General features: G+C 41.3%; 1 protein-coding gene across 1 annotated transcript; it reads left to right on the forward strand.

The window, feature by feature from the left end:
• The first annotated feature begins 59,756 nt into the window (after window positions 1-59,756).
• On the forward strand, window positions 59,757-121,331 carry LOC126100783 (uncharacterized). Its single transcript, XM_049911404.1, has 7 exons — window positions 59,757-59,906; window positions 98,543-98,633; window positions 101,429-101,490; window positions 101,575-101,610; window positions 110,419-110,536; window positions 118,837-118,892; window positions 121,152-121,331. The coding sequence occupies exons 1-7, from the start codon at window positions 59,850-59,852 to the stop codon at window positions 121,176-121,178; spliced, it is 447 nt and encodes a 148-aa protein (XP_049767361.1). The 5' UTR covers window positions 59,757-59,849; the 3' UTR covers window positions 121,179-121,331.
• The last annotated feature ends 565 nt before the right edge of the window (window positions 121,332-121,896 follow it).

Here is a 121,896-nt window from a genome sequence, read left to right on the forward strand (position 1 = left end):
GTTGCATGGTAACAGTTTCTAAAGCATACTAGTAACGTGAAGTGAAACGTTTTATGGCAAAGACAAAGTTAAAAAGCAGATTATCTTTCAATAAATGGTTTTACATGTGAAATGTGGTGTAGCCCCTTGCTCTGCCTAGTACGCAGAGTTTCAACTTTAAAGCAATTATCATGTTCTATACATCGGTAAAGAATACTGGAATTTTGCTCAAGGTTAGCGTCAATGTATTTTTCCCTGAGCCAGAGGGCGCAAGTGGCTGCCTGCGGTGTGAGTCATTGTCTGTTTCTTTGTTGGCGTGCGTCGTTACTGGGATTAGGAGGCCTAACTTCTACAAGCTCACGTTGTCGAAAGTGCTCTGCTCTGTTTAAATCCTGCCAGTTCTGATGCAGTTCAGGTCTGTCGTTACGATCATATCGTCTGTCGTCATGTCGGTAGATTCCATAGTTTCTTTCTTGTCGGTTAAGTGGTGGAGAGTTTCTCCCTGAATTATCACTGCACGGTGGACCGTTGCGTCTGAAGTTATTCTGTCTCACGTGATAATAATAGTTCTGGTTGCCATATTGCCTGTTTCTATGATTGTCTCTGTCATATTCATTACTACAGAAATGCAATTTTTCTCTGTAACTATTACTCTGCCAGTTGTTGTCATATGGGTGGTGTCTGTTTTGGTCACGATTTGCGTTGTAAGAATAGACTTGTCGTGTCCTGTTATTGTTTCTGTCGTCACGGAATTGTGACGGATGTGCCCTGTAGTGATTGTTTTCCCGTTTTCGCATCCCGCGACTGTCTGTGTCAATTTCTAATTCTTGTAAGAGTCCCTGAAAAGCTTCAATGTCGTCTTTGCAACGCCCTGCCAAAATAATATTTCTTAAATGTTCAGGCAATTTCATTAAGCAAATGCGGATGAGTTCTGAGGGGCTGTATGGGTTTGAAAGATACTGATTCTTATGCAACATGTCTTCAAAATATTTCATATGACTGGAAAATTCAGATTGTTCGAAATGTTGCATCATTATAATGCCATGTTTTACTCGGTCTTGTGTGGCTTGAGACCAATATGCTGAGAGGAAGGAATGGTAAAATTCTCCTTCACTGTGGCAATCGTGAATGACCGATCGCATTCTTACACCTGGTTCATTCTCTAAGTAGCCACACATAAATTCTAACCTGTGCTCCAATGACCAGTTGGGAGGAAAACAATGAGAGAATTGATGGAGCCATGCTTGTGGATGAATGTCATTGGCAGAATTCTTAAACGTTTTGAATTTACGTGTAGTAATGAACAGCTTATAGTCAAAATCATCATGTCGATGAGTAGCATGTCGGTCATTGTTACGTCGTGTCGGCGGTTCCATCTCAAAATTCGGTCTACCTTGCCAATTCCTTTCATAATTACCGAAATGCCCTGTATTATTATTTTGTGGCTTTTCCGTATTTCTAAGTTCCTCTTCCCGTGTTGGAGCGTGAGTGTCCTCTGAAATATGTAATTCTTGTATTACCTGCGTCAACTGATCTTGTACTTCCCGGATTTCTCTTTTGTACTGTGTATTGATTTGATTTTGATTTTGTTTGAATTTTCTTATTTGTTCATACTCTTCTGTGTCAGTGAAGGCTACGGGTCTTGTGTCATTCAGATCATCATCTACCTTTGTAGATAAGTTAGTGACCTGATCCAAAAGTTCGGCTACTTTCTCCGATAGTGTACTTATTTCCTCCATGTGTCTTTCTGAACCAATTTTCAGGGTATCTACTGTGTCCTTTAAGTTTTCCTGAGTTTTTGCAAGTTGCGTAACCGAATCGGTAGATGCAACTGTGTCAATTTTAGCTTGCAAGGTCTCATGATTTTCATGAACAATAGTTTGCAGTTCTTTTATGGCTGCTTCGTGATTCTGTAATGCATTTTCATGACGCGAAAAAATAGGTCGTAAATGCTCACAAATTTGTGTTTTTACGCCATTACAGACCTTTTGACATTTCGATTCGATGTTATGTAACTCAGTGGTTAAATCTTCACGTGTTTGTTCAAGTGTGATGTCTAACTTTTGAAGATTTTGTTCCATTGTGTCTAACTTTTGAAGATTTTGTTCCATTGTGTCTAACTTTTGCTGTATTTGTCTCTGATTTTGTTCCATTTGTTGCATTAGTTGTAATAACAATGCATTAGTGTCTGGAATCTGTTCCTCTACGCTTTTCGGCAGTGCATTTGCACCAGCAACATTCACATTTTGACAAGCTGAAAATGTGTCTTAACTTATTTGAGAAAACGGCGAGGACGCAAAACCTGAATCTACAGTATTTGTAAAATTGTGTCCTGTCATTTCGGATTCCTGAGGCGAGCTGTTGCCAAGCGATCGATCGATAATGCTTCCCTGTTCACTAATTGCTTCACTGCCTACGCCACTGTTTGCCGCCCGCTCCATTTCCCTATGCACAATTACCAAATTACTATGTTGAACATTAGTTAATTCATTACATGGTGGCGTTAACACACTGCTTTCGTCTTCACTGTCATTTCTCAGTTTACTTTGGAGCCTAGTGTTACGTTTTTCACACGCCATTATTGTCACAATATTTCACACGAGAACACAGAAAAACACAATTTGAAGAGCGAAAATAGGGGAACACATTAACATAGCACTGAAAATAATATCTGGTTAATTGCAAGCGCAGCTGCGAAATACTTGGTGCAAATCTACATGCATGCCACAACTGTTTTACTGTACAACAATGAAAGACTGCAACTACAAAGGAGATTCTCTCTACAATTACGCAATAGCAATAAACAAAATCTACACTAATTACACAAACTACAAGAAAAAATCAGAAGATTCCAGTGAGGTATCCTAGGCTAAGGGTCGACATATGAAACGTCCCCTTAGAAAAATTTATACACGACTGTGCTTAAACTGACACACAATATTTTTTAGTGCAACGCAATCTGACTATCAAAGATCCCTGCAAAAGAATGGCCCTGAGTAACATTAAACTATACCTTTCAGAAATCACTTACCTCACAAAAATCTTCATTACTCGAACTACTGCAATACAGCGAGCGCCACTGCTGCCAGCTAAATAAAAGATTCAAACTATGGAAGGCACTAACTTCTGATAGGGATAGTTAGCAAATGAAAGATATTAATAGAGAAAAAACAATGTATTTACCTTAATAGTCATAATATATATAGCAGTTCATGACAAATTACAAAACTCCGCCATCTCTCTCCCCCACATCCACCACTGCTGGCGGCTCACCTCCAACTGCGCAACGCTACGTGCTGTTCACATCCAGCTGCCGCTGCCCAACACTACAATGGCAGACAACAATGCAAACTAGCCACGGACTGCACACAGCACAGCCAGTGATTTTCATACAGAGCGCTATGTAACGTTGCCAATAAGAAAACATAAACAGGCTACTTACAACCTCCACGCTGCCCCCCAATACTAAATTGGTGATCCCTTGTTGCCTCAGAACATGTCCTACCAACCGATCGCTTCTTCTAGTCAAGTTGTGCCACAAACTCCTCTTCTCAACAATTCTATTCAACAAAAAAAACGGCTCAAATGGCTCTGAGCACTATGGGACTCAACATCTTAGGTCATAAGTCCCCTAGAACCTAGAACTACTTAAACCTAACTAACATAAGGACAACACACACACCCATGCCCGAGGCAGGATTCGAACCTGCGACCGTAGCAGTCCCGCGGTTCCGGACGGCAGCGCCAGAACCGCTAGACCACCACGGCCGGCTTCTATTCAACACCTCCTCATTAGTAATGTGATCTACCCATCTAATCTTCAGCATTCTTCTGCAGCTCCACATTTCGAAAGCTTCTATTCTCTTCTTGTCCAAACTGTTTATCGTCCATGTTTCACTTCCATACATGGCTACACTCCATACAAATACTTTCAGAAACGACTTCCTGACATTTAAATCTATACTTGATGTTAACAAATTTCTCTTCTTCAGAAACGCTTTCCTTTCCATTGCCAGTCTACATTTTATGTCCTCTCTACTCCGACCATCATCAGTTATTTTGCTCCCCAAATAGCAAAACTCATTTACTACTTTAAGTGTCTCATTTCCTAATCTAATTCCCTCAGCATCACCCGACTTAATTCGACTACATTCCATCATCCTCGTATTGCTTTTGTTGATGTTCATCTTACATCCTCATTTCAAGACACTATCCATTCCGTTCAACTGCTCTTCCAAGTCCTTTGCAGTCTCTGACAGAATTACAATGTCATCGGCGAACCTCAAACTTTTTATTTCCCCATGGATTTTAATACCTACTCCGAATTTTTCTTTTGTTTCCTTCACTGCTAGCTCAATATACAGATTCAATAACATCGAGGAGAGGCTACAACCCCGTCTCACTCCCTTCACGACCACTGCTTCTTTCATGCCCCTCAACTCTTATAAATGCCATCTGGTTTCTGTACAAAATGTAAATAGCCTTTCGCTCCCTGTATTTTACCCCTGCCACCATCAGAATTTGAAAGAGAGTATTCCAGTCAACATTGTCAAAAGCTTTCTCTAAGTCTACAAATGCTAGAAACGTAGGTTTGCCTTTCCTTAATCTAGCTCTAAGATCAGTCGTAGGGTCAGTATTGCCTCACGTGTTCCAATATTTCTACGGAATCCAAACTGATCCTCCCCGAGGTCGACTTCTACTACTTTTTCCATTCGTCTGTAAATAATTCGCGTTAGTATTTTGCAGCCCCGACTTATTGAACTGATAGTTGGGTAATTTTCACATCTGTCAACACCTGCTTTCTTTGGGATTGGAATTATTATATTCTTCTCGAAGTCTGAGGGTATTTCGCCTGACTCATATATCTTGCTCACCAGATGGTAGAGTTTTGTGAGGACTGGCTCTCCCAAGGCTGTCAGTAGTTCTAATGGAATGTTGTCTACTCCCGGGTCCTTGTTTCGACTCAGGTCTTTCAGTGCTCTGCCAAACTCTTCACGCAGTATCGTATCTCCCATTTCATCTTCATCTACATCCTCTTCCATTTCCATAATATTGTCCTCAAGTACATCGCCCTTGTATAGGCCCTCTATATACTCCTTCCACCTTTCTGCTTTCCCTTCTTTGGTTAGAACTGGGTTTCCATCGGAGCTCTTGATATTCATACAAGTGGTTCTCTTTTCTCCAAAGGTCTCTTTAATTTTTCTGTAGGCAGCATCTATCTTACCCCTAGTGAGATAAGCCTCTAGATCCTTACATTTGTCCTCTAGTCATCCCTGTTTAGCCATTTTGCACTTCCTGTCGATCTCATTTTTGAGACGTTTGTATTCTTTTTTACCTGCTTCATTTACTGAATTTTTGTATTTTCTCCTTTCATCTCTTCTGCTACCCAAGGATTTCTAGAAGCCCTCGTCTTTTTACCTACTTTATCCTCTGCTGCCTTCACTACTTCATCCCTCAAAGCTACCCATTCTTCTTCTACTGTATTTCTTTCCCCCATTCCTGTCAATTGTTCCCTTATGCTCTCCTTGAAACTCTGTACAACCTCTGGTTCTTTCAGTTTATCCAGGTCCCATCTCCTTAAATTCCCACCTTTTTGCAGGTTCTTCAGTTTTAATCTACAGTTCATAACTAATAGATTGTGATCAGTCCACATCTGCCCCTGGAAATGTCTTACAATTTAAAACCTGGTTCCTAAATCTCTGTCTTGCCATTATATAATCTATCTGAAACCTGTCAGTATCTCCAGGCTTCTTCCATGTATACATCTTCTTTTATGATTCTTGAACCAAGTGTTAGCTTTGATTAAGTTGTGCTTTGTGCAAATTTCTACCAGGCGGCTTCCTCTATACCTATGAATTACAATTACGAGCAACTTAAATTGGAAAGACCACATAGATAATATTGTGGGATAAGCGAAACAAAGACTGCGTTTTGTTGGCACATGCGACAAACCCACTAAAGAGACAGCCTACATTACACTTGTCCGTCCTCTGCTGGAATATTGCTGCACGGTGTGGCATCCCTACCAGGTAGGACTGACGGAGGACATCGAAAAGGTGCAAAGAAGGGCAGCCCGTTTCGTGTTATCGCGCAATATGGGTGAGAGTGTCACTGATATGATACGCGAGTTGGGGTGGCAGTCACTGAAACAAAGCCGGTTTTCTTTGCGGCGAGATCTATTAACGAAATTTCAATCACCATCTTTCTCTTCCGCAGGCTAAAATATTTTGTTGACACCCACCTACGTAATAAACTATCATCGTAATAAAATAAGAGAAATCAGCGCTCGAATGGAGAGATTTAGGTGTTCCTTTTCCCCACGCGCCTTTCGAGAGTGGAATGGTAGAGAAGTGGTATGAAAATGGTTCGGTGAACCCTCTGCCAGGCACTTGTGAATTGCAGAGTAACAATGTAGACGTACATGTAGATGTAGATGTCTCTGCTCTGCTTATATCTTTACCTCCGGCCGTGTCCGCAAAGTCACCAGGAGGTATTAAATCTCCTACTTTTTTAGTCCATTAATATGTAAAGGCAGTAGACACTTTTTGTTGAAAGCTGTTTCTAGTATCTCTTGATTTAGCCGAGTTGTGGACTGTAGGATTATTATTTCGCTTACTTTACTGCTAACTTTATGTTTAATAAGTCGCTCTCTAGCATCCTGCTACATTTGGCAACTTTCGTTTCTATATACCGTAACTCATCCTCTACACATATCTTGAGCGAAGTGTGTTATCCACTCGTCGTTTCTGACATGGCTTCCTTACTCATACTATCTGCTGTACGTAATGCGTCGTCCATGAACATCAGCATTGATATCTGGCCCCATCCTTTTTTACATATTGATTCTTTTTCTGGAACTTCTTTTCCAGTTCATTTTTTCTTTGGCCCGGAACTTATAAGTGGTGAGAAGTTTCAATATGTCTTATAATACCTATGACACAAAGAAGTCTTTATTGTTGTTCCATCCCTGTTACTCCCACTTGATAGCGGATGACTTTGACAACTCATGTTTTCTGTATCTCACCCTACTCTAAGGTATCTGTTGTGTCCTGCGGTCGACAGGACTAACAGTCAACCTGAACACACTTTATTACAATTAAAGAAGAAAACGCCTTCTTGGCATACACTAAGTTTTAAACGCAATAACGACAAGAAAAACCCTCAACTCTTATGGTGAAAACCAAATATGGAAACAAGACAATGAAAGAAAAATACTAACAAAAATCTATTCTACACAAAGCCGGCCGGAGTGGCTGAGCGGTTCTAGGTGCTACAGTCTGGAACTGCGGGACCGCTACGGTCGCAGGTTCGAATCCTGCCTCGGGCATGTATGTGTGTGATGTCCTTAGGTTAGGTTTAAGAAGTTTTAAGTTGTAGGGGACTGATGACCTCAGAAGTTAAATCCCATAGTGCTCAGAGCCATTTGAATCATTTGAACTCTACACAATGCGAAATAGAACATGCTACTACAATGCTACAGCGAGTGAATAGAATGCTAGGCTGGTGTAAGTAATGGCCGGAGCTGTTCCTAAGTGTTGGTAAACATTGCCGGTCTGACGGTCTAGGCGTGCTTATAAAGCCAGGTTGGCGGAGTGCTACAACAGTCATATGAGTTCCGATTGGTGGAACACTGTCACATGTTGTCCGGCGAAGTAGTTCCGTGTTTATTGGAAAAGTCTGTTTTTGTTTCTGTCCGCTAGAGATGTTTCTCTCTGTGCTGCTGAAAGAGTTGTCAGCAACCCATCTTGCGGGTCGGTTCTGCGGGCCCTCTAACAATAAGGGGCCGCTAGGACAGTTTCCATCATCTTATTCAGCTCGAAAGTTTAAAGCTACTTTTCTTCAGCTACAATTAGCATCAAAGTATCCAGATTAGCCTTTATATGTCAGTCTTATTACCAAGTACTAGCTAAATTTTTATGTTCCTGGCTTTTCTGAAGGCAATCTTCATATTTTCTCCAGCCTGCTTCACTCAGTTGCAATGTTACCATTTGTCAGTTCGTACCTTCTTTGGTAATGTGATAACTCTTGATGTGTTTTCAGTGGACTTCATAGTTCACTTAAGGCGAATGTTGGGGTGACGCGAAGAATTCCATTCTCGTCCAGTCCTTCAACATGTTTCGTTTCTCAAGAGATAGGTGCCGAATGTACGACAGTCTCGCAGATTCATTCTAGCAGACTACCGTAAAACTGGAAAATGTAATATTCTTACTAGAAAAGTTCTATTTCCGCACGTCGCTATAAATACATTTACAGACAACTAGTTTCGGCATTTGAAATTGCCATATTCAGATCATCTACATACATCAACCATTGTGTCTCTCAATATAGTGCACTGAATATACTCGTTGAAGACGACGGCAATGTGAAGTCACAGTAAGCAATCCCTGTGAAGTAACTATATTCTAGCACAAGTATGCTTTCACTGTATATATATGACGTGACACTGGTGAGTCTTTTTTAGCGAGATGCTCTCAAATATGTTTATGACTACATTGAGTGGCGTAATGGGTGTTCTGTGCTCATAATCTGAGGACTGGAATTTAAACATCCGAAACTAGTTGTCTATATCTGTATTTATTTCTGTGTGAGCAAATAAAATTTCTCTAGTAAGAACATTACATTTTTCAAATTCAGAGAGCGCTCTCCTGCTGACAATGAAAGGTTACCATACCATAAAACCACCCTTAACATTTGAATATTATGTTTTCATTCTATCTCATTACTTGAAAATATTTGTGAGGTAGTCGTAGTGTAGAACATAGCCGCAGTTATGGTTCATCTTTATCGCTGCAGTCCGTTAACCCCAGCCTCACATAGCTCATGTCACACTCACGTTGATAGCGCTTCATTCCTTCTTTATCGTTCAGCAAACTAGTACCATAAATCATGTTACAGCTCAGGTATGGAAAAGGAGTTCTTCGTTTACTATCACTACCGGTTTCGTAAGTTTCACCTATACGTTCTTTTTAGTGTCCTCGATTTCTGAAACGTGTGCATCGAGGTAATGAAAATTCACAGAATTAACGAGCAAAAAGCGAAAGCTGACTAAACAGTATCAGTAGCGACAAAATATGTAGTTTATGCGACATTTTTGACAATATTAATTGACTAAGAACTACAATTTCCGCTAATAAGGAAACGTCCCCCCTTACCAAATAGCCCAGGAGAGAGCCATCTAGATAAAGACAAACATCACCTTTTCCTTTTTTTCTTTTCGAAATTTGATGTCGTCAGCTGAAAGATAAACAGCGACTTGTATTGTTTTACTGTGATCGAGATTATTAAATTTTTAATAATTCAAATTATTAGTTAGTTCTGAAAAACAATAAAAAAACCTGCATGTCTCTCTCTCTCTCTCTCTCTGATACTTTCGTTGCAGTGAGTTGATCCAGGTGGTCCAGTAAATAAAACTACCAACAGTTGCTGATATTTGTCAACATTTTTTTCCCAAACACAGCTAGCCAGTTTCAGTCTTTATTAAACATCTAATAAATATCCTGAAAATCACAATTCTGGTAGTTTTTTAGAAAGATTGTGGCTTAAATTTAATGCTATCAGCTGCGACACAGTCGCATATATGAACAATGATCCAATACTGTCAAATGTTTTTTACTCCAGTCTTTGATCGCCATGCCAGTTCTAGTGACGATAATTGGTTTCCGTCAGTAATGATCTGAGGATGGTCATCACTGACTGAAACCGATCATCGTTAAAAGGATTGATATTGTGATCAAAGACTGGAATAAAAATCATTTAAATATAATTCTTTTATTTGCCTTTCCAATTCCCAGTTACATTGTACAACAAACTTTCACTGAAATTTTATAGAACACTTCAATTTAGGATTTCTACATTCATATGATGAAAAATAACCATTAATATAACTACTTATCTCTGGCTTCAGATATATGTTTCCTGTTTTATACCATCATTAAACAAATTTTTTAAGTAGCAATATACCCTAGTATCATTCAGTATAAGAAATTTGTAAATAATTGTGAATCCCTGTGATATAAAATCAGCCGGATGATATTAAATGCCTTTAGTGGCAAACAACGATTGATATCAACTCACAGACTTGCTAATTTAAACAAAAATGAAGTGAACAATTTTTCGTGTTTTTTATGGTTTCTTATAGAAATTACTAAACAGCCAGAAACAGTCCATTAATTCATAATGAATAGAGTCCCGCTAGAGCACATAATATTCAGTAATATAAACACTTTTACCGTTATGAATATTGTAACCTAATATTTTTAAGAACTTTTGGTCAAGCTATAAATTGGCTCTGCGTTTCCGGTTGACTTGCACTTACAAGCTACGTGTGGAGCATCCGAGGAAATAGCCCAACACTAGTCTGTCAAGAGTGCATGACTGCAAATATTCTAAAGAAATCGCTCGCTCAGTTCGTCAGAATGTTCTGCACTATTTTCAGTCGAGGTGGGCTTGAAGGAATAGTATTCTCAGGGGTACATTACAGAAAGATTTTCACAACATGATAACAGTTCACTCACAAGCTCCATATAATTTTATGCTCTCTATTTCATAAAAAATTGAAACTGAGGTTTTTAAAACTTTTCGACGTAGACTTCTCATCGTCATGTAACATTTCAACAAACTGCTTTTTAGTGAAAAGCTTTCGAGTCTGTGGGCCATGAAGATACGTTCTTCAACCTTTGATTCACTCATTCTTGCGAATTATCCTTCAGTTATTTTTATGCTTCGCCTCTGTGGTTAATTTTCTTTAAAAAAGAAGAAAAACATAGTTATGTAAAAATCCCTTTATAACTAAAGTTAAGTACAAATTACAATCATTACTATGTGCAGTTAAGATACTGAAATCTTATGACCAGGGGTTACTTCATTGTTTCGGTCTTGTCCTATGTAACAGTTACACGAGTGCTGGAAACTAAGTTTTTATATTTTTCGCCGTAAATCAAAAACCGGAGCTGAGTTCCAGTTTTCCTTCTGATATTTGTAGTCAGCACAGTGGAATGCATGAGAATCAGCTAGTTTAATGCATTTTCACTACTGCACGGTGTTATTAGTCTTTCACACACAGCATCTAGTGGAATAATGTAGCGTTTAACAGCTTGGCAGTGGTGAACATTTGTGGGGGATTTATTGTTGCGCCATTGTTGTTCAGCCAAAGCAGGTAGCGTCCCTCCCGGCGATCGAGTCAATCTTTCCTGCACAGACAATCGCGTTCCGGACTGGTAGCCGATTATTTGCAATAATCTTTCATATTTACAACAACTTAAGACCATTCAAAAAGTTGTACGGGACGAAGAACCTAAGACAGGCAACCCCATATACGAGTGCACGGGTGATATAAAACATTACGAGAAATTGCTTAATAGCGTGTGTGTGCACCTTAGGAAGGCAATAGAACAGTAAGTCTGCGTGGTATGGTCTCTACAACACTTTGATAGGTTTTCGGAGATATGTTGCATGAGACGTGGACACATAGGTCGCACAATTCCCATAAATTCCCGGCCAGTGGATTGTAGGAGCGGGATTGCTGCTTGGCAGCTCAAGTCAAATGGTTCAAATGGCTCTAAGCACTATGGGACTTAACATCTGAGGCCATCAGTCCCCTAGACTTAGAACTACTTAAACCTAACTAAACTAAGGACATCACACACATCCATGCCCGAGGCAGGATTCGAACCTGCGACCGTAGCAGCAGCGCGGTTTCTGGACTGAAGCGCCTAGAACCGCTCGGCCACAGCGGCCGGCCTGCTTGCTAGCGTCCCAGATGTGTTCCATTGGGTTCAGATTGGGTGATACAGGTGGCCAAAACATCTATGTGACTGTAATTATCCTGAAACCCTTTTAACACGAATCTGGCCTTGTGACACGGACAGTTAGTACATGGCGCCATTGTTGTTGAGGGAGGCGCCTAGCATGAAGGAATGCAGGTGGTCCACAATAATGTTCGCATAGTTCACAAAGGTCATGGTGCCTTCTGTCACTACTATAATATCCTCCATAACATAACTCCACCCCAACTGACCTGCGGCCGTAACACGGTCCGGTTTCGAGCAGCTTTTCGCCTGGTTGATGGTGTATCCGGTCATGACCATCGACCAGGCAACACATTTCCATTGATCCAAGGTTCAGCGTCGACGATCCTGCGAAAATCGCTATCGGAACTGACGATATCAGTAGGTCATGACAGGGGCACATAGAGGCCCTGTGTGCGGACAACAAAGTGCACTGAATGAGTGCTCCGAAACACTTGTTCCTGCACTAGCATTGCACGCTGTCAACAGATCTGCCATAGATCGCCACCTATCGTACTTTACAAAGCAGACAAGCCTCTGATCTGTGACGAGATGTGGACATGTGGTTTCATGGTCCTTCAACCACTTCCTACAGATCCTCAAAGCCGCTTATACCGATGGGTTTCCCCATTTGCTGCCTGTATCGTAGATAGGCGCCAATGGCCTAGCCTCAGTGGTGACACCTGTTCCAGTCAGATCACCAAATCGGGCACAGCTAGCAGTTGGATGGGTGGCCGTCTAGGTCTGCTGAGCGCTGTTGGCAAGGGGGGTGCGCTCAGCCCTTCTGAGGCCAACTGAGGAGCTATTTGATTGAGGAGTAGCGGCTCCAGTCACGAAAACTGGCAACGGCAGGGTGAGCAGTGTGTTGATCACACACTACCCCTCCATCTCCGCGTCCAGTGACGCCTATCAGTTGAGGATGACACGGCGGTCGGTCGGTGCCGTTGGGCATCATGAGGCCTGTTCGGACGTAGTATTTTAGAGTTTTATCGTAGCTAGAATGATTCGTTATTCGTCCCTGCTTCGCTTATATAGCGTGGTACGCAAAACTTAAGAACGCAAGTGACTTTCGCATGATGTGTCGCTGCCAAGTAACATAGATCGATGAAACACGGACCATACACAGAAAGAAGTGTCACCGTGTAGCACAGTAAGAGAATGAAATACGCACTTTTATTCAAATGCAGTAATTACACTAAAGTCATCATGGGTTGTGATGGTCCCATGGTTCCTAATATAATTTGTGATGAGCACGGACGGCTTTGCATGCTCTCTAACCTGCTCCCATACTGATCACGAGGATGGTAAGAAATTCTTGCGGTAGGGCGTTCCATTCCTCCACCAGCGCGGTTGCAACTACTCGTAGCTCGTTGGTGCATGTGGACAGCTGCAATATGTCTCCCCAGAGGATCGCTCACGTGCTCTATTGGATTTAAATCGAAGAAACAGGCGGTCGGTCCATTCGCTGAACATCTTCTAGTTCCAAGAGCTCCTCCGCCTATGCAGTTCGATGCGCTGACGAATGTCCCGCTCAAAATACACACAGGGGCAGAAGTACAGGGTCACGATAACATTGACTGGCGAGTGCACTCGTCACAAGGATCTGGAGGTCAGCACGACCACGGAACGTTAATCTCCGCACACCATAACAAATGCACCACCAAAATGATCATGCTCGACAGTGCTGGACGTACCCTCACATTTGCGAAAGGTGGTAACACATAATACACCAAGGAAAATTCTCAAACGTGATTGTTTTCGTGGTCCGGGTGTTACGGTGTGGGGAAATATAACATTGCAGGTTCATTTCAGCGACATTCGACGTAAATGAAAAGCATATCCACGCTTTTCATTGTCTTATCCATTGTGAAATGATAGCTTCACGAAGTAGACTGATCGCTACAGTAGTAGAACACGGATTGATGGCCAAAAGCACACATGTAAACACACGGATCTTACGTGAGTTACAGGACAGTTCATTGTGGCACTCTTAGCTTGTTGTTATTTGATCACGTACCATACATGTAACGTCGCTCCTCTTCCTAACGTCTTTCACAATATCGCAGAAAAAACCTATGATTCCAATAAAAAAGAAACAAAGTCACTTTCTTAATTAGGTAGCTATAAATATTAAACATTACTGGCATGCTTCATAAAATGTGTTCGCGATAGCTAAGCAAAACTTGCACCACGGTATATGTATTCTCTTTGGATATCTCAGCCTCTATAGCGTGTACACAATTAACAGAAGACAATGGAAATCATACAGCCAACCACTTGCACATCGAACGTTTATTCAGACGTTTACTTAGGTTTCGACAGATATAAATAGTGTTCGCTAAAGAACTGCAGAACGAAAGTGGTGAACTGATATCCCTATCTTTATTTGAGTATAAAGAACGATACAATTGACTTCATAATCTTTCGTAACCAAAGTTGTTCACATAACACTACCCCTGGTTGACACGGCTCACCGCCAAGCACACATATTAGCCTTTTTCCATTCAATTGTTCATCATGCTTCCGTTACTCCGCTATCCCGTGCGAATTTTCGGGAAGAGATAAATTTGATTAAAACTGCAGCAATAATAACAGCTATCAACCGTAATTAGTAAACCGAATATTGGATAATAAAACTGCTAAAAAGTAGTCCACTCTAGGAGGCTACAAACTAGGAAAGGGAGGCAAAGAGGTAGGGAATTTCTTTTCCATACCGTATGTAGGGAACATTTCATACAAGATTGGACGTCTTCTTACTAAGAAATGTTCCTCTCATGTTCCGTTTCCAACAAACAAAAGTCCTGGAAAAAATTTATTCACGCCTTGAAGCGAAATGACGAACTTTTTTCTCATTCTGGCGTCTATAAAATAAGCTGCAGTGACTATCCTTGTTTCTGTATAAAGCAGACAGGAAGAGCAGTAAAAGTTAGATTGAAAGGACATTTATTGGGTAAATGAGGTGGTGACGTTCATGGCTCTACTTATGCCGAGCATCTCATACCATGTGCTCATTCCACTATTAAACTGGAAGACACGGTTATTTTGCGTAGGGAATTTCGAATTTTTAAGCGCGATTTCAGTTGTAGGGGTTTTATTCTTAATGATCAATTACAGCTTGAAAACAGAAACTTTTTTGATGGCTTTCGGCCCGTTCTTAAATTGCCACAGCAGCTGCATCCGGTTTTCCACGCTGTTTCGAGATGTTATCTTAGTCAAAAACGCCACCTATCATTATTCTGCTTTAATGTGCGTCGTAATTTTGATCCCGTTTGCGTAGATTTATATTCTTTTTTGTAAGTTTTATTGTGTTACTTTTTCTGTACTGCTATTTAATGTAATTTTATCAACATAACAGGTGTCTTTTGTGGTCGGCACTGCTTCTTATGTGAGCCTTACTTTGTAATGCACCCTACTTTTAGGTGCTATTACTTATTCTGAGGAAGACAGGTTTATATTCATCGAAACCTACGTAAAAGCTTGAACGAACTTTTGACGTGCGAACGGTTAGCTGTAAGATTCCCATTGTATCTTATAATACTACACTTTCACGTCTGCGAAATTCAAGATTTTAAATTAATGGGATATTATGAGATTGTCGACTTCTTAAAACTATATATTGCACGTTGTATGTTCTTTAATTAAGATTTTACACAAGATCTGAGCTACTGATTCAAGAGGGAGAGAGAAGAGACGAGATCTATGTAAGATTTTGTTGAGAGGGATGTAGAAATTTAACAAAAAATAAAAAAATAAATAAAAATTCAAAATTATTGAAGAACTACGTTTCTGATCTCCGAGCTTTAACATTGAACATATATAAAGGGACACACAAGTATTCGGAACTGATCTTTCTTCAAATGGTTCAAATGGCTCTGAGCACTATGGGACTTAACTTCTGAGGTCATCAGTCCCCTAAAACTTAAAACTACTTAAACCTAACTAACCTAAGGACATCACACACATCCATGCCCGAGGCAAACTGTAGCGCCTAGAACCGCTCGGACGCTCTGGCCGGCTGATCTTTCTTATCTGTGAAAAATCACGCCAATGGACATATGAACGCAGATGGGAAGCGTAGCGTTTATTGTCTCGTACGTAGCATCTCGTCTATCGATGGACGGATGATTGAAACTCCATTATTAAAGTGTTGCTTGTCGTTGTGAAAAATACAGAAAAGCGTCTACAGGAAACGCAAAAGACAAAAAAATAAAGTGCTTCATGTTTCTGTTGTTGTTGTTGTTGTTGTCTTCAGTCAGAGACTGGTTTGATGCAGCTCTCCATGCTACTCTATCCTGTGCAAGCTTCTTCATCTCCCAGTACTTACTGCAACCTACATCCTTCTGAATATGCTTAGTGTATTCATCTCTTGGTCTCCCTTTACGATTTTTACACTTCACACTGCCCTACAGTACTTAATTGGTGATCCCCTGATGCCTCAGAACATGTCCTACCAACCGATCCCTTCTTCTTGTCAAGTTGTCCCCCCAATTCCTCCTCTCCCCAATTCTGTTCAGTAATTCCTCATTAGTTATGTGATCTACCTATGTAATCTTCAGCATTCTTCTGTAGCACAACATTTCGAAAGCTTCTATTCTCTTCTTGTCCAAACTATTTATCGTCCATGTTTCACTTCCATACATGGCTGCACTCTATACAAATACTTTCAGAAAAGACTTCCTGACGCATAAATCTATACTCGATGTTAACAAATTTCTCTTCTTCAGGAATGCTCTCTTTGCCGTAGCCAGTCTACATTTTATATCCTCTCTACTTCGACCATTATCAGTTACTTTGCTCCCCAAATAGCAAAACTCATTTACTGCTAAAAGTGTCTTGTTGTGTCTAGACAAGACAGTCTAGACACAAGGCGAGGAAACCGAAAGGGCACGCGTCAACTCACGCCGACTGGTGTGAAGTCTGGAACAGGATACTTAATGAATGCTATAAAGAAAAGTACGTAGCTGCTGAAATACTTAACTTTACTCCATCATTTGTATACAGCATTCTTGATGATACAAGTGAGACTCTCTCTAGAAATGGTTAATGGCGCCTTGCTAGGTCGTAGCCATGGACTTAGCTGAAGGCTATTCTAACTATCTCTCGGCAAATGAGAGATAGGCTTCGTCAGTGTAGTCGCTAGCAAAGTTGTCCGTACAACAGGGGCGAGTGCTAGTACGTCTCTCTAGACCTGCCGTGTGGTGGCGCTCGGTCTGCAATTACTGACAGTGGCGACACGCGGGTCCGACATGTACTAATGGACCGTGGCCGATTTAAAGCTACCACCTAGCAAGTGTGGTGTCTGGCGGTGACACCACATGTCTCATTTCCTAATCTAATTCCCTCAGCATTACCTGATTTAATTCGACTACATTCCATTATCCTCGTTTTGCTTTTGGTGATGTTCATCTTTTATCCTCCTTCCAAGACACTGTCCATTCCGTTAAACTGCTCTTCCAGGTCCTTCGCTGTCTCTGACAGAATTACAATGTCATCGGTTTTTTCTTCTTGCGTATCCGGATGCACCAATTATATCTTCCCTTCCCAGTAATTAGCAACATAGGTTGCTTTGTGATTGACTTTCAAAATATCGTCTTTATTGCATGTTATAGACATATTTGGGCAAATCTGTAGGTGGTCCAAGTCTTGTATTGCTCCGCATTCACACCTATCGCTATCACTGTAGCCCCATTTAAATAGGTTTGATTTGCACCCAGTTACTCCAGTGGGCAGCCGGTTTAATGACCTCCATGTCGTAAAAGGTAGTTGAAATCCTGCAGATCCTTCCTCAAGTAGTTCCATTGTGGAGTGTGGCACCATTTCTTCCCAAAGAGATAGCCGCCTTACAATGGGCTTGGTGGCGAGCTCTTCAGTAGTTTCAATGAAAATCCTGCGGGATTTCAGCCGGACACGTTGTTTTCGGTGCGTATGCATTGGGTGTCGAGGATCATTCTTTTGTTTTGATCTTTCGATCTCGGCGGCTACTTGTCTGCGGATAGTGGGTGGTGCTATGCCTGTGATGGGATAAATTTTGTCTTTGGGAGTTGGTTTGAGGCATCCTGTGGCAATACGTACAGTTTCGTTTACGGCGACGTCAACTTGCTTAGTGTGAGCAGAGTTCCTCCAAACTGGCGCCGCGTATCCCTCTGCTGAGATACTCCGCGCCAGACCCGTGGTGCGCAAAACGTGTGACTGAGCTCCCCACGATGAACCTGTTAGCTTCCGCAGTATGTTGTTCCTGGCACAGACCTTTTTTTTAGTGTTGTGACAGTGCTGCTTAAAAGTAAGCGCTCTGTCCAATGTTATTCCCAGGTAATTTTGGCTGTTTGTATGCTTCAGCTCTTCCCCTTGCCACATGACTCGGAGTATCCGTTTGTCTTGTTTGTTCCTAAGATGGAAGGCGGATACTTGAGATTTACTAGCATTTGGTTTGATTATTGCCTTCGTAATAGGTAGCAAGTTCTGTTAAGGCTCCTGTGAGATTCTCCTCCACTTGTTCAAAGGTTTTATCCTGTGTGGCCACTGCTGCATCATCGGCATAAATGAACATTTGTGTCTGGTGGCTGATGGGACGGTCATTCGTATAGATGTTAAATAATATTGGAGCCAAGACACTACTCTGTGCAAGTCCATTTTTCTGTGTCCTCCATCGGCTGTTTTTAGATTGTAAGGTTACATAGTAGCGTCTGTTCTGTAGCATGCATTGCATAGAAAGGGTGTAGTCCTTAGTGACATTATACACTTTCTGGGTAGGCAACTTATGGTTAACTGTGTCATATGCGGCACTGAGATCCAGGAATGCGACCCCAGTTACTTCTCTCTGATAGCCGTCTTCGATGTACTGTGTGAGATTAAGGATTTGCCCGCAGCATGATTTTCCTGGTCGAAATCCAGCTTGTTCGTTAATGACGGCTTTGTCCACATAATCAGCTATGCGTTTGAGGATCATTCGCTCCAGCACTTTAAATAGATGAAAAAGCAGTGAGACAGGCCAGAAACTTTTAGCTTCAACTGGGTCTTTCCCTGGTTTTAGTAACGCAACAACCCGTACTTTCCTCCACAGTTTAGGAATTTCCATTGTTATTATACAGTTATTCATTAGCCCTAGGATCCATGCTTGTACTCTCGGTCCGAAATGTTTAATTTGCTCAGATCGTCGAGGCCAGCGGCCTTATTGTTTTTCAAATGGTTGATGGCGTCTTGTAGCTCCTGAATGAAGAACGGGCGTTCAATTTTCTTTTGATTTTGCCATTCCTGATCTTCCTTTTAGTTTTTCCGTTCATGAGCAGCTGGTCAGCTATCTGATCCGGTGTAACTTCACTGTAATTTGGTTGTGGTTCTGTTGGGTCGGTGCTGAGACTTTTGAGCAGTTTCCATGTCTTCCTACTGCTGTGCTTCATGTCCGTCTCTTGTAGGAGGTTGCACCACTTTTCCTTTCTCGCTTCGGAGATACCAGACATCAGTACCTCACCTGCCTGGATCGTTTCCTCTGAGAAGGGGTCCTTATTGTAAAGTTCTTCATACTTTTTCAGAGCTTCCTTGTTGCTACCATTGAGTCCAGCAATACACTGAGTGCGGCACCCTCTAGGTATGCGCCGCAGATTTTCTTGACGAGATCTATAAAAGTTTCATATGATTGTACTTCTGGTTTAATTTCCAAGATCTCCTTATCAAGGTCCTCTGTGAAGAGTTCCCAATGAGCTTTTTTGAAGTTGAGGCGTCTCTTGAAGGGCATTACATCTGATTTGATTACTGCCGTAAGGCAGCAAGTTATTGCTCTGTGTTGCGATCTTGGAATTGGGTCCTCGATTTGCTTTACAATTTGCAGGGATACCTTCTCGGAGACAAAGATGTTATCTGGATTGTATCCTCGTTTTCATCTTCCGCTGTTAAATGATGCAGGCAACTTTGGGTCATGTATCAATTTCAGTTTAGCCTGGTCTGCCCAGATCTCCAGCATTTCGCCATCGTCATTTGTCTCTTTATAGCCCCATGAAAGACCGTGACAGTTAAAATCTCCTAGTACAATTTTAATGTTTTTTGAATGGAAATTTCCAGGCTCTGTACATTTGAACCTCGCACTGGGCGGTTTGTGAACGGATGTTACAGTACATAAATGTAGCTCAATAGTTAAAATTTCTATTTTTTCTTCGCAGGTCAAAGCACAGGAGCATACGTCGAAGTTCGGTTTCACAAATATAGCACCTCTGTACCTTTCGTGTGGTCTCTCAAGAACTAATTGCATGCCCTGTATTTTTGGTCTATGGCTAGTTGGTGCTCTGTGTGTTTCTTGTAACATCGCATTTGTTTCGTTTGCACATGTCAGATAATAAAATTTCTTTATTTACAGAGAAGCCTTCAATATTGCAAGAAGTTGTCACTAGTGATGGTCTTGATAAAGACCTTTTTTGGGGCTCTTCGGAGAGCTGTTTTGGCATCTTTGTTTCTGGTGCTCCGGTGTTTGCAGGATTGGGCGACTAGGTCGTTTCCAGGGGACACCCGGTTGCTTGTTGTGGTGAACGCAATCTTCGTGGAGGCTCCTGCAGTGTCCCCCATCGGTAAGCCTCAAGGTTTTTATTTCTTCTCCATGAATTTTAATTCCTACTCCGAATTTTTCTTTTGTTTCCTTTACTACTAGCTCAATATACAGACTGAATAGCATCGTGGATAGGGTACAGTCCTGTCTCACTCCCTTCCCAACCACTGATTCTCTTTCATGTCCCTCGACTCTTATAACTGAAATCTGGTTTCTGTACAAATTGTAAATAGCCTTTCGATCCCTGTCTGGACCCCTGCCACCTTCATAATTGAAAGAGAGTGTTCTATACAACATTGTCAAAAGCCTTCTTTAAGTCTACAAATGCTAGAAACGTAGGTTTCCCTTTCCTTAATCTATTTTCTAAGATAAGTCGTAGGGTCAGTATTGCCTCATGTGTTCCTACATTTCTAGGGAATCCAAACTGCCGTTCCCCGAGGTCAGCTTCTACCAGTTTTTCCATTCGTCTGTAAAGAATTCGGGTTAGTAATTTGCAGAAGTGACTTATTAAACTGATATTTCGGTAATTTTCACACCTATCAATACCTGCTTTCTTTGGGATTGGAATTATTATATTCTTCTTGAAGTCTGAGGATATTTCGCCTGTCTATACATCTTGCTCACAAGATGATAAAGTTTTGTCAGGGCTGGCTCCCCCAAAGCTATCAGTAGTTCTAATGGAATGTTGTCTACTCCCGTGGCCTTGTTTGGACTTAGATCTTTCAGTGCCCTGTCAAACTCTTCACGCAGTATCATATCTCCCATTTTATCTTCATCTACGTCCTCTTTAATTTCCATAAGATTGCCGTCAAGTACATCGCCCTTGTATAGACTCTCTAAAAGCTCCTTCCACCTCTTTGCTTTCCCTTCTTTGCTTAGAACTGGTTTTCCCCTCTGAGCTCTTAATATTCATGCAAGTGGTTCTCTTTTTTCCAAAGGTCTCTTTAATTTTCCTGTAGGCAGTGATATACGCCTCTACGTTCTTACATTTGGCCTCTAACCATCCCTGCTTAGCCATTTTACACTTCCTGTAGATCTCATTTTTGAGATGCTTGTATTCCTTTTTGCCTGCTTCATTTACTGAATTTTTATATTTTCTCCTTTCATCAGTTAAATTCAATATTTCTCTTACCCAAGGACTTCTACTAGCCCTTGTCTTTATTCCTACTTGATCCTCTACTGCCTGAGCTAACTCATGTCTCAAAGCTACCCACTCTTCTACTGTATTACTTTCTTGCATTTTTGTCAATCGTTCCCTAACGCTCTCTCCGATCTCTCTACAACCTCTGGTTCTTTCAGTTTATCATCCCACCTCCTTAAATTCCCGCCTTTTTGCAGTTTCTTTAGTTTTAATCTATAGTTCATAACCAACAGAATTTGGTCAGACTCCACATCTGCCACTGGACAGTCTTACAGTTTAAAACTTGGTTCCTAAATCTCTGTCTTACCATTACACAATGTGTCTGAAACTTTCCAGTGTCTCCAGGTCTCTTCCACGTATACAGTCTTCTTTCATGATTCTCAAACCAAGTATTAGCTGTGATTAAGTTATGCTCTGTGCAAAATTCTAACAGACGGCTTCCTCTTTCATTCCATATTCACCTATTACTTTTCCTTCTCCTCATTTTCCTACTACCGAATTCCAGTCCCCAACGACTATTAAATTTTTGTTTCCCTTCACTATCTGAATAATTTATTTTACCTCGTCGTACATTTCTTCAATCTCTTCGTCAGCTGTGGAGCTAGCTGGCATACAAAGTTGTACTACTGTGGCAAGCGTGGGCTTCGTGTATACCTTGCCTCCAATAGTGCGTTCGCTATGCTGTTCATAGTAGCTTACCCGCGCTCCTATTTTTTTTATTCATTATTAAACCTACTCCTGCATTACCCCTATTTGATTTTGTATTTATAACCCTATATTCACCTGACCAGTAGGCTTGTTCCTCCTGCCACAGAACTGCACTACTTCCCAATATATCTAACTTTAATCTATCCATTTCCCTTTTCAAATTTTCTAATCTACCTGCCCGATTAAGGGATCTGACATTCCACGCTCCGATCCGTAGAACGCCAGTTTTGTTTCTCCAGATAACGGCGTCGTCCTGAGTAGTCCCTGCTCGGAGATCCGAATGGGGGACTTCATATTATCTCCCAAGATTTCTCGGCCTTACTGATTAACAGGAATACAGCAACGTTGTCGTTTCCCTCTTTTTTTGCACAATATTTTGACGACAACACAGTAGTGTTCTCAGGCTTCTGAGAATTGCATCGTTGTGTGTACTCGTTGCCTGGCTGCAGTCCGGTCAGCAGGTTCGAATAACGTCAAACCTTGTCACGCCTGTGTCGTCGAAACAGGGTGCAGAACAAGGAAACAACAGCTCAGCTTTTACCCAAAAACACGGCAATAAATGTCATTTAACCTGTCTAGTGCTCACCTAGCTTTTTCCTAGTTATTTTAACATCTGAATAAATAACAAATTCCTGAAGAACGTGTTTAATGATCGTTAGAGGAGACGCTTATGATGTCGATATCCTGTTGTAGTGTCCAGTGTCCAGAGCAGAAGAAGCAGCTGCCAAGGTCAACATTCCTGAGGTTATAGCGAACTGCAACAGAATTTTGTCCGTTGCACGGGGTAAGTAGAGTTTCTGCACAGCGTAAATTTCAATCAGCCAACGTTGGTCTAAAATTTATGATGTAGTTAATTACTCTAATGTTCCAAAAAGCTTGACGTAATCACTACAAAACTAGTCAGATTAAGAACATACTCCTTTTTTTGACCGAAGCAGGTCCTATGTAGTATTAGCAGCACTAAGTATGTATGCTATTACTTTAAATATATGAGAAATAACCTTATAAATAAAAATCCGTAAATGGCAAAGATATGATAAATTTCTACTTTTTTTGTTTTTTTACATTAATGGGTACATGATGAAAGAAACTGTCACGGAATGATACACCTATATTTTGACCACTCAGTTTTAACAAACAGTAATGATGCTCATATATTCAATTACTGACATAATTAAAGATACGACACCAAAGTCAAAGAAAACAGGAACACTGAGACAAAGTCCTTTGACTGAAACGTACTTCATACCACAGATTAAAAGTAGAAGAAATATATATAAGGAATACATTCAGGAAGAAAACTTGAAGATAATATAAAGGAAAGAAAAAAAAGAAGTGGATGAAGATCAAATGGAGGATGCGATACTAAGAGAATAATTTGACTGAGACCTACATCCAAACAAGACGTCAGGAACAGACGACACACATTCGGCATTATTACGGTCCTCAGCAGAACCAACCATGACAGAGCTTCCCATTAGGTATACGTGATATATGAGATAGGTGAAAGAACAGTCCGACTTTAACAAGAATGCAATAATCCAAATACCAAAAAAATCGTGTTTTTGGGTGTTTTACCAAATCATCAGGTTAATAAGTCATGGTGTAAAATCTCGTGGATTAATAATGTGAAAACAGAATAATGATTCTTTGAATCCAATAAGTCTTTGTTGTAAGTAATCCATACGATGCGATTCGTACCGTTTCACAAATACAGATTCAAATGAAAAGAAGGATAAATAATAATGCAGCAGATGATGTTGTAAATGGAGCACGTGTGTTTCAAGCTCGTTTAAAAGTTCATTGATCACGAAAGTCCTACAGCACAGTTTCTCACTATAAATTACAACATTCAACTCAATTACATTATCCCAAATAATCACTGTGCAAACAAGCAAGCAAGTCCGTCGAATTAGATTGTCAGTAGAAAATGCAGCAAAATAGTTAAAGTTCTGAGCTGCTTCAGTTCCCACACAATGGAAGTTAAAGTTCGTATTGACACTCAAGACACCGAAAGTGCCATCAATTATTCGATCCAGTGAAAAGTTAAAGTAAGAGCCTGCACTCACCCAAAAATAAGTCCTACCTACACTCTTCAATATTATTTTATGTCCAATAATAGACAGCTATCCATATTTTTTAACTGTCTCCACTGCCGCTGAATAAACTCCAGATACAGCCTCAAACGGCCATACATGAAAGACGAAAGACCACATTGACATTACTGCTCGCCTTTAAATACTTTCTGATAGCTTACACAATACTGAATCCATGTTAAATATTTAAACATTGACCAACACAACAACGAACGTTATTTTCACATTTATACATATTACTAGAGTATATTTACAATTATTATGGTCATTTTCCACTGTCTCATTACAAATACAACACAGAATTACGTAAGTTATTAGCACATTCATAAATACGTTAAAACTACCAAATACAAGGTGTGATCAAAAAGTAAGGGAAATTTTTGCTTTTCTTAAAAAAATTTCATTTATTCAGCAACTTTGTCCCCTTCAAAATAATTCTTCAGGGATTCAGCTTTTATCTCATCAATGGTCGCAAAACAATGTCCTTTCATGGTTCTCTTCAGCATCTGGAATAGAAAGAGGCCCCTTGTGGCCCGTCCGGCAAATACTATAGCTGAGACAACATAACTGTTTTGTCTTTTGCCAAAAGATGACGAACAAACTTTCAGATATGAGCGGAAGCATTCCATGATCCAGTTTTCACGACCGGATTTGCAACAATTCTGGTCATTTTCTTCGAACTGCTTCACGCAAACGGCACATAACTTCCATGAAGCAATCCTTATTGACCGTACGGCCATAAGGCAGGAACTCTCGACGCACTATCCCACTGTAATCGAAGATGACAGTGAGAAGAACCTTCACACGCTATGGAACCTGTCGATTTTTTTCGGTCTTGGCCCTTCAGGCACTTTCCATTGGGACGTTTGGGTCTTGGTTTCGAAGTTATAATCGTACACCCACGTTCCGTAACTTGTTATAATCTTCTTTCCAAGTTCTGAATCGTTGTCGAGTTCATGTAGAAATTTCGGAGCGATGTCTACGCAACGTCGGTTTTAGTCGGAATTCAACAATTTTGGAACAAACTTTACTGCTACACGTTTCATGCCCAAAATATCAGAAAACATAGCTTTGCATGAGCCCAAGGATATGTTCACATCATCAACAACTTCTGTAATGGCGATTCGGTAATTTTCCAGAACCATTTTCTTTACTTCTACCGCATAGTCATCAGTAATTGATGTGCTAGGGCGCTCAGGGCTCTTGTTGTGTTCATCGTCTTCACGACCCTCTTTGAAACGTTTATACCACGCGCAAACTCTTGTCTTACTCATAGCAGATTCGCCAAAAATAGCAGTCAACATTTCAAATGCCGTGCTGCATTTTATTCCACTTTTCAATTTAATGCAAACTCTTTGATCCATCTTTTTCAAAGGTAAAAATTCGCCGAGCACTCGAAAACACAACTTTTCGACTGTCAACAACAAACTAAATATTCAAAACAGCTAAAAATGACAACATACATCAAGAACATATGAACCAATAAGATAAAATATCTTGATAATCGGATATATAAAGACCGCGAAACTAAAAAATCCTCATTACTTTTTGATCACACCTGATACATATGGCCAGCTTGAAGAAGGAGCGTCGTTTCGTCCTCTAGATACTTATACTTTTGTTCTTGTATTATCTTGTATTTTACTTTTTATTATTTGCACCTTCTTAGTTACTTAATATTACATTTATTACTGGCCGCTTGCTATAAATAATCACTTAAATTATATCTGTAAGTTAAGTGTACGTACCCATTGTCTGAGATGATTAGGTGAGGAAGTAGGTAACTCATACTTCCTTCAGACTGTGTGTCGCCTGTGAAGGATGTGTGGCTGTAGCACATTTGCATATCTAACTTTTATAAAATCATATACTCATGTCTGTACATACATGTGCAGAATTTGAAACGTCGCCTATTATGGTGTTTGTTGATGTCATCAGCTTTCATTCAACACTTCATACAGTGTCATCGCTCCAATGGTATAATCGTTATTAACTTCTATTGTCAAGTTTAATATTTACAATTCAAAACAGTTTTCAATTTAATGCAAACTCTTTGGTCCATATTTCTCGAAGGTAAAAATTCGCGGAGCACTCGAAAACACGTATAACTTTTCAAAGCAGTTGTTACTTTTTGAATATTTGTTGTAAAATCATGTTTACAGCTGCAAAGAGCTCGTGTCATTGCAATACTTTTTTGATGTGTTTGGTTTTATTGTGTCATATTTGTAAGGTCTGCAAAGTAGTTTCTCTGAAAACGCAATATTCATCTTATAATTCGCTCACTGTATATCGCCATTATGTCTTCTACAACCACTGTCCTCGCAGTTAACTAAATAACAAAAATTTCTAATAGCAAAAAAACATAATCTATTGATGTTAAAATAACAGTTTTGATACAGAATATGATCCGTTCACTTGACAGTAATTTTCAAAATCTAATCTGCTTGTGCTGACGGTGTTTTTCTATACTCCGTATACATGTCCTACTCAAAATTATCTGAAAATGTGTATTTTTACTGAAGAATATTTCCTCTTTTTGAGGTGGCTTGAGAACAGCATAATTACGTCTTCTGTGAAAAATATCACTAGAAAAGCATTCATAATATCACCTAATATATTACAAAGCCCTGGCGTTAGCATAGATAACACACTATTTTAAGGTATTTAGGAGACGTTAGACACAGCTTAATTACAGCAAACTTACTGTGATATGCCCTTCTTAGTTGTTGCATATCATTATCTGACAATCTGTTCAATCCTGAATTATATTTAACTCTCAGAAAACCATTATTGAATGTGTCTGCAAGTTGAGGCTGATCTGTGACCAGTTTATCATTTACCTATCAAGAAATTTTCCTTCCCCTGATTTCTTTTCCAGTAATATTTTTATTATATTTCCAGCAGTTTTGTTTTGCTGCTAGAGGATTTTAGTTTTTCTGTGAGAGACGTAATTTTCGATACTGTGATTTATATACTCAAATTCCATAATACATTTTGCAATGTTATTTAGACCTGTGATAAAAATGTACATTAATGTCAAAACCGACTTCTCCTAAGTTTGCATGGCATCATGGTACCTTTCGTAGCCCATAATTCAGGATCTTTTAATTGACTTAAATCTATGTGTTTCAAATAAGGAACAGCATACGACTGTTACATAATGCACTATATTTTTCATTCACATCAGCTTTTTGTATAGTTCTCTCCATTCTTTATTTTTTTCTGTTACGTACATCTCACATTTCTCAGTTGCTGTTTCCTTTGGTTTTTTTCTCTTCTCATTGTTTTAATGTCATATTTCATGATATTAAATGTCAGTAATTGAACATCATTATCAGTGGAACTGTTTTGTATGTGACTAATACCATAATTTTTCAATGTAAGTGGTATCATTAACAATGTGTATGATTGTGATAGCCCTGGTCCCAGTTTGTAAACAGATTTAATGTAATGGCAAGGGACACATATGACTGAAATAACTACGGCCTATATAAACTTAAAATGTGATTTATTTAGCAGTTAATAAAGCATTAATTTTTTTCACCAGTAGATCAAAATAACTAACAGGATCCTTGTGCATTGTGATTATTGCTGGTGCGTTTCTGTGAAGTTCTTCAAAATTCTGATCACAGTGCTTTTTAAATTCATCCCTAATATGAATTACAATGCCTTCTTTATTCATGTTTGATCTAAAGTAAATAGATGCAAAGCTATTTCCGCACACTTTCAAATCCTGTTTCAGCTTTTATACAATTTTTAAGAAGTAGTTACATGCTTGTACTATTCGCATGCTGCACTTAATCTAAACAAATCAGTTTATTTAAGTTCCTTCAAATCCTTTACATTTTGGTGCCCTAGATTTATTTCACCCTTACTTTTATTTTCACAGATTTCATTCTCAAAATTTTCACTAATACTATCCTCTCAATATCGACAGTCTGAAGTTTGTCCTAATAGGGACATAGTGTAACACGGTTGATCATAGGGTTAATCCAGTCAGTAGCGGTTACCTCCCTTATTGATTTGGTGTCGATACGAGACATGAGAATAAGATTTGGTGACGATGCGAGCTTTAGAGACTCTTTACACTTAGTTCGTCATTCAGTGTGAGGGTGGAAAGTAGAGCTAGGGGCATGGTAGAAGCTCACACATCTAGCTTAGTGATAAATGGCAGTGTCAAAGAAGGACTGATAGACTGATAGCAAGCTTCCGACTGCGTGATTTAGACCGCTATTATTGTTGGGTTGGCTGAAAAGCCAACACCGTGTTACTAGAGGAGGCCGAAATGCACGCGTTTTAGCTCACGCAGGCTGGCGTGAGGAGGGAAGGACTATACTGACGTGAGGTCTGGAACATGACAAGGAATTAGAATTCAAAAAGCGGACGTAGCTAGTTTGATATTTAACTTTAATCCATTAATGATGAACGTCGCTCTTGACGGTACATGAGTCACAACATTATCTGTTCAGAAGACATAGTATCAGAATATGGCGCCTTGCTAGTTCGTAGCAAATGACGTAGCTGAAGGCTATGCCAAACTGTCGTCTCTGCAAATGAGAGCGTATGTAGTCAGTGAACCATCGCTAGCAACGTCGGCTGTAGAACTGGGGCGAGTGCTAGGGAGTCTCTCTAGACTAGACCTGCCGTGTGGCGGCGCTCGGTCTGCAATCACTGATAGTGGCGACACGCGTGTCCGACGTATACTGACGGACCGCGGCCGATTTAAAGGCTACCACCTAGCAAGTGTGGGGTCTGGCGGTGACACCACAATTATGATTGTTAAAGCAGTATATATATATATATATATATATATATATATATATATATATATATATACTCCTGGAAATTGAAATAAGAACACCGTGAATTCATTGTCCCAGGAAGGGGAAACTTTATTGACACATTCCTGGGGTCAGATACATCACATGATCACACTGACAGAACCACAGGCACATAGACACAGGCAACAGAGCATGCACAATGTCGGCACTAGTACAGTGTATATCCACCTTTCGCAGCAATGCAGGCTGCTATTCTCCCATGGAGACGATCGTAGAGATGCTGGATATAGTCCTGTGGAACGGCTTGCCATGCCATTTCCACCTGGCGCCTCAGTTGGACCAGCGTTCGTGCTGGACGTGCAGACCGCGTGAGACGACGCTTCATCCAGTCCCAAACATGCTCAATGGGGGACAGATCCGGAGATCTTGCTGGCCAGGGCAGTTGACTTACACCTTCTAGAGCACGTTGGGTGGCACGGGATACATGCGGACGTGCATTGTGCTGTTGGAACAGCAAGTTCCCTTGCCGGTCTAGGAATGGTAGAACGATGGGTTCGATGACGGTTTGGATGTACCGTGCACTATTCAGTGTCCCCTCGACGATCACCAGTGGTGTACGGCCAGTGTAGGAGATCGCTCCCCACACCATGATGCCGGGTGTTGGCCCTGTGTGCCTCGGTCGTATGCAGTCCTGATTGTGGCGCTCACCTGCACGGCGCCAAACACGCATACGACCATCATTGGCACCAAGGCAGAAGCGACTCTCATCGCTGAAGACGACACGTCTCCATTCGTCCCTCCATTCACGCCTGTCGCGACACCACTGGAGGCGGGCTGCACGATGTTGGGGCGTGAGCGGAAGACGGCCTAACGGTGTGCGGGACCGTAGCCCAGCTTCATGGAGACGGTTGCGAATGGTCCTCGCCGATACCCCAGGAGCAACAGTGTCCCTAATTTGCTGGGAAGTGGCGGTGCGGTCCCCTACGGCACTACGTAGGATCCTACGTGCGTGCGTGCATCCGTGCGTCGCTGCGGTCCGGTCCCAGGTCGACGGGCAAGTGCACCTTCCGCCGACCACTGTCGACAACATCGATGTACTGTGGAGACCTCACGCCCCACGTGTTGAGCAATTCGGCGGTACGTCCACCCGGCCTCCCGCATGCCCACTATACGCCCTCGCTCAAAGTCCGTCAACTGCACATACGGTTCACGTCCACGCTGTCGCGGCATGCTACCAGTGTTAAAGACTGCGATGGATGTGATGATGATGATGATGTTTGGTTTGTGGGGCGCTCAACAGCGTGGTTATCAGCGCCCGTACAATTACCCAATCTTTGCTCAGTCCAATTGCGCCACTTTCCTGGATGATGATGAAATGATGAGGACAACACAAACACCCAGTCATCTCGAGGCAGGTGAAAATCCCTGACCCCGCCGGGAATCGAACGCGGGACCCCGTGCTCGGGAAGCGAGAACGCTACCGCGAGACCACGAGCTGCGGACGACTGCGATGGAGCTCCGTATGCCACGGCAAACTGGCTGACACTGACGGCGGCGGTGCACAAATGCTGCGCAGCTACCGCCATTCGACGGCCAACACCGCGGTTCCTGGTGTGTCCGCTGTGCCGTGCGTGTGATCATTGCTTGTACAGCCCTCTCGCAGTGTCCGGAGCAAGTATGGTGGGTCTGATACACCGGTGTCAATGTGTTCTTTTTTCCATTTCCAGGAGTGTATATATAACTTCACAAATAACTTACTTTAAGATAATCCGCCATGCGACTTGCTTAGATTCTAAACATTTTTACCTAGGTCCCGTTCTGAGTCCAGTGAAGAATACCAAATAATGTAGCGATGACAGATTTTATATGCGCACACCAATTTTTGGTAAGTAAATTCCTTCCACATTTGGACTTGCTAATACATATTGTCCTCCAGCAATGTAGACTTGTAAAAATGTCGCTCCTTCCTTCATTGCTATATATGAGCTTCTGAAGCTATAGACTCTGAACACTATTTGTGAGCTATCTTTCTTCTTGTTCAGAATTTCTGGTCTCATATATATATATATATATATATATATATATATATATATATATATATATGAGACCAGAAATTCTGAACAAGAAGCTATCTTTCTTCTTGTTCAGAATTTCTGGTCTCATATATATATATATATATATATATATATATATATATATATATATATATATATATATATATATATATATGAGACCAGAAATTCTGAACAAGAAGAAAGATAGCTCACAAATAGTGTTCAGAGTCTATAGCTTCAGAAGCTCATATATAGCAATGAAGGAAGGAGCGACATTTTTACAAGTCTACATTGCTGGAGGACAATACGTATTAGCAAGTCCAAATGTGGAAGGAATTTACTTACCAAAAATTGGTGTGCGCATACAAAATCTGTCATCGCTACATTATTTGGTATTCTTCACTGGACTCAGAACGGGACCTAGGTAAAAATGTTTAGAATCTAAGCAAGTCGCATAGCGGATTATCTTAAAGTAAGTTATTTGTGAAGTTACAGCTTATTTGCTAAATAACTTCAGACGTAAGAATTTTTGGAGTGTGTCACATCGAAAAGTACGTTGCTCTTATCGTATTTAATTTACAGATATAATAAATTTTGTATCTTAGAAATGTATGGATAACACATAAATAATTACATGAAGCGTAAGGAAAAACTTAAGAAGAGAAATACAGAGGTGATGAACGGCTGTTGTAGAGCTGCATCAAGAGGGGAAAACTCAGTTGCTTCGTTATTAGTCGGAGGCTAAGCTAATGTATAAAATGTAGGTTTTTCAACTGCTGGGTGTGGGCGACGCACCCCCTCTGTCGGCTCGCGAATAGGCTCTCGATATGTGTTGCCTTACTAGAGAAGTTGTCGTTTACAGCTGCAACTTTTGAGTAACGTTCACGAAACTAGCTGGGTAGCACTTAACAATGAGGACAGGAATATTATTGTACTTACTGCTGATAAGGGTAATGCTACTGTCGTGCTGAAGAGTGAGGATTATCGTAGAAAGATCAGTGACCTCGTGGATCCTGCCACCTATAAAAAACTGAAAAAGGACCCTACAACGAAAGTGTTAAGTGCTACCCAGCTATTAATAAAAAAGCTCTTCCATTCCTGCAGAAGATAAAAAACAAAAAAAATACCTTTGCAAAACGGAAGCTTGCCCTCCGAGACTGTATGGGTTACCTAAGCTACACAAGCCCAATGTCCCATTGAGACCAATAGTAAGCACCATTGGGGCTCCTACTCAAGAGCTGGCTAGATATCTTGCTTCTTTGTTGCAACCGTATATAAGTAAAACTCACACTCACATTAAAAATTCCATGCATTTTATCGAAAAACTGAGGGAGATCACAGTTAGTCCAAGTGACATCCTTGTCAGTTTCGATGTAGTATCCCTGTCCACCATGCTTTCTGTTGACGAAGCTCTTTCTTACGTAGCTAATATGTTTCCTACTGATACAATAGCTTTGTTTCGACATTGTCTATCCTCGACTTATTTCCAATATAACAACGAATTTTATGAACAAATTGATGGGGTGGCCATGGGTAGCCCCCTGAGCCCTGCTATTGCTAATCTATTTATGGAATTTTTCGAACAACAAGTGCTGCAGTCGGCCAAAAAAAGCCCTTTGAAATGGTATCGATACGTAGATGACACGTTGGTGATATGGAATCATGCTAAAGAGGAACTGAGTGATTTTTTGGTGCACATAAACAGTTTCAATCCAAAGATACAATTCACCATGGAGAAAGAGAGTAATGGACAACTAAATTTTTTGGATGTATTGGTTATTAAACGGGCAGATGGGACTTTAGGGCACAAGGTATTTAAGAAAGACACACACACCGATCGTTACCTACATAAGGATTCGAATCATCATCCTAGGCAGAAGAGAGGAGTCATAAAAACTTTAGTGGACAGGGATAATAACATCTGTGAGCCAATGTATTTGCAAGATGAATTAAGCCATTTGCGAACGGCTTTCAAGAAAAATGGGTACACTGACAACGAAATAGATCGAGCACTCCACCCTAGAAGAAAAGTGTCCGAAAATACACGACAACAACAACCGTCGGCTGGAAAAGTTTTTCTTCCATTTATTCATAACATCACGGACCGTATTGGGAAAGTTTTGGCCAAGTTACAAGTGGAGACAATCTTTCGACCTACCAAGAAAATTAGTGAAAGTTTAAAATCGGTGAAAGACGCACGACACCCCTTAGCCAGGTGTGTATAAAATTCCTTGTAGCTGTGGAATATTTTATATTGGAACAGCTAAAAGGAGTGTTAATACCCGCCTAACGGAACACAAAAGGAACTGTAGATTGGGACACGTTTTCAAAGACGGTGATCACGAAATAAAATGTAGTGAGACAAACTTGATAGCTAGGACCCAACATTATTATACCCGCATCTATAGAGAATCTATAGACATCTACAAGCACGAAAATAATTTGAATAAAAAAATAAAAAAGAAGAAGGATTAAAACTAGACAAGATATGGCGGTCTACTCTGTACCAACGAAGTGACTATCGATTACCTATAATCGAGAGAGATTGCACTAGCCAGAGATAGTTTTAAATATTTTACATGGACATCGAATTAAAAATTGTGAAAGCAGGTATGGCTATTGACTTTAATCAACAGTGTCTAGATAAATACATTACCCCTGATTCTGTGAAGGCGTACTTAAACTTGAAACAGTGTAACAAAGTACCTTCTGTTAAAAAGAAATTAGTACGTTCAGTCATTTCGGATAGCACAGTAAATTTGTACAAGAAAAAAGATGTTCTTAATAGTGAAGCTTACTGTATACACCTTTTAACAAAACACCTTTTGAACAAGAGCCTTTAAAGATCTTTTTAATTTCCAAATTGACCACCTGTGGAATAGTATTAATGAATGGCTCTTTAATCGTAAAGAAGAAATCAAGGCCAGACATGAAAGAAAGTTGTTGAAGTTTAGTAATAGGACCACAAGTAAAAATGTTAATATAGCAGTCAATAGTGTCAAACATCAGTTTTACGAAAGAATACTGAATAAAACCAATATTACTTTTACGCAGGCTGAGAATGACTTGTTATGTAAAGGCCTTAAATATAATTTGCCTGCTCAAGTCGATAAATATCCAGTTATCTGTAATCTTATTGTAGATCTTAAAATCGGTTTGGAATCCAGAAATTAGAGAAAACCGAGCAAGTCAAATGTGCCTACGAATGTAATAACATAATAGAAAAAGAAACTAAATTACTTCCTAATGTTCAGTCGGGCTAATTTAGTATAGTAAAAAGCATTAATCGTAAACTTAGAGAACACGACGCCTTAGTCACTAAGAGTGACAAAGGGAAAACTGCTGTCGTGGCTTATAAAAATGAATATATAGAAAAGACTGTAAAGTTTTTTGAGGAAAATGACATCACTGAGGTCACCGTAGATCCAACCGTGGAATTGCAAAATGAAATCCGGCGTACTTTAGCTAGTTCTGTCAGCTTGTTCAATAACTTCCAAAAGAAAGGGCTTATAAATATGAACCCGAAACCACCCGTGCTCAGAAGTCAGTTTAAACTGCACAAACAAAATCGCCCGATTCGCCCTGTAGTGAATGGAATAGGTAGTCCACATCACACTCTCGCTAGGCGCCTCCATTTTAAAATTAAAGATGCTTTCATATTTGAAAATAATTTTTCGGTTAAAAATAGCAAGAAATTAATCAACAATATTCAAGCTGTAAGATGTACACCTGACACTAGAATGGTTTCCTTTGACATCGTCAGTCTTTATACAAATGTCCCCGTTGATGAAACCATAGGCCTTGTAAAAAAGACTCTTCTAAAACACAAAAAACTAAGTGAAATTCAGATTGCGGAACTGATTGGTTTGCTTAAAGTCGTTTTAAAATACAATTATTTCACGTTCAATGGGAAAATGTATGTACATCCAGATGGTTTAGCAATGGGTAGCCCCCTCGCCGGTATTTTGGCAGATGTTTTTATCAATGCCCTGGAAATAACGTTCTTCAATTCAAGTTCAGAATTACGCCCAAAAATCCGCAATTATGCACGTTATGTTAACGACATTATCATTGCTTTTGACGGTACTGATCATGAGTTAGAGCTTGTCTTCAATACTTTCAATGGTTTTCGTGAAAAGATTTCCTTCACAAAAGAACTTCAGAATGGAAAAGGTGAACTTAACTTCCTCGATTTAACAATTTCTATACAGAATAGTTCCTTCAATTTCAATATCTTCCGTAAGGAAACATATTCAGATAATGTCATCCCTGCTGACTCAACTCATCCAAAAGCTCATAAACTGGCGTTTTTTCATTCTGCCATTCACCGTATGGTAACTACTCCTTTATCACCTGCCGATCAACAAAAAGAATTGAACATCATCAAAGCGATTGCGGTTAATAATGGGTACAATCATAATATGATTGATTACTTGCTCAGTAAGAAAACTTCCCAAAACTGTTCGAATTTGAGCAACAACCTCCCCACTGATAGCAAAGAAGCTAAAAAATTTATTTCCACTCCTTTCTTGGGTAATATATCGTATAGGATAAAACGTCTTCTAAGGAAAAAATATAACTGCAACGTCTCCTTCTCTACAGATAACAGTTTAAAAAGAAATCTTGTACATTCAGTAGAGATTGCCGGCGATTGGTTTTCCAAAACAGGTGTTTACAAACTAACCTGTAATAACTGTCCTTCATATTATATTGGTCAAACAGGCAGAGCTGTGAAAACAAGATATAAAGAACACCTATTAGGTAAAAAAGGAGCGAATATACGCAGCTCTACTTTTGCTGAACACCTCTTGATAGCCGGCCATACGCCTAAACAGTTAGAAGACACTGTTATCCTACACAGAGAAGTCAAAAGGCGTAGATGAGATCTGTGGGAAGAGTTACAAATTTTCAAACATCTAGATCTCAAGGACGTCAATATACTGAACGATCAGTTGAACCTTGCTTGTAGACAATTTTTCGAAGGCTTTAAACCTGTACTGTTTATGGTATAACATTAATGCTGGTAACCTTAGTGGTCTATTTCCTCAGGAAGCTATGATGCACCTTCAATGCTTTAAGCTCACTACCCTTTATGTAATGTGGTTTTCTCACGATGTATGGTTGCCACTACATCGGCTCTTATGTGATTTTGTCTGGCTCTAAAACTTTGGTTCCCTGCGAATGTGTATTAACTGGATTGGGTACCAGGGTTCGTAATTCTGTCTTAAGAGCCATTATTGTCAATTTTAAAGTTCTGACATATATACCGTTTGTAGGCTTCACTAATATAGTAATGTAATTTTTATATTTTGGCTGTATATGCCACTGGGCGTAATTCTCTCGGCGTAAGCGCCACCTGCCTTTTTTATGTATAACTACATTAATTGTACCAAGGCTCCCATACTGTTATAACGGGAGTGTTAAACGCCTTCCTTCTTTTTATTGTTACTTTATCTAAGGACGTTATTAATACTGATAATTTACACGTTGCCTTTGTACGCCAATTAGCACATGGTTCGCGCCATGAGCGCCACCTGCCCTGGTCTCAGAGTAACTACGCTCGCCGACTACACTCAGTCGGTTGTGAGTTCTGCAGGATCCATGTACTAATTCTAGGGCTATATTTCATTTTTGACAAATGGATCTATGCCGAAATTTGTAAAAACGGCGATGGTACATTAGTCCCTACTAATGTAAAATTGTAAATACCAGTCGTCGTTCTCATATTTCAGTAATGCAAGAGCTGTCTATTCTTGACTTAAGTTTCATACTTTTCTAATGTAAGCTATGATGTTCATTGTCCTTAGGGCACCTTCTGAAGAAGACAAATTTATATTTGTCGAAACCTAGGTAAAGAATTCTTTATCCATTGCAACTGGTCGGCTGTTTATAATTTTATTAGATAGTTTTAGTTGAAAGCACGTGATGAGTGGTGGCGCCATCTAAGCGCTCTATACAAGCGGGACCTCCAGCGCCTAGCAGCCAATCGCTGACTCACCTCAGAAGATGTTGCCCGCTGTAGGCAACGAAACGTCAGGAAGGAGAAGCTGTTTTATATATGGATCACGGCAATTCAGCCCGGAAGTTTTAATTAATGAAGACCCCGGCCGTGAAAGCTTACATGTTATCATTTTCAATAGTTAGAGCTTTAACTGAATTTTGTACCATGTGGCTAACATATTCATTGCCATATTTCAGTAGTGAAAGTGAGTCAGGATGAAATTGTGTCCATAGAGACATTTTTTTTCAGAGACTTTAATTCTTCCCAAACGGGTGTATTTACATGTTTATAGAAGTAACGTACTAAGCTAACTTTAATCTCTTGTCGTGGAAAAAATACGCTACAGAAATCTGCTATAAATACAGTCAATTTCCTTTCCTCCTTGAAGTTACTACAGAGATATACAGAAATATAAATAGTAAGTATGCATGTATTTCTGTCTTTATTACGGTATATTGATAACAGCTAAACAAGTTGAAGATGTCAATTTCTGTCTTTATTAATCAGGATGTAAGGGTACAACCACGTACCGTATGTAGGTCCTTTAGATAGATCCTAAATTGTTCCTAGGCTTTCCTATTAATGGGTAGGATATGTGGGCAATACCTTGTTTTCTTTTTTTACATAACTTACGCACTGAATTTTTTCTTAGCTTCGATTGCCTTGTTCTCATTCCAGATTAAACTGACTTGTGTGTCAGAGCGTACGGCCTTGTCAGTTGTTTGATTAGACAGTTCAGTTCATCGTTATTTGTTTGCATAATTAAATTGCTGAGTATAATGGTAGTATCAGAAATGACAGAACTCTGTAGTTACATCTAGTGTACAGCCAATGGTACAATTATATGGAAAAAGTATTCGAACATTGTAATCCACGTTTAGCACAATTTTAAGACTTTTCCACCAAAACAGTGATTTTTGAATTCCGTGTGTTGTTTTCTTCAATGAATGCACAGGGACGAGCTGGAAAGTAATACCTTCGAAGTTTTTAGGTGAAAACTCTAAAGCTTTTTAAGTAAAATAGCCGTTATTAACATCCTACTCTTTATTCTTCTTGTTTACATGTTTATTTCTCAACACAGTCACCCGGGCGACAAGCACATTTCTCCTGACGAGAGAGCAGTTTGGTGATACCGTCACCGTAGAATGCTTGATTTTGTTGGCGGAACCTCAACCGCACCTCTGCTTGCTACACTTCGGCACTGTCAAGTTGTCCAAGGTTTCCTTTAAGTTTTGGAAACAAGATGATCGATGACAGTGAACCCAAGGCGATGGAGTGCTCGCTTATGACCCTGACATTGTCACGCTGAAGGAGAGGGTGCTGCACTTGTGGACCAATTCTTTGAATACGAAACTGAATTAAAAAACGTTGTTTGTCACGTACCGACATAGTTATGTCAAACACAGCCATGATACACGCTACAATTCATATCCCTCAGAGGTTGCAACTTGTGTCAGCGAAGCGAAATGTCGATCGAGTAATGTTCATATCAATCGTTATTGAGAACAGAATTAAAAACTCGTTGGCATTATCTTTTAGTACACCCTCCTGTACACAGGTCTTGTCTTCGTAGTTCAGTCTGACATTCCTAAGTCGATTTAATTTGACACATTCCTGTTTACACCAGCTATCTCAAACTCTTTTCTTATGACCTAAATCTGTGTCTATTTTACGTAAATTTTTCAAAAGTCTAGAGCAGATATAAATGCTGGGGAAGTTGTTAATACACTGAAGAAGAAAATACGTCGTATTCGTGTAGCAATCGGTTTAACGTAGAACTACTTTATCAACAAAAGAAGTATGTGACTGCCTTAAACAACATTATTCAATGCAATATTACGCATTTAAGCTACCTAGTTTTCGATAGTAGATATTTCCGATTAATAGTGAGCTTACTTACGATAACCTGAAACACTTAAAATGAGATGACGATTACTTATTTGGTTCAAATACCACTACTTTCAGATTGAACGATATTTCTTATTCTCTACTTTTTTTTACTGTGCATTATATGACAGAATTGTGTGAAATATTTTCTGGTACAAAATCAATTTACACAAGCCTATCGCTACCTTTCTTTCTTTCTTTCTTCTGATTCGTGAATCTCTTCAGGTGTGTCAGACAAATTCCCTTCTGCTGATCATTCTATGATAGGCTATTATCCCACCACCGCTTTTCACATCGTCTTTCAGTGATATGAATATATAATCTTACGAATGAAATAATGATCTAAGGCACGTGTTGTGACTACATTTTCCATCTAGCATGACGTTTTGTGTGTATTCCAGAAACTGGTGAGACTGGAAGGTGCCATCGAGGACAGGATCTACTGCTAGAAAGAACACACCGGCGCAGCTCACTATCGCACATGGAAAATACCACACATCTGTACTGCAGCGTGATAGGTAATATTCAACTTTACCAATAACTTAAGTGCTAATCATTGAGATTAATACTCGTAGGTCACTGTTCTTAATTTTCTAACTAAATAAATTCAACCATTTACGCGCACATTAAAAAGAGAAGTGAAGAATTTATATATTTCTGAAATGAACAACACCATATCGCAAGAAAAGAGGCAAGTCCTCGCTTATTCTAACTACTTACACTCTGAGACTACAGGCACTAGAAGTTTCTGCAACACACTCACTGCATCTGCAGCTCCTTGCCTTTGATCTGCATATTAATTATCGAGTAAATATTTGCAGAAGAAATATGTTGTTGCTTGAATGTGCTCAGAATAATAGTGGGAAGCCCTTTTGATCACTGAAAGAATAAAGTATGTAATGGTGTAACCTCTTCAGACCGTAGTAGGACACATAGTTCTCCCTTGGATGTACTGTTTTAGCGCTAATAACATCCCAGTAATAAATACAAGAAAGCAATGTGCACATTCCTGTGGATGCAAAGTAACATCGTGAAATACTTCACTCATCACTAAATAAACAACATCATTTGTCACATCCACTAAAATTTATCTTGCCGTAGCTCGTTTAAGTTCGGTACTTAAAATCACGGTATCATGACATAACATCCATTAAATGACAATCGCTCTGCCTTCTCGTTTGACCCGATAACTGGGTTGCCTGATTCATGCATTATTAACAGGTGTTCCTCCACACTCCGATAGAATACCGACCGAGATGGTGGTATGGTTAAGACACTGGGCTTACATTCGAGTTGATTCGAGTTGAAACCCGTGTGAGATACTCCACAGGTTTTCAGAGATTTCCATAAATCGATTAAGGTGAATGGACCCTGCCGATTTCTTTTCTTGTAACTGCCCGATTGATGCTGCGTCTGTGACGACCTACTTGTCGATGGGTACTTACTAATCGCCCTACCGTACTAATACTGTTGTTGCATGCACACCCCGTGTCTTCAGTCAGCACATCTCTGCCCATTGTCTCTAAAAGGACAGTGGCGTTTTTTCTGGCCTTCTACTGGGAATTATTAAGAGAAATACTTTTTTATTAGGAGTAATCAGCTGTTGGTGTATGACAATTGGTTCGTTAGTTACGTGTTCCATAGATCGTTCGTACTATCACTTTTATCGCTAATTTACGAAAGGAGTCAGTTTGCATGTTTTATATACATTATTAGTTTCAAGGGGACGGGTGTATGCTAGCGATTTAGAAGTATCTAAATGGCATATTGACCTAAAGGAACATATTATTTTCAGTTCTACTCACGCAACTACACTTAAACCTAGTTATTTTTTACAGGCTACCAGATTTTAAATAATACAGTCCAAGACAAAAGGACTACGCACCACAAAGAATTATCCGAATGGGACAGAAATCGGTAGATGTGATGTCGTGTGCAGACAAAAATGGTTCAAATGGATCTGAGCACTAAGGGACTTAACTTCTGAGTTCACCAGTCCCCTAGAACTTAGAACTACTTAACCCTAACTACCCTAAGGACATCACACACATCCATGCCCGAGGCAGGATTCGAACCTACGACCGTAGCTTTCGCGCGATTCCAGTCTGTAGCGCCTAGAACCGCTCGGTCATTCCAGCCGGCCGTGTGCAGACAAACAGTTATTACAGTTTCAGAATAATTGGGTGATTTATTCAAGAAAAAGAGCTTCAAACGTAGTGCAAGTCAACAACGCATTGGTCCACTTCTGGCCCATATGGAAGCAATTATTCGGCTTGTCATTTACAGAGATGGAAATGAGCGTTTGGCGTCAATCGCCGGGAGACCCCTTACGGGTCAGCTTTGGCCGCCTTGGTGCAGGTCTTATTATATTCTACGCCACATTGGACGACCTGCGGTCCGATGGCGATTAAATTATGATGAAGACAATACAACACCCAGTCCCTGAGCGGAGAAAATCCCCGACCCAGCCGGAAATCGAACCCGGGCCCCTTAGGACGGCAGTCTGTCACGCTGACCATACAGCTATCGGGGCGGACATTTACAGAGATGTTGGATGTCCTCCTGACGGATACCGTGCCAAATTTTTTTCCAATTGGCGGAGGGCCTTTCCAGTTGGGAAGATATCTGGCGACCATCATAGCCAAGATGTGGTTTGGCAATCACAAAGACAAGAAATAGAAACTCTCGCGGTGTGCGGGCGGCCACTATCTTATTGAAATGTAAGCCCAGGTTAACACGAAGAGCAACAAAACGGGTCGTAGAATACCGTCGACGTACTGCTGTGCTGTAAGGGTGCCGCAGAAGACGGTTGTCGGGCCGCTTGGGGGGCAATAGGCAGTTTGGTATCCCACCATTGTCCGAGCGCATCCAAACACGTCTTCGCTGACCATCGAAGCTCGGTTCGAAGTGGGACTCATCAGTAAGGACAGTTCTACTCCAGTCAATGAGATTCCAGGCCCAATATACTTGACATCATTGCAAACCAGCTTGTTGTGTATACAGAGGTCAACAGTAGTCGGTGCAAGGGAGGCCGTGACCTCAGCCCCCTATCTGTGGGCCGCCTATTAATGGTCCTTTTGTCACTGAAACACCAGCTGCACGTCAGACCGGTGATAACGATGAATCCGGGGCTCTGACTGCCTCTCGAATGATTGCTCTATTCTCTCATTGTCAAGTCTCTTTAACTCAACCGCTTCCTTGCTGACACTGAATTCGGCCGTGTTCACCAATTTGCATAACTCCTTCGTGGTGCTTAGATGGTTTCCTTTGTTTTCCTTACCACCTGTCAAACATTTTATTTTATTGCACACATGATCAAAAATTTCATTGATCCATACTGAACTCCTTTAGGCGCCAGCAACATCTCTAATGAGTGAGAAGGATCATTTTTTTCTTCTAGTGTTGTTTTAAAGTCATTATTATTTTTTTAAACTCGTCATAAATTATTTATGATGATTTTTCATAGAGCATATATATACTATAAAGTGTAACTATTCGTTATTTAGAGTCAAGGGCATGACTGTCCTCCAGTGAGTACATCACGTATTTGGTTTTCATGGGAAGTAATCTTGTACGTACCTCTTCAAGGAGATAGACATTTCAACTGCACCTTCTGTAATATATCCCTCAAAAACGAAACAAATAAAATGGAGTGATTTTCTGAATGTTAACACTTCGAGAGGTGAGACACATCACATTGATAACAGCAGGAGTAATATAATAATGTAGAGTCGAGAATCTTATATCAATAATAGAAACGAATCTGCTGTTGCCTCTGATAATATCACTTTACCAGTAATGCTCAAATTCTTGTAAAAGTCGGGCACAGAAGTCGTTGAAGAGCGAAAAAGCATGGTGACGCTGGCTCGTGACAAGATTAACTTGCAGTGTAACAAATAATTTGCGCAATAACAGAACTGACAATCAGACTTCGTTGCAGGAAAATTAGACTGCAGGCTCAACCTGTGGAAATGTGAATGTACATTCGACAGCGCGCTGATGGCGCACGATTGTCAGTTTACCAAATCGATGACTTCCAACTGCTTAATTAGCTGGAAACGTTTAACTGTTCACAGTGAGTAGTACAGGATAATAATGATTACAGAAATGAATTAAATAGCGTGTATTTCTAATTAATAAATATATTACAAAATTAAATCTACAACTTATTTTTCTGCACATCCATTATAGACAGTAAATACGGAGGAAAAGACAAGAGATGAAGCAAGATAAGTCGTACATCAAGTTTTTGAAAACGTTGATTCACATTCGTTTTGTTCTTATGGACAACTAATGTAGGGTAAAAAGGTTCCTAGCTTTTCCGGTCTAATGCTTCAGTTACGTGAGTACTAACATTTTAATATTCTCATCTGAAAATTTGTAATATTCTTCTAAAATTTTCAAAATCTTAAAATAATTTACCATACCAGTGTATATCTCAGGTTGTTATTCCTTCCGATTTTATTGTTATATTATTTTCGCCTGAAGATGTGGCTTTTAGTGCCACGAAACCGACAGTGATCGTATAATAAAGGAATAAATACAGATGAAGCGGTTGAATAATACCCAATATATTACGCAAAGATTATGGAGTCCCTATAACTCTTAGTCTTCCCAGCAAAGTCGGCCACCAGAAGTTGTCAAAAGCTCCAGCAATATCTATCATTATAGCTGCAGCATATTTGTCGTCATTTGTCTGTATTATTTCTGTTATTTCTATTTCTCTGTTTCCTGCGTCGTCTATAGATTTGTGTTACCTGAAGCCGTACTGATGGGGATTTCGTCTGACTAGCTGTGCGATTGTCGTTTTCCACATAGTAGTCATTCTTGTATTTTCTCTAGGTTGTTGATAAGGCCTGTTGGTCTTTGGGTCAGTCGGGTCTCATTCTTCCATACCAGCCATAAGACGAATAAGAAGGGGTAACAATGATCCTGATTGTGGGCTAGTTGTATTAAATAAGTAAATAAATAAGCATGCAAGGCGAAGATTATATAAATGTATGCTTTCATGGCGATATGTGCTAATAAAATCCTCTAAAGCTTCCAGCCGCGCCAAATGGTTTAAAATCCACGAACTTTCGTCTGCATACTCTTCGGCCATTGTCAAGTGGCGACTGTTTTTCGGTTGCTGTTACTGTCCTTATACAGCCGCGCTGCCTTCTTTGGTGTCACTGCCGCCCAAATGGGTTATTGTTTTCGAAGCGCACCCACCGCGCCCGCTTCAACTTACCGATGGCTGGGTCCCAAACCGCGCTTAGCTCTGAGCCACCGTCTTTATTGAGGTTCTTTTGCGTGTCTGGAAGCTCGAGAGAATTTTATCAATACATATCTCCGCAAATTACGTACTTCTACGTGGAGGATACGTGGTGCAGCATGAACTGCTTCGGGAAGCTGCATGTTAAGAAGGCTAATTTATTAAACTCTCTAGCCCTCCTACTACGCTGCCGTGAGGAGAAGACGATTCCGCGTTTTGCCTTCGTGTGCCACCATATCAACACTGCTGCGGCCAAAAGAATTTTTCGTCGTGCCAGCTTCGCCCTGCTGCGAGAGGGGACACATCGCACCAGGAAGCAGTTGGACGCAAACGGCCGCGAGCTAATGGCCATCCATCTGCAGCTGAGAGAGTAGCTCTCAGCTTCGGATTGGTAACAGATGATGCAGTTACCGTAGCAAGCCACCATATCAACCAACACTGCTGCAGCCAAGAGAATATTTCTTCTACCAGCTTCGCCCTGCTGTGATAGAGGATACATCGCACCAGAAAGCAATCAAACGGCCGCGAGTTAATGGCCGTCCACCTGCGGCTGACTCTTAGCTCTCGGCTTGAGATTGGGAACAGATTGATGCAGCCACTGTAGCATAACAAATGTCATCACACAGGACAACCACGGGAATACAGAAAGGGAACTTCAGCCGGCTTTCATAGCAACAATACGGGCAGACCTCATCAGAGGTTGTAGAGAGTTTCAGGGAGAGCATAAGGGGACAATTGACAGGAATGGGGGAAAGAAATACAGTAGAAGAAGAATGGGTAGCTTTGAGGGATGAAGTAGTGAAGGCAGCAGAGGATCAAGTAGGTAGAAAGACGAGGGCTAGTAGAAATCCTTGGGTAACAGAAGAAATATTGAATTTAATTGATGAAAGGAGAAAATATAAAAATGCAGTAAGTGAAGCAGGCAAAAAGGAATACAAATGGCTCAAAAATGAGATCGACAGGAAGTGCAAAATGGCTAAGCAGGGATGGCTAGAGGACAAATGTAAGGATGTAGAGGCTTATCTTACTAGGGGTAAGATAGATACTGCCTACAGGAAAATTAAAGAGACCTTTGGAGATAAGAGAACCACTTGTATGAACATCAAGAGCTCAGATGGAAACCCAGTTCTAAGCAAAGAAGGGAAAGCAGAAAGGTGGAAGGAGTATATAGAGGGTCTATACAAGGGCGATGCACTTGAGGACAATATTATGGAAATTTAAGAGGATGTAGATGAAGATGAAATGGGAGATACGATACTGCGTGAAGAGTTTGACAGAGCACTGAAAGACCTGAGTCGAAACAAGGCCCCAGGAGTAGACAACATTCCATTGGAACTACTGACGGCCTTGGGAGAGCCAGTCCTGACAAAACTCTACCATCTGGTGAGCAAGGTGTATGAAACAGGTGAAATACCCTCAGACTTCAAGAAGAATATAATAATTCCAATCCCAAAGAAAGCAGGTGTTGACAGATGTGAAAATTACCGGACAATCAGCTTAATAAGCCACAGCTGCAAAGTACTAACACGAATTCTTTACAGACGAATGGAAAAACTAGTAGAAGCCGACCTCGGGGAAGATCAGTTTGGATTCCGTAGAAATACTGGAACACGTGAGGCGATACTGACCTTACGACTTATCTTAGAAGAAAGATTAAGGAAAGGCAAACCTACGTTCCTAGCATTTGTAGACTTAGAGAAAGCTTTTGACAATGTTGACTGGAATACTCTCTTTCAAATTCTAAAGGTGGCAGGGGTAAAATACAGGGAGCGAAAGGCTATTTACAATTTGTACAGAAACCAGATGGCAGTTATAAGAGTCGAGGGACATGAAAGGGAAGCAGTGGTTGGGAAGGGAGTAAGACAGGGTTGTAGTCTCTCCCCGATGTTATTCAATCTGTATATTGAGCAAGCAGTAAAGGAAACAAAAGAAAAATTTGGAGTAGGTATTAAAATCCATGGAGAAGAAATAAAAACTTTGAGGTTTGCCGATGACATTGTAATTCTGTCAGAGACAGCGAAGAACTTGGAAGAGCAGTTGAACGGAATGGACAGTGTCTTGAAAGGAGGATATAAGATGAACATCAGCAAAAGCAAAACGAGGATAATGGAATGTAGTCGAATTAAGTCGGGTGATGCTGAGGGAATTAGATTAGAAAATGAGACACTTAAAGTAGTAAAGGAGTTTTGCTATTTGGGGAGCAAAATAACTGATGATGGTCGAAGTAGAGAGGATATAAAATGTAGACTGGCAATGGCAAGGAAAGCGTTTCTGAAGAAGAGAAATTTGTTAACATCGAGTATAGATTTAAGTGTCAGGAAGTCATTTCTGAAAGTATTTGTATGGAGTGTAGCCATGTATGGAAGTGAAACATGGACGGTAAATAGTTTGGACAAGAAGAGAATAGAAGCTTTTGAAATGTGGTGCTACAGAAGAATGCTGAAGATTAGATGGGTAGATCACGTAACTAATGAGGAAGTATTGAATAGGATTGGGGATACGAGAAGTTTGTGGCACAACTTGACCAGAAGAAGGGATCGGTTGGTAGGACATGTTCTGAGGCATCAAGGGATCACCAATTTAGTATTGGAGGGCAGCGTGGAGGGTAAAAATTGTAGGGGGAGACCAAGAGATGAATACACTAAGCAGATTCAGAAGGATGTAGGTTGCAGTAATTACTGGGAGATGAAGAAGCTTGCACAGGATAGAGTAGCATGGAGAGCTGCATCAAACCAGTCTCAGGACTGAAGACCACAACAACAACAACAACGGGCAGAACGGAAAACAACAGGACACGCCGTAACCAACAACACGACGAGAAATATCGATAAGGGAGCCATGTCAGCTCTTAAGAATTTTGCGTCATTACCGAGGGATATCCGTTTCACTGTCAAAACAAGCAATGAGGAACAAGCAGTTCTTAAGACGCACAATGAAATTGCAAAAGAAATTCGTCGAGAAATGAGCTGCTTTCTTTCAAAATCCGAGCAGCCAACCTCGAACATGACAAGAGCTGAGGGCAATGGTCTTAAAGAAATCTGCAACGATCTTCTTCTCGTAGTCCTGCTAGCTGACAAGGGCAATGCAGCCTCATTATGGAACGAACCGACTACGACGCGAAGATTCGATTGATGCTGTAAGAGGAGGCATATCAAAAATTGTCAAGGGGCCTAAAACCCAGATACTGAGGAAGAGGTCACAGCTTAAGGGGTCTTCGCTGGAAGAGAATGCCATTAAAAGCCTCCTCCCTCGGGCCCCTCGACCTACATTGTATGGTCTTCCAAAGGTTCACAAGAAGAACAAACCTCTAAGTCTCATCGTGAGCACCACTGGGTCGGCGACTTACAGACTCTGGAAACATCTGGCCAGCCTACTTACTCCGCTTCAGTGGAATTAAACGCCTGCGTCTTGGAGACGGAGATATTATGGTCAGCTTTGATGTGGTGCTATTATCCACACGTGTTCCCATCAAGGTTTCCATAGATCTGCTCTCCCACTTAATTTGACGACACTGTTGTAGATTTATTTAAACATACACTAATGTCGCTCTATTTTTTGTGTAATGGAGACCCCAATAGTTCCAGTTTTAACCATCGTGTTTATGGAGCGCTTTGTGGACGTTGCCCTGGACACAGCTCCTGCAAGTTGCTTTTTTCGTTACGTCGATGACACGTACGTTGTCTAGTCCCATGGAGGAGAAAAACTGAGAGAATTCTTGGACCACACCAACAACATCCGTAACAACATCATGTTATCGATGGAGATAGAGACCGATGCTGCCTTGCCTTTCTTGACGTCCTCGTCTGCCGTAAAGCACAGCCCACACGGATCTGCATCTGCAAGCTAACAGCTGTCACCGTCCGTCACTGAAACGTTCTGCTCTGGGGGCCTTCGATCATCGAGAGAAAGCCTTCTCAGACGCGGAGAACCTGACAAAGGAACTGAGCAGTGACGGAAAGTATTCAACGGCAAATTCAATGTCCAGATTTCGCTAGGTATCTTTCCAAAAACACAAAGTGGAAGCACCCAGAGGAGGACTCGAAGAAGCTTATGGTTTTTTCCGTCCTGTAGCTCAGCATCAGGAAAGATTATTCGGCTCCTAAAGAAGAATAAATCGATTTTGTCTTCAGGGCCCCAACAAAAATTCAGCAACTCATGAAGCCTGTAAAAAACAATGTAGGCCTCAGAACTCCAGCAGCACATAAAATACCGTGTGGATTTGGACAATTTTATGTCGGACAGACTGTTTGTACTACTGAACAGCGCCGCGTAGAACGCGGGAGATGCTTTCGTCTGTGGTGCCCCGAGAAATCAGCGGTAGCGGAGAAAAGAAGATGGACATCGTACTGCATTCTAAGAAGTATCATTTATACTGACTAGTAGTTTCAGAGATAAATTAAAGAACCGATCGAGAGAAAAATTTGTGACAACTCCCGCAATAAAGACAGCGGCCTACCCCTAAGTACGGCTTGGGACCCAGCCATCGAAAGACTGAAGCGAGCGCGCCATGCGCGCACCGAAAACATTACCCTGTGTTATGGCATAGGAACGGGCACAAGTGACAACAAAGAAGGCAGCGTGGCTATATAAGGTAGGTAGCAGCAACCTATAAACAGTCGCCACTTGACAATGGCCGAAGAGCACTCCGCCGAAAGCTTGTGGATTTTAAACCACTTGATGTGGCTGGAAACTCGAGAGAATTTTATCAAAATAAACACCGTCGCTTCCCTTCTGTACGATCCCGAATTTCTCTAACTTTAGCATTGTGGCCGTTGGAGAAATAGTGTGTTTTTTGACTCATTGTGGAACGTGTGCTCTCCGATTTTTGTAGGTAAGTGTTTTGCAGGCGATCCCTATCATGTGTGATTAGGCCAATGAATATGAGACTCGCATCTGCTATCTCCATGGTGATATTTATTTGATTGTGGCATCTTAAAACAAAAATGGCTCTGAGTACTATGGGCCTTAACTTCTGAGGTCATCAGTACCCTAGAACTTAGAACTACTTAAACCTAACTAACCTAAGGACATCACATACATCCATGCCCAAGGCAGGATTCGAACCTGCAACCGTAGCGGTCGCGCGGTTCCAGATTGTAGCGCCCAGAACAGCTCGGTCACCCCTGCCGGCCATCTTAAAACACTCTGGAAAGAAACTTTTAGATACCTGTAGTTGTAACTGACAGTTTTGTCAAGCATTTCGGATCTCTTCATCTGTTTTGTGCATTACATTGCATTTATTGATTTGTAGGATTAACTGGCAATCTCTGCTCAAGACATACATAACTTGGAAGTCTTCCTGCATAGACAAAGAAATTCCAGCTATGAAAACATATCTTAAAACACACATAATTTGGGTACGGTACAATACTTCGTGTTATCAATGAGAGATCAGATACCGAAGTAACACTGTGACAAATATTAAACAGCCGGAAAGTTAAGATCAAGAAATTAATTTGAATTGAAATTGTCAAAATGGAGTTTTAAAGAGCCGCGTAATCTAGTGATGGGATTGTCGCCAAAATGGACGTCAGAACTGAAAGTTTTAGCTCGTTTCCTAACAATGCTTTTACATTTTTCTCTACTTTTCTAAAATATTCGTCAAAGACCTATACAGACACAAAAAGACACTTAAGTTTTATGTCTGCTGTAGCATGTACTGCATAGTAACACTGTTAATTCAATGCCAGCGAGACCTGCAGCTCGTGTAAAGCAACGGATAGGTACAGTTACTTACACACACAGTATATGTTTTTGTCTGGGATATAATGACGCAGAAAGAAATTTAAAATAAATCTAATCCACTGACTCCGATCAAGTTTTTGGGAATGTTTTTTTCTTGGATGTAGGGAAAATCCTAAGAACGGAAATGTTTTGAAGAGCATTGCTAATTAGGAAGACCGGTGCCAGTCCTAGTGAACTGGGATCTGACAGGGACAATCTGGGCACTTAATAGATCGAGATCTGAAACAGTACACCTTGGACATTAAGTCAAAAAATTTACCTGAAAGAGGTGCCAAAGCGCTCTTTTCTAAACATTCTGCAACTTCACTATGTCGAGGCTGCTCCTGTTTCCCCGTCACAACTTGTGAATTGCGGACAGCGGTAAACTGGGGACATTTGTACTGCAGACAGAGGATCAGTTAGCCAATTAGCACTGCCCTGGAGACACCACGAGGAAATTAGCTGATTGTCTTCCATATTCGCGGCCATAATTAGAACTAAAACATCAGTCAAAAATGAGTCCTACGGTTTCTTCTTCATCAGTTTTTGGGGAAAATACTTGGAGCTAATTTTTGACTAAACTGAACCGCTCGATGATTCCTTTCCTCAAGTCTTCCATCTGATTCCGTAAAAACTCTTCTTCCTTTTCTGTACTTTGTCGCTGTAGGACATGATGAATCGCGAGTGTGAAACACCTTCATGAATAGCGAGTAAATAAAAGTGAATAAAAGTGAGTGGATGAGCAAAACTACGTGTTTCGCGAACTTGAGTAACTGATTTCCGTAGTTCACAAGTTTCGTCAGCGACAGCCGATAAGCCGATTACCCGTCTCGGTCCGCAGTTCACATGACAACGAGGTGGAACCCGGTGCATGCAGTTCACATGCTTCCTTCTATTTCTTGTTGCTTAAAGTAGTAAGTTGATAACTTAGTTTTATTCCAATTTGCAACAGACACTACAAATGAAAGTAACTGAATTACTTCGGCCAGTAGCTGTTGGGAGAAGTATACTGATCACTGAAGTAAGCCGTTATCGATTACGCAAAGTCACATCTATATTTTAATTATGCACTGCGTAGATTACTGGTGCTGTTCCCCATTACTTATTCTATTGGCCGTTGTTATGTCTACAAATAGCCATAATCTATCTAATCTAATGGACATCATTATTACAGTAAATGGATTTAGGAAGAACTGTATGGTTTTTTTCTGCCTGCAAAGTATATTGATCACAGCTCCTGCCATTCAAAGTATCAGAACATTACTGTACCGCTATCGCTCTAACTGAACAAACCTGCGTCGATCAGAGCGACTTTTCTCTGAAATTTCTCCCCATTCTTCATCCTCAGTTTTCAATGACGAGTCATTGCACCATGACTTCTAGTAAAGCTGCTGTTTCAAATAAGCTGTAACTGCGGAACCTGAAATGAATTGATTGAATGTTAGCTAAATGTAATAACAGTATAAACAGAGGTGAAAAGAATGAAACTGAAATAGAAATATAGACGACCTATGTATAACATTCACGGGCATGAAAGTAAAATAAATGTAGTGTCTTAAGTAATTCGTTCATATTGTAAAGGGTTTAAAGAAAGTTTAACCTTATTGAAAATTCTGTTCAATGTCTATATCTAAGAGGACATGACAGAAATGAACGAAACCTTCTCAACGGGAGCAAAAGTTATTGTTAACACATAACGGTAAAGCCAAGTTCCGATACCGTACACCCTTATCGCCAAAATTAAATTAGGGGTAAAAAGCTACACAAGTGCGATGTACACTTCGATTAAGACAGAATTTGTGTTAAGAACATCAAAAGATCAAACTTATGTGGAATAAAAATGTAACGATAAACACGGCCTGTTAAACAACAAATTTGGGAAATGTCTGTTCTTCGCCTAAGAGGAAAAAGGCTGTAGATATGTGGAGGATCGAGGAGCAGATTGAAGAAACGGTAAAAGAATTCGTCAACAGCGATAACTGCTATTATCAAAAGCACACAGATAAAATAAGAAGTTTCCGATTCCAAACATATGTCTCCTACCACTGAGGGAAATCTAATCCTGCATAGTAAAAACACCAAAAGAAGAAGGAATTTGGTTTCGTTACAATGAAAACAACGTTATGTGAATAGATAAATACGAAATTAATATGCATTAGAACGAATAGCCAATGCTTCTCTAAAAGAAGGGACCTGCTGGTTGGACGCGTGATATGATATTCCGGTCTTGGTAATCGTCACCTTATTCAGTGTTGAAGGGGAATCGCTATCCCGGAAGGAGAAAATTAGGTGCTTCGCCTTCTTGATTTATTCATTCTGATTGGTAGATAAATACTAGTTACCCATTCTGATTAGTAAACAAATAGTAGTTACTAGTTCCTTATTGGTTTAGCAATAATTACAAACGCCTATGTTTTGTGAAACAAACTTCAAGATGAAACACGATATTGCGAGAAGAATTTAACAGAGCACTGAAAGAACATTTATGGGAATACCGGTACCTACTTCCAAACAACTCAACTGAAGTAGACAGCATTCCCTCAGAATTATTTAGAGCCTTAGGAGAACCAGTCAGGACAAAACAATTTTATCCGGTATGCAAAATGTATGAGACTGGCGAAATAATCTTTTTGAAGGAGAATATAATCATTACTATTCCAAAGAAGACAAGTGTGAATATTATCGAACTATCAATCTAAAAGGCATGACTGCTAAATACCGACACGAAATACTTACAGACGAACAGAAAAACTGGTAGAAGCCGAACTCGTGCAGATCACTTTCGCTTCCGGAGAAATCTAGGAACACGCAAGGAAATATCGATCTTACGACGTATCGTAAAGAGATCGAACAAGGACCAACTTAACATTTATAGCAATTTCAGATGTAGAGTAAGCTAATTAGAATTCAATTTTTGAAACTGTGGTAAAAGACGGGGAACTAAGGATTGTCCACAACTTACACAAAATCAAGATTTCTGTTATGAAAGTCGAAGGACATAAAAAAGAGAAGCACCTATGTCAGGCAATTATTACACTGAGCGAGCAGTAAAAGAACCCAAGGAGAAATTTTTAAAGGGAATGAAAGATCAGTGGGAAAAAATAAAAAAATCAAATGAAACTATATGGTTCCAGAGACCTTTTTAAGTCTCAAACATCGATGTTGTGTATACGCATATATGCATAGTCGTGTATGGCCACAGAAACCTTTTCAGATCTCAGACACCTGTATCACTATGCATATTCGTATAAATTTCGAAGACCTTTTCAAGCCACAGACATAAACACAATACACACGTTTGAGAATTGAAAAGGTCTCTGGAACGATATAGTTTCATTTGATTAAAGCACCCCGTCCTCCTCTGTTTCGATCGATGCTGAGGTGCTATTCCCATATAATACAATGGGAGAGCCTCTGAAATGCCGTTCGAGTTTAGGAGGAATACCAGGTACGTTGAGGCTTGAATGGGAATTTGGATTCACGGGATAGGCGTGCTAGATAGTCCATGCATTTGTGTAAAGCCACAGTGGTTAGCACATCCACCTTCTGACCAGCAGACCTGGGTTCGAATCCTGCCGGCACGGTAGCTCAGCATGTACGGGCAGATGGTTAGTTGCCCTCTTTAATAAAAAAAACTGAGTTAATGTATCAGTGATGAACTTGTACAGGCGTCATTAGACGTCCGCTCGGAACAAATAGAACGAACAAAAAACGAGATAAAAAAATCCCAGTCGTGATATAAATTTTCATTTTCACTTCATTCTGCATATATTCAACAAAGAAATAAAAACTTTGAGATTTTCTAATGACATCGCAACCCAATCAGAGATAGCAAAAGACTCGGAAGATCAGTTTGTTGTTGTTGTGGTCTTCAGTCCTGAGACTGGTTTGATGCAGCTCTCCATGCTACTCTATCCTGTGCAAGCTTCTTCATCTCCCAGTATCTACTGCAACCTACATACTTCTGAATCTGCTTAGTGTATTCATCTCTTGGTCTCCCTCTACGACCGAGCGAGGTGGCGCAGTGGTTAGACACTGGACTCGCATTCGGGAGGACGACGGTTCAATCCCGCGTCCGGCCATCCTGATTTAGGTTTTCCGTGATTTCCCTAAATCACTCCAGGCAAATGCCGGGATGGTTCCTCTGAAAGGGCACGGCCGACTTCCTTCCCCATCCTTCCCTAATCTGATGAGACCGATGACCACGCTGTCTGGTCTCTTTCCCCAAACCAACCAACCAACCAATCTCCCTCTACGATTTTTACCCTCCACACTGCCCTCCAATGCTAAATTTGTAATCCCTTGATGCCTCAAAACATGTCCTACCAACCGATCCCTTCTTCTAGTCAAGTTGTGCCACAAACTTCTCTTCTCCCCAATCCTATTCAATACCTCCTCATTAGTTACGTGATCTACCCACCTTATCTTCAGCATTCTTCTGTAGCACCACATTTAGAAAGCTTCTATTCTCTTCTTGTCCAAACTAGTTATCGTCCATGTTTCACTTCCATACATGGCAACACTCCATACAAATACTTTCAGAAACGACTTTCTGACACTTAAATCTATACTCGATGTTAACAAATTCCTCTTCTTGAGAAACGCTTTCCTTGCCACTGCCAGTCTACATTTTATATCCTCTCTACTTCGACCATCATCGGTTATTTTACTCCCTAAATAGCAAATCTCCTTTACTACTTTAAGTGTCTCATTTCCTAATCTAATTCCCTCAGCATCACCCGACTTAATTTGACTACATTCCATTATCCTCGTTTTGCTTTTGTTGATGTTCATCGTATATCCTCCTTTCAAGACACTGTCCATTCCGTTCAACTGCTCTTCCAAGTCCTTTGCTGTCTCTGACAGAATTACAATGTCATCGGCGAACCTCAAAGTTTTTACTTCTTCTCCATGAATTTTAATACCTACTCCGAATTTTTCTTCTGTTTCCTTTACTGCTTGCTCAATATACAGATTGAATAACATCGGGGAGAGGCTACAACCCTGTCTTACTCCCATCCCCACCGCTGCTTCCCTTTCATGTCCCTCGACTCTTATAACAGCCATCTGGTTTCTGTACAAACTGTAAATAGCCTTTCGCTCCCTGTATTTTACCCCTGCCACCGTCAGAATTTTAAAGAGAGTATTCCAGTTAACATTGTCAAAAGCTTTCTCTAAGTCTACAAATGCTAGAAACGTAGGTTTGCCTTTTCTTAGTCTTTCTTCTAAGATAAGTCGTAAGGTCAGTATTGCCTCACGTGTTCCAACATTTCTACGGAATCCAAACTGATCTTCCCCGAGGTCGGCTTCTACCAGTTTTTCCATTCGTCTGTAAAGAATTCGCGTTAGTATTTTGCAGCTGTGACTTATTAAACTGATAGTTCGGTAATTTTCACATCTGTCAACACCTGCTTTCTTTGGGATTGGAATTATTATATTCTTCTTGAAGTCTGAGGGTATTTCGCCTGTCTCATACATCGTGCTCACCAGATGGTAGAGTTTTTTCATGACTGGCTCTCCCGAGGCCATCAGTAGTTCAAATGGAATGTTGTCTACTCCCGGGGCCTTGTTTCGATTCAGGTCTTTCAGTGCTCTATCAAACTCTTCACGCAGTATCTTATCTCCCATTTCGTCTTCATCTACATCCTCTTCCATTTCCATAATATTGTCCTCAAGTACATCGCCCTTGTATAAACCCTCTATATACTCCTTCCACCTTTCTGCCTTCCCTTCTTTGCTTAGAACTGGGTTGCCATCTGAGCTCTTGATATTCATACAAGTGGTTCTCTTCTCTCCAAAGGTCTCTTTAATTTTCCTGTAGGCAGTATCTATCTTACCCCTAGTGAGACAAGCCTCTACATCCTTACATTTGTCCTCTAGCCATCCCTGCTTAGCCATTTTGCACTTTCTGTCGATCTCATTTTTGAGACGTTTGTATTCCTTTTTGCCTGCTTCATTTACTGCATTTTTATATTTTCTCCTTTCATCAATTAAATTCAATATTTCTTCTGTTACCCAAGGATTTCTATTAGCCCTCGTCTTTTTACCTACTTGATCCTCTGCTGCCTTCACTACTTCATCCCTCAGAGCTACCCATTCTTCTTCTACTGTATTTCTTTCCCCCATTCCTGTCAATTGTTCCCTTATGCTCTCCCTGAAACTCTCTACAACCTCTGGTTCTTTCAGTTTATCCAGGTCCCATCTCCTTAAATTCCCACCTTTTTGCAGTTTCTTCAGTTTTAATCTACAGGTCATAACCAATAGATTGTGGTCAGAGTCCACATCTGCCCCTGGAAATGTCTTACAATTTAAAACCTGGTTCCTAAATCTCTGTCTTACCATTATATAATCTATCTGATACCTTTTAGTATCTCCAGGGTTCTTTCATATATACAACCTTCTATCATGATTCTTAAACCAAGTGTTAGCTATGATTAAGTTGTGCTCTGTGCAAAATTCTACCAGACGGCTTCCTCTGTCATTTCTTAGCCCCAATCCATATTCACCTACTACGTTTCCTCTCCCTTTTCCTACATTCGAATTCCAGTCACCCATGACTATTAAATTTTCGTCTCCCTTCACTACCTGAATAATTTCTTTTATCTCGTCATACATTTCATCTATTTCTTCATCATCTGCAGAGGTAGTTGGCATATAAACTTGTACTACTGTAGTAGGCATGGGCTTTGTGTCTATCTTGGCCACAATAATACGTTCACTATGCTGTTTGTAGTAGCTAACCCGCACTCCTATTTTTTTATTCATTATTAAACCTACTCCTGCATTACCCCTATATGATTTTGTATTTATAACCCTGTAATCACCTGACCAAAAGTCTTGTTCCTCCTGCCACCGAACTTCACTAATTCCCACTATATCTAACTTTAACCTATCCATTTCCCTTTTTAAATTTTCTAACCTACCTGCCCGATTAAGGGATCTGACATTCCACGCTCCGATCCGTAGAACGCCAGTTTTCTTTCTCCTGATAACGACGTCCTCCTGAGTAGTCCCCGCCCGGAGATCCGAATGGGGGACTATTTTACCTCCGGAATATTTTACCCAAGAGGACGCCATCATCATTTAATCATACAGTAGAGCTGCATGTCCTCGGGAAAAAATTACGGCCGTAGTTTCCCCTTGCTTTCAGCCGTTCGCAGTACCAGCACAGCAAGGCCGTTTTGGTTAATGTTACAAGGCCAGATCAGTCAATCATCCAGACTGTTGCCCCTGCAACTACTGAAAAGGCTGCTGCCCCTCTTCAGGAACCACATGTTTGTCTGGCCTCTCAACAGATACCCCTCCGTTGTGGTTGCATCTACGGTACGGCCATCTGTATCGCTGAGGTACGCAAGCCTCCCCACCAACGGCAAGGTACATGGTTCATGGGGGGAATATCAGTTTAACGAAATGGAAAATGTCTTAAAAATGGTTCAAATGGCTCTGAGCACTATGGGACTTAACATCTGAGGTCATCAATCCCCTAGAACTTAGAACTACTTAAACCTAACTAACCTAAGGACATCACACACATCCATGCCTGAGGCAGGATTCCAACACGCGACCGTAGCGATCGCGCGGTTCCAGACTTAAGCGTCTAGAACCGCTCGGCCACACCGGCCGGCGGAAAATGTCTTAGAAAGAGTTTATAATATGAACATCAACACAATATAGACGAATTAAATCAGGTGGTGATGATAGAATCATATTAGCTAAGACATCAAACGTAGTAGATTAGTCCTTTTATTTGGGCAGCAAAATAACAGAGGTGATATAACGCACAGACTAAAAATAGCAAGAGAAGAATATTTGGAAAAGACAAACATGAAGTTAATGGTTAGGAATTCTCTTCTGAAAGCTGTAACGGTCCGGATTTATGGGCAGTACATTCGCTTTTTTATGCCCCTGGCAAAACAACCTAAAATAAAAAGCTAGGACGTTGTGTTAAAAGTGTTTGCTAAGTGATGGGATAAGGGCAGCAAGATGGGTAAAAGTCATTTTATTACTTATGTTTTTGAATATCTAAAATATGTTGAATTTACGAGCCACCGCGCTACATCACAACCCGGGAGGTGAGTATCTGGGCGCAGAATGCCTAAGCTGTGGAGGCGAGGAAACAGTGAGTCGCATAGGACAGGGTCTATGGATGCAATCGCCGCGCCAAAAGAATATTTGATTAAAACTTTGTACACGCCAACCCACAGTTTCGTGCTCGTCACCGACTGACGTAAAGCTATTATTGTACCAGGTCAGAATAATTTATGTTGATATTGCGTGACTTGCATTTAAAGATAGTTCACTATTTGGACAGGGGCAGTGAATGTATTGTTATTGGAAGAATATACACAGAATTTTGTGTTCAGCACTTTTTCTTTGCATAGTGAGAGGATTTGCGTTACAATATTTTGAGTTATTTTCAATTAATTACAGTGCAGTGCAATTTTCTTTTTATTTAATGCTTGTGTGTAGTAGGAAGAACAATTTCTCTGAACTGATGTGGATTACTCGTTGGAATTGGTTCACGATCCGAGCGATGGAATTTTACTGTTGTAGGAAGTTCGATCACAAAAAAATGGTTCAAATGGCTCTTAGCACTATGGGACTTAACATCTGAGGTCATCAGTCCCCTAGAACTTAGAACTACTTAAACCTAACTAACCTAAGGACATCACACACATCCATGCCCGAGGCAGGATTCGAACCTGCGACTATAGGAGTCGCGCGGTTCCGGACTACAGCGCCTAGAACCGCACGACCACCGCGGCCGGCGTTCGATCCCATAAACGCAGTCAGATCACATGCTTTAGGTCCCCAGTTTCACTTTCTACAATGACAATATTCGGGAACTTTTTTGTTAGGTCCCAATTACGATAGGTTCACCCGAGCAAGATTAGCAGAACTGATATTATTACGGAACTTTAGAGTTCGGCAACAGAAGGTTGGCATTCTCACAGTTAACCCAATCATTCAAAATAAATAACAGAACTTCAAGAAGATATAGCCTTGTACGGAATTGAAACGTGGACGGAAAACAGCTCAAACAAGAACAGAAGCTTTTGAAGTGTGGTACTACAGAAGAATGTTGAAGATGAGGTGGGTAGATCGAATAACAAATGAGGAGTTACTCGAGAAACAAAACTTTATGGCACAGCTTGACGAAAGAAGTGATCAAGGCTTCATTGCAGTAAGCAAGTTCAAATGGCTGTAGGTTGCAATAGTTATTCAGAGGTGAAGAGACTTGTGCTGGATATACTAACATTGGAGATCTCCATCAACCCAGTATTCGAACTGATGATCAAAACAACAGTATGTTTTATGTCTTAAATTTGCAGAACAGGTACAAATTACATATTGCTTACGTCCTACATCCATTATGCAGTGCCCTACCCTGTCCGGAGCCGATGATCCCATAGTCCTGTTCCCGGTCATACCTGTAACCCGAGTGCTTCCCTTCTCACACAGTTGCAGCAGAGCGTCTGCACAGCCTGCGAACAGGCCCAGACTTTCTGCTGATATATGCCGCTGCTGACGCTGTATGGTGGGGGAAAATAGCAGGTAAATTTCGAGGATGGCCTTCGTAACCCATTACCGGACTTTTATAAGAGGAGGAGTAACAAAGTTATTCGTCATCGTCTACTGCTCTAGCATTGCGAATAGGGCTATTTCCGTACCGTGTTTCCCAGCATACGTGACAGAAAAGTAGCTAAGCGACGCAGTTTTAGTCATGCGACGGCGATTTGGGTGGCAATTTTGTAAAGACTGCCGCAACGGAAGCTCTCCAAACAGCGCCGACAGATAATCAGTGGGAACGACTAGTGCCTGCCCGGACAGATATCCTTCAAATAAAGGATGCACCTCCACGGATTTCCTATTGTTTGGGGACGACGAGACGTTAGGACGCTACCATGACATTTTCTGTCCGATTCTTTACAGTTACTCTGCTGTTGGGTGCAGCCGTGTTCGTAAGTATTTTCGAGACTTTATTCCATATGCTATTGATTGCATATATTCTGCTGTTCCATTGTGCAACTACACTGAAGAGCCAAAGAAACTGATACATCTGCTTAATATTGTGTAGGTCCCCTGCGAGTATGTAGAACTACCGCAACACGACGTGGCGTGGACTCGACTCATGTCAGAAGTAGTGTTGGAGGGAATTAACACCATTAATCCTGCAGGGTTATGCATAAATTCGTCAGAGTACGAGGGGGTGGAGATCTCTTCTGAGCAGGACGTTGCAAGACATCCCAGATATGCTCAATAAAGTTCATATCTGTGGAGTCTGGTGGCCAAAGGAAGTGCTGAAACTCAGAAGAGTGTTCCTAGAGCCACTCTGTAGCAATTCTGGACATTTAGGTTGTCACATTGTCCTGCTGAAATTGCCCAATGGCAATAGACATAAATGGATGCAGGCGATCAGACAGGATGCTTATGCACGTTTCACCTGCAGAGTCGTATCTAGACGTATAAGGGGTCCCATATCACTCCACCTGCACACGCCCCACACAGAGCCACCAACTTGAACAGTCCCCTGCTGACATGCAGGGTCCACGGATTCATAACGTTGTCTCCATATCCGTACACGTCCATCCGCTCGATACAATGTGAAACGGGACTTGTCCGACCAAGCAACATGTTTCCAGTTATCAACAGTCCAATGTCGGTGTCGACGGGCCCAGACGAGGCGTAAAGCTTTCTGTAAGGGGTACACGACTGGGCCTTCGGTTCCGAAAGCCCGTATCTACGACGTTTCGTTGAATCGTTAGCACCGTGACACATGTTGGTGGCCGAGCATTAAAATCTGCAGCAATTTGCGTAAGGGTTGCATTTCTGTCACGCTGAAAGATTCTCTTCAGTCGTCGTTGGCCCCGTTCTTGCAGGGTCCTTTTCCGGCAGCAACGATGCCAACGATTTGATGTTTTACCGGATTCCTGATATTCAAGGTACACTAGTGAAATTGTCCTACGAGAAAATCCCCTCTTGGAGATGCTGTGTCTCATCGCTCGTGCGCCGACTATAACACCACGTTCAAACTCACTTAAATCTTGATAACCCCCCATTGTAGCAGCAGTAACCAACCTAACAATTGTGCCAGACACTTGTTGTCTTATAGAGGCCGACCACAGAACCGTATTCGCCTGTTTCCACATCTCTGAATTTGAGTACACATGCCTATACCAGTTTCTTTGGCGCTTCAGTGTATTACACGCCTTACGAAGTTTCTTTAATCAGAAAAATGTATACCTACTTAAAACATCATTTGCGTAGAATAGTATGCCAAATGAACCGCTATACATAAATGTTGGACAAAAACGTGGGAACACCGCAAGAAATTCTTGTTTGAACATAAAATAGATGCAGATGTTATTGTGGACCAGGACAGTCTTCTATGTCAGTTGGCTGCATTTCTCTGAGCTACATGAATTCATACGTGGTCGCATTGTTGGCGCTCGTATGGTGGATGCTTCCGTAACCAAGGTAAACAAAGTGTTCCTTTTTTCAAGAGGCACCATATTGAAAATGCGGAGAAACATATTCCAGTAAGTCACAACACGGACGCAAATGTGTGTTGAGTGGTCGGGACAAATGGTCGTTGGAGAGGATTGTGACGAAAACTGAGAGAACGATAGTAGCAAAAGTTTTTTTCACAAACACATAGAGGAAAAGTCTCTTTTGGCGTTGCAGAATATTTTGTAGAAATGTTGTTGTTGTGGTCTTCAGTCCGAAGACTGGTTTCGTACAGCTCCCCATGCTAGTCCATCCTGTGGAAGCCGCTTCAATCTACAAGCATTTGAATCTGCTTACTGCATTCAGTCCTTCCGCTCTCTCTCTCTCTCTCTCTCTCTCTCTCTCTCAATAATTTTTAACACCCACACTTCCCTCTGTCACAAAGCTGACGATCACTTTATGCCTTTATTCCTACTATTGTTACTATCAACAGATGCCTTCTTTTAGTCAAGATGGTGTAGCACGCAGTTCTTTTTTCCTCAGTTCGATTCAGTACCGACCCACTAGCTGCTCGAACTTCCCACCTAAACTCCCTAGTGGTTGAGAACGAAGTGAGACAGGCGATGTTATTAAATCTGTACATGGGCAAGTAGTATGAGAGATCAAAGCCAAATTTGGTGAGGGAACTAAAATTCAGGAAAAAGAGAAGAAACTTAGAGATTGGTAATGGCACTGCAATTCTGATACAGAAAAGGACATGGTAGATTAGTTGAATGGAATGGACAGTGTCTTCAAAAGAATTTACAAGACAGAAATCAGCAAAATGAAAACAAAGATAACTGTAAACAGTCCAATTAAATCAGACGATAGCGAGGGAATTCGATTAGACAATGAGACACTGAGAGCAGTCGATGAATTTTGTTCCTTGGGCAGCAATATTACTGACATTGGCAGAAAAATATAAAATGCCTGTGGCACAAAAATCATATCCGAAAAACGTCGAACATAAATTTGGGGATTAGGAAGTCTTTTCTGAAGGTATCCGTATAGAGCGTAGACTTAAATGGCTCTGAGCACTATGGGACTCAACTGCTGTGGTCATAAGTCCCCTAGAACTTAGAACTACTTTAAACCAAACTAACCTAAGGACATCACACACATCCATGCCCGAGGCAGGATTCGAACCTGCGACCGTAGCGGTCGTACGGTTCCAGACTGTAGCGCCTTTAACCGCTCGGCCACTCCGGCCGGCCCGACGTAGACTTACATAGAAGTGAAACGTGGACCATAAGTACTTGAGACAAGGAAAGAGCAGATGCTTTTGAAATAGTATTGAATATTGAAGTATATATGTAATTTGCATGACGAATCGTCATTGTCGATTTTATCGAGAACATACTAAGACACTCTGTGTTCAACGTTATGCATAAGTGTGTGGCGAATGGAGCAGCTGAAACTGACTATTAGATACAGGATCAGGCAGGAAACACAGGCCATCCCAAGTACACACATCAAAAAAAATTTTGCATCACACCGGTTCCCAGAACTTTGACTGTGGATATTGTATCGCAGAAACAGTCCCTTTGACTGTCACTAAACCCGCCCAAAGATGTAAAAAGCCATGCATGAGCAGCGTCTGTTAGACGGAGGGGGTCCGACATCCGGTAAGTTCCAGTGATTCCACCAGAAAGTTGGGACACGGCTCGTGTTGTTTGTAGTTCAACCACGCCTAGACGGTCAATACCGCGGTTCGATCGCGTCCACTTTGTAACTTTGTGCCAGGAAGGGCTGTCAACAAGGAAAGTGTCCAGGCGACTCGGAGTGAACCAAAGGGATGTTGTTCGGACATGGAGGAGATACAGAGAGAAAGGAACTGTGGATGACATGCCTCGCTCAGGCCGCCCAAGGGGTGCTACTGCAATGGATGACCGCTACCTACGGATTATGACTCGGAGGAACCCTGACAGGAGCGCCACCATGTTGAATAATGCTTTTCGTTCAGCCACAGGACATTGCGTTAAGACTCAAACTGTGCGCAATAAGCTGCATGATGCGCAACTTCACTCCTGACTTCCATGGCGAGATCCATCTTTGCAACCACGACACCATGCAGCGTGGTACAGATGAGCCCAACAACATGTCGAATCGACCGCTTACGATTAGCATCACTTTCTCTTCACCGAAGAGTGTCGCATATGCCTTCAGACGTGTTTGGAGGCAACGTGGTCAGTCTGAACGCCTTAGACACACTGTCCAACAAATGTAGCAAGGTGGAGGTTCCCTGCTGTTTTGGGGTGGCATTATGTGGGGACGACGTACGCCGCTGATGGTCATGGAAGGCGCCGTAACGGCTGTACGATACGTGAATGCCATTCTCCGACCGATAGTGTAACCATATCGGCAGCACATGGGCGAGGCATTCGTCTTCATGGACGAAAATTCGCTCTCCCATCGAGCATATCTTGTGAATGACCTCCTTCAGGATAACGACATCCCTCAACTAGAGTGGCCAGCATGTTCTGCAGACATGAACGCTATCGACATGCCTGGGATAGATTGAAAAGGGCTGTTTATGGACGACGTGGCCCTCCAACCACTGTGAGGGATCTACACCGAATCCCCGTCGAGGAGTGGGGAAATCAGGACCAACAGTGCCTTGATGAACTTGTGGACAGTATGCTACGACGAATACAGGCTTGCATCAGTGCAAGAGGACGTGCTACTGGGTATTTGAGGTACCGGTGTGTACAGCAATCTGGAGCACAACCTCTGAAGGTCTTGTTGTATGGTGGTACAACAAGCAATATGTGGTTTTCATGAGCAATAAAGAGGGCGGAAATGATGTTTATGTTGATCTATATTCCAATTTTCTGTACAGGTTCCGGAACTCTCGGAAACGAGGTGATGGAAAACGTTTTTTGATGTGTGTATATCCAAGAGTCGTTAAGTTGTAGCAAATAATATGGCATATTTTATGACGTCTGCAAGTAATTTTTAATATTTACAGCTGCTGGCGCGACGTGGCATTTTTTGTAATGGAACATATTTTCTTCCGTGACACAGGAAAGAGTCTTCGAGGAAGACTTTAGTGACATAACATGTGTGGAGCTTGTTCGAATAGTAAAAAGGTAACGGCATCGCGAATCACGGTCCCGCCGTTCACCAGAAGAGGTTCTTTTATGTCGACTGACTCTGGCCGCGGAAGTCTTCGCAGTATATTATTCATATAATGTTTGCAAAGACAGATGATGGGTGACTGTCAGAGTCAGAATACTTTTCTATATACAACCGTGCAGTTGATCTACACTTAGGCAACATCATTCAAATAATGAAAACCATATCTATAGGTTTTCCATTGTCATATGCCCTGGAAAGACCTAAACAGCTTCACGAGAATGCTGTCCGCTTCAACAGCAAAGCACAGACAGACTGGCTTCCACGCGGAGGTAAACGATCTAACCGTACGCGAGTTAGGCGGCTGCTTACATTTGGTCCCTCAGGGTGGACGGTTGTCGACACTCTTTTAACGTAGAGCTGCGGTGCTGTTACTTTGTCACTATTTGATCTATTTCGTTCCACGTATGTTATATCGCCGAATTCGTCTTCGAACTTATTGTTTTCTTGCAATTTCTTCGATGCACTGTTAAAAGTACCACAGAACATGGCGTCGTGGGGATTCTTAAATACACAAAATCATTTTTATTTTCTGTGAGACAACAACAAGTGTATGAAACTTTTTGGTATGCTATCTAACAAGTGCATGAAACATTTTGGTATACTATCTGTGATTTTATAAACTCTCTCATCTCCAAGCGTACACTTGCAAATTTCTGTTGAGTTCTTTTTATATTACATTTTTCCTACAGTTTGTACGTCAAAATTCCTTAGCTGAATGTGTTGTATCTACGTGGACATTGTAAATAATTGTTCGAAGTATTTACATTGTGATTTCTCTGTGTGTATGACTCCTGTTTATGAGAACTGCGGTATCAGAAAGAGACATGTGATTACAGCTATATTTTTTTCACTGATGAGGGACACGACAATGTGCAAATGATTAGAATTCAGAGCTGTACATGCACTTTGACGGTGCGAATTCAGTATGGTGTGAAGCCAGTTCATTCCGCAGTCAGAGCACTAGACGTCGTGATAGGGTCTGGGTATGCCACTGAGGAACTCACAGCCATATAGTTTATTAGCACATCCACAAAATGGAGACTGGTTTCATGAGCAGCAGCTCAAATAAGTTACCGAACGATAATATCCGAGACACGTTCAGTTAGGCGAACTTGTAGCGTAGGGAACTAATGGTATCTGTCTTTCTTGGACTAAGGCTTGCACATTCCTTACCATATACAACACGGCTGTCAGAAGGGGGCAAGTTCTTTCGCGTACTCTGTGTAGAATCGAATTAGTATCCCGTCAGATCCAGTGGACTTTCCTCTGTTGAGTGATTTCAATTGCTTTTCTATTCCTTGGACACTTATTTCGATGTCAGCCATTTTTTCCTTCGTGCGAGGATTTAGAGAAGGAACTGCAGTGCGGTCTCCCTCTGTGAAACAGCTTTGGAAAAAGTTGTTTAGTATTTCAGCTTTACGCGTGTCATCCTCTGTTTCAATGCCATCATCATCCCAGAGTGTCTGGATTTGCTGTTTCGATCCTCTTACTGATTTAACGTAAGACCAGAACTTCCTAGGATTTTCTGTCAAATCGGTACATAGAATTTTACTTTCGAATTCACTGAACGCTTCACGCATAGCCCTCCTTAAGCTAGCTTTGACATCGTTTAGCTTCTGTTTGTCTGAGAGGTTTTGGCTGCGTTTAAATTTGCAGTGAAGCTCTCTTTGCTTTCGTAGTCGTTTCCTAACTTTGTTGTTGAACCACGGTGGATTTTTTCCGTCCCTCACAGTTTTACTCGGCACGTACCTGTCTAAAACGCATTTTACGATTGCCTTGAACTTTTTCCATAAACACTTAACAGAACAGAAATATTCGTTTTGATCTGTAAGGTATTCTGAAATCTGCTTCCTATTACTCTTGCTAAACAGATAAACCTTCCTCTCTTTTTTATATTCCCATTTACTTCCATATTCAGGGATGATGTAACGGCCTTATGATCACTGATTTCCTGTTCTGCGCTTACAGAGTCGAAAAGTTCGAGTCTGTTTGTTATCAGTAGGTCCAAGATGTTATCTCCACGAGTCGGTTCTCTGCTTAATTGCTCGAGGTAATTTTCGGATGTGCACTCAGTATAATGTCACTCGATGCTCTGTCCCTACCACCCGTCCTAAACATCTGAGTGTCCCAGTCTATATCTGGTAAATTGAAATCTCCGCCTAAGACTATAACATGCTGAGGAAATTTATGTGAAATGTATTCCAAATTTTCTCCAAGTTGTTCTACCACTAACGCTGCTGAGTCGGGAGGTCGGTAAAAGGTTGTTGAGTATATCCTCCACCCATAATAATTCACAGGAACTATCCAGTTTTATTTCACTACAGGATAAACTACTACTAACAGCGACAAACACACCACCACCGGTTGCATGCAATCTATCCTTTCTAAACACCATCTGTTCCTTTGTAAAAATTTCGGCAGAATTTATCTCTGGCTTCAGCGAGCTTTCCGTACCTATAACGATTTCAGCTTCAGTGCTTTCTATCAGCGCTTGAATTCCCGTACTTTACCAACGGAGCTTCGACAGTTTACAATTACAATACAGATTGCTGCTTGGTCCCCGTATGTCCTGACTTTGCCCCACACCCTTTGAGGCTTTCTGTACTTGCCCGAGACCATCTAACCTCAAAAACCGCCCAGTCCACGCCACACTACCCCTGCTAACCGTGTAGCCGCCTGCTGTGTGTAGTGGACTCCTGACCTATCCAGCGGAACCCGAAACCCACCCTATGGCACAAGTCGAGGAATCTGCAGCCCACACGGGCGCAGAACCGTCTCAGGCTCCGATTCAGACCCCCCACTCAGCTCTGCACCAAAGATCCGCAGTCAGTCCTGTCGACGATGCTGCAGATGGTGAGCTCTGCTTTCATCCCGCTAGCGAGACTGGCAGTCTTCACCAAATCAGATAGCCGCCGGAAGTCGGAGAGGATTTCCTCCGATCCAAAGCGACACACATCATTGGTGCCGACATGAGCGACCACCTGCAGATGGATGCACCCTGTACCCTTCATGGCATCCGGAAGGACCCTTTCCACATCTGGAATGACTCCCCCCGGTATGCACACGGAGTGCACATTGGTTTTCTTCCCCTCCCTTGCAGCCATATCCCTAAGGGGCCCCAATACGCGCCTGACGTTGGAGCTCCTAACTACTAGTAGGCCCACCCTCTGGGTCCGTCCGGATCTTGCAGACTGAGGGGTAATCTCTGGAACAAGACAAGCAGCCATGTCCGGCCGAAGATCAGTATCATCCGGAGACAGAGCCTGAAACCGGTTCGTCAGACAAACTGGAGAGGCCTTCCGTTCAGCCCTCTGGAATATCTTTCGCCCCCTGCCACACCTCGAGACGACCTCCCACTCTACCACGGGTGAGGGGCCAGCCTCAATGTGGGCAGTATCCCGGGCAGCCACAGCCGCAGTCCGATCGGGGATGCGTGGGACGAGCTGGCCGTCCCCGACAAACCCCCCCGTCCGGACCCCCACAGTGATGCACATTGGCAATAGCCTCAAGCTGTGTGACCAAAGCCAACACTGCCTGAAGCTGAGAGCGAAGGGATGCCAACTCAGCCCGCATCCGAACACAGCAGTCGGTCCCTATCCATGCTAAATACTGTTGTGCAAAGAACGTCTAAACTAATCTACAGAGATCACAAACAATTCGACACAAAATGTTAACAGTTATTAAAATGCAAGACTGCCTAGTAAATACAGTAATGCTGCTACTTGGGCACTGCTGACACACTGCTCGGCGGCAGAAGCCTAACTGTACTGTCAGTAAGGTACAAAGACTATTTGAAAGAAATAAACAAATGACAGACGACTACGCGACTTTACACGTCATAGATATTAAAATGCAAATCTGTCCCTGCTAATTACGAAACTACACAATGATTTGACGGATTTAACTAAACAATTGCGCTAAGAACACTCAAATTTTCAACTTGACTACTACAGGCAAGTGCTCTGGTAGAGCACTTGCCCGCGAAAGGCAAAGGTCCCGAGTTCGAGTCTCGGTCCGGCACACAGTTTTAAGCTGCCAGGAAGTTTCATATCAGCGCACACTCCGCTGCAGAGTGAAAATCTCATTCTTGACTACTACACTTATATGAACGCTAAATAAGCCACTTGCTGCTACTTGCGCACTGCTGATACACTGCTCGGGGGCAGAAGGCTAACTGTATTATCGACGACTGCAACTTGATACGCCAGGTGTCTGAGATGCCTTCTGAAACAAAATGGTAACTGAGTCACATCATGGTACCGCGAAACCAACTGATAAGACCGAGTGGACTTATTCGTTTTCCCAGAAAGTCTATCCACGAATTGTGCTAAAAGCGAAGAAAGGCTCCATCATGCATGAGCACGAGTTTGGAGCGGTACATCATCGAGAATATCTACAGAAAACACGGGTAATGAAGAGAATTGGAACACATCAGTCATGCATTTAGCTCCAGTGTTACAAAGAGTTAACAGCTTAATATATCCTTGTAAAAGTTCGTTGAAAATCTACGTTGTGAACGTGATCGGTGCCATTTATGGTTTTTACGTCTATTAATATTATTAGACCATCAAAAATAGTTTATTCTTTAAAAAGAGCTTCATTAACTACTAATATCTCGCTTAAAATCTCTGAATTGTTCGGGAATTGTTACAAAAATAAGATGTACAGATTAAGTCGTTTCTTTCAACCCGTTTCTTGCAGAAACTGGACCCTTGGTGGTGGTCCGAGCACGATCCCTCTTGGTGCAGCGTACGGTGGACATTCGACATTCTAGACATACGTAACCAGCTAATCCACCTACGGATTGATTCTCACACCCGACGACACAACGACCATGTGTCATAAATTCGTTGTTGCAAATCTCTGAGCATTTGCCTGCAAAGAATCGACATTTTGGATGCAACGTTCTCAACCTTTCCACTTGTACTCCTGGTGTTCCATATGAAGCATTAATAATTTGGTCAGTTCAGTATAAATATGCTCATTAGAAACTGAAGATACCTACGTAATAGCATAAAACGTGAATAAAGAAAAAGCGTAAATATCTTTACAGTAAACAATAATAAAAAATATAGAAGATGCTGAAGTCTCAATCAGTTAACAGCTAGAACAAGAGTGTCTAATATTACCTACACGGTATCATCTTCATATTACATTCCTCTAATTTTCAAACAATGTATTCAAAAAGATAACATCAGAAGATATCGTTTTAAATATTTCACATCATACAGATAATGCCTTTATACCCCACAAATAAGATGATTTACAACAAACTATTCATCAATCGAATCACCTATTTAAATGATTTTGACATATGTAAAACTAAAACTAAAGCGGTAGTTTCCTATGGTAAATGTCCTGTCACACGTAAAATGTTAACGTGATTTTAAACAAGTCATCCATCAGCCATTTGCGAAAAACTGACGTAGACAATAATAAAGCTGTGTATGTGTAAAGCGCGTTAGATTGCGATTCACAGCAGACTCAAAAGTAGGGAGAGACTAAACAGAAGAGTGAAAGTTATACAATTATGGTTTTCTCGACGCTTCTTCTTTGGAGAAAGTGCTAGTCACCAGCAAAAAATGATTATAAATAAAATTAAATAATAAAACAAACTAAGAAAAATAGGAAATGTAAATACATATACCTGAGAAGGATAAGAAGATACTCTAGAGCAAAACGCATAAGAGAAAGCACTTTTGTAAAAAGAGCTGCAAGTAGAACCAAATGAATGTATAACAATTAAATACTTTTAGCATCAACGTGTTGTCAAGGTTTCCCAAATCAATATTGTCTTACGATACAGGAAGTACAAGTAGTTTACGAATATCGAAGAAGACGTGGGCTAGAGTTATTGAAGACAGAATAGGATTAAAACTTAATTACGTACAGATGAGGAACTACAGATGGGGACGTGGGTGGAGACGAAGCGTGTGTCGCAATAGAGGACTTTGCTGAATGTCTTTGTGGAAAACGCTTTGGCAACCGCCAAAATTTACAGGAGCGACAGTGAGATATACATGAAGCCCCAAGATGGTATGATTAGCAACATCGTTTCCCTACATTCTCTCATTCGTTACACTGTCGAGAAATCTCAATTTTAAAAATATTATCTCTTCTTCTGAGAAGCTGCTCTAGTGATCTGATACTTAGACACCTTTTGTTAAAATGTGATACAGTGCTGCACAGAAAGAAGAATGATTAAATCGTTTACTGCCACGTGTGAAGAAGGAAAGACTGCGAGACTGCTTCCACATGGGTCCTGCTGCTCTCGCCCACGGTACATCGACAACTCGGAGATTAAACAAGATACAGGTCGCCGAAAGGAAGCGACCTCTGTTAACAGCAATTATTACGTAGTTCACTAACGTGTAATGAACTTTCTGACGGTACAACGTTCCTTTTTTTGTACCTTGCATTTTATTAGTTAACGAGGAGGAGGAAGAGATTAGCGTTTAACGTCCCGTCGACACGATGCCGTTAGAGATGAAGCTTAGATCAGGGAAGGCGGGGAAGGAAAGCGGCCATGCCCTTTCAAAGAAATCATACCGAAATTTGCTTGAACTGATGTAGGGAAATCACGAAAAACCTAAATCAGGATGGCCGGACGCGGGTTTGAACTGCCATCCTCCCGAAAGCGAGTCCAGTGTGCTAACCACTGCGCCACCTCATCGGTTATTTGTTAAATTACTTATTAATTACTGAGGGACACCTCCCATCATCATTTAACAGCCTGCTCATTAGAATTATTGTTTTAACTTCTCATACACACTCCCCACATTTTGTTATTTTCAGTTGCTGGACTCCTCTTTACTTACATAAGTTAACCTGACAACAGTCTTTTGTATAGTGTTTAACTTTAAAATAGTAAATTCTGGAATGGCATCGGAATAAATAACTGTTGGGTGGGAAGGCCAGACCGCTACAACGAAACGGAAGTGATATTTCAAACACCATCCACAATTAAATAACGCATTTTAGAATTCATCTATTTTAAAAGGTTATTTTACACAAACTTCATTGTAAACTTTTTCCAGAAGGACACAAAATCACATATAGAAGTAGAATATTTAAATGGGCGCCAGTGCAGACAGTCACAACCCCGTCGACCAAGTCGGCACCCGAAAGGGACTCACAGGCACGGTTCGAGGTCAGTAACAATTAAATAAGTAGAACAGAGTAAAGATTAAGATTACATTTCAAATGTAAGCAAAGGCTCAACAATTTTTTTTATTCGAAAGCTAAAACATTCTAAAAATCTGAGCTATGGCACAGTAGAAAAGTCATGTAAATACTTAAAAAATTTTGAATACTGAGCTTGGGTTGGCCTTGAAAGGCCATAGAGTATTTGAACCTTGCAATTTTTTAAATTCCACCTCTTTAAGAAAATTCCAGTATGCTTCCAGGAGGTGTCTGTTTTAAACGGCACTGGTCATAATAAATGTATTACAAACAGTTGAAAATGTTAACTTAAAACCAAGTACCTCCTTGAGGTTTAATAACTATAAGAACTTCAAGACGGTAACGGCCAACTTTGTATAAAAATTTATATTAATTGAGTTAACCACAATTAAATGCCGTTTAACAGCCCTTCAAATACTAACTAAGCATCCTATGTGTTAGTTGAAGAAACGAATTTTCTGCCCGCCACACGTTCACCATGTCTTTTGAATCTCTTCACCATGTCTTTTAAATCTCACTAGAAAGATACATTAAATTCTAGCTTGACAAGAACTCACATCGTGTTCAACCTACTGCCTTGGAAATCCACGACTAGTTATATGAGATAATGATGAATGATGAATTTTGTGTGTGTGTGTTTAAGTTGTGTAATTCTGTTTTGTTGGACAAGATTTTAATGAAAACTTAGGGAAACGGAATTTCACCATCGTGACGATTCTGTTAGCCTGGTTGATGTTTATATTACAGACAGAACTAAGAAATAATGATTTAGTACAGGTTCTTTCAGAATATGGCCAGTTTCAAACCATTCATTTGAAAGCTGGTCCAGTACATACAAGAGCCAGTGTTATAATGGCATCAGGTCAGTGCAAATAAGACTTGACATCCTCTCCCATATCACTGTATCTGGTTGCATGGCACATATTATGCACCTCAGAACAGAATCCTACGTGTCACCTGAGTAACTAGCCAGCGTACCTTCGCCAAAATTGTCCACGGAGGGTCTTTGTTTCGAAGCATATACTAAAATAGCGTACCAGACAACAACTACAAGATATGAGACCTGCCGTTAATGTACAGGATAATAGAGGAGCCACCCAAATTGAGTGTACAGAGCAACAACTGGTCTTATTTGACGACTTCCCTCCTTTGACTAAAGAAACAAGAATAGCATCACTGGATGAATCAACCGGTAGCGACGTAAGTCGAAAGAGCACTCAGTTCCAACCCGTAACTACTAAAGAAGAAAACAGTATGACTGTTGTTGGCGCGGGAATTCATCGAAAAGTTAGTGGCCCACAAACTGGAATGTACACTCCTGGAAATTGAAATAAGAACACCGTGAATTCATTGTCCCAGGAAGGGGAAACTTTATTGACACATTCCTGGGGTCAGATACATCACATGATCACACTGACAGAACCACAGGCACATAGACACAGGCAACAGAGCATGCACAATGTCGGCACTAGTACAGTGTATATCCACCTTTCGCAGCAATGCAGGCTGCTATTCTCCCATGGAGACGATCGTAGAGATGCTGGATGTAGACCTGTGGAACGGCTTGCCATGCCATTTCCACCTGGCGCCTCAGTTGGACCAGCGTTCGTGCTGGACGTGCAGACCGCGTGAGACGACGCTTCATCCAGTCCCAAACATGCTCAATGGGGGACAGATCCGGAGATCTTGCTGGCCAGGGTAGTTGACTTACACCTTCTAGAGCACGTTGGGTGGCACGGGATACATGCGGACGTGCATTGTCCTGTTGGAACAGCAAGTTCCCTTGCCGGTCTAGGAATAGTAGAACGATGGGTTCGATGACGGTTTGGATGTACCGTGCACTATTCAGTGTCCCCTCGACGATCACCAGTGGTGTACGGCCAGTGTAGGAGATCGCTCCCCACACCATGATGCCGGGTGTTGGCCCTGTGTGCCTCGGTCGTATGCAGTCCTGATTGTGGCGCTCACCTGCACGGCGCCAAACATGCATACGACCATCATTGGCACCAAGGCAGAAGCGACTCTCATCGCTGAAGACGACACGTCTCCATTCGTCCCTCCATTCACGCCTGTCGCGACACCACTGGAGGCGGGCTGCACGATGTTGGAGCGTGAGCGGAAGACGGCCTAACGGTGTGCGGGACCGTAGCCCAGCTTCATGGAGACGGTTGCGAATGGTCCTCGCCGATACCCCAGGAGCAACAGTGTCCCTAATTTGCTGGGAAGTGGCGGTGCGGTCCCCTACGGCACTGCGTAGGATCCTACGGTCTTGGCGTGCATCCGTGCGTCGCTGTGGTCCGGTCCCAGGTCGACGGGCACGTGCACCTTCCGCCGACCACTGGCGACAACTTCGATGTACTGTGGAGACCTCACGCCCCACGTGTTGAGCAATTCGGCGGTACGTCCACCCGGCCTCCCGCATGCCCACTATACGCCCTCGCTCAAAGTCCGTCAACTGCACATACGGTTCACGTCCACGCTGTCGCGGCATGCTACCAGAGTTAAAGACTGCGATGGAGCTCCGTATGCCACGGCAAACTGGCTGACACTGACGGCGGCGGTGCACAAATGCTTCGCAGCTAGCGCCATTCGACGGCCAACACCGCTGTTCCTGGTGTGTCCGCTGTGCCGTGCGTGTGATCATTGCTTGTACAGCCCTCTCGCAGTGTCCGGAGCAAGTATGGTGGGTCTGACACACCGGTGTCAATGTGTTGTTTTTTCCATTTCCAGGAGTATAGTATCATCTCACTACAAACGATCCTCAGAAGGACAAAACGCGACCGCTGGGAAAGGAAACTTCGAACTCAGAAGAAGGAGAAGGTGGTGGAAAAACAACACAGCCATCGAGAAAGTAGAAGCCTGAATAGTAATGAATTTACTGACCGGACTTGGGATGGAAGGAAGAAATCAAGTGCAAGCTGTGATGTAACATTCACATCAACCACATGTAACAGACCACCTGAGCCTTACCCCACAAGAAAGTGACTCACTCATCAAGTTACATTGTAGCAACAGTCGACGGAAACTTCAACAGTTCTGAATGAAAATGAAAACAACATGCACGAATCAAAGCGAAATACACTCAGAAATACTCTTACTGTCACTAGTGAACCAGCTGAGCACACTGTTAATGACAGTGACAAAATCTCCGCCGGTCATAAGTCGCTCAAACACCAAAGTGGAGCAAAATCGTCAAAGTTGAAGACCAAACCAAACTAACTGTAGCACGTCATAAAATAAAAAATGGAGGTGGGAGAACACAACGCAGAGACGCGGGAAAGATCGATATGGGAATTGAACAATCAGACTCTGAATCTGGACAAAAAATAAAAAATAAAACACCTGAATAAGCTGGGAAATATACCTACTAGCAGAGAAACCCATTTTCTTCTTTATTGTTATTTCGTCCTCCAACGCCCCATATGGGTTAGAGGTGGGCTGTAGGCGGTATGTGCAAATCACTCTTCAGCCAATGGACAATAAAATAGTAAGCAGATGAAAAACAGATAGCGAAGATATATACACTGACTTTAAAACTTTTTAAAGGTGACAAAAACTGGAGGTTTTCAGATATACGATAGATGACTTTTACACTGGTAGTTGAAAACGGTAATAATAAAAGATAAAATGAAATACAATAAGCGCACATTTACAACACCGATATGTAAAAGAAGCACTGTCACTAGAAATCGTAAGGATCGTTGAAGGGGAAAAGGTTGGCTGATGAAGAGAAAAGGAATATGGGTCCATAAGGATAAAGGACTCGTGCATTGCAGCGATGGGTAAGAATGGCTGTTGGGACATTGGAGTGGGTGGAGTGAGTGGAGGAGAGGAAAGAATTGGTGACAGTAATAGCTGTTGGCAAAAGGGGGTGTAGAAAGAATGGTAGAAGAGAAAATAAAGGGTGCAAGGATATGTGCGGAGGGGAGGAAGTCCTGACAAAGTGGAATGGTGGGATGGACATATATGTGCTAGGAGGGGTAAATGTTAGAGTGGAGTTCATGTTCTAGAAGAGAGATGGTCGAAGTTTCATTGGGAGAGTATGTGTAGGCTGTGTAAGTGGAGGGTCGGTGGAGTGTGCGCGGTAGCCTATGAGAATTGGAAAGCAGTGGGGAAACGATAGGATTATTGGAGTCGAGTTTGCGCATCAAGTAGATTGTTCAGAGGTATTCAGTAGGAGTGAGGAGAGGCGGGAATGTGGTAAAGGTTCCTTGTAGTGAAGAGAAACCCAGCGTTGCCCAGGTATTTATTTATAGCTGTGCGTCGACGCCCCATACCACGATGCATCTGGCCTTGTGGTTAATGTTTATGTCATCATATCTCCTTAACTATGTGACATCCTCTTCAGTCCCGAAGTATCACATATGGTATCTCCAGATTTTTTTCGTTTTTCGTTTTCTTTCTGGGGCGCGTACGCAGCTGAACTTTTTTAGCTTGTATCACGTAAGATACTCATCGTGGTTGCCACAGTTCTCTTGCTCGTCCTTCTGCAGAGTACGTTGTGGCAGCACTGACTGTCAACTTCGAGTTCTGCAGCTACCCACATTGTCTCGGCGAAATAGAGGTAAAAACATACCTTTTTTCTAATTATGATGTTTTTCCATGTTTTAATTGCTTATTAAAGCTGGGCATACATTCCTCAGTCACTATCCAACTATAAATTAATGTTATGACGAATTTTCAAGTTTTAAACTTTTTGGTATGATATACGATACCCTGGGACTCAATGGCAACTTTGTTCACGTTGTGGAAGTGGGGTTATACGATGGTTACCCAGAAAATAATGCACCGCATTTTTTTTCTTCAACAATTTATAATGTATTAATGTAAGGAGAATAGATGCTTAATGATGAATGCAGCTAGCCGCTAACTTTGTGTAATGTCTTGTCTGTATAGACGTGTATCTGTTGCCTTTAAGATCCCTTCACTTTCACACATAAATCTATACAGTAAAGTAAGGGCCTCCGCTTTTGTCTTTTGGCATATCCGTGATAAGACAGGCGAAAAGTTAGACTAATGGAGGATTATTAGTATTTTCTCTAATTTCATTCGCTCTCTCTCTCTCTCTCTCTCTCTCTCCTTTATCTATGTACAGTTTTTAATATAATATTTCATTACGTGAAATCAGCCAAATAGAATCTCTGGTGGAGCCCTTCGTCTTAGTACTCAGCGGCTGGCTTGCTGTAAGAGATCTTTACATTTATTATTATTGTTAAGCGCTGCATTCAGCTGGGAAAATCAATCGTTTGAACAATTCGTCCCTTTTACGAAAGATTTCGAATTCCAGATGTGTACGAAGCCTTTTTGGACGATTTAACAAAGACTCGGTGATTGCAGGCTCTCTTCGACACAGCTGAAACTTCCCCACTAATTACAGGGCCAACGCGATCATCAATGATTCAGACAAAGAACTCATTCGTTCATTCACTCTAGAATAAAAGGATCACAAACCTTATTTATGAAGGAAATTGTATATTCAATCCATCTCCATTACATGTCCAGATCTTTGTTGATTCCAAGTCTTAATTATTTTCCGTTACAGTTTCTTTCTCTTCAAACAACCCGCTAGTGGCACAAATGTTAATAGCTCGCTTTAGCGAGAAGAAAAGCAAATATGTCTCTTTTATAAACCCGTCAATCTTTCAACAGATACTTCCGAAGCTGTCCTAGATACGAGTCTAACAACCATGGAGAATACATACATGTATCTCTGTTATTCCAAAGAATAAACGTACTAGAAAATACTTTGGCGTCGACGAGCTGTCGGCGCATATATTACTAGAAAATCAGATCAGATACTTTTCCAAAGTGAATAAATGTGGATGGTTTGATTGACAATGATTAATTGTTGCGTGGTAGAGGGTAATCTTCCGTGGGGACATTACAAATTCTTTATTGAACATAATGAGAATTACACATACAAAAGAATGGTGTTTCATCTACACACCCTATTTTTCCACGTGATCACCATCCCGTTGTATGGTCTTCGTCCGGTGTAAAAGAAGGTCGTGTATGTCCTGTTCGGTACCCATCCTTGTCCTGGTGGCGGAACCAGTGCTTCACTGCATGAATCACCTCCCAATCGTCCTCAAAATGTCTTCCACGAATGGCAGCCTTTATTGGCCCAAACAAGTGGAACTTCGAGGGGGCTAGGTCAGGCGCGTCAGGTGTGACAGCCGTGGATGGTCTCCCCGAACTCTACAAATCGTGAAGCTCCGCCGAACCGCCTTGTGACGACCTCACCTTCCGTGCCCAGCGACTAACTGTAATTCTGTCGACAGCAGATGCTCTATAGACTTTGCACATGCGTTTCTGAATATTCCCCACAGTTTCTTTCTCTGCAGTGAGAGATTCATTGATGGCACGTTGCTTGTAAAGTACATCACCGACAGACGCCATTTTGAAACTGTCCTGCAGCTATGCTGTCTGACAAAAACTTGTCGCGCTCACTCAGGAAACTTGAAATAATAGATACATAACGTTTCGCATTCGTAGCATTGTTTTCGGCTGAGGAAAAAAATGCGGTGCGTTACTTTCTGGGCAACCCTCGTATATTTCTTAGCTTGATTACCAGGTTTGACAGTCATGTTCAGATGATCATCATGCAGAACGCCGCAGGGGGCTCAGCTTTGTACACTGTGAGCAGTGTAAAGTGTTCCTTTGCTTCAATACTAACGGTGCTCCCATTCTCAAATACTGAGTGAATAAAGCCTGGAAATTCACGCGTCGCGGGGTACCCTTCTTTTCCACGGCACCCCTTTCATAGGTAAGTGGTACCCCCACCCCCTAAGCGACTGTTAGCTGACAGTAAGGTATATGTGTACCAAGTTTTGCTGAATTGGTCTCGTGGTTCAGGAGGAGATGTGGAACATACATACACATACACACACACACACACACACACACACACACACACACACACACAAACTTTTCCATTTTTATAATATATATGTATTAGCATGGAATCAAAAGAGTGCTTACGTTTGTAACGATAAATACTTGTGGAATTCAAAAAGATGAGCATTTTGGTGAAACTCTTAGAAATATGACATTGATACTGCCTTTTTGCAGTAATTCGTCTGCGAAGAGATCTTCGTCTTCTTTCCATTTTACTTAGCCCGCCCCCACTACAGAGAAAATGTAAAAGAGAAAATTTCTCACCATTTATACATCTTGCTCAAAAGTTTCATTCAGAGTAAATGTAAAAGTTTTGCAATGCCTTTTGCTGAATAAATACATATATATTTTTTTAAAGTGTGGTTTTTGGTAGACTGTTCGCCTGCCACGTAGGCTGGGTTCGATTTCCAGTTCCAGTTTCAAATTTTTGTACGACTTCTACGAGTATTTTCTTGAAGCGTAAATTACATACACATGAAAAAATTAAGTTGTAATGCTTTTTTAATTTAAACGATCTTAATTTATAAAAATCGTTTAAGAATTTTCGTTTGCAATGAAAACTGGAGTTTTGTGTGCAATACGTATTTAGAAATAAGAAACGTGCTTTTTCAAAATAATGACAGATATTTGTTAATTAGGATGTATTTGATGAATGTTGTATTCAAACGAAACTCGTCCAGCGGTTACCAGCCTGGAGCGCTACCAATATTTTTTCATGTACTTCATGATTCACGGAAATGTTCGTAGAACATGCACCTCTGTTTAAAAATTTGAGTCCACCTGGAATGAAACCCAGTTTACCCATATTACAAGCGAGCACTCTACCAAAGAGGCTCAGCAAAGAACCCACATTATTTTAGCTTATTAAAGAAGGTCCGAAAACTTCGAAGTCCATTTTCTCGAGAATTTTTGGCAGTCGTGTCGAAACGCTTTGGAAGATTGATATTTCAGTCCTGAACGCCACGTCCCATGAATCTAAAGTGTTACAAAAGTCCGATTGGCATGTGGTCTCCGTGTTAGAATTTGATTGTACAACGAATGATGTGTACACTCTTTTTATTGGTGCACACGTGACGGTACGAGCTACCAACATGTTCGAAAACGCCGCGCATGAGAACGGGATTTTTCCCGGGCTCATACCTAGCGTTCTGTTGGTGACAGAAATGTAGGCTCAACTGCTTTGGATAGTCCTTGGATCAGGGACCATTTTGTATTCCCACCATAAGGATCGTCTTACTGTAACCATCCTAGAGTGCAAATTATGGATATTAAACACTTCCTCCAGCTTAGACAAGTGGAGCAAATAGACTGGTTCTTTTTGCATTTGATGTGATCTACAGTGCTCCTGGAGGCACCATTAAGTCCACTGGCGATTCCCGAGAAAATTCGAAATACATATTTCCGAGATACAGAGGTTCAAATTTAACCTACTGGTTCACGTAAAGTACGCACGTTAAATCCAGTATGAGGCAAACACGTAGTTTATGAAGTGGCGTAGCACTGAGAAACATGTTGTTAAATGCCTCCATCATCATCAGAAGGGTTTTGGGGACACTACTTTTTTTGTAGTATTGATGCACACGCGATATATTTGTGCACACAAAATCCGGTCTGAGGTGTGTAATCATATAGTCTTCCGTTACTTCAGTTTCACAAACGTAAATCATCAAAATATTACTGACCCATTAAGTTCTTTTCATATGGGTGGCATGCCCTTTTATAGAAAGGAAGGGAACCAGAGGAAAAATGTTCCTGTGGGAGCAAAGAAAGGCGAATACATTACTGATTATTAAAAAAATCTTACTGAAAAGTAGTGTACCAGCTGCCTCATTCTACTTTCCTCAACGCCTTTAAAGTTTTCTCGAAACATGTGAACGTATTCGCGCCTTTTTATGCTGAGAGAGAAAGAGATAGACGGAAAAGTAATAAATACTGGAATATAGTAGACAGTGGTAGTGGTATACAAAGAGCGAAGGCGACAATGGCAGTGAGAGAGAAAGAGAAGGACACAGTAACAGTGGGACATAGTTCACAGTGACAGAAAGGAAAAGAGTGAAGGAGACAGGGTCAGTGGGAAATTTGTGGTAGGTTTTATGGGACCAGACTGCTAAAGTCATCGTGCCCTAAGCTTACACACTACTTAATCTAAGTTACGCCGAGGACAACACACACACACACACACCCATGCCCGAGGGAGAATTCGACCCTCCGACGGGGGGAGCCGTGCGAACCGTGACAAGGAGCCATAGACCGCGCGGCGAGAGAAATGAAGAGACAGAGTGAGTGGAAGTGGGTGAGAGCGAATGATAATGAGAGACAGAGTCTATGATAATGACAACAAGAAAGAGAGCTATGGTGACAGTGAAAATAGAGAGCAGCAGTGGAAGGAATAAATGAAATAGTAGCATTAAGAGAGAGCAAGAGGGAGACAGTAACAGTCGAATGAGACAGTATGAGTAGGACAGAACGAAGAAGATGTGACAGTGAAACAGGGCACAGTCACAGAGAGACAGAGATAGTAACAATGATTTCGGCTCAATGAGTGAGTGAGGATGGGAAAGCGGGAGTGGATGGGTATGAGCGAATTACAGCAGTGGGCTAATGGGTGTGAGCCACTTATAGTCAGGAGAGCGTGCGGGAGTGAGAAGTGAGTTGCGTGTTAAGAAGACCACGAATATGTTCGCATGCCAGACTTTTGGGGAAATTTTTAAAGGTGCTGAGGAAGATTGAATGAGGCAGCTGAGCAGTCAATGTCTTTCAATAAACAGGAGCCTATTCGCCTTTTTATGCTTGTATAGGAGAATTTTTCCGCTGGTATTGCACGTATTGTAAGTACATAAAACTCTTCTACTAACAGTATTTTTCTGTCTGTTTTAGATCTGAAGACTGCTAGCATAATCGAAACAAGTCACGATCTAGACGAATAAAGTTATATAGAAAATTAAGATCGCTTTTCGACATTCGTGGCCATGTAAAGCCTTAACAACTACACTTGAGGCAAAATCACATCTCAGCTCAATGGATGAACCAATAAATTACTCTTTTTTGGTCTCCTATCCCTTGTTTCATTCTTTACTCCTTAATGACGTGTTTCGATCTCAGTATCGTCAGATCTTAATGAATACTTACTATATAAATTGTAAACATTCTTCCTTAACATCAGTGGCCAGAATGATGTTAAGGAAGAACATTTACAAGTAACTCGGCAACACAACAATCGTGGCCCAGTGACATGTCGCATTTTCATCCACAAAAATTCTATCTTTGTTTGGGAACAAGGCCATGAATGCCTGCAAATGGTCTCCAAGTAGCCGAACATAACCATTTCCAGTCAACGATCGGTTCAGTTGTACGAGAAGACTCAGCCCATTCCATGTAACCACAGCCTACCCCGTAATGGAGCGGTCACCAGCTTGCATAGTGCCTTGTTGACAACTTCGATACGAAATCTTAACTCATCTGATCAGGTCACGGATTTCTACTCGTATAGGTCCCAACCGATAGGGCCACGAGCCAAGGAGAAGCGTTGTAGGCCATGTCGTGCTGTTAGCAAAGGCATTCGCGCCGGTCGTCTGCTGCCATAGCCCATTAAAGCCAAATTTCACCACATTGTCCTAACGGATACGTTCGTCGTACGCCCCGCATTGATTTCTGCGGTTATTTCACTCAGTGTTGTTTGTCTGCTAGCACTGCCAACTCTACCTAAACGGCGCTGAATGTCAGTCGTTAATTGAAGGTCATCGGCAACTGTGATGTCCGTGGTGAGAGATAATGCCTGAAATTTGGTATTCTCGACACATTCCTGACGTTATGGATCTCGGAATATTGGATTCCCTAACAATTTCCGAAATAGAATGTCTCGTGTGTCTAGCCCCAACTACCATTTCGAGTTCAGCGCCTGTTAATTTCCGTCGTGCGGCCATAATCACGTGGAGAACCTTTTCGCATGAACCATCTGAGTACAAATGAGAGCTCCGCCAATGCACTGCCCTTTTATACTCTTTGTACGCGAAACTGCTGCCATCTGCATGTGTGTATATCGCTGTCCCATGACTTTTGTGACCTCAATGTACTGCATGCGCGAAGTTAGAGACCAGTATTGTTGACGTCCGACTGTTCCAGTACCTTAGAGCGTATTGTAAGCTCAGAAATTACGACACCCTGGAGACAAAACATCTTGCAAATCACAGATGGTTGTGAACAGGTCTATTGCGTCTTCGTAGATTTCTAAAGGACGTTCGACGCCGTACCTCACCTATTACTACGATTGCTACAATTACTCAGATCTGTTAACAGTCCAGTACGCTTTACTGGACTGCGAATGTTCCACAGAAAAGGAAAAGGTGTGCAGTACGATTTTTACGTTAAAATGCGGTGAATAGAAACAATGGGGTGAATAGTAACGACATTTCCCGATGAGTTATTTCCTATCGTGTCGGAAGGTAAATGAGAAAATCATTCAAAGATTTGTTTGTCTGGGTTGTTAGTGAACGAATCTAACGAGGAAATCATGAATTTCAAACTTGACGACACTACCAGTCGACGATTTTTTCACTATATGACATACGTCAGATAGGGTGCTGACTTTGCTTACTTCGAACTTTGTCTGTAAGTACCAATCTAAATGGTGTTGTTTTAATTTAAGTACATGGAAAGAAATTCCGTTTCATTAAGTAAACGTTTACTTTTGAAGTACACATCATTTTGACTTGTGTTTCGGCTAATGTGGGGTAGTGTTTCCGTAATTTGTGGGGTGAACAGAAACCTTAATCGTCACTGTTTCTTCAGAAGGAGGCGAAGAATTTGATGGAAACGAAGAACCATCTGGCACTGTTCTCAATCCAGCAGATTACGCTATTGCCAAAGCATCTGGAAAAAGCACTCATTTCGATTTTTCGGTATGTAATTTGTTATTTGGAAGGTAAAGATTGTGTTGACATTTTTTTAAAAAAATCATGACCGATTAAATATGTTTATTCCAACGGATGAGGAGTCACTTATTATTCAAGGAGATGATGTTCTAAAGCCCTTCATTTCTTCTAGGGGTACGACTTGTAGATTCAAAGACATCATTTTTAAACATGAAGTCACTGACTTAATTTATGAAGAAACAAATTAAGTTCATCAATTTAATATTACGATAATGTAAACAGACACATAAGTATGTTTAAAAAACGAATAAAAACAACAATTCATTCAATATCATTTTCTATTGTATTAAATAAAAAGCTCTCACGAACAAGTAAGTTTAGTTTCTTATTCACCTAGATCCAAAACAGTTTTTGATATGGCCCTATTCACCTCAAAGACCAATAAATACAAAAAATAATAGCATTAATACTGTTGTATCTATTCATCGCTCTCAGAAGGATGAACAGAAAGACAAAGTTTTTATTTTTAGTGTTGTAAAAGTATAAACCAGGTCTCAAATGTAATTACAAGTTTAAAATTAGGCACAAGGCCTATAATGCCACAAAATTTTTATTTTCATACTTATTTTAAAAATTGTCTATTGAATACTGTTTCTACTCAAACCATTTTACGATGCATTCACAATAGACGTAAGCAATATTCCACATAGGATGAGCAGCACCATAAGATTACCAACTGATGGCGCTGCACAGGGGAGTATCGTCGTTGTACGTATCGTCGTTGTACGAAAGTAATGAATTGCAGAAAGTCATTTCCGTTTGATGATTGTGAAAGGCATCTCTCGTCAAACGTAGATAAATGGGTCATATACCAAAAAGACAGAACCTGATCTTATCCAATAATAAGATTAGTGGTGAACTTGAGCACGTTCAATTGAGTATGTATCTATGGACAATACCAAAAAGAGACATTGAATGGGATGACGACGTAAATTGTAGTAGGAAAGGCGAATGGAATGTCGACATAAATTGTAGTAGGAAAGACGAATGGAAATCTCTTTTTTTTTTCACTGGAAAAATCCACTGCATACGTGAAAGTAGTATGGTCAATTCTATTGTTCCATTGTTTGGAATCCTTATCAAGTAGGCATGACAACAGACAAAGAATTCAGAGATGCGCTACTAGGCTAGTAACAGGTTGGAATATTTTCCATGAATAATAGAAGTGCTGGGGAAACTTAAATGAGAATGCCTGGAAGACAGAAGGTCTAGTTCTCGCTAAATCCTGTTGTGTGACTTTAGGGAACATATATTCCAAGAAGTCTGTATGCCAGTCACGCTGCGACCATCATATATTTATGTGAGGATCATGAAAACGAGCGAGAGTAGGAGACGTATAAATGCACATAATAGTGATCTTCCTCTGTTTTATTAGGCAAATGGAATAGGAAAGAAAATCAATAATACTGGTGCGATATACCCCCGCCAAGCATTGTACAGTTTCTTCCTGAGTATACACAGGGTGAGTCACCTAACGTTACCGCTGGATATATTTCGTAAACCACATCAAATACTGACGAACCGATTCCACAGACCGAACGTGAGGAGAGGGGCTAGTGTAATTGTTTAATACAAACCATACAAAAATGCACGGAAGTATGTTTTTTAACACAAACCTACGTTTTTTTTAAATGGAACCACGTTAGTTTTGTTAGCACATTTGAACATATAAACAAATCGTAATCAGTGCCGTTTGTTGCATTGTAAAGTGTTAATTACATCCGGAGATATTGTAACCTAAAGTTGACGCTTGAAACCTCCGACGTTCAGTTGCGTGTTGTAACAAACACGGGCATAAATTGGCCAGCCCGTTCTCCTGATCTTACACCTCTGGACTTCTTTCTGTGGGGTACGTTAAAGGAGAATGTGTACCGTGATGTGCCTACAACGCCAGAGGATATGAAACAACGTATTGTGGCAGCCTGCGGCGAAATTACACCAGATGTACTGCGGCGTGTACGACATTCATTACGCCAGAGATTGCAATTGTGTGCAGTAAATGATGGTCACCACATTTAACATCTATTGGCTGACATGTCAGGACACACTCTATTCCACTCCGTAATTGAAAACGGAAACCACGTGTGTACGTGTACCTCACCCCTCATGGTACTGTACATGTGCGTCAGTGAAAAAGACCAATAAAAAGGTGTTAGCATGTGGACCTAATGTGCTGTTCCAGTCTCTTCTGTACCTAAGGTCCATCACCGTTCCCTTTGGATCCCTACGTAATTCGGTGCTCTCCGATACACACGACCGAACAGCGGAGGAGTGGTACTCAAGCGTCAACTTTAGGTTACAATATCTCCGGATGTAATTAACACTTTACAATGCAACAAACGGCACTGATTACGTATTTGTTTATATGTTCAGATGTGCTAACAAAACTAACGGGGTTCCATTTAAAAAAAGTAGGTTTGTGTTAAAAAACATACTTCCGTGCATTTTTTTATGGTTTGTATTAACCAATTACACTAGCCCCTCTCCTCATGTTCGGTCTGTGGAATGGATTCGTCAGTATTTGATGTGGTTTACGAAATACATCCAGCGATAATGTTAGGTGACTCACCCTGTATATGTAGTTCATATAGATATATATATATATCTCAGCATACGAGCTAACCGGATGCGTCTAGCACGGCAGGACCATGGAATGAATGCCACAGTCTCATTTAGTTGAAAATTACGGTCGTGCTGTAGCGCTCTCCGCCACTCTTTTAATGTATGCAAACTCTCTCTCCGAATTAAAATACGGGCCGCATTACTTACTACATAAAATAGTTCCCGCAAGGCCTGAAAGCGACCAGGGTCGGTTTACGTTATATATTTTTTATTACCTCTCAATTTTGCTTTATGTTGCTCTTATTTTTAACTAATTATTTTTGGATGCCTTGGTAAATTAACTTATCTTTATCGAACGCATGCCACGTAAAATTTGATTAATAACGATTGTATTTCACTGGAACAAGTGGCCAGCACACGCGTCTGTAATTGCCACTGCCGACAGCGAATTCCACCCTGTTGAATTATTATGGTTGTTTCGTCTTTATAAAATTCAGATTGCTCGATTACGAGAAACTGGCGTCGGATAAAGAAATTATAGCCAACTCCTATATTGCAAAAATCAAGAAATCACAAATATTGAAAAGTTTAATTAATAAAAAAATGTTGTTGTGGGTATCTAACACAAACGTTACTGAGAAATTTTAATTTTGTACAGATGTTTTAAAAATTATAGAAGGAGATTAGTTAATTTTTCTCGTTTTTCTCAGTCCGAGAGGGTAACCTCGAGCACTCAGTATTCCTGAAATTGTCATTTCACGAATTTTCAACATTTTTCGTACTCCATTAACACACAAAGTTGAATTTTACAATTGCTGCAGAGAATTACTAATTTTTCTTAACATGAATTTCCACTAACAACTGTTACTAACAATTATTCTTCACATATTTGGTAGAAAACAGCAAATACGTTATTATAATTACCAACAAAAAACGTGAATATCCTCCTTACTGAATGACTCTGAAAGATGTATTACCAGCTGCGTCATTCTAACTTCCTCATCACCTTTAAAAATGTTGCCAAAAATTGTGGCCTGTGAACGTATTCGCATTCTTTTTAACATGCAACTCGCCTCTCAGTCCCGCAAGCTGCCCTAACTGTAATTCGCTCTCCTATGATTACGGCGATCCTTTACAGAATATTTGTCCATGCTATGTCACTTTATAAACTACGGCTTGGCATCACCCCAGATTTTACACGTACGGGCAGGGTAAATTTGCAGCTCTATATCTCGGAAACGGATAAAAATATCAAGAAAATTTTCAAGGTTGTTCGACATCGGGATCTTAAGAATATGTTGTAAAAACTACAACCATTCACTGTGCGTAGTGATCTTGGATACTGCGACTCAGTTTTGGTACGAAAAGATGGTAAAAAGCGTTGGTGTTTCTATGGTACTGCCAATGAACTAATGGTACCTCTATATGTCCCGTAAGACCCACTGTATATCACAATGTGATTTGCTCCATTTGCCTATGCAGGTAGAAGTGTTAATTAAATAAAACAACAAGTTTACTGTTACCAGTCACTGTTTATTTGTCTCCCCGACGCGTTTCAAAGGTTTAAACCTCCATCATCAGGTGGATTTACATTTGTTAGTATGACGTTTGTGTGTGTTGTGTTACGATTTTTTGTAGGAACTTGTGGGACTGTCTTCAGTGGTCACAGGTTCCTTCACTGTCGTAGCACACCACATGTACACTGTCATACATGTGGTGTTACGACAGTGAAAGGAACGTGTGACCATAGGAGACAATTCCACAAGTTTATACAAAAAAAAAAGAGTCGTAATACAACACACACAAATGTCATAAAAAAAGAGTCGTAATAGAACACACACAAATGTCATACTAACAAATGTAAATCCACCTGAACGGGTCGTGGAGATAAATAAACAGTGACTGATAACAGTAAACTTGTTTCATTTAATGTCAATAACAGTCACGGTAAAGCATAACCTAAAATGTTCTCATTTAAAAGTGTGTAATATTCATTCTTTGACCCTGTACTGCAGCATTGTGACAGCCCCGGAAGAATTCCGTTTACATAGAGGGTGTTTAGGAACGTATTAAGTAGTACATCCTGTCACTTGTGTAGCGATTATCTATCTGGAGATGTCATCTATGTCGCTAAATAGAAGCGTTTCCCTTCCTTTTATTTATGAAGCATCCTCAGTGCCTGTAATACATCTTTGTTATACACTGACGGAAAAATATAGCAACACCAAGAAGAAGTTGGTAAGCGTGTTTTTACACCTGAAAGATGAAATCTGTTCAGATTTTGAGCCACCTGCATCAGAGTGGCGTTAGTAGTGCCACTATGAGTACGCAAATCATGTTTGCTTTAAATACACGCCGTAACGGTCGTGAGTGTTATATTTGAGATTGGACGAGGTGAGTTGATTTTTGTGAAGAATTCCTTCAAGGACATAAAGATGCCATTATCTGTATCTCACTGAGTTTGAAAGAGGTCGTATAATAGGACTGTGAGAAGCTGGATATTCCTTCGAAGATATTGCAGAAAGACTTGGCAGAGTTGTAGCCACTGTAAATCATTGCTGGCAGCGGTGGTCTAGAGAATATGCGGTCGCAAGAAGACCAAGTTCCGGACGGTTACGTGGCATTATCGAGAGGAGAGATCATCGTGTTCGGTGTATGGCTTCGGTGTATCGTACTGCGTCTGCAGCAGCAGTTTGAGCAGCAGTTGGTACCACAATAATATGAAGAACTGTTACTGCAAGAACAGCTAACACTGACCGCCAATTGCGACTTCAGCAGTGCCAAGCGACAGATCGTTGGAGGACAGGGTGGAAGTCTGTTCCGTTTTCTGATGAAAGCTGTTTCTGCCTTGGTGCCAGTGATGGCCCTGTGTCAGATACGAAGAGTTCCGTTCAGAGCATGCCACCAACCTGTCTGCGTGCTAAACGCACTGGACCTATACCTAGAGTTATGGTTTGGGGTGCGATTTCGTATGACACCAGGAGCACACTCGGGCTTATCCCACGCATCCTGATTACAAATTTGTGCGTCAGTCTGGTGATTACACTTGTTGTGCGACCATTCACGAACAGCATTCCAGGGACTATATTCCAAAAAGATAAGGCTCGCCCACATGCCGCTGTTGTTACCGAATACGCTCTACAGAGTGCCGAAATGCTGCATTGCTCTGCTCGACCATCAGAGTTGTCTCAAATCGAGAAGATATGGGACATCACCAGACAACAATTCCAGTGTAACAGGCATGGAGCTCGATCCCATAAGCTGACATCTGGCACCTGACCTGTACAACACAATACATGCACGTTTGCATGCTTGCATTCAACAGTCTGGCGGTTACATAAGGTATTAATGTACTAGCATATCACATTTGCAATGGCGTATCTCATGCTTGCATTAGCCTATGATCTTGCAATATTAATCACATAAATACACTCCTGGAAATGGAAAAAAGAACACATTGACACCGGTGTGTCAGACCCACCATACTTGCTCCGGACACTGCGAAAGGGCTGTACAAGCAATGATCACACGCACGGCACAGCGGACACACCAGGAACCGCGGTGTTGGCCGTCGAATGGCGCTAGCTGCGCAGCATTTGTGCACCGCCGCCGTCAGTGTCAGCCAGTTTGCCGTGGCATACGGAGCTCCATCGCAGTCTTTAACACTGGTAGCATGCCGCGACAGCGTGGACGTGAACCGTATGTGCAGTTGACGGACTTTGAGCGAGGGCGTATAGTGGGCATGCGGGAGGCCGGGTGGACGTACCGCCGAATTGCTCAACACGTGGGGCGTGAGGTCTCCACAGTACATCGAAGTTGTCGCCAGTGGTCGGCGGAAGGTGCACATGCCCGTCGACCTGGGACCGGACCGCAGCGACGCACGGATGCACGCCGAGACCGTAGGATCCTACGCAGTGCCGTAGGGGACCGCACCGCCACTTCCCAGCAAATTAGGGACACTGTTGCTCCTGGGGTATCGGCGAGGACCATTCGCAACCGTCTCCATGAAGCTGGGCTACGGTCCCGCACACCGTTAGGCCGTCTTCCGCTCACGCCCCAACATCGTGCAGCCCGCCTCCAGTGGTGTCGCGACAGGCGTGAATGGAGGGACGAATGGAGACGTGTCGTCTTCAGCGATGAGAGTCGCTTCTGCCTTGGTGCCAATGATGGTCGTATGCGTGTTTGGCGCCGTGTAGATGAGCGCCACAATCAGGACTGCATACGACCGAGGCACACAGGGCCAACACCCGGCATCATGGTGTGGGGAGCGATCTCCTACACTGGCCGTACACCACTGGTGATCGTCGAGGGGACACTGAATAGTGCACGGTACATCCAAACCGTCATCGAACCCATCGTTCTACCATTCCTAGACCGGCAAGGGAACTTGCTGTTCCAACAGGACAATGCACGTCCGCATGTATCCCGTGCCACCCAACGTGCTCTAGAAGGTGTAAGTCAACTACCCTGGCCAGCAAGATCTCCGGATCTGTCCCCCATTGAGCATGTTTGGGACTGGATGAAGCGTCGTCTCACGCGGTCTGCACGTCCAGCACGAACGCTGGTCCAACTGAGGCGCCAGGTGGAAATGGCATGGCAAGCCGTTCCACAGGACTACATCCAGCATCTCTACGATCGTCTCCATGGGAGAATAGCAGCCTGCATTGCTGCGAAAGGTGGATATACACTGTACTAGTGCCGACATTGTGCATGCTCTGTTGCCTGTGTCTATGTGCCTGTGGTTCTGTCAGTGTGATCATGTGATGTATCTGACCCCAGGAATGTGTCAATAAAATTTCCCCTTCCTGGGACAATGAATTCACGGTGTTCTTATTTCAATTTCCAGGAGTATATGTTACCTAGACAAACGTATTACTGAAATTTCATCACTCTACATTCTTTTTTCGTATTGCGAATCTTTCCGCCAGTATATTTATAGTGTAATATGATTTGTAATATTTACAAATATCTTACTTTATTACAGTCTTCCTGTTATTCTCTAATTGTCAGGTGTTAAACAAATTTTTGGAGCACAAGTTGCGAAAGGTCCTACTAACGATTTTTCAGACCTTATTATCTGACTGCATTATCATTCAAGGGCTTCACTTTCACATGGATTTTTTTTTTTTTTAATTTACCGCCGTGGTCTAGGGGTAGCGTCTTTCATTAGTAATCAAAACGTCCTCGTGTCCCGGGTTCGAATCGCGTCACTGCTTAAATTTTGATTAATAATCAGCATTGGCGACCGAATACTCCCGGCATAAGAAGTCAACGGCCTTATCAAGAGGGCGGAGGAGCGGACAGAGGTTCAGGGCACTCTCTTGTCCTATGAGTGGGAAATTGCCCCTAAAGGTGGTAGAATCAACAATAATCAACGGCATGAGGATGCACAAGGCAACGGAAACCACTGCATTAAAGACACGTAACATGCATCCACAGGACGTGTGAGCTGTAATTGAAGAAATATCATGATGATGATCTCTCCATTGGCAAAAGGTTTCGGAATATTCCCCCTTCGGATCTCCGGGAGCGTATTGCCAAAGGGGAGGTGACCATGAGAAGAAGACTGATAAATCAACGAAAGGATAACGTTCCACGAGTCGGGGAATGGAATGTCAGAAGATTGAATGTGGTAGCGAAACTAGAAAATCTGAAAAGGGAAATGCAAAGGCTCAATCTAGATATAATAGGGATCAGGAAAGTGCAATGGAAAGAAGACAATGATTTCTGGTCAGATGAATATAGTGTAATATCAACAGCGGCAGAAAGTGGTATAACGGTAAAGGCCTCGTCATGAACGGGAATGTAGGGCAGAGAGTGTGTTACTGTGAACAGTTCAGTAGTAGGGTTGTTCTTATCAGAATCGACAGCAAACCAATACCGACAACGATACCTCAGTTATACATGCCGACGTCGCAAGCTGAAGATGAAGAGACAGAGAGAGTATATGAAGATATTAAACGGATAACACAGTATGTAAAGGGAGATGAAATTCTAATAGTCATGGGAGACTGTAATGCAGTTGTAGGGGAAGAAGAAAAGGTTACAGAGAATATGGGTTAGGGACAAGGAATGAGAGAGAAAGACTAATTGAGTTCTGTAATAAAATTCAGCTAGTAATAGCGATTACTGTGTTCAAGAATCACAAGAGGCGGAGGTGTACTTGGAAAGAGCCGGGTCGATACGGAAAGATTTCAGCTAGATTACATCATGGTCAGACAGAGATCCCGAAATCCGATACCGGATTGTAAGGAGTACCCAGGAGCAGATATAGATTCAGATAACAATACAATAGTGATGAAGAGTAGGCTGAAGTTTAAAACATTAATCAGGAACAATCAATAGGCAAATAATCGGGATACCGAAGTACTAAGGAATGACAGATACGCTATAAGTTCTCTAAGGCTATAGATACAGCAATAAGGAATAGCTCAGTAGGCAGTAGAGTTGAAGAGGAATGGACATCCCTAAAAAGGGCCATCACAGAAGTTGGAAAGAAAACTATAGGAACAGGTAAGGTAACTGCGAAGAAACCATGGGTAACAGAAGAAATACTTCCGTTGATCAATGGAAGAAGGAAGTAGACATATGTTCCAGGAAACTCAGGAACGTAGAAATACAAGTCATTGAGGAATGAAATAAATAGGAAGTGCAGCGAAGCTAAGATGAAATGGCTGCAGGAAAAATGTGAAGACATCGAAAAGAAATTATTGTCAGAAGGACAGACTCATCATACACGAAAGTCAAAACAACCTTCGGTGACATTAAAACGAAGGGTGATAACATTAAGAGTGCAACGGGAATTCCAATGTTAAATGCAGAGGAGAGAGCGGATAGATGGAAAGAATACATTGAAAGCCTCTGTGAGGCGGAAGAGAAGACACAGGAGTCGATTTAGAAGAGATAGGGGCTCCACTATTAGAATCAGAATTTAAAAGTGCTTTCGAGAATTTAAGGTCAAATAAGGTAGGATGAATAGATAACACTCTATCGTTGTTGTGGTCTTCAGTCCTGAGACTGGTTTGATGCAGCTCTCCATGCTACTCTATCCTGTGCAAGCTTCTTCATCTCCCAGTACCTACTGCAACCTACATCCTTCTGAATCTGCTTAGTGTATTCATCTCTTGGTCTCCCCCTACGATTTTTACCCTCCTCACTGCCCTCCAATACTAAATTGGTGATCCCTTGATGCCTCAGAACATGTCCTACCAACCGATCCCTTCTTCTGGTCAAGTTGTGCCACAAACTTCTCTTCTCCCCAATCCTATTCAATACTTCCTCATTAGTTATGTGATCTACCCATCTAATCTTCAGCATTCTTCTGTAGCACCACATTTCAAAAGCTTCTATTCTCTTCTTGTCCAAACTATTTACCGTCCATGTTTCACTTCCATACATGGCTACACTCCATACAAATACTTTCAGAAATGACTTCCTGACACTTAAATCTATACTCGATGTTAACAAATTTCTCTTCTTCAGAAACGCTTTCCTTGCCATTGCCAGTCTACATTTAATATCCTCTCTACTTCGACCATCATCAGTTATTTTGCTCCCCAAATAGCAAAACACCTTTACTACTTTAAGTGTCTCATTTCCTAATCTAATTCCCTCAGCATCACCCGACTTAATTCGACTACATTCCATTATCCTTGTTTTGCTTTTGTCGATGTTCATCTTATATCCTCCCTTCAAGACACCATCCATTCCGTTCAACTGCTCTTCCAAGTCGTTTGCTGTCTCTGACAGAATTACAATGTCATCGGCGAACCTCAAAGTTTTTATTTCTTCTCCATGGATTTTAATACCTACTCCGAATTTTTCTTTTGTTTCCTTTACTGCTTGCTCAATATACAGATTGAATAACATCTGGGAGAGGCTACAACCCTGTCTCACTCCCTTCCCAACCACTGCTTCCCTTTCATGTCCCTCGACTCTTATAACTGCCATCTGGTTTCTGTACAAATTGTAAATAGCCTTTCGCTCCCTGTATTTTACCCCTGCCACCTTTAGAATTTGAAAGAGAGTATTCCAGTTAACATTGTCAAAAGCTTTCTCTAAGTCTACAAATGCTAGAAACGTAGGTTTGCCTTTCCTTAATCTTTCTTCTAAGATAAGTCGTAAGGTCAGTATTGCCTCACGTGTTCCAGTATTTCTACAGAATCCAACTGATCTTCCCGAGGTCGGCTTCTACTAGTTTTTCCATTCGTCTGTAAAGAATTCGTGTTAGTACTTTGCAGCTGTGGCTTAATAAGCTGATTGTTCGGTAATTTTCACATCTGTCAACACCTGCTTTCTTTGGGATTGGAATTATTATATTCTTCTTGAAGTCTGAGGGTATTTCGCCTGTTTCATACATTTTGCTCACCAGATGGTAGAGTTTTGTCAGGACTGGCTCTCCCAAGGCCGTCAGTAGTTCCAATGGAATGTTGTCTACTCCGGGGGCCTTATTTCGACTCAGGTCTTTCAGTGCTCTGTCAAACTCTTCACGCAGTATCGTATCTCCCATTTCATCTTCATCTACATCCTCTTCCATTTCCATAATATTGTCCTCAAGTGCATCGCCCTTGTATAGACCCTGTATATACTCCTTCCACCTTTCTGCTTTCCCTTCTTTGCTTAGAACTGGGTTTCCATCTGAGCTCTTGATGTTCATACAAGTGGTTCTCTTACCTCCAAAGGTCTCTTTAATTTTCCTGTAGGCAGTATCTATCTTACCCCTAGTGAGATAAGCCTCTACATCCTTACATTTGTCCTCTAGCCATCCCTGCTTAGCCATTTTGCACTTCCTGTCGATCTCATTTTTGAGTCGTTTGTATTCTTTTTCGCCTGCTTCATTTACTGCATTTTTATATTTTCTCCTTTCATCAATTAAATTCAATATTTCTTCTGTTACCCAAGGATTTCTACTAGCCCTCGTCTTTTTACCTACTTGATCCTATGCTGCCTTCACTACTTCATCCCTCAAAGCTACCCATTCTTCTTCTACTGTATTTCTTTCCCCCATTCCTGTCAATTGTTCCCTAATGCTCTCCCTGAAACTCTCTACAACCTCTGGTTCTTTCAGTTTATCCTGGTCCCATCTCCTTAAATTCCCACCTTTTTGCAGTTTCTTCAGTTTTAATCTACAGGTCATAACCAATAGATTGTGGTCAGAGTCCACATCTGCCCCTGGAAATGTCTTACAATTTAAAACCTGGTTCCTAAATCTCTGTCTTACCATTATATAATCTATCTGATACCTTTTAGTATCTCCAGGGTTCTTCCATGTATACAACCTTCTATCATGATTCTTAAACCAAGTGTCAGCTATGATTAAGTTGTGCTCTGTGCAAAATTCTACCAGGCGGCTTCCTCTTTCATTTCTTAGCCCCAATCCATATTCACCTACTACGTTTCCTTCTCTCCCTTTTCCTACACTCGAATTCCAGTCACCCATGACTATTAAATTTTCGTCTCCCTTCACTATCTGAATAATTTCTTTTATTTCATCATACATTTCTTTAATTTCTTCGTCATCTGCAGAGCTAGTTGGCATATAAACTTGTACTACTGTAGTAGGTGTGGGCTTCGTATCTATCTTGGCCACAATAATGCGTTCACTATGCTGTTTGTAGTAGCTTACCCGCATTCCTATTTTCCTATTCATTATTAAACCTACTCCTGCATTACCCCTATTTGATTTTGTATTTATAACCCTGTATTCACTTGACCAAAAGTCTTGTTCCTCCTGCCACCGAACTTCACTAATTCCCACTATATCTAACTTTAACCTATCCATTTCCCTTTTTAAATTTTCTAACCTACCTGCCAGATTAAGGGATCTGACATTCCACGCTCCGATCCGTAGAACGCCAGTTTTCTTTCTCCTGATAACGACATCCTCTTGAGTAGTCCCCGCCCGGAGATCCGAATGGGGGACTATTTTACCTCCGGAATATTTTACCCAAGAGGACGCCATCATCATTTAATCATACAGTAAAGCTGCATGTCCTCGGGAAAAATTACGGCCGTAGTTTCCCCTTGCTTTCAGCCGTTCGCAGTACCAGCACAGCAAGGCCGTTTTGGTTATTGTTACAAGGCCAGATCAGTCAATCATCCAGACTGTTGCCCTTGCAACTACTGAAAAGGCTGCTGCCCCTCTTCAGGAACCACACGTTTGTCTGGCGTCTCAACAGATACCCCTCCGTTGTGGTTGCACCTACGGTACGGCTATCTGTATCGCTGAGGCACGCAAGCCTCCCCACCAACGGCAAGGTCCATGGTTCATGGGGAGGAAATCAGAATTTCTAAAATCATTGGGGGAAGTGGCAACAAAGCGACCTCGTTGGTGGGTAGAATGTATGAGTCCGGCAACATACCATACGATTTTCCAAAAAACATCATCGTCTCAATTCCGAAGACTGAGAGACCTGTCAAGTGCGAGAATTATTTCAAAATCGGCTAAACATCTCATGCGGCCAAGCTGAAGAATGTAAAAGAAAACTGAGGATGTGCTAGATGACGATCATTTTGGCTTTAGAAAACGTGTAGACACGAGTGAGGCAATTCTGACGCTGCGACTGATAATGGAAGCAAGACTAAAGAAAAATCAAGACACGTTCATAGAATTTGTCAACCTAGAAATAGCGCTCGTCAATGTAAAACGGTGCAAGATGTTATGAGTTCTGAGAAAAAAAGGGATAAGCTGTAGGGAGAGACTGGTAATATACAATATGTACGAAAACCAAGAGGGAATAATAATAGCGGACGACCAAGAACGAAGTGCTCGGATTAAAAATGGTGTAAGACAAGGATGTACGCTTTCGCCCCTGATGTTCAGTCTGTACATCGAAGAAGCAACGACGGAAATGAAAGAAATATTCAGGAATGGAATTAAAATTCAAGATGGAAAGGGTATCAATGATACGATTCACTGACGAAATTGCTATCCTGAGTGAAAGTGAAGAAGAATTACATAATCTGGAATGAACAACATAATGAGTAAAGAATATAGATTGAGATTAAATAGAAGAAATACGAAAGTAATGAGAAGTAGCAGAAATGAGAACAGCACTGATGGTCTCGAAGTAGATGAAGTTAAGGAATACTGCTACCTAGGTACTAAAATAACGAATGACGGACAGATGTCTGGTTTGTGGGGAGCTCAACTTCGTGGTCATCATCGCCCGTACGAAGTCCCAGTTCTTATACAGTTTCTCAGTTTTCGCAGTTCACTGTCACAAATGATGATGGTGATGATTATGATGATGAAATTATGAGGACAACACAAACCAGTCCAATTTTCTACACAGTCCACTGTCACAAACGATGATGGTGATGATTATGATGATGAAATGATGAGGACAACGCAAACACCAAGTCCCCGGCCAGAAAAAAATCCCCAACCCGGACGGGAATCGAACCCGGTACTCCGTGGTCCAGAGGCAGCAGCGCTAGCCACAAGATCACTAGCCGCGTCATGGCCGGAGTGAGGAGAACATCAAAAGCATACTATCAATGGCAAAATGTCACTCCTGGCCCAGAGAAAATCAAACATAGGTCTTAATTTGAGGAAGAAATTTCTGAGAATGGACGTCTGGAGTACAGCATTATATGGTAGTGAAGCATGAATTGTGGGGAAAACCGGAACTGAGGAGAATTGAAGCATTTGAGATGTGGTGCTACAGACTAATTTTGAAAGTTAGTTGGACTGATAAGCTAAATATAGAGGAGGTTCTGCGCAGAATCGGAGAGGAAAAGAATATGTGTAAAACACTGACAAAGAGAAGAGACAAAATGATAGGACATCTGTTAAGACATGAGGGAATGACATCCATGGTAGTAGAGGGAACTGTAGAGGTCAAAAAGTGTAGAGGAATACAGAGAATGGAATATGTCCAGCAAATAATTGAGGACGTAGGTTGCAAGTGCTGCTCTGAGGTGAAGAGGTTGGCACAGGAGCGGAATTCGTGACGGTTCGCATCAAACCACTCAGAAGACTGATGACCAAAAAAAAGGTACACATATTAGTTGTGTGTTAGTGAAGTGTTTTTAGTGTTCACATTGTTGACAACCGCAGCTGTGTGTAGTCGTGTTTTGTTTGCTTGCGGTGTCGGTATGCAGTATGATATAAAAGCAAACTGCCTTTTATTTAGTTTTGCAGAGGGAGCAGATCCCTTTTATTTAGTTTTGCAGAAGGAGCAGACCTCCAAGAACTCATTAACTAATTAGCCAAAGAAAACATAATTTCGAACAATGACTTGATGGAGAGACGCAGGTCGTAAGCTAAGGCAAACTTTTTTTTGTCCATTGACGTTGTAACTTAGTTTTGCTCCAATGAAAGCTGTAAGTTCATCATTTCGAAACACTTCAGTGTCCTGTACAATAACTAAACTGTACTTCTCCGGTTGACATTTCAGGATGGCATCTGTAGAGCAGGAGAGACTTTCACCAAAAACCAACTAAAGGCGGCCGTGAACGAGTGCAACGACACGTACTTCTTATCTCAAAGTAAGTACGCTTACAATAATCTAGCTAAAGCTCTTCGAACCCATAATCTCCCAGCTTAAGGCTAAACGGGATTACTTGCTGAAAATACCAATTTTTTGTGTTACTCTTCCTAGTCTTTTGCTGAGAGCTCCTTCAATTGAAAACAAACTTTCAGAAGCCATTTATTATCGGAAATGACACAGAAAGAGCTAAATTATTTTTAACATTAAAAGCACTTATGATGGGGACACAATGAATTGACTAACATAAAGGTCCTACAGAGATTTGGTGATAGACTCTACGTGAATTAGTGTAGACGCTCACAAGATTATTTTTATATTACCAATTGCACTACCGGTACGCGCTCCACTGTTCATGTTCGCCTCAAATTTCGGTTGTCCCTTGTATGTTTCCACACTTTGAAAGCTCAACAGGTGCTCTCGCGGTAGCTTGCAGGAGTGTGGAAGATATTGAGAGTTGTAAGTGACAAATTGTAACTTTTAGTGAATCCCTGTGGTGTGCAAGAATTGTGTTATTGTAGTGTAATGTCCGCAGAAAGCAGATATGTTGATCTGAGTTCAAGTCTGTCACACAATTTTAATGTGCAATAGATCATATAAAACGGTATTTACTCGTTTGTAATCTTTGCAAACCATTCCATAGTATTAAAACGTGCAGTTCACCTTAGAGTTTTTGTATAAATGCCAGAGTCTAGCTACACATCAGTGGACCCTAATAGAGGATCCGGCAAAAGCAATCTTTAAATTATAATGCAACAAGTTTTTAAACGTATTAAATACACAAACTAAGCTCCTTTCAGTAAGGATATTGCGTGTTAGGCTTTAAGGTTATAGTTCTAAAGATAACAGTAGTAATTTTGTTTTATAAATGAAATATGGCGTTTCAGTCTTCGATCGCTATTCTTTATTTTCAATTACCGGTTTCGGGCTAGCTGCCCATCTTCAGATCTGTTAGACAAAATTAAAAATATAATTAAGAAGAGAGATACAGTTAGTGATAGAAATATCTTAGTTTACAAAAAGAAATTTTGGAACGTATTAAATGCCAACATACCAAATATTGTAGTTACAGAGTAACTTGTCCGTACAGAACACTCGGTTCGCTGTCATAAGTAAAGTAAATTTCAATGTGTTAAAACCTTATATCGCAGTTTTTTAAGAGTAACCTGATTGGTAACTGTAAAAAGTGCCGTCTACCTATAACAATTGTGCAGCTGTTATTATTTCACCGTATATATTAATGGCGAATATTCTTTTTAATAAAACAATTTTTAAGGTAATAACATATGAATAATCTTTTTTGAGTGGACCATGAAACGAAAAATTTACACTAATTTAAAATTTCTTTATAAAGAAACATAAAAAATAATTAAAATGTGCATATTCTTTAGAAAATGTGCGTTTCCTCCTCTTTGTTTTGATTTGTGGTGGAGTGGATTTCCCTACGTCAGAACGTATACAACTCCACGCCGAGTCCCCTTCCGCCGCGCCCAATTCACCTCGCCGCCAGTACGCTGAGGGCCGTTCCGCTGTAGATGTTTATTACTAGGGCGTGCTGTTGCATTCAAGAGTAAGCCTAAAACAGGTCTTTAAAAATATCATAATAATTCCTGTGCATAAAATCACTTTGCTCATTAAGTAGTAGGCCTGGGGTTTTTCTTTGATGACCGTATATTTCAATCTCTTTGGAGCTTTAAGTAGCACCTCCATTTGTTCATTTACATTACTCACTTCATGTCTACTCTCTTTTACATGTGTTCCAAATGCTGTTCGATTGCTATGACTGCAATGTTCCCTGTATCGAATTTCAAAATTCCGCCCTGTTTATCCTATATAATAACTGCCACATTCAGCACATTTAATCTTATAAACTCCGGAATTATTGTACTTCATTTGTTTTGTCGTTGCTGGTTTATGTCTTAGTCTATGTGCCATTTGCCATTCATTCTGAAATGCCACTGCGATGTTTTTTGGAAAGCATTTAGCAATTCTTTCCGACACACGCCCTTTGTATCTCAGGGTGACAAACTTCTTCTTAACTTTAATTTTCCTAGAATCGCTACTGAAACGGCCCTCAGCGTGCTGGCGGCGATGTGAATTGGGCGCAGCGGAAAAGGACTCGGCGTGGCGTTGTATACGTTCTGACGTAGGGAAATCCACTCCACCACCAATCAAAACAAAGAAGAGGAAACGCACATTTTCTAAAGAATATGTACATTTTAATTATTTTTTTATGTTTCTTCATAAAGAAATTTTAAATTAGTGTAAATTTTTCGTTTCATGGTCCACTCAAAAAAGATTATTCATATGTTATTACCTTAAAAATTGTTTTATTAAAAAGAATATTCGCCATTAATATATACGATGAAATAATAACAGATGCAAAATTGCTATAGGTAGAGGGCTCTTTTTACTGTTACCAATCAGGTTACTCTTAAAAACTGCGATATAGGGTTTTAACACATTGAAATTTACTTTACTTATGACAGCGAACCGAGTGTTCTGTACGGGCAAGTTACTCTGTAACTACAATATATGGCATGTTGGCATTTAACACGTTCCAAAATTTCTTTTTGTAAACTAAGATATTTCTATCACTAACTGTATCTCTCTTATTAATTATATTTTTAATTTTGTCTAACAGATCTGAAGATGGGCAGCTAGCACGACACCGGTAATTGAAAATAAAGAATAGCGATCGAAGACTGAAACACCATATTTTATTCAATGAACGATCGCGGAATTCCCATTGAGACAATCATGTCTAGTTTTGATACATTTTGTTTTACATTACAGAAAGCTGGGACAGCGTGTTCACTACTGGCTCTCTTGACGACGAGAAAGATCTGGTGGCGAAGGTGAGTTTCTCTTTTACGTCTGAGAGTCACAGACTAGTGGCCAGCATATTTCACGAATAAACTTGAGGTTTCCTTCTTTTCCAGTGCTTCTTCGAGTGCGTGCTACTGCAGACAGGCGCGGTAAGTGAATAGCAAATGTCTTTTTCTTTTTGCACGAATTCCTTTCCTGTGCCAACGTCTTCATCTCAGAGAAGCACTTGCAGTCTACGTACTCAATTATTTGCTGGATGTATTCCAGTCTCTGTCTTCCTCTACATTTTTTGCCCTATGCAGCTCCCTCTAGTGCTACGGAAGTCATCAACCGATGCCTTAACAGATGTCCTATCATCCTATCTCTTGTCGTTATCACTACTTTGCACATATTCTCCTCTCAGATGCTGCGCAGAACCTCGTCATTCTCATCTTATCACTCCATCTAATTTTTAACATTTCAAATGCTTCGATTATCTTCTGTTCCGGCTTTCCCACAGTCCGTATTTCACTACCATAGAATGCAGTGTTCCAAACGTAAGTTCTCAGAAATTTCTTCCTCAAATGAAGGCCTCTTAACCATGAATGCGCTTTTTGCTAGCGCTAGTCTGCTTTTGATGTTCTCCCTGCAGTGTACGACATTGGTTATATTGCAGCCTTGATAGTAGAATTCCTTAACTTCATCTACTTCCTGACCCTCAATCATGATGTTAAGTTTTTCGCTGTTCTCATTTATGCTATTTCCTATTACTTTCGTCTATCTTATATTTACTCTCATTAGACTGTTCATTCCATTTAACAGATTATGTAATTCTTCTTCACTATCACTCAGAATTGCAATGTCACCAGCGATTCATATACTGATATCATTTCACCTTGGATTTTGATTCCACTCCTGAACCTTTCTTTTATTATCATCGTTGCTTTTTCGATGTGCAGCTTGAAGTCCTCTTGGCTTTGTACGTATTTTATATTACCCATCTCTCTCAATAGCTTACTGTTACTTATTGCTGTATCTATAGCCTTCGAGAACTTCAAGTGTATGTCGTCATTTCTTAGTGCTTCTGTATCCCACTTCTTCTGTATTCGTTAAGGAAATCTTCTTAACAACCAAAAAAATCTCGTACAAACATTAATTTTCTTTCATGGTGAATGTATAGGACAAAACTTCCGATGAGGCAGCTATATTCTGCAGTAGACCCCAAAAATTGTCAGTGGTTTCAAGACAGTCATCTAAATACAGGAGACAAATCAAATGAAATTTCTCATGTCTTTCATGAAGTTAGGAAAGTCAAGAACAGTGTTTATCACTGTGATATCAATTGGTATTGCGATAATTATTGAGGTGATGTCCTGATGCTATTAGCTTCTTTCTGCTCAGTGCTTATCATTGTAGTATCAGATGATATTGCTAGCACTATTGAGGAGATCTCGTGATCCTTAACTTTTTCCGGTCCAATTTTTGTCATTGTAATATCAAATGGTACTGCAATCTGTGCTGAGGTGATGTTGTGACGCTATTAGCTTCTTCTGACCCAATGTTTATATTTTAATATAAAATAATATTGCAAGCACTATTGAGCTGATGTAGCGCTATCAGCTTCTACTGGCCCAGTGTTTATCATTGTAATATCAAATGCTACTGCAATCACTAATGAGGTGAAGTCATGATGGTATTAACTTCTGTTAGTCCAGTGTTCATCACTACATCTACATTAACATAGTACTTCGGAAGCCACCTTACAGTGCGTGGCAGAGGGTACCCTGTACCAAACTAGTAATTTCCTTTTCCGTTCCACTCGCAAATAGAGCAAGGGAAAAATGGCAGTCTATATGCCTTCATATGAGACCTAATTTCTCGAATCTTCGCGGCCTTTGTGCGTAGTGTGTGTTGGCGGCAGCAGAATAATTCGCCAGTCAGCTTCAAGTGCCGGTTCTCTAATTTTTCTCATCAGTGTTTCACGGAAAGAACGTCGCCTTCCCTCCAGAGAATCCCATCGGTAACAATGACGTGTTATTCGAACCTACTGGTAACAAATCTAGCAGCCTTCCTCTGAATTGCTTCGATGTCTTCCTACAATGCGACCTGGTACGGTTTCCAAACACTCGAGCGGTACTCACAAATGTCAAATGGTACTGCTGTAAATATTGAGGTGATCTATTAGTTTTTGCTGGTCCACGTTTGTCACTGTAATACTAAATGGAGTTGCAATCACTACTGAGATGATGTAGTGATGCTATTAGTTTCTGCCAGTGCAGTGGTTATCACTGTAATATCAAACTGTATCGGAATACCTATTGAGGTGTGTCGTGATCCTATTAGCTTCTACCAGTCCAATGTTTATCTTAGTAATATTAAACGGTATTTCAAATACAAGTGTAGCCTTGATCTCCCTCTGTACTTTCTAGCTCCACCACACTTACTTCTATTACCAAATTAGTTCCTTTAATATCCGTCACAGGTGGGATAACAGTCATTTACTTGTGGTGACTAGTTTCGGACACTCACGTCCATTTTCAAACCATGACTTAAGACTCTGTAATCGTACAGTTCCCACCAGTAAACATGAGAGTAACGAGATAAGCATTATCCCTCACTATTAATCATTATTACATGATACTTAGGGACGACGGGAAACTTCGAATCCGGTATTGTATTTCTGTTTTAAAATATTTACCAGGTCATTATTTTGCAATAAATGTCCTTTAGTAATAACTGAATCATTCGTTGTCCTACACATTTCTGGTTCCAGCATTCATGTTTAACATAATCTTGAAATTCCCATTCCAAGCATTATCCATCACTATTAATCATTATTACACGATAAGACTCGTACGAATATACAATGTGAATTCTTTCCCATCGAACGCAGTAAACAGATATGAACCGTAATAACGTCTAGAACTAACTGAAAGATCAAGTAACTTCAGCCACGAATTTAGAATGCTGCAATACGATAGATTTCAGGAAGTAGACACAAGTTTCCCTCATCGTCCAGATGTCATATTCTAATTACTCAGTCTATATTAACAATCGACCAATGAGAAATTCCTGCTGTGTTACGGTTGGTGTAAGCCTAACTTATAGTGGCTCGCATTTCACAGACAGCTACACATAGATACGTAAATATCACAGATCACATTATTAAAATACACAGGTGTATGAACACAGCTCCCAAAAGAGACAAGAAAACACATACAACAAAAAGCAAGAGCGGAAGCAAAAAACACGAACACGTATAGCTGTTAACAACACGAAAATGTCTGATATTTGTACTTCTACCCAAAAGCAAAAGTTCAAACCACAAAATGTTTCTCTTTAGTTACAAAATAAAAAATAAATTTGAATTACTACATTTTAATAGTAAATTATCTAAAAGATTGGAATGAATACTGGAACCAGAAATGTGTAGGACAACGATTGATTCAGTTACTACTAAAGGAAAGTAATTGCAAAATAATGATCTGCTAAATAGTTTAAAACATAAATTACAATATCGGATTCGACGTTTCTCGTCATCCCTATGTAATGCGCGATACGAGAGCGACGGACCGTCCGGAGTAAATGGATGTGAGAAATACTGTGTTGTTAGCAGAGAAGCAATAACAGTACATAGAATCAATCAAGAGCGCTCAGTGACTGAACGTTGACTAGTCGTTGGATTTCATCTGAGTAACAAATCCATCATGGACGTTTCAAAGCTTCTAAAACCACCTATTTCAACTGTTGGTGGTGTGATTGTGGAGACACAAAGAAATAACCACAGCTAAAGGAAGACTAGACAGTCATAGTGTACTGACGGACAGGGATCGTAAAGCAGTGTGGAGGGTCGTTTATAAAATCACATGAAATCAACTGAAGAAATCATTTGCGAGTTCCAAATACAGCAGTCCAGCTAAATAATCGAGCACATTTCTGAACTCAGTGCCAAGAGACACTCGAGGTGCTGTAAAGAATGAAATCACTGGACAGTGGATGACTGTCCAGTGATTTGGAGCGATGAATAGCGCTGCACCCTGTGTGAAAGGGTTTGTGTTTGGCGAATGCGTGGATGACATTACCTGCTATCATGTGCAGTGCCAACAGTACAGGGAAGATCGTGTCACTGTGTGACTGTCTTTTTCGTGATTACTGGGAGGTCACCTTACTGCGCTGAAAAATAAAAAACAAATAAATAAAAAACTCTGAATACTACATTTTTTAACATGGCTCCTATACAGCGACCGTATACTAATTTCACCCTAGAATTAAACAACCAACCGGTTGCACATTAATGGTAGGTATACTGACTTAGGTTTCGGCACCTACTAGGGGTGTCTTCATTAAAATAAATGTTGCTAAATCCCATAAAATTATACATAGGAAATGCGGTACGACCAAAAACACATTAACCAAGACGACAATTTTCATGACACACAAAGGTTACTTTCGTCAAATTACTTTGCTAAAAAGCAATAAGAATTTTCAGCAGCTATGCTCCTGTAAAAAGTGAAATATAACGTTCTAGCTTTTGCCGCGTGTGCCCAGCTGGGAACATCAGACGGATCGCCCTAGTGGCTTACACTGCTGTCACGAAAACAATTCAACTTGCGCCGTCTATCAGAACATCTAACATGTGCCCATTTCAAACATTGTAACAGAAATAGCTTTAAAAAAAGGCAGTTAATTTTAAAAACAAAATATAAAGGGAGCTGAATGTCTTTTTAAAAATACACAGTAGTCAAGCAGATTAAGTTTAATAGAGCCATTTGTTAGGCTTTATAGAAATTACTATTACGTAAAGGACAGAATGAAACAGAAAATTTTTAAAAACATTTATATAATACAGAAAATATTTGCATGAAGGTTACTTCAGCAGTACATATCTATGAGATTAGGCGAAAATAATGTTTCGAAACCAAAAGCAGGGAAAATACAGTATAAATAGAGGAATCAAAATTCCGAGAATAGTGGCTTGAAAAAATTGAAAAAATTTCTGTTACTTAGTTGTAACTGTTCATCAATTTTAGAAATAGGCTTGAAAATCTCTAGCTCTTCGAGTAAATCGAGTCTATGACCTTTCTTTTCTCTACGTAAAATTGAAATTTGTTCAACGCGTTTCGGTTTGTCTCCGAAAATTAGCAGATGATCAGAAAAAGTGGAATTGAGTACATTAGTGCCTCTTTTTTTCCAACAAATGTTCCTTGTACCTGAAGTTAAAAGACCTTCCAGTTTTTCTTACATTATAAACAGGACACGTATTAGAAGTGATTTTATACACTCCTGAATTGTCTATCGGAGCAACTGTGCACTTGAGACTTAGGATGAGATTTTTTTGCAAGTTATTGTTCGTGGAAAAGGCAACTTTGAAGACATATTTTTCAATTAGAAGACGACAGATTTTATACGAATTAGAACCCATAAATGGTATCGGCAAAAAATTGTTATGCTCGTTACTGTCAGGAATAGCATTGCTGCCTAAAGTGGTCACTTGAGAGTCAATTTTAACTTTGAAAATTTTGTCAACTAACATGGGATCATAGCCGTTATTAACTGCAGTAGTTTTTATTATGTTCATCTCTTCATTAAGCTTGTCAGGTGACAAAGGTACAGAGACTGCACAATGAATGGCTGATTAGAAAAATGCTTCCTCATTCCCATAAGAATATCTGTTATAATGGTTTAAATGTGCACATGTTACTGTCCGCGCCTGATAAGCGGAGCAACTCGTATTGTTCTCGTGGCAGCAATGTAGGCCACTGGGCCGGTAAGTCTGATGTTGTTCCCACCTGGACACACGTGCCAAAGGCTAGATAGTTATATTTTACTTTAGACAGGAGCATAGCTGCTTCAGATTCTGACTATTGCTCTTTACCCAAGTTATTTTACGTAAGTAATCTTAATGCGTCATGAAAATTGTCATCTTGGTTAATGTGTTTTGGTCATACCTCACTTCCTATGTATTATTTTATAGGATTTAGCAACATTTGTTCTAATGAAGACACACCTAGTAGGTGCCGAAACCTAGGTCAATGTATTTACCATTTATGTGCAACCGGTTGGCTGTTTAATCCTATGTTGAAACGCTAAATGCTCAGGATATGGACACATTTCACAGAATTATGTACTGTATTTAGTAGAGAAACAGTGTGTAGATGATGACTGATCAACTAACAATGCTCCCTGTCACAAAGCAGCATCTGTGAGGCAACGGTTCGTGGACAATAACATTCCTGAAATAGATTACGGTGCCCATTGTCTCAACCTGAACCAAATGGAACACCTTTAGGATCAGATAGATCGTCGTATCCACCGTCAAACATCACTACCTTCTGTGCTTTCGGTTCTTCATTCCTCCACAGATTTTAGAGACGTCATTGAAAGTATCCTAGCAGAATTTGAGACGTCATTAAGGCGAGAAGTGAATGATGGTGATGAAGATGATTTGGGTTGAGGGGGCGCTCGACATCAGGGTCATCAGCGCCCTGACGAAAAGCATGCAAATCTCATTGGTGGGGACGAGGCTGTCCTCGCATGCAGAGCCGTTTATAACGTATTAAAGGCTGGCGCCCTTCCCCACCAATTTAGGGATGAGGCCTGATAGTTCACAAAATTTCACCACTCTGTTAACACTAGTACCGGTATCTGCGAGGATGGTCGGCAGACTGCCCTATCATCAGTATATAGGACACACGTAGCCACAATATGCTGAACTGAAAGTGTCACGCCATAAACTTCACAGAGTGGTGGATCTTCCCGCCAGAGGAGGAAGCCATGTGTGAAAGGACTATGCCTGATGCGCAATCTGGTAAGCAAAACCTCCTCCCAGCGGCGAGGCTGACATTTAGTCAGTCAAGCGTTTGTGGTCGATTTGAGAGACCGCATTTTGTTGTCTGTCACCTGCAACCATTCAGGCTCCCACTGACACATGATGTATCTGTCATACAGTGAGATGTGGCGTGCAACGGGATGTGACATTGGTGCACAGCACTATCCCAACATGCTTCCTTGGCGGTTATTTCGGCCATGTCGTTACCCTGTTTCCCAACGTGGTCAGGTACCATGCAAAAAATCACGCCTCGTACATTTGCTCAGAAATTAAAGAGATGAAAAATAATAATACCTAATATCAGGAATATTGTTGCTAGGGATATGTTTTCAACAAGAGATCGAGCATGGAGTGTGTACAAGTAGTCCATTACACGCCGGAAGATGTCAGTGACACTGTGGTACCGGCAATAACATTTATTTATCGAGTAAAGCATACAGGTGTCTTCAGTGCTGCGGTCGTCGTCCATGCGTAAAGGTGTGAACCGCAAAGAGTGAGTCACGATGTCCCTCCGGCAGGTCCGTGTCACGGCCGCGTGCTGTGCTGGCAGCAGCGGAGGAGACGTTCCACGACCCAGTGCCACGGCCTCCACCTTCCACCTCTGCACCCTCATGGACGTCCTTTAGCGTGCTCAGGTGGAGGCTGCCGACTGTGGCCCAGAACGTCGGTCGTCGTGAAGACTAGGCCCTGATCATCCACCATGGATCAGCCAAGACGGCACGAGACGTTCACGGGTCGGCCAGGAGCCTGCACGGACATGCCACGCCTCAAAATGGAAGCGATCACCGCGATCACCTGCAGTGTAGGAAGGTTGGCTGCACACCAGTCTCCTCATCTACAATGATCTAGGCTGTGGTGTGCATCATCTTGGTTGCATTTTGGTATTGAAGTCAGCAAGCAAGCAGAAGGCTGGCCCCCGTCGATTGCCTTGACGTGGTTTCACTGAAACTCAATAGACTGTCATTCTCTCTGGCAGCACGACAGAATGTGTTATTGAGCTCCAAAAGCCTCGCTACTTAAAGGGCTGAGCCAGCACCTGTGATGTCGTGGCTCTAAGTGTATGAGCTCATTTTCCCTCTTTCATCGGACCCGTCAGTTCTATAACCATTGTGGATCGCCATGTTCGGTTCTTTCTGCCTACTTTTGATTTTATAGTAGCGCTTGGGTGGTGAAGTTACGTACTGTTAATCTCACGGTGCCTTGTTATGTAGCACAGCAATGTCTGTCTTCCTGTCTGCCTCGACCTAAGGTAGTGTTGGAATGATCGCCTCATGCCCTGACGGCTGTTTCATTGGCGGTACGTCTTGTTGACACTCAGACTGGCACACTGTCCCAGAACTAACCTTCTCTGTCCTCAACTTGTCTGGTAGAGAACTTTAAAAAATTTAAACATGTACAACAGAATTACTCCACTGCACAAGAATATGTTGACACACTGTAACTGCTAAACGTTTCTAAATTGACTTAAATTCTGTTATCAATTGTGTCTTGTTAATTTTTATTAAAAATGCAATTCCTCCAGCTGTACGTAAGAGTTCTTTTTTTATTTACTACGCTACTAGTTTCGGGTTTGTGACAACGCCATCTTCAGGCACGTACACTTTGCTGAAATCAGTTGTGCTTGGTTTAGTCTAGAAGTCCGCGGTGAGATCTATACGTGCTCCGAGTGGATAGCGGGCAGTGAGTTACTGCATCTTAACCGAAATAGAACCAGAATTTCAGGAATAATGACCTCTTCTCCAGGTTCAGAATGATACAAAAAACAATACTAATAATTACTAATAGATAAATCCTATATTTCGTGCACAGCTGCTAGCTTACAAAAAAGTTTAATTTCTGTTCTTGTGGATCGATTGCCAGTCTCACCTCTGATACAAAATTTGTCACTAGACTGGGTATTACAGTATGAATTCCACAATGATGTTATTTTCAGTAGCAGTGCCCATCTTCAACACTTGCTATAGGCGAAGTATAGATATGTGGCTTTCTCACAACCACAGCTCTAAACACACTGACCTGCTGCATGAGTCAATGAAGCGATTCTTCCGTTCTGCACACTAGTTCCTATATTGCATGAAAACGTGGCCGATCTTCTGAATAGCCTTCGTGTGTACATAAATATTGTGTGACAGGTCTCATTTTTGTTCAGATGGACGACAAGGGGACCATCAACAGTGACGTCACTAAAGCTGTGTTCCTCGCCAGCCACGACGGTACAGCTGTAGACGGCCACGGCGAGCTGATCGACATGTGTGTCCCAGGAAGAGGTAAGCCTCCGACAGTGCTCGTTTCTAGAAATGATATTATGCTTTAACCTCAACGAACGTATACAGCGAAAGTATAGATCGTTAATGGGGGAGACTTTTCAGCTATATCGAAATTGTGAATTGAAATGGAAACAAGATAGGGATTTCTAATCAGACGACTGTACGGTAATATCAACAGCAACATAAAAGTGTGTAACAGGAAGAGGGATCTTTATGAACAAAAGAATAGGGCAGTGAGTGAGTAACTGCGAACAGTTCACTGATAGAATTATTCTCATCAGAACTGATAGCAGTTTGCACCAGCAACAGTGACACAGGTATCAGTGCCGACGTCACAAGCAGAAGATGAAGAGGTAGAGAGTATATGATGAGACTGAACAAGTAATTTAGTATTAAAGGCAGATGAAAATCATACAATCATGGGTGGCTGGAAAGCTGTAGGTATTACCTTGGTAGTAGGAATGAGAAAGAGAAAATGAAATGGAATGATCGTATGGCATTGATGGCCATGCAAAACTGATGTAATGAGGAATGATGAGATCCGCTTGAAGGTCTGTAATGTTGTAGTTGGTACGATAATGAACACCGCAGTAGACAATTCAGTTAAAGAGCGATGAACTTCTCTTAAAGGGTAATCACAGTCGTTTGTAACGTAGACGTATCTACAAAAAAAGGTAACTGCGAAGAAACCATTTTTGACAGAAGAAACACCCTAACATCCATGAAACAGTGAAGTACCAAAATATTTATGATAAGACGGGAATACATAAATATAAGTCATTTTGGAATAAAATACGTAGGAGCTACATGGAAGCCAAGGCGAAATCGTTGCAGGAGTGATGAGAAGAAATCGAAAAGGAGAGGGTCTGTGGAAGGAGGGAGTCAGCATATACAAAAGTCAAAACAACTATCAGCGAAATTAAAAACAAGCGCAGATAAGAGAAAAAGAGGACACAGAAGCCCTCTACGAGAGAAAGGACTTATCTTGTTAAATATAAGAAGAAATAGGAATCGATATGTAAACATAGGATATCTAGTATTAGAATCAGGGCTTTGGAAGACTTTCGATCAAAAATGGTGGAAGGCGGATGTTTTCTACAGGTATTGGGTGAAATAGCAGTTAATGACTATTCAAGATGGTTTTTAAACTAAGAGTTGGAGACATACCATTGGACTTTAGGAAAAATATCACACAACCCCTGAAGATAGCAAGAGCAGATAAGTGTGAGAAGTATCGCACAATCAGCTTAACAGCTCATACGTCTAAGTTGCTGACAAGAATATTATACAGTGGAACGGAGAAGAAAACTGAGGATCCGTTTGACGGCGATGAGATTGGCCTCGGGATAGGTAATAGGTACGACAGATGGAGTTTTGACGTAGAGCTGGTAATGGATGCAAGACACGTTCGTAAGATCTGTCGACACAGAAAAATCGTTCAGCAATGTAAAATGGTGCAACATGTTCGAAATTCTCAGAAAATAGATGCGAGCAGCAGGGAAAGACGGATAATATGCAATATGTACAGGAACCAAGAGGGAACAATAAAACTGGAAGACCAAGAATGAAGTGTTCGGATTAAAAAGGGTGTAAGACAAGGATGCAGCCTTTCACACCTAATATTCAATCTATACATCGAAGAAGCAATGACGCAAATAAAAGGTAGGTTCAGGAATGGGAATGAAATGATAAGGTTTCCTGATGACATTTCTATCGTCAGTGAAAGTAAAGAAGAATTGCAGGACATTTTGAATGGAATGAATGAGCAGCCTAATGAACGCAGTAAACCGAATAAAGATGAAAATAACGGGAAGTAGAAGAAATTTGATAGTTCAAATGGTTCAAATGGCTCGGAGCACTATGGGACTCAACATCTTAGGTCATAAGTCCTCTAGAACTTAGAACTACTTAAACCTAACCAACCTAAGGACATCACACACACCCATGCCCGAGGCAGGATTCGAACCTGCGACCGTAGCAGTCCCGCGGTTCCGGACTGCAGCGCCAGAACCGCTAGACCACCGCGGCCGGCAGCAGAAATTTGACTAGCCATAAATTGAACATCAAAGTTTAGACCAAGAAGTAGACGAAGTAAAGAAATTCTGCTGCCTTGAAAGCAAAATAACGTATGACGGACGAAGAAAGGACATAAAAAGCAGGCTACCACAGGCAAAGAGGGCATTCCTGGACCAAAGAAGCCTAACCTCAAACGCAGAACTTAATTTAATGGGCGCATTTCTTAGAACGTGATTTTCGAGCAGAACATTGTATGGAAGCGAATAATGGACTGTGATAAAATAAGAAACCGTATCAGCCGAGGAGTTTGAGATGGAGTACTACAGTAGAATGTTGAAAATTGTGTAGACTGATAAGAAATGAAGAAATTTTCTGTAGAATCGGAGAGGAGAGGAAACTGTGGGAAACATTTATAAGAAGGGACAGGGTGAAGGGATTTAAGATGCAGAGGAATAAATTCCGTGGAAATAAAGGAGGACTAGATGGTAAAAATTTTAGAGGAAGACAGAGATTGGAATATCCTTCAAATAATGGAGGACGTTAGGAGCAAGTAATGAGATTAAGACTTGGACACGGGAGGAGAATTCTTGCGCACCGTATCAAACCAATAAGAAGACTGAAGACACGAAAAAGTGCAAATAAATTGTGATAGAAGTTTGGGAGACAACGAATGAACCTGCTGGTCCATTTTAGGCAATCTGCAGTAGATCCGCTCTAGCTTAATTAGACTCTTAAGTTAAAATATCGTCAGTACATTGAATGAACTCATAACGTGTGTGGCTAGCGCACACTTACCTGTTAACGATTATATGGACTATAATAACAATAATTGTAATTTCTGGACGGGACGATACGTAGAATAAGGGAAAGGCAACAACTCACCTACAGCTGACTGGTGTGTGAGCTTAGAAACCCGCAACAGAAAATAGTAAAAGTACACACATTCACACAAACGACTACACAGACACACAAACCCACACTGCCGCCGCAGCAGCGAGGCTGTCGCAAGAGTGTATGTTTGCGTGTCTGTGTAGTTATTTGTGTGAATGTGTGTACCCTTACTAGCAAAAGAGCAATAGCTCGAAAATTGTTTTGTGTTACGATGCTCCACACATCAGCTCCCTATGGGTGAATGGTTGCCTTTCCGTTATTTTACATGAGCTTTGATATTACACAGTTACGCCAGTTTCATCTAACTGTTGAATAATAGCAAGTTTTCTGTACAATACAACCAAAAATTATACTTTTGTTTTTAACCACTTTCAACTGAAGACCACTATGAACTTCAAATAAAATGCTATATTCATTTACACATATGAATTAGCTAGCTGGAACTCGGTTCATTCAGGTAATAATATGTCGACAACACGCTTTCTTTCCACATGAAATAAGAATCGATATTAAACATTATTTGTGTTCACATCTCAGTCTGATCTTCCCGATAGAGATATCGTATTTATCATCTCGAAGGAAAGTCAGGATATCTGTCCTTTCCAAATAATGACTTATGTACCCAATTCAGCTGATCATTTACTCTGTCCTGACATTAAGCAGAAGCTTTCAATTCTTGAATGATAAAGTGTAACTCGGATGCCATAAATTTCGTTGATGAACGATGTGTGTGTGTGTGTGTGTGTGTGTGTGTGTGTGTGTGTGTGTGTGTGTGTGTGTCTGTGTCTGTGTGTGTGTGTGCTAGAACATATTTTTATGGGAGTTGTTCGGTATATGAGTAAACCCAAAGGCGCTTCCTCTTACGAAAGTCAACTCAGACCCCATTATTTTTAATGGAATCAAAATAGAGCATTTTTGTGCAACACTATTGACAACTTAACGTAGTCTGGTCTGTTTCATTTCGCTTTCTCACTGCTAACAGGTACTCGTTTCAGGTGCACTGTTATTTCTTTGTAATTTTTCTTTGTATTGATGTTCTGACAGGAATAAAAATCTGTCGACAGTACTTAGTACCACGAATAACATTAATAACATTAGAGCTCAATTCTGAGAAAGTGCTGGAGTTCGCTCGCTTCTGTGTGTTGCATCGAGAGCCTGTCATCAGTGCCTGTGGAAACCATTCCCAAGGTCTGTCTGACCATTAACATTGTTATTCCGTATGCTTCCATGTTTCGCAGAATTTCATTAAATAAATAACAGACCTTTTAGTCATTTTCCTTGTAACAGTCTTATTCTAATTCCTGTGGTCTAATTCCTATGGTATTGAGAAAACATTATTGTTCCCACAGTAACTCATGCAATACATCATTAGCATTGCATTATGTGCAGGATGCAAATAAAATTTTGTAATTGCAAAATTAAGTTGGTTCGTTGATACAGCAAGTCTAGACATTTCTCAACCGAGGTACGTTATAAATAAATTCGTTTATTCTGAACAGAGGTTGCTGCGATTTAATTAATGTTCAGAAGGTCAACTGTTGCAAGGAACTCTGTTCGCAATAAACGAATCTCTCTACAAAGCCCCCTCATTAACATGAGGAATAGTCGTTTTAACTATCATCTGGAAAAAATGAAGTTACGCTACGTAACTACTTTAGGTTCCTGTTGTGGGACATGCATAACTGTTGATATTCATCATCAGTGATAAAATCCCCTAAAGCTGTAAAAACTGTAGCCAAAATGTGAAGACGCACCCCACAGAAAAATGGAGTATCATGCTGTAATTCGTTTCCTATATCTGAATAGGAGATAGGCGAAGACTGTGGTAACAATGTACTGTCATATGATACAGTGCTTCGGTGGCCCAGACGGTTCCAACCTGGTCAAACAAATCTGAATGACAATGAAGTGGCATACCATCTCTCTGTGAACTGATACCTGCAGTATAGGTAGAAGCCCACTGGATCACAATCAGGGTAGTAGTGGAAGAAGTGTGTGGGTCAGCTTACAACAGCTTGCACAACATTTTCAAAATATAAATCATCGCCACCCACTGGGTTCCACAACTGCTCATGACACTTGGCAGCCTGTCTCGTATGCAAATCATAATTTGACTGATAATCGGTACTGTCTAAACTAAATTCTCATCTTTAAAAAAAAAATAATGAATAGTTGTAATTAATGAAATCAGTGATTGGCATACGAAGCCATGTAACTCCATATTAATACCTTTTCCTGGTGGAGGTCTTGCATGAATTTCACTGCATTTGAGTGCATGATGAGCCAAATTGGATGGACCAGGCCAGTGATCCAGTGTTACAACAACCGCATAGGAGCTGAGAGCCGTTTTTTTTCAGCAGACTGTGTAACGCTGCATATTCACAAGTGAATCAGCTGGCCAACCGCCCACCCCCCAGCCTCCACCCCCACTCCCACCCCTCCACTGAGCAGGCTTGCCCTGACATGTTCGCCTTTGTGGTGTATTATTTTATAGCATTCAGGCCCAGGGTCCGGATGCATCGGCTCCACCAGCGTACTGCTACCAGCCAACCCGACCTCTACCTGCCATCCCACACTCTTACCTTCTGTTTTGACAAGGTGAAAACTGCCGCATAACTGGGCACAGATTGGGTCCGCAATGCAGTCGCAGTGTGCCCACACGCAGTCCGACAGGTAGGAGACCCGCTCAGCAGGAGGGGGCAGAGGTTGGTGCGAATGAGCAGATTAAGCCACAGCGACCACGAGGAAGCAGGTACTGGACACCAGGCCTCGCTATTGTCAACAACTGGCGACGACCACGCGCCTTACTGCCGGTTTTGCATAATGCTTTGCACGAGTGACGTGAGTCCATGCCTGCAGCCACAGAAGTGCTTAATGTGATGTGCGAACATCTGCACTCAGTATGGAATCGCAGTTTTCAAATCGCAATTTTCACAATGAAAGGCATGCAGGCCAAACAAACTTCAAAAGAATTTTATGCTGAGGATTTGATTTCCAGGAACGCTATGTGATGGGCAGAAACAGGCAAACATTTTGCCATGCTGTGGAAAGTGGCTCGCCAGCTCCGTGAAAGATTTTCTTTTCCTTCCTAGCCATATGCGAGTGTGTGGCGTCATACACATACTGCCAAGTGGGTCCCAAAATGACAAATTTTAAGAATTGCTTGTGTGGAGGAGTCTGCGTTTGCTGAGACATCGAAAAGCGCGGGCAGTGAGCGAGAAAAAGAATAATTTATGAGCTCCAAGACCACGCGTGTAACAAGTGAAGTTTAGCATGGAGGGGAGATTGTTGATGTGCTAACAGATGTACGATTTCCTGGCTATTGGCGCCTTCGAATTCTGCAGACTTGCACAATAAAGAAAGAATTCGGATATCGATAGAGAACAGAGAGGATACTTGGTATCTGCTCTCAGTTGAGGACAGACTTAAGTGATTCGTCGGGAAGGACACACGACACGACATCAAGCAGCTCTATAGAGGGAAGACTTCAGTTCTCGGCTGAGAACACTTGAGTGAGACACTTCACCTGAAGTGTTGCATTCTGCAACAGATCACAAAGCGACCTTGCGTCACACGTCAGAGAGCTGAGCATCATGAGAAAAAGCAGTGCTGATGAGCAGGGTGCGAGAATGTACGTGAATTTAGCGACATGCTGTTATGGCTAGCTACATTTTATAATCCAATACCTTCACGAGCATCGACAGATTCATCACCATCAGTCAAGAGTGCTAGTTGCATGTGTAATTCTTTCTTCCTTCCGGCTGACATGGGAAATCAGTGAACGATCATTGGAGATTTAAGTACCGATAAATCATATGTAGATTCCAGCTTCATCCCATCTACTTGAATGACCCAATCCATGTCGAAGTATTCACGTGTAGTGTTTATAGTGACCCTTGTCAACAGTTGATACTTTTTTTAAAAAAAATGTTTAAATGTGTATGAAATGTTATGGGACTTAACTGCTAAGGTCATCAGTCCCTAAGCTTACACACTACTTAACCTAAATTATCCTAAGGACAAACACACACACCCATTCCGGAGGGAGGACTCGAACCTCCCCCGGGACCAGCTGCACAGTCCATGACTGTAGCGCCCAAGACCGCTCGGCTAATCCCGCGCGGCGATATACTTTTTCATGATGTGTGTTACTTGTGATCGAATTGCTTTGTTATTCGTGTATGTCAGCAGAGAATATTATGGTAAGCAGAGTTAAATTCAGACCACAGTTTCATTTAATTACTTGTCAGATGAACAAAGCGTTTAGCACCTGCCGTATTTTCTATGGACACCCTTGTTTCATAATATTTTGCGACATCTTTCCACTACATGCATGTGAGTACACTGGGAGCAATCTGACTGTTTGAGATCAACTGAAGCGAATCATTATGACATCCACAACTGTAACCTGACACACAGATTCAAAAAAACCATCGAACCAAGCTATCAGCGGAAATACTGCGATTGTGTCAGGCCAGTCCAGATGACTTCTTTAGTCGCATGAACGCCATGGACGAGTGCTGGATATATCACTATGACCCTCAGATAATACCATAGTCGTAAAAGGTAAAGATACAACCATCATCGGGCAATGTGATGCTGCCATGGTGTTATGCTAACAGATGATGCTCGTAAGGGGCAAACCGCTACAGGAATGCAACTACCGAAATCTCCTGACGAACTTACGGGAGGTCCTCTGGTCGAGATACGGCGGGAAGCTGTCCAAGAGGCAGTTTTTGTTCCACAAGCAACGCCTCGGCTCATTTTACACAGGACACATGCATGTTGTTTCTTTGGGCTATCTAATTTTGTCTCATCCCTCAAGTTCTTCTGACAGGACATCCTCTGAGTTCTTCCTCTCTCCTCGTACGAGTCAGTCATTTCCAGAAAGACGACGTAATTTTCGACGTGGAACACTTTCTGAACGGGCAAAATGCAGAATTCTACAGTCAAAGTCTCCACCAAGCGCTCCAAGAAAAATATGTTACAATGAATATCAGAGAAGAAGTAACACTGTCACTAAGTTTTTGATTTTTTGAAGCGATAATTAAAACCTTATGACTGTCCTCATAGAGAGATCTCACCCAAGCGCATGTGTATTGCGATAGGAAGTGGAAAAGTCCTCCTAAGGACAGGTGTACTTGGAACAGCCACAGCCCCTGTGCTGCACAATTACCCATTTTGTTCCTAGATGAGATCGTCATCGTTTTTTATTGTTAGTGGTAAAAATATGTAAAATCATTTACGGTGTGGCAGGGTGCGCTTAGAAATTTACTTACCCCAGAAGTATGACATGAAATAGCAATTTAATAATTTAAAAAAATGTGCACTGTTTATCGTTGTTCCGTAAAAATTACGTTTGTTTTAATATGATTATATACTTCTTTTTTCAGTTGAGACAGACACCTGCGAGAAGGCGTATGCACTTGTGAAGTGTGTTACAGTGGAGGTACGTTACTATGTGACAGATTTTCTTCTTTTTTTTAACCTAATATGGCCTGTCCAAATAAAGACTATTAAAACGACGCCTTTGTTTTTGATGGCTACTACAAAACCTTATTATGCTTTTTCTGTTAATTAATTTAGAAATTAATTCAAAAATAAAATTTGTCCGTCCACGTTTCCTGTGTCATACGAAATTTGAGAGTAGGGATTCCCATATTAAAATTTCTTTTCGGTCTCTGTTGTGTTACCGAAGAATATGCCGCTTTGGCTAAGGCGCTGGGGCTTCACTGGGGAGGACAGAGATTCAAATACCCGTCGGGCCATAGAATTTTATGTTTTTCGTTGTTTCCCTAAATCGCTTCATTTAACTGGAGGATTGGTTCTTCAAAACGGACACTGCCGATTCCCTTGCCATCCTCGAGTTCCAGCATGTACTTCGTCTCTAATGACCTCGCCATCGACGTGACATTAAACCATATTCCTTCTTACAAGTTCAAGGCCATCGTTTCTTTTGTCTCTTATTAACGATTTCACATCAGAAGTCACCATTTATTTTAACAATAGTATTGTTATTATACTGTTGTTTCAGTGCACAAAGTGAGTTAGGATCCCCATGGTATACTTGGAGGAACTACGGGTCTTGATATCTTTCTGTATACCGACGCAGAGTCATGCGCTCCTTTGTGAAGTGTAATGTAGGTAAGGCGGCATCCCAGCCAGTAAAGACAGTATTTATTTATGACAAACTTTGTCGGATAGCACCTGTTCATAGAGTTTTATTTGAGGAGTAAAACTACCTTGAATAAAAGAAGTAGCTTATAAAAGTGAAATCAAATGAGTTACTTATCAGAATTTCAAATCCACAAGTTTTTTTATGATCTTCAGCGTGTATGACATGCATTCACCATTCTTTTAGGTATCTAAGGTCTGCACTGAATTAATTCAAAAGAAGTAGCAGGCGCAGTGCATACCACGCTCTTCGTTTATCCCACATAAAGATGTCAGGGAGTGTTAAAGCAGTTGATCGTACTGACCATGTTCACAAAATCCCATACTAGTTGTTCGAATGTCCTTGTACAAAGGTCATTTGGTATGTAGCACAAAAGTGTAGAAACTTTATGTGTCTGGTTCAACATAGTTGCGACTGTTTTAATTTTCTCTTCTTTTAAACGTTATGTTACGCTCAATGACAATACACATAAACTTCTGATCTGTGATGTAATGATTGTGGCACAGAAATTGCAGATCAAGAGCTGAATGGCGAAATACTCCAGTTTATGGACCTTTTCTTTATTTGTCATCCAAAAACTTTAACTAGATAAAAATTTCAAAATTTTAAAACTAACAGAATTACCTACAGCTTTGACGCACGACTGAATTCGCTGATATTATCAATGAAATCAGAGTTCCAATGTGTTATTCGGCCTACCAAGAGCTGTTTTCTTATGCCAGTCTCGTCATCCTAGATTTTAACTTGCATCCTATTTTCTCAGTTGGTTGTTAGATGTATTCTAAACCTTGTCTTCCGAGCCTACGCAGAAATTTATCCAGGAGAGAGGTGGGGAGGGGAAGGGGGAGAAGGAGGGGGTAGGGAAGCGGGGATAGGATTGTAATATTGCCCTTTTTTAGGTCAGTTTCGATATGTGTCAAGCCACAAGAACTAAATTTCACACGTGGTACAAAAATTCTTATATCCCACAGAACTGAATACATAAATAAAAACTCTGTACTCCAAATTCTAGGTGGAATTGCCCCCTCTGGCCCGGCCCCGCCCCTCGCCCTTGCGGACCCCCATGGTTATTCCCTCTGCAGCTCCTTCTAGTACCACGGAGATTACTCCCTGATGTATTAAGACATGTCCTATCACCCTGTCCTTTCTTTTTGTCAGTGTTTACCACTTCTTTCTTTCTTCGCCGATTCTGCGGTAAACTCCCCATTCCTTATCTTATCAGTCTGTCTAGTCATCCATCTATACCATTTCCTCTTTTTTCCGGTTTCCCGCAGTCTTCGATTCACTACCATCCAATACTGTGATCCGAACATCATTCTTAAAAATTACTTCATCAAATCAAGGTCGATGTTGATATTAGTAGATTTCTTTTGGTCAGGAATGCCCTCTTTGCATGTGCTAGTCTACTTTTGACGTCTTCCTTGCTCCTTCCGTCGAATGCTCCCAAGGTATCAGAATTCCTTACCTTATATGTAAGATGTAATAATCACTTCTGGAACGTCATCTGAACTTAAACATGTTAAAATGTTTCAGGAGCTGTCACGACGCCAGGCACATTAATCACGAAAGGTCTCTTGAATGTCCGTCTGCTGTGAGTGAGTTCTAATGACGAAAGGAAAACGATGGAACATGAAATCTCAAAAGTGAAAAAAAATAGCTGAAGTACCAGTCAGTGCATTTATTCGTAGCAATAAAACGTTGCATTGAATCCTGCTTGTGCAGTTTTATTTCCCGATTCTAATCAACACACGTGTATTATTACTACCTAAATATTTGCATCACAGGGCTACGCTATTAGTGGCTTTCCCACGCCTATTCGAAGTAACCTACAATTATAATAATTTCGTACTGTTTGATGTAAGCACTAGCACTCCGTCTTCAGGCCATAAGTGACCCATCGGGACCATCCGACCACCGTGTCATCCTCAGTTGAGGATGCGGATAGGAGGAGCGTGTGGTCAGCACACCGCTCTCCCGGTCGTAATGATGGTTTTCTTTGACCGTTGCTATTCGGTCGAGTAGCTCAATTGGCATCACGAGGCTGAGTGCACCCCGAAAAATGGCAACAGCGCATGGTGGCTGGATGGTCACCCATCCAAGTGCTAGCCACGCCCAACAGCACAACTTCGGTGATCTCACGGGAACCAGTGTATCCAATGCGGCAAGACCGTTACCACTATTTGATGTGGTGCAGTAACAAACAGAACTGATAAGTGGTTGAGGGCTGTGGTTGTATAACTTCTGAACCAAATGTACACGGGAGTTCAAAATAAAAACC

Source organism: Schistocerca cancellata, chromosome 9, assembly GCF_023864275.1.
Source record: "Schistocerca cancellata isolate TAMUIC-IGC-003103 chromosome 9, iqSchCanc2.1, whole genome shotgun sequence".
Classification (NCBI taxonomy): domain Eukaryota; kingdom Metazoa; phylum Arthropoda; class Insecta; order Orthoptera; family Acrididae; genus Schistocerca; species Schistocerca cancellata.

Excerpts from the sequence above, each read along its gene's own strand:
- LOC126100783 (XM_049911404.1), top strand. The coding sequence starts at position 59,850 with ATGACATTTTCTGTCCGATTCTTTACAGTTACTCTGCTGTTGGGTGCA. Across the intron at positions 98,634-101,428 it reads CACGTACTTCTTATCTCAAA|AAAGCTGGGACAGCGTGTTC; the intron begins GTAAGTACGCTT and ends TTTACATTACAG. Across the intron at positions 118,893-121,151 it reads TGAAGTGTGTTACAGTGGAG|GAGCTGTCACGACGCCAGGC; the intron begins GTACGTTACTAT and ends AAAATGTTTCAG.